The sequence below is a fragment of the Lissotriton vulgaris genome, chromosome 4_1 (assembly GCF_964263255.1).
Source record: "Lissotriton vulgaris chromosome 4_1, aLisVul1.2, whole genome shotgun sequence".
Lineage (NCBI taxonomy): Eukaryota > Metazoa > Chordata > Amphibia > Caudata > Salamandridae > Lissotriton > Lissotriton vulgaris.
The window spans coordinates 863,554,042-863,698,220 of record NC_141691.1 but is presented as its reverse complement, the minus strand read 5'-3'; positions in this window follow the sequence as shown (position 1 = coordinate 863,698,220).

Sequence of the window (144,179 nt, the reverse complement as noted above, 5' to 3'; positions counted from 1 at the left end):
AGTGGCTTGCTACATTGACCTAAAAGCAGCATTCAACAGAGTGTCCCGGGACCATTTGTGGAAGAAACTTAAAGCATGGGGATTGCCACAGCCACTGATTAATGCAATACAATCACTATACAGTGAAACATGGGCCACTGTTAAACTTGGGGACGGACAAAGAGTCTCTTCAAAAATAAATATAACAAACGGACTAAAACAGGGCTGCGTCCTTTCACCATGCTTATTTAATTTATACTTAGCAGACTTGAACAGTCATTTAGAACAAATAAATGGACACCCTCCGATTTTGGCAAAGGAGCCGGTTCAATACTTACAGTATGCAGATGATATTGTACTGGTAAGTCAAACTCCGATAGGGCTGCAAAGGACAATAAACAAACTTAAAAACTACCTGGACGCCCAAGGTTTAGAATTGAATAAATCTAAAACCAAGGTGGTAAGATTAGCGGGCCCAAGACGGGGAAACTATAAATGGTATGCAAAGAACTGTCAAATAGAGGAAACAAGAGTTTATAAATACTTGGGCATTAAAATGTCAAAAAATCTGTCAACGGTGGAGCAGAAAAAGGAGATCACATCAAAAGCCCAATCCTTAATATTTGCCTACAAACAATTATCCAAGAAACTGGAAAGCCCTTCACACGGGCATCTCTTAAAAATCATGGCAGCCCAATTGCTACCAACCTTGTCCTACGGTCTGGAAACCTGGCATGGCCAAGAATGTAACATCTTAAACAAATTACAAACCAAGGTTTATAAAACGGTATTCAACCTCTTCAAAGGCTCATCGCCAGCACAAATTCGTTTGGAATTCGGATTACAGAACCAGGAATTCCAAAGGAAGGCAACCATGGTAAATCTATGCTGGAAACTCAGAGCAGCAGAGTTGGGAACTTTAAACAACTGGTTTGAAATAAAACAACAAATGGAGCAAAGAACCCCAAATACGTGGGGGGACCAACTGCGGACAGCACTGGATGAATTAGAGATCAATGGGCTTTGGAACAGCAAGATGGAAAAGTCCACTTTTAAAAAAGCTTGCAATAACAAAGCAAAAGCATTATCCTTCGTAGAGGATAAAAGGGGGTTACTAAGACGCCGCCACACATGGGTCATAATAAATTCTTACACACGGCTAAGACCACAACCCTATCTAGCAGCTCATTTTCGATTGTCTTTAAAAAGGAGATTCATGGCATGCAGATTTGGAGATCTTTGTTCATTAGACTTGGCGCCCTCCTGGAAAAACAAGCATCAAACAAAGACATGTTGTTTATGTGGCTATCACACTGAAACTCTGAGCCACTTGCTGTGTGTCTCTGAAACCGTGAAATCAGAAAGAAGGAAGCTGCTGAGAACTGTTTTTAATGATTTAAATATCTGCACCTGCAGACAGGCGGCGACAAGCTGGCTGGGTGCCGCATTACTACTACTAAATTGAGAAAAATCCTAATTTTAAGACTTTCGGTATTCACAGAAGGCATTTAGGCATCCTAAAGTTAGTAGTCCTAACTTTACTACTACTAAATTGAGAAAAATCCTAATTTTAAGACTTTCGGTATTCACAGAAGGCATTTAGGAGTCCTAAAGTTAGAAGTCCTAACTTCTGTGAATACCGAAATTAGTAAGTTCATTCTGTGAATACCAAAAGTAGTAAGTGCATTCTGTGAATGCCAAAAGTAGTAAGTTCATTCTGTGAATCGGGCCCTATGTGTTTAGGTTTGAGAGTTGTGAGTAGCAGTTGTAGTGTCTTCAGTGTTTGCTGTTCAGCTGGGTATGTCAGAAAAAGTGACTTTATCGCCCTTTGCAATCTGAAGTATGTGAATTTAAAAAGCATTGTTTGATTATGCACATAGGACATATCGTCTAGTGTCTTAAATTCCCCATCCTGATACAGGTCCCCCATCGAATCTATTCCCACTTGTTTAAGTAGCTCCATCGCCACCTTTTCTTGTGTTACTGATATGTCCGAGTGGTAATGAAGCGGTAATCCAGGGACATATATTGGAAGCTTATTCGCCTTTTGAGCCATCAGCCTCCACGCTTCATTGGTCGCGTCTATAGTGTTTATGTCTTGTTTATGAAGTGGGGGTCGCTTGTGCGTTATTATTGCATCTAATGGTATTAGCAAAGCATCGCCTTCTTCAATTGCCACATGTGTGAGAAAAGGGACTTTGTGGTACCAGAAGTGTGCATATTGGGCCTGGGCGCACAAATAATACAGGAAGAAATCAGGAACTTTGAACCCACCGCGCGAGAATGGTAATGGCAACGTATGTAGTTCAATTCGAGCCGATTTTCCTGCCCAAATCAGTTTCAGCGTCATAGAAGTTAATCTATGGAACACCGTCATAGGGGGTTTAATTGGTATGTTGTTGAATAAATATAATAGTTTCGGCAGGATTACCATTTTCACTATCGCCAGCCGATCAGCTAGCAAGAGAGGCAGTTGGATCCACCTTTCTATTTTCTCTTCTAGGGCTGTGACTACTGTTCCATAATTTGTGCGGACAACCACTTCGGGGTCTCTATGGAACCACACTCCTAAGTATCTCACAGGTTCAGATTGCCATTCTAGCGGATAGTCTGTTTTAAATTGTTGTGTAGTATCAGTTAGTGGTAGAATTAATGATTTAGCCCAATTGATTCTGAGACCTGATTGTCGCCCGAATTTAACATATTCCCGCAGCAACGGGTTCAGATTGACCGTTGGGTCTCGCACGTATAACAACATATCATCAGCGTACAAAGATATGTGCAGCGGTCTCTGCGGGAAATGTAACACTGAGTAGTGGTGTCCCTGTCTTAACTTACAAGCCAACGACTCTAGCGCTATTGCAAATAGTAGGGGGGACAGAGGGCATCTCTGCCTAGTGCCTCTTGCTATGGGTATTGCCTCCGAAATATATTTATTAATTCGTATGCAAGCAGTGGGTGCAGTGTACAGTAATTTCTCCCATTGGAGGAATAGTGGCGGAAAACCCATTCTTTGTAATATCGTGTGCAGATAAGTCCATACTATGGTGTCAAACGCCTTAGCAGCATCTGGTGTTGTGGGTTGTGGAGCGCGTTGGAATAAACCTGATTGATCCGGCAGCACTAACTTAGTCATCAGGTGTTGAAGCCTATTAGCCAATAATTTAAATAATATTTTAGTTTCTACATTCATTAGTGATAGGGGCCTATATGATTCACAATATTCCGGGTCCTTGTCCGGCTTAAGAAGCGCTAAAATCATAGCTTCCCTTAATGATTGTGGCAATATCATTTTCTTATGAGCATTCCCTAACATTGCTACTATGTGCGGGGCTAATTGGTCTACGTAGGCCTTATAGAACTCCCCAGTGTACACGTCAGGCCCAGGCGTTTTTTCATTGGGCATTGTCTGAATAACCTCAGTGACCTCATCCACCGTTATGGGCAAGGAAAGATACGTCCTCTGTGCTCATCGTCGCAATACTGCACAATTTCCTAAACTGTTGCTGTGGTTTCTACTGTATATAGCTTCCCATATGTGTGAATACATTTCTTCAATATTCCCTGTGTGCCGTGCCTCAAAGTTCCCCAAGCGTCCCTAACTGTTTGTATCAATGGAGGTGGCACATATTTTGGCTGCCAACATTGCTCCCGGCCTGCCCCCTTCTCCGTAGCTTCTCGCTATATGACGTTTAGTGACGTATCGAAGTTCCTCATCTGCACTTACTTGATATTCAGATATTGCTGTTCTGATTTTCCCTAATAGGGTGGGATTCTGTGTTTGATTATACTCAAGCTCCAGATCTCGTATTTTGGTTTCACGTTGAGCTAGTTGTTGTCGCAAGTCATTTATTATTCCCGCATTCGTGCTTATGCAAATCCCCCTGATGGTAGCTTTGAAAGCTTCCCATAGTAGCCCAGGGTCGTCTGTGGTGGGTGCACTCAGTTCAAAATATTCTATAATTGCTTTCCTGATCGTCTCTGTGTAGAGGGGATCCAGCAGTGCCTTCCTATTGAATCTCCAACTAAATGTAGGGGGTACATAATTCGGTAATTTGAGTGTTAGTACCACCGGGTTATGGTCAGATAGAGTTCGGGGTAAATGAGATATAGATTCTACCCACAGTGACACCTCTGAGGATCCTAACCAGTAATCTATTCTAGACCAACTGCAATGCGCCGCTGTTGTATGTGTTGCCTCTAATTGCGTCGGGTGTCTCTTCCTCCAAAGATCTATTAGGTGTTTATCCAGCATAATATCTTGCAGTTTGTGTAAAGCGTGTTTGTGCGTTTCTGCCGATGTTGGTGATCGATCTACAACGTAATTTAGTGCAATATTGAAATCACCTCCCCACACTAATGGGACATCTGGGAGGTCGTTTATTTTCTGCAAGAGTGCATGATAGAAGTCCGAATGGTCCGTGTTTGGTGCGTAAATGTTAAGTAAGGTAAGTCTCTGCCCTCTAAGTGGACCTGATATTGCTACATAGCGCCCCTCTTTGTCTGATTGGACTTGTTCTGCCTTGAAGTTTAAACCTTTTCGGATTAGTATAAGGACCCCTCTCTAGTACGATGAATATGCAGCCCCATGTACAGATTCCGCCCACCTCTGACCTATACGTTTCGAGGTGTGTGGGTCAATATGCGTCTCTTGTAGAAATACAATGTCAATATGAAGTCTCGTGAAGTAGGCCAGTATTTGACGTATTTTCTTTGGATTTGTGATACCCCTTACATTCCAGGTTACAAATCGTAATCTTTCTGACATTAGTTTCTCAGCCATTTTCCAACCATCTCATATACCTGTTCACCTTTACGTGCAGTGTACAACTTTTATGCCTTATGCACAAGAACATTATAGTAGCAATAACATGTTTGTACACCCTCTGGATTATGGCAGTGCTTCTCAAATGCAGCAGATCAGAACAAGCTCCTCTATAACCCCCCCCTTCCACCCACCACCCACTTTAGCATCCCAATCATGCCACAGACACTCCCCTCTGAGAACAGAAATCTTGTCATAACTGTGGTAGGGGAACACCCTGTTGGGGGGTCAACCCAGGTCACACAACTTCATCCAACATGGTGGATGTGGCCAGGTTCACAATAATAACGCAAGTACCAATTATTTTCCCCCTATATCGATAAGATGTTAAGGACAGTGCACCATTCCATCTATTTCCGTGTCCGGGACTTCATATTTTCAAAATGCCACTGTCCTCTTCCTACTGTTTCAGTGGATTGCAGGCTAACAGACAGCTCTCATAAAGCAATATGTGGAAGCGATCTGGTGTCTAGTGAAACTTCTACAGGGCTCTGGAGCAAGTTAGCGGTCAGATATACATATGTGCTACGCAGGCCTGTCTGCATTTCCCGTGTGTTTGTACCCACAATATCATCGGGCCACAGTCATTCCTCAATATCCCCAGTACTCACGTAGTGTGTAATTGTCCGGGAACAAGGTGGTCTATCAGTGTCCCCCTCCTGTACGTCGGGTGGGCCATGTACGTAACGTGCAGCAGTCCAGAATGCACACTATGACCAAGTGTAGACCACCTTGTGTATTTCCCCCGTGTTTTGCCGGGGATGATCCTTAAGACATCACAGGATCATGTTGTTGCAGCGGATAGAGTGACTGATTCACTCCTCCTTACCTATGAGTGCTCAATCCGATTCCTGCTGTTGTTCAGCCCTTCGTAGGTCCCGTCGCCGTTGTCCAAGTTTTTTTAATGTATTCCTGCGCTTCTTTCGGCATCTGACATATGACGTTTTCACCATCCTTTGAGATCCTCATCCGGGCAGGGTACAGCATTGCATACTCAATTCCCAATTCTCTGAGTTTTTGTTTTGCAGGTGCAAATTCCTCACGGGCCATTTGGACATTCATCGTGAAGTCTGGATAGAACTCCAGTTTATTGCCCTGATATTCAATGGTTTTCTTCTCTCTCGCCAGTTCCAGTATGATATCTCTGTCCTTGTAGTTTAGGAGGCAGGCGACTATAGGTCGTGGTGTCGCCCCTAGCTTCGGTCTTGGCGCGAGGGATCTATGAGCACGTTCGACGATAAATACTGTGGATAAGTGTTCTGTTCCAAAAATATTCTGTATTAAGTCTTCCACATAGCTCTCCATCTTACCAGTTTTTGTTGTCTCTGGAAGTCCCGCGATTCGAACGTTATTGCGCCAGGACCTCACTTCTAAATCTTCTGATTTAATCTTAATGATCTCCAGTAGCCTATCCATTTCTGAGCATTTTTGAGTGGTATTGTGCGATTCATTCTCCACTACAGACAGGCGGGTTTCAGCTTCCACGAGGCGTTCGCCATGTTTGTCTAACTTCGCAGCCATGTTGTCTACCCTTTGTGTTATGGTATCTAATTTTCCATGCACATCTTGTAGGCTTTTTTGGATAGCCTTGAAGGCTTGCTCCATACCAATGGCCGGCACTGTCTCGTCGTCTAGTTCGGTATCTGATTGTGGAGTTGCACCCTTCGCGGTCTTTTTGGCATAAACGTCAGTTTTGATTGTAATTTCTCTGGTTTACCCATAGTAGCTGCGGTTCAATGTCTCTATGTGTGAGGGCTTGTGAATGTTGCAGTCGCTTTTTACGCTCACCGACACACCCACAGTATTTCACAAGCTTTCAGTATGTGTATCTGTGCTGTCACCAGGCGGCAGCTGTTGTTTGCTGCCGGAGAGTGCGGCGATTGATCCTGTTGTGCAGCGCCACCTGTACTGCTGGTCCGTTAGCCAGTGGGCGAGAATTCGCAACCTTCGCTGTCACCTTTAGCCCTAAGGATCCTGTACCGTCGATGTCTGATGCCTTACTTGGTGCGGGAGGAGGTTTTCATATACGCTATCTGCTCTGCTCTATGTGCACTCACGCGGCTCGGCCTCACTGCCAGCTTATGAACCTGCCTGCCATTCTTGGTGCCTGCGGGTGCGATGCGTGTAGCACTAGCCGATAATGGTTCAAACTGTATTCAGCCCGGGAAACACTCTTGCGCCGTTATGCAGCAGCAACGCCGCTAACATTGCCTAATTTTTCTGAGGTCCACGCGTGTCGTTCCGGTGCTCCGCCAAGGGTCCACACACTCTTCAATGTTCGTCCGTCAGCTTCACACACCTCACACAGAGCCGTATAATCGAGACCTCTTGGGGCCAGCCGCACACCACTCCGCAGTAATCACGCATTTCATTCCATGGTCGCTGCCATCTTGCACCTTGTTTTCACGCCGTTTCCGTTTTGCAGTCCAGTTCAAACTTCCGCGCACATTCTGGCCGTTTTAGAAGAGCAGTCTCTGACCGGCGTCGGTTAAGATCGTGGAGCTTCTCGCGCTATGTACCGGCTTAGTCTTTAGCGCCCTCCGGTACTACTGATCATTCGGCCGTTTGTCACATGGGGCGCCGCCATCTTGATGATCATGAATTTCCAGCCCCGCAACTCTTCTGTCACGATTTTGGGGGCAGAGTAACTTCTGCAGCTAGCAGGGTCCGTTCATTATGTCCGCGGCATATTCTGACATCTATTGCTCTCGCCTGATGCCGGTTAGGTTACTCACTAGCTGCTATTTTTGCGGTTTCTATAACCTGGCCTGCGGAGCTGTCTCAGGAGGCAGCCATTCCGCTGTGCGCCCTCTAGCACCCGCCATAATACTCAGATATTTTAATGGAAATGTACTTTAAATAGAACACAAGTATTAAAATGAATGCCCAAGTATTAATACACTCCCCCACCAAAAACCCATATTTCCCTTGCATCGGGTCCCAGGAGTAGGTTAGATTAAAAAAAGAAATAAGGGGGCATATTATCAAGCCTGTGCGCTAAAATTATCGCCGCTTTATCGGCCGAAAACGGCCGATAAAGCGGCGATAATGGGCTTGATAATATGCTCTATCGAATTCCAATCGAAGCACATGTTAGATGTGAAGACATCTAACATGGGCTTCGATTGGAATTCCACAGAGCATATTATCAAGCCCATTATCGCCGCTTTATCGGCCGTTTTCGGCCGATAAAGCGGCGATAATTTTAGCGCACAGACTTGATAATATGCCCCAATATTTTTTAAAACAGTATGCGTTGTAATGGTATGCATAGAAATTGTATGCATTGTGATGGAATGCGTTGTAATGGTAGTTTTGATGTATCTCAATCTACATGCCTTGTAGTGGTATGCGTTGTAAAAACATGCGATGTAATGGTATTCGCGTTGTAAAAATTGCGATGTAAAAGCATGTGTTGTAATGGTATGCGTTGTAACGTCATATATTCATGGTGGTTGCCCATTGTAAATACTTCGCTATGCAGGGAAGCAAGCCGTGTATGTACTGAACGTCCACCACTCCCACAATGACTAATGTGGTTTTATCCAACCCTGGGTGACCCCTAGGTCAATTTACACCCATATTCCGACACACTTTATCGCTAGGGACTGTCCATTAGTGGATGACTTCTTCGAGAGTCTTCCTTCATGTGCCCTGGCAACTTTATTGCATTCTACATAGTGTTATCTGGGCTGTCTACTTGAAAAATGCAAACTCATGCATACTTCTTGAGTGCAATGTAATTCTAGCGAGCAATCTGCTATTGCACAAATTGGTTGCATACCCTCTAGTGCTTCTCTCATGCAAGTGCACCAATCTACTTTCCCTCGTTTCTCCGGATTTCCTATTGACTTTCTAGTTATAACCTGTACAGCTATATTCAAGTCATCCCCTATTTTTATTGCAGAAATGAATGCAGATAATTCTAAGAGCGTTTCCTCCAATGGTTTGTAGGTAACCACTACTGAACTGCAAAAAGATCTCACTGTTATATGATTCGAGCCTTCCTTAGTTGCAGTGCTTGACATATGCCCTGTTTTTCAGTTTTTTCTAGAGCAATAGTCCATCAGTTTTTTCGCATATAATACAGGATGTGCCTCTTACTACTGCCTACAGATTGCCACACTCCTGTCACACTCCACTTACACGATTTTTTTAGCCAGCAAATCTCTCCCATCCGATCTCAGAGCCTCTTCTGCAATAATATTAGCTCCCTTTACACATCTGCATTAACATATTATGCGTGCTCTACGCATTAAACCCATACACATTACCGGAAAATATTTTTTTTTTCAAAATCCGCATATCCCTTTTATAGATGAAGCATTGTTAATCATACAACCGCTTGGTTTATCTGCAGTCGCATATGTTGCTTCTTGGGGAGAGTTTCCTCTCTTTTATTTTAAGAGCCAAAATCAATGACGACCTATCCAATTGTACTTCTCACTATGTGCGGGATGTATGAGAAACATGAGAAAACCCAGGTGGGCAAAATCCACATATCCAGTCTTACTTCTACTGCGCATGACTGAGTACCATTGTAAAATGTTTGCCGTAAAATAAAATACATTAGTCGGCGTGAGCAATTACAGCGGCATAGTATAGGTGTATGTTGAAACTGCTGTGTTGTTGCTCTGGAAACAAAGACCTATGACCCAGCAGGACTCGTAATTACTCACAGAAAATAAATCCCTGCATCCAGATTGACGCATAAGATATTATGTCACGAGGACGACTTATCTACCAATATTGGGCAAACCCAATATATCTCAGCTCTGAAAGGTCACACTACTGTTTTTTCAGCACTTTTCATTGCCATTTAAGATGTCTTGATGCACACACATGCATCAAGTTAAAAGTAAAACAAATTAACAATGCCGCGCAACAACACAAAAAAGGAAGAGAGGCCCAACAGCACATTGTTCTTAAAAAATATTAATTGAAAATTTTAAAAAAATGGATAGAGAGTTCGGAAAATAGCGACAATAAAAAGAAAAAGCACAGGAAATGCGCAGTAGGGCAAGGAGGCACACGCACACCCATAAAGTGGTTAAACATATAGAAAAAAGAGACCCCCTAATGCATCAGTAGAGGGACACAACTGATCCAATGAGAGCATTTGGAGAGGTGAATGCTCCTTTGTTGGACAAACACAAGAATAGAGAGGAAAGCCATCCAATCAAGAGCAAGCGACTGGCCCACTACCTAATGTATATTATACTAGCAGCCCGTACCGATCTTGTCCGGAAGCATTCAGGCTTCTCCTACCCTCGCCTGCCCTGACATTGCCCAGCAGCCCGTGCCCACGCCCGCTCCGTTCCCCGCCTGCCCCGACCCCCGCCTGACCCGACATTACCTTTCCTCTTGCTTTCTTTTTTCCTGCCAGGCCCGACCCCCGCCTGGAATGTTCCCGCCTGCCCCGACATTGGCTTTCCTTACCTCAGCCGGCGCTCTGCTCCTCACCACCTGTCCGCGAGCCTTACCTGAGCCGCCGCTCTGCTCCTCACCGCCTGTCCACCGCGGCTCCTCCCCTGCGCCATGTCCGCCTCTCCGCTGCTCCCACCGCCGCTGGCCTCACGTCACCGCTCCTTCCCAGCGCCATGTCCGCCGCTCCTTGGACGCCTCTCCTCCCCATGCTGATGTGAGCACGCACATCGCGGCCGGCACTACTTTGGGGGGAACTACTTTTAAAAAATATATAAATGTTGTAAATACCGGTTAATTTTTACATTTATCTAGCCTATAACCATCTACACACCCTGCCGATTTCAACGGTGTATCCGGTGTGTAGATTTGCGCAGTGGTTCCCGAGTTTACCCGCCTCAAAGCCTGAAAGTTTCTCCTTTATTATAGTAGCATAGATGTATTGCAAACAATAAGTATGTCAGCAAACAACTACATCTGTCTATATAAGAGACCAAATATCCCAGATTGAGACAGTTCTTAAGCGCAAAGGAAACACCTTTTTTCAAGGGGGTTTACAAAAGTGTTATCAATTAAATATGGCTACAATTCAAATGAGTGCCAATATCTATGCACTGTAGTCAGGGCACAAGTCCTAAAAAAAGAAGTGGGGGGGACTAACCAAGTGAGGTAGCATGCAAGTGGCATTCATGGTGCATGAATTCACAGCGCAACTTCATGGCGCGGCTTCACAGGAAGTGACATCCCAACCCATGACCTCACAGGAAGTGACATCGGATCTTAACACATCACACATATGTTTCGCAGTTCTCTCATGAGTAAATTTCAGCTCATTTCGAGATTTAACAAATGAGATTTTGCGTCTATAGTAGTCTGAAACCAAACGTACGATGGCTCCCTAAGACAAAATCGATAATTGCCTGCAACAGGGTACCATATTTTAGGACATAACAGTTTATCTACCAATATCATGTATCGTTATCAGAGGACAAGGTGAGGCCATAGCCAGAGTTGCAATACAGTGGAATAAATACAACTGTAGGCTATGCAGGCAATATTAAATCGCGTTTCGTGTTCTCAGTAAGATAGAGTAAAAATTAAGAAATAAAAAAGACAGCAGTACATGTAGCTAATGTGAACAAAATTCAGAGACTGGTAATATATACGCTAAACGGTATGAACTTATGAGGTTAACAACAAATTATAAGGAAATATTAACACTGTGAAAAAATGGAGAATGAATGTCTCCTAGATATGATTCACCGGTACAAAAGAACTGTATCTTAATCAAAGCACTGCTTAACTATTCAGGAAGTCGGCTCAAATGAGATTTTACAGGAACGTGTGCACATAAGCCGGCCGGATACGTGAATGCAATTAAGCTACCGCAACACAGTGTCATGTTTCAAATTAAACAATCATTTTAGAATAATGGAGGCACAGAATAACAGGGAATCAATGCAAATGCATTAGTTGTTCGTGCTGTACAAGCTACATGAAGGATTTGGGGCCGAATGAGGACAAAGGCCTGATGCAAATATAAGTGGATAGATGATTTCTGCTCCTTTCAGACAGGCTGATTTTCTTACCAATAGAAGTAGACTGCATGGAAGCCCTAACAAGCTATTTTGTCACTTAACAGTGTTATGGTGAAGTCAGGAAAGACTGTTGGAAAAATGCCTGCAGTCAGTAGTTACATAGGGAGTACTCAACAGCTGCGGTTCTGTTAGAAAAAATGATTCCTTAGAATTCGAATTTGTAGAGTTACTTTTATTTGTATATGTCTTTTATAATAATTGCAAAAAACACAGTTGATGGACAGAATGCAGAACAATGTCTTACATTCACCCCAGTACAAAGATCTGGGCCTAAATCCATCGTTTTTTTGCACTCCACACCACCCTAGGTCAGACAATGACTATATGGAAATCAGCCTTAACCCTGTGCCTCATGGGAACAGTCCAACCCGAACTACCAAGCCATGTCTTTCCTAGACCGGAATCAAGCATCCAAGGAGTGGTGTCTGGCTATCAGCCTTCTTCAGCCTGGATAGCTTGACTCCAGTGATGTGGAGAGCCTGGGACTCACATCTGAGCATACCCAGCCCACTCGGGGTGAAAATTGCAAAAAACACAGTTGATGGACAGAATGCAGAACAATGACTTACATTCACCCCAGTACAAAGATCTGGGCCTAAACCCATCGTTTTTTTGCACTCCACACCACCCTAGGTCAGACAATGGCTATATGCAAATAAGCCTTGACCCTGTGCCTCATGGGAACAGTCCAGCCCGAACTACCAAGCCATGTCTTTCCTAGACCGGAATCAAGCATCCAAGGACTGGTTTCTGGCTATCAGCCTTCTTCAGCCTGGATAGCTTGACTCCAGTGATGTGGAGAGCCTGGGACTCATGTCTGAGCATACCCAGCCAACTCGGGGTGAAAATTGCAAAAAACACAGTTGATGGACAGAATGCAGAACAATGTCTTACATTCACCCCAGTAAAAAGATCTGGGCCTAAATTCATCGGTTGTTTTGCACTCCACACCATCCTAGGTCAGATAATGGCTATATGCAAATCAGCCTTGACACTGTGCCTCATGGGAACAGTCCAGCCCGAACTACCAAGCCATGTCTTTCCTAGACCTGAATCAGGCATCCAAGGACCGGTTTCTGGAATGCCAGAAACCGGTCCTCGGAAGCTAGTTTTGAGCTGGACTGTTCACATGAGGCACAGGGTCAGACTGATTTGCACATAGCCATGTCTGAACTGGGGTGGCAGAGTGGGCTAAAGAACGGTGATGGATTAAACCCAGATCTTTTGGCTGGGTGTGAGTGTTTGATTGATTCAGATGCTCCGTCCATCACCACCCCCTTTTGTACCACTTTTGGCCACCATAAGTGTGGCAGGGTATGCTCAGACGTGAGTCCCTTGCTCACTTTGCCACTGGATTCAAGCAAACCGGGCTGAACGGGCTGAAGACGGCTGGAATGCCAGAAACCGGTCCTCGGTAGCTTGTTTCCGGTCCAGGTAAGACATGGCTTTGCAGTTTGGGCTGGACTGTTCCCATGAGGCACAGGGTCAGACTGATTTGCATATAGCCATGTCTGAACTGAGGTGGCAGAGTGGGCTAAAGAACGGTGATGGTTTAAACCCAGATCTTTTGACTGGGTGTGAGTGTTTGATTGATTCAGATGCTCCGTCCATCACCACCCCCTTTTGTACCGCTTTTGGCCGCCATAAGTGTGGCAGGGTATGCTCAGACATGAGTCCCTTGCTCACTTTGCCACTGGATTCAAGCAAGCCAGGCTGAAGACGGCTGGAATGCCAGAAACCGGTCCTCAGAAGCTTGTTTCCGGTCCAGGGAAGACATGGCTTGGCAGTTCGGGCTGAACTGTTCCCATGAGGCACAGGGTCAGACTGATTTTCATATAGCCATGTCTGAACTGGGGTGGCAGAGTGGGCTAAAGAACGGTGATGGATTAAACCCAGATCTTTTGATTGGGTGTGAGTGTTTGATTGATTCAGATGCTCCGTCCATCACCACCCCCTTTTCTACCGCTTTTATAATAATTGATCACATCAAGGTGAGGCAGGCAAGTCACTTATGTAAAGAATGCAAAGATAAATTATGGGATTCATTTAGAGTTCTGTGAGTCTGGACCTATGCCATAAAGTGGCAGAGCTACACTACTGACAATGTCAAGGTTCGCCCACCACATGTACAGGTGTGGGAACAGCTGTGTTTGCTATAGTGGAGTCTAAATAGGATCCACTGTTGGAAGACATTGTCCCACTGGGCTGTCTACCAAAGGACCACCAGGTCACTGAGGCAGTCATCCCACTCCTCTTAGTGGGGGCAATTATCATTCATTTTCCCTGCCTTGATTTGCTACGTCAAGCAGGGAACATAAAGCATGGCCATGTTCTGAGGAGAGAACCCCCCTTGCACATCAGGAGGTTGTTATTTTGGTTTCCAGAATGTAACCTCTTCTTTTGGGGGTGTGTCTGAAAAGCAAAATGGAATGGAAATTAGATTGGATAAGAGTGTTGGTGTGCAACAATCAGTTGTGATGAAAGTTCATCTGCTTTTCCAATGGATACACTCTAAATCACAAAGATCACTCCCAAACAGGTATATTCTCTAAATGTGGTGGTGAGTTTCTTCCATGGGTTAGGTGGGCAGGGACTCCACCACATGTCAGGGTGTAAGCCAACCACAAAGCTATAAATGAGCTCCGATGTGGCTGAAAATGAAGGATAGAGGATCGAATGTTGATGTTTTTCTTCTATGGTACCTTGGAGAGGTCTTAAATCCACATTACCTACTGTGAAGCCAAGCAGGATGACTTATTTCCGTCATTCATCCGTTCAGAAAATGATATCACTGGATTTCCCATCATCTGTCTGCACAGGAAGTGACATCATTGGATTTCCTATCATTGATCTGCTTAGGAAGTGACATCACTTTCCCCGCCACCTAGTACCTACTTAATGGTGGCTGCAGCGTGGTCAAACTGCTGGTGCTTTGAAGGCACACCAAAGGCAAGCCTGTTTGCACTCATCCAGACATGGATCGTACCCAGCGTCAGGACTGCTGGTCCTCCTCCCTTCCACCACTACCTCATTGTAACCTTCAACATCCTCAAAGTAAGCCTCTGTTCTCTATGCTGCTGCCTTGCCACACCACACAACCAACATAGAGCGAGATTTCTTTTATGATTTCTGCAGGTTTTCATGCACTTACACACACACCTAACACTCAAGAAACCTGCAATAGCACTCAACACCTCTCTATCTCAGATTCACATTCCTGCTACCCCCCACAAAACCCACTCACATGCATGCTTCACAGCACCATCACTCATCAAACACACCAAATAGATCTGGAACCTGCTACATGACAATGTACTGGACATACTTTTCCTCACAAAACATGAGTGAACCCCACATTGGCCCCTGACATTGCCACAGCTATCACCCCTGCTGCAAGATCGTCATGCAGGACAGACATCTAAGGCACAGAAGGGACTTGTCTTCTGCATCAATCAAGATGGCGGATCTGTGAATCTCTATTCTTCACAGAGCTTGCCTACCTTAAATGAAGTCATTTAATTTGCTTCTGGAGGCTTAATTTGTTTTTGATCTGCTCTGCAGCATGACTGGACTCTCAGGGATCCTGTTTTTTTACCTCTGAATCCCTTCAATTGCCAAACTGATAAAGTGCTTTCCAGCTGCAGTGCGAGCAAGTGCCTTTTAGTGAGGCACACCGCTCAAGTCAAGTCAAGTCAAGTCAGAGAATTTATATAGCGCACTACCTACCCAGAGGGTCTCAAGGCGCTTAGAAAGGGGAGGAGGGTTACTTGTCAAATATCCATGTTTTAAGTTGCTTTCTGAATGCTAGGTGGTTCTGGGTGAGGCGAAGGTACGCGGGGAGTGAGTTCCATGTTTTAGCAGCCAGGTAAGAGAAGGATCTGCCACCCATGGTGGACTTGTTGATGCGAGGTACAGTGGCGAGGGCTTGGCTGGAAGAACGTAGTTGGCGGGAGGGGGTGTAGAAGGACAGTCGTGAGTTGAGGCATTCTGGTCCGATGTCGTAGAGTGATTTGTGTGCGTGGGTTAGCAGTCGGAAAGTGATTCTCTTATTGACGGGTAGCCAGTGGAGGTCTTTCAGGTGACCAGAGATGTGTTCGTTGCGCGGGATGTCTAATATGATCCTGGCTGAGGCGTTTTGGATTCGTTGGAGTTTCTTCTGGAGTTTAGCGGTAGTACCTGCGTAGAGGGTGTTTCCGTAGTCCAGTCGGCTCGTGACTAGAGCATGGGTGACTGTTTTCCTTGTTTCGGTGGGGATCCAGCGAAATGTTTTCCTGAGCATGCGAAGAATGTTGAAGCAGGATGAGGATACGGCGCTGACTTGTCTGTTCATTGAAAGTGAAGAATCCAGGATCACGCCTAGGTTCCGTGCATGGTCTGTCGGGATGGGTGCTTTTCCAAGGGCTTCCGGCCACCAAGAGTCGTCCCATGCAGAGGGGGATGTACCTAATATGAGGACTTCTGTTTTGTCTGAGTTCAGTTTCAGACGGCTTTGTTTCATCCATTCGGCAACTTCTTTCATTCCTTCGTGTAGGTTAGTTTTGGCGGTGCTGGGGTCATTGGTGAGAGAAAGGATTAGTTGAGTGTCATCCGCGTAAGAGATGATGTTGAGGTTGTGTTGGCGGGCGATGGTCGCGAGGGGGCTCATGTATACGTTGAAGAGGGTGGGGCTGAGTGAGGATCCTTGTGGTACGCCACAGATGACTTCAGTGGCCTCGGACTTGAATGGTTGGAGGCGGACTCTCTGGGTTCTTCCGGTGAGGAACGAGGTGATCCATTCAAGTGCTTTTCCTTGTATTCCGATGTTATTGAGGCGTTGTAACAGGGTGCTGTGGCAGACTGTGTCGAATGCTGCAGAGAGGTCGAGGAGGATGAGGGCGACTGTATCTCCATTGTCCAGTAGAGTTCGAATGTCGTCTGTTGCTGCGATGAGGGCGGTCTCAGTGCTGTGTTTTGCTCGGAAGCCAGATTGTGAGGAGTCGAGGGATTTGTTGGCTTCGAGGAAAGCGGCGAGCTGGTTGTTGACGGCTTTCTCGATGACTTTGGCCGGGAATGGAAGGAGCGAAATGGGGCGGTAATTTTTGAGTTCGGTGGGGTCCGCTGTGGGTTTTTTCAGAAGGGCGGTGAGTTCAGCGTGTTTCCAGTCTTCCGGGAAGGTGGCGGAGTTGAAGGAGCAGTTGATGACGTCTCGGAGGTGCGGTGCTATAACGGAGTCTGCTTTGTTGAAGATGTAATTTTTCCCAGCGGCCATACACACTGGAAATCCCTGCTGCTTATGTCTTCTGCTGACCCATTTTAATTCTGTGACATGCCTGTGTTTTTCTTGGATGTCCCTCTAAGGCACTGAATCTAAATTGGTAAAAATTGAGAGCTTTTTCCCCGGTGCTAGGTGATTAGCTGGCATTTTATGCTATTCATAATTTGGGCTCCCTACATGAGGGGATTCATTTTCTCCCCGGCCTCTGCTTTTGATGTTGGTTATCTTAGTTCTTGAGTATCTTTGGCTAAGGGTCCCTTTTTGCTTTGGATTTATGTGTTTTCAATATGATGTAATGCCATTGTATATATATGGTTTCTCGCTTAGCTGCCTTCGCAGATCTCCTCTTGCATTCTTTGCTATTTGCACCACCCTTGCTGAACTCCTTGGCTATTCTACAGAGGTCTTCTGCAGGGTTATTATTCTGTGACCCTGTTTTGACTATATAGGCAGGCTAGAATCCTTATAACAGTCACGTCACAAAAAACTGTACATCAAGATGGTTACTGAGTCCGTCGTCAGAGGTAAAGCTTTTTCGTCTGGCACAATGTCCAGGATGGCTAAAAAAATAATCTTCCTTCCCCTATCTTGACTTCTAGTAATCCAGTATTGGATACTATTCTTAATGAGGTATGGGGTCTACGACCTTTTATAAGTGCTACTTATGAGAAAGCTGCAATAGATTGAGGATAGATGGATTGCAATGGAATGCAAAATGGTGAACCAGAAACGTGTGTGCTTCTTGCAGGACATTTCTACCAAAATCCAATAACTTGAACAGGAGATTCAGAAACTCAAAATCCACAAAGAGTATTTGGAGAATAAGAATCGTCATAATAACCTTCATCTGATGGGTTTGCCAGAGGCTCTTGAGGAGTCCAATCTGCTATAATTATTGAAGAAATTCCTTTCAGTCTTGCTTGGTGTTCTTATTTCTCCTCCTCTGAACTTGAAGCGAGCACATCATCTGGGTCGAATTCTTCCTCATTCCTTCAAACCTCGTGGCATTATCATGCTTTTTTTTTAGAATTTATAGACTTGCTTCTTTTCTTGAAAGATTACATTAATGATCTGCCAAGAAGAGTGGGGCATATTAAAGGGGATCCCCCTAAATTAGGAAATTTAAAGTTGAGCTGTCTGTTTTATGCAGATGATGCAATAATAATGGATTTAACTCCAATTGGGTTGCAAAGTCGGCTTGCTGAGTTAATTAGGTGCACAGAAGAGTACTATTTAAAAATTTGAATTGGTTTCTGGGAAAAGAAAAATTGGTAGTAGTAAAATGTTATGAATTTTACGAAGAAGGAATGCACACCAATAATGTTCAATATTCATAATTTATCCATGTTTCAAATAGAATGCGTGCTATTAATCCACAATTAAACTTTAAAGTTCATCTTGTTCTCGACTTCTCTCGTCTCCACACGCGGAGTGTTACATGTCAATTTCCATAGTTTCTAATGTTAATGCTGGGCCATCCGAACCTCTAGCAAGAAACACGAATTATGCAAATTCGTCTGGAGGCCATGTTCTTTATTTAAAATTAACCCAATGCATTTTGGGCAACTAGGTGCCCTTCAATGCATTTTGGGCAACTAGGTGCCCTTCTTCAGGGGACACTACAATGACAAGTAAAAAAACAATGTTACCCTTTGAACCTCAGTATTGCATCAATGTTCGTGCATTAATATACAATTATTCAACAAGATTAAACATACTCGCAAATGCTTCTTACTATGACAATATACATCTGAACACTAAAGGTCAACAACTGACGGGAATCAGAACCTCGCTCCTATCATGCATTATGCTTCTGAATCTGTTAAACAAAAAATACATTGGATTGGTAAGATCTTTTTGTCTCCAGAAGTTGATTGCGAAGGTGGTATCACTATTCTAGTTTATAAGTTGTTGAAACTACATGTTATCTCCACCAAATGTGATACTGCTGGGTGATGATGTTTGGTTAATGCTATTATTGATAACCCACATATTACTTTGTCTAATATTTATGGCCTAGTTAAGTCTGAACCTGAATTCTGGTACTCCATTACAGTAAAATGTTCCAGTGTCTCTAATCCTAATGTTATTTTGCCTAACGATGTTAACATCTTGCTGGATTCACACATAGAAAATCTAAATACAGGTTTAAATCAGACAAGTCCCAAAAAGCATTTCAATCAGATATTGCCTTTAGACCATTATTTGGAGCTCCTTTAACTCTGATGAATTGGAAGTCTCTTTATTTCGAATGATCACAATACACTGTCTAGAATTGGTTATATTTTAGTTCCTAAATCATTGATCCCTACTTTACAACCAGCTGAAACTGGTCATATTTGTTATCTGATAATGGTTCAGTAATCACCTCTTTAGATATTTTTAACATTAATTCCAAAACTGGTAAATGAAGATTCAGTAGCTCTTTATCACCAAACACTCAATGTATTAATAAAGTCAGTGCTTTTATTCAAGACTTTTTCAATTAAATAACTCTAATGACACTTCTATTAATTACAATTGAAATGACTTCAAAGCTTCACTTTGGGTCTTCAGCATAGCATATGCTGTCAGAAAACTAAAGACTTTCACTATGCTCTTCTATTGAGACAAATTAAGAAACTTTAACATGCTTATTTCACTTCCAAAACTACATGTAGGTTGCATGATTTGATTAAAGCTAAATCAGGCGTTAACAAGCTGTTGTTGACTATTTTGCTAAAGATGAAATCTGAACTTCATGGAGGTCAGAATGAAACTGGTAAAATGCTTGATAATTATTAAAATATTACATCTGAGTGCCAAGCTATTAAATCTATTGGTAATGATTTGGATTTTCTATATCAATCACTAATACTGATTTAGAACATTAATTTAAATTGTTGTATGAAATATTACACCACAAAGATATTGACCCTTCCAAATCTAATATTAAAACATTTTTTGGTGGCCTCCCTATGCCACCCTCCCATGCTGACACCTTAAAGGGTTAAAAGCAGACATTATTCTCAAGGAGATTTTGAATGCAAACAAACCTCTAAAAAGAGCAAAAGCTCCTGGCCTGAATGGGTTCTCTAATGAACCTATTTCAGCTGTATCCTAATTTTTCACTCCTTAGTTATTAGAACTTTTTAATTCCTTGTTTTCTGATTCCAAAGCTAGCAGCACTTTTATGTAAGCCTTGATAACCATAATCCCTAAACCAGATAAAGATCCAATTCTTTGTAAACAATATAGGCCTACTAGACTCTTACATTATGATTTTACGATTTTTGTCAAAGCCCTAGCCTCGTGTAGAATCTGTTGTTTCTCTTCTTGCTGAATCTAATCAATCTGGTTTTGAATAGAGAAGACTCCCAGATGATAATGCTAGGATGTGCTCCAATATTAGCACTCTAGGTGGATATTCTAACTCCCCACTTGTAGCACTCTCATTGGATGCTGAAAAAGCATTTGGTTGTATTAATAGGCAACTTATGTTTACCACTATTCATTGGTTTGTGCTTGTCCCAAAATGTATTTCTTTTATGAAGTTACATTACCCTAATGCCCAGCATTTGTAAATTGTTGTTTTTCTCCCTACTTTAATTTACGTAGATGTACCCAGCAAGTTTGCCTCTTTACCATTTAATATTTGTCCTGTGTTTGGAACCTTTCCTGGAATAAATCAGCTGTATTACATTTATATTGGGTTCCAAATATGGTTCTCTAAGTTATCTTCATATGCGGATGATATCCTAGAATATATGTCAAACCCTGTGACTTCTCTGGATTCATTTTTACAAGAAATCTCCTGGTAATCTAGTATATTGAGACATAAACTTAATTTAAATAAAACTCAGGTTTTAACCCTCGATTCTCACTGTTAACAACACTTTTTTACTACTACTAAATGTACATAGTGTCCCTCAAAGATTAAATATCTTGGTGCTTGTTTTTCTCCCACTCTTCGAGAATCACTGTGTCATACATTTGGTACATTAAAGTCTAAAGTACAAGCTTTATTTTCAACTTGGTCTAAGTTATATTTCTCATAGTGGGGAAGAATCAAAACTATTAAAGGATGATCGAACCACACATATTATAAACTATTTTCATGTTTAAAATTCCTAAATATTATTTTAGACAAATTGACACTGCATGTACAATATTTCTATGGAATTGTAAATACCCATGTATTGCTCTCTCTAAGCTCAAATGCCCTAAATATGAATATTGTGTTAAACTACACCATTCTTTTTAAATGAGACAGTTTTCTGGTTTGATTCATGGTTTTCCAGATCGACCCTTACTAATGTGGATTATTTCTGAACCTTCATTACTAAACGATTTTTCTTTTACAGCTATTATTCATATGTCACACAATTTGCAGTGAACGGAATGTTGCCTTGAAGAATTTCACCAAGAATCCCATTTTGAAATACTTTTTATTAAATAGAATATTCTTTGATAATTTAATGTTCCAGCAATGTTTCCTGTATTGTTCCATTTGGTATAATATGATTCTTAAAATATGTAACATCTTTCTATATTAAACATTGGAAGGACCAATGTACTTTTTATGTACACCAATCTATGAAGGGCAATACTACAGCACTCTTTCACTAATTACACACTCAATATCAATTGCCTGACTCTTTTTTGAAGAGTTTCAATTAATTTCCAAATCTATTCAATGTTATTTCAACAAACACCATATAACTCCTTTTGTTACTAATACGGGTATTACCTCTTGATAATGTTATATGCGGTTCTATTTCTAAAACTGCTCTTATTAATAAGACCATACTATCTACCTATTCTATTGCACTAAAAGTTCTTAAGAATTGTTACAGGATGATGACTTACATAATTCATTTTCTTCGCAATTTTGGGATAAATTGAAGCTTAAAATATTTGCTACTTCTAAAGCGACATGCATTACAGAGTCTCTCTTTTTTTATTTATAATAGAGCTGTTGGTACACCTGAAAATGTTGCTAAATTTGACCCCTCTGTTTCTCCACTATGCTGGTAATGTTCTAAATATAACATTTCTCTCAGTCAACTGTTTTATGATTGTTGCCATGTTAAACCTTCCTTGGCTCTAGTTGGGTCTACATGTTTGTAAATTCTTCAAAGTAACATTCTGTTCACACTGAACATTTTTTGCTAGGCTCTTCATCACCTAATATTACTCATTTAACTATAAAGCCTCTACCGTTAGATTTCCTAATTGCACTTGCTTTAAAAGTAATACTTCCTATTGGAAGGACTTTAGTCAACTATCTGCACTCACATGGTGGAACTGTGCTTGTGCTGAACATAGAATACATACAGCATCTTCTTTTACTTTACTTTGAAAGGTTAAATCTTATCTATATTGGTCACCCTTTATTTCTTTTCTTTCCTTGCATTGCATTTTCATTCTCCCACTATTTACTTCTTTCACTCTTTCTCCATCTCTTTTTGTATAAAAATATGTAGATTATTTTCCTCAAGCATTTGAAATTTGGTAATAAGCATTTCCTTGCATAGTTGTCTCTTTTGTATCACAACTACTGTGTAACTTGAAGGAAGCAGGATCAAGACTGATTTGCATATGGCTGAGCCCAAACAGGGGTGGCATGGTGAACAAAAGAATTATGGATTTAACCCAGATCTCTTGACTGGGGAGATTGGTTGCTTTGTTCAGCATTCCATCCATCATTTCTTGGTATAGCATTTTTCGCCCTAAGTGGGATGGATATGCCTAGATGTGGGCCCCTTGCTTGCTGTGCCTATGGATTCAAGCTAGCCTGGCTGATGATGTGTAATACCCTGAATTCAGCCCAGGATGCTCATTTCTGTTCCAGGGAGGACCTGGCTTGGCAGTTTGGGCTGGACTGGCCCCATAAGGAGCAGGGCCAGGACTGATTTGCATATGGCTGGTTCCAAACTGGGGTGGCATGGTGAGCAAAAGAACAATGTATTTCACCTAGATCTCTTAACTGGAGGTGAATAATTGATTTTTTCAGCATTCCATCCAGCATTTGTTTGCACAGTACATTTATAAAATGTGCATTTCTCTGCTCTTACTGCTCTGTGTGCCTGCAGCCTGTCTGCAATATATGTCTGGGGTGGGTAACAGTAACACTTGGTACATTCCCTTAACACAGCAATAAACACTGGAAGGGTTTCTCTCAACCTTGTTTTTGTTTACTGTAACTTACTAAGCTATTGTGACTGATATAACATGTAACGCAATGATCCTCTGGTAAAGAACTCTGAAACCGCCGAGTCTAGCCAGCGCTATATAAAACTTTTTAGATATACCTTGTAACGCAACGATCCTCTGGAAGGAGCTCTTATACCTCCGGGTCTAGCCAGCACTATATAAACTGCTCAAATCAAATCAACTCAAAACTGTTTTTCCTGAACGTTGAGACCTGATGCCCGGTGGAGCTGCAAGACAGCTATTGAGGAGATTGGCCCTGGTTTGTCCCTTGACCGTCACCTACCCAGCCGGATATTGGGCACAGTTCCTCCTCTTCTCCCTGCTACGTCTCCTTCCTCCCTGCCCACCTGTGAATTCTCGCGTAGAATTCTCGCAACATTGTTTTTGTGTATTGTACCATACTATGCTCTTGTAACTGATGTGACTTTTAACGCAACGATACTAAATGTTAAGCGCTTTGATACACTCTTGGGTCAAGTTTGCTCTATATAAAACTTTATAAATAAATAAATAAGGGTGGTGTGACAGAGAACTCATCTGCTTTTATCTGCATTCCACTATTGTAATTACTTCATTTGCGTAACACTGTCATATAAATATGGAATAATTTATAAAAGTAAATGCATTAAGATGGTACATTACAAAATCTGAGAAAATCATTTAAGTCATTAAAACATTACAATGTAAAACTGTGCTCCATTCTTGACCATCAGCAGGGTATAATAAAAATCATTGCAAAAAACTTTGATTTGTGACTGATATAACATGTAACGCAATGATCCTCTGGTAAAGCACTCTGATACCACCGAGTCTAGCCAGCGCTATATAAAACTTTTTAGATATACCTTGTAACACAACGATCCTCTGGTAAGGAGCTCTTATACCTCTGGGTCTAGCCAGCACTATATAAACTGCACAAATCAAATCAACTCAAAACTTTTTTTCCTGAACGTTGAGACCTGATGCCCGGTGGAGCTGCAAGACAGCTATTGAGGAGATTGGCCCTGGTTTGTCCCTTTACCGTCACCTACCCAGCCGGATATTGGGCACAGTTCCTCCTCATCTCCTTGCTATGTCTCCTTCCTCCCCGCCCGCCTATGAATTCTCGCTACGAATTCTCGCAACATTGTTTTTGTGTATTGTACCATACTATGCTTTTGTAACTGATGTGACTTTTAACGCAACAATACTAAATGTAAAGCGCTTTGATACACTCTTGGGTCAAGTTTGCTCTATATAAAACTTTATAAATAAATAAATAAGGGTGGTGTGACAGAGAACTCATCTGCTTTTAACTGCATTCCACGTTTGTAATAACTTCATTTCCGCAACACTGTCATATAAATATGGAAAGATTTATAAAAGTAAATGCATTAAGATGGTACATTACGAAATCTGAGAAAATAATTTAAGTCATTAAAACATTACAATGTAAAACTGTGCTCCATTCTTGAACATCAGCAGGGTATCATAAAAATCAGTGCAAAAAGCTTTGATTTGAGGTATATACAATTCAGTAAATCATTGTCCCTGGTTAAATATGGCCTTTCTTCTCATATTCCAAATTCACAATAAGAATTTAGCATCAGTACCTACATACAATGGGCGGGCCTCACTTCTTAATATTCTAAGAGCAACACGATAATTGTGCATGTCCATTTGTTTACACAATGGCTTGATACATGCCTGACGAGGTTCTGCATATGCCTTTCAAATGAAGAGAACATGCATAATGGTTTCATCAGCGTTTCTCCGGCTGGGCACAGAGTAGAGTCATTAGGTACCCATTTGCAGGTAAAAATCACAAAGGGAGAGTACCCATCCACAGTCCATCTGATAATTTATGCCATCCTAAAAGAATTCACAAACACCAGTGCATTTAAAGTCAAGAAACTCCCCGATCAACTTACATCTAACAGCTGTGTGGGATTTGATCTGCAACATCCAGGTTCAGTATTGCTTTTGTAACTGCTCATTTGATGGCATGGCAATGGAAGGTGGAAACAATCAAAGTTTCCTCAAACTCATCGAAAACAACAGCCTCCTTATATGTGTCAGCCAACTAATTTAATTAAACTTGTCTACCTGCATAATGCCCTGTGGGCAATAGCATAATAATGACATTCCGGAATGGTCCATATCCTCCTCCAGAATAAAATATGGCACAATCTTGCCTTATTGGGTATAGCTCTCTTCCCCATATCAAGCAACAAAGGATACAATGGAGTGCTGGCAGAAGGTGGGCAAGATTTTGTAAGAACTTATTCTCTGAGAGTGTCAGACCAGTGCAGTTGGTAAACCCTCAAAGGTTGGAGCCATATTGGCCAGATCACACATTTTTCACCTTTATATTTTCAGAGCTGGGGTTATTGGTTTATTGTAAGATGGGCAATGCTCTGCAAGGAACGTCAATAATCTGAGTATGTTTAATGTCCTGTTATCCACAGGTTTTTTGCAGGACATAGTTTCAGATAGAAACATTCACAAGTAGTTGAAAGAGTCTGTCCTCTCTAACACTATTCACCCTAAAAGCTAAGTTTCATTTAAAGGATTTATGCTCATTGAATGACATGAACTTTGTTTTCTCCTTGTTAATTGCCAGCCCTTGAGCAAAGCAAAACTTCTGAAAGTGAAGTAGCAAATGTGGAAGACCAATAGGGGTTTTTGAAATTAAAAAGGTGTCATCCACAAAAAGCATTATGTTTGTTTTTGTTGTAGCCAGTATGGGGGATCAGTATGGCCTTATACATTCTGATAGATGTTCATCGGTAGAAAGAGGGGAGGATGACACTTACACCTGATTAGGCAGTATCCTGTGTCCCAAACAAAGGGTTGATTACCCTCTACTGATAGTCTTGAGCCAGGGCTGGGAGGAAAATGCCTGTGTGCACTTCAAAAAGACATTTCATTGAAGTCACTCCCACTTCAAAAGCACAACTGGGTATAAGTACTGGGTCTCTGACCCTAGCAAGACTACATTACTGGACCTGTCAGGATCTCTTTCAGGAGTAAAGACTGCTGTGCTACAAGGATAGCCGCACTGCTTGACAGCTCCTGTAGCAGAACTGCTTTTCTGCTTTCCTGTGCTGTCCTGTTGATTGCTGATCTCTGCCTCGCAGAGGACAAGGACTGGACCCATCGCACTTGAACCAATAGTGACTTCAAGGGCTTGCTGGCTTGCCCCTATTCTGAAATCTCAAGGCCATCCAATACTTCCTTTAGCCCTGAAAAAGCACCTGGGCTCTGTTATCTGTGAGTCCAACCCTGCCAAGTGGTATCAATCCAGTCCTGGGCCCTTGAAGGCGAGCTCAACATTTACAAAACTGAAGTCCTGATCTTCGACAGACACATCTCCCTCTGGAAGGACTCATGGTGGTCTTTGGAACTCAGAACCTCCCCTTCTCCGAAAGACCATTCAAGTAACCTCTGCATTATCCTAGACAGCTATCTCTTGATGAAATGTCAGGTCAATGCTGTCTCCTCAGGCTGTTTCCACACTCTCTGTCTGCTTCACAAAGTGTTCAATTGGCTCCCTATCAGCACCAGTAAAACTGTGGCACGGGTCCTCATCATCATCCGGCTGGACTACAACAATACACTATAAAGGCACCAGTACTGGACTCATGAAAAGACTCCAGACGATACAGAACACAGCAACCAGACTGATCCTCAACCTGCAAAAAGGATCTAAACCATCCAGTACCTAAATGACCTCCACTGGCTCCCCAGCCATAAAAAAAGCCATTTGAAGCTCCTGACCCACGCCTACTAAGCCCTCCACAACCAAGGACCCACCAACATGAACCCCTTCCTGAATTTCCGCTCACTTCCCAGAAACATCCACTCCACTCACACATATACCACGCATCTGCAGCTGCAACAACGGAGGACACCACTTCTCCCACCTCACCACCAAGTCCTGTAGCATCCTCTTCTACCTCAGTACTTCACCCTCATTGACTCACTTCAGAAAGGGACTCAAGACCTGGATCTTCAACTGATACTCGCAGCTCAGTGCCTGGATACTCTCTCTGGTGATAACTTCACTATGTAAGTACCACTTCATTGATTGAAAGGTGATTTCTACTGTGCTTATCCACCAAAACGGATGCATCAATGATTATATGCTGATCTGAACCAACGCATCACCCTTCAATGCCAACGCTGCTTTCTCTCGATAACATTGGTTTGATGGACTGTGGCGCTCAACTACATCACTTCAACAGACTGTGTAATTCAATGTCGACAGGCAGTTTGGCTCGATGATGATGCATCGCCTGCTTCATAAAGGCTACTGAACTCCAGGGATCAGAACCGACGCATCACCTGCATCCACAGGATCAATAACAAAGCCTTGCCTCTTTTGAAACACACATTGAGTATTCCATGTCTACGCTTCCTCCATTTAGGGTACTTTTTCAGCTGGACCAGCTTGAGTCCTGCCCTTCATTGCGGTTGGCCTAAACTTTGGGTTTACCCCAATCAAAAGTGACCAGATTTTCCTGTTTGCGCTTAATGACTCTAAGCACTTTAATTTGATTTAATATTCAAAAATTCATACCTGCGGTTCTACATTTTGGAATTTTCTCATTTTGATCGTTTTTTTACTGTTAAAAATATTATCTATTTTTTTTAACCCTGTGTGGAGTATTGTTGTTGTGTTTTCATTATGTTACTGTACGTGTGTTTTGAACAAATACTTTACACATTGCCTCTTTAGATAAGCCTGACTGCTCTGTGCCAAGTTACCATAATATTAGTTAATCTTTTAGTATGTATCCAGCTTACCCTGACTAGAGCTGTGGTTTCTGCTTGTACCTGGTGCATACTCTGACTCCCAGAAACCCCATTTCTAACACTCCCCATACACAAACGAGCACAATTAAAAACCCGCACCCACACTTTCAAAACACTACAAAACACTGGCCCAGTATACCTCAACAATCACATCTGCTTTCACAAGCCTTCCAGACACCCCTGCTCATCTATAATACAAAATGTGCATGTCCCTCATATACAGAAAACCAGGTATGATGATTGAGCCTTCTCCTACATCCCTCCTAAAACATGGAACGACGTGCTGCGACACGTAAAACCTCCCCTTCACTTCTTGAATTCTGCAATGTAGTGTAGTTCCTATATTCCTAATAGGCTCTGTGCATTGGAATAATATATCCTATAGATTAGACGTAGGACTGAGGTTGACTAGGTCTCTATCGAATATACTAGACTTAATTGTGTGTGCCAGCTAGCTCAGAAGTCACTAGAAACTTTCTCGAATTCACAAGAAGGGATTAGTCTCTGACAACCGCATAAACATGACAACTTTGTTTCCCCAAGATAAAACATATCTTCAGAGTCGTGGAAACAATAGATAGATATTTCACTCAGTCAATCGTGCATGCTTCATTTCACTAGAGGTGCAGAGAAAATAGAAAGACGGGCGTTTTCAATAAAAGGTTTTATTGAACAGTCTTCTTTCTAAAGCATAAGAAATGAACTGCTACAATAGTAAAACTGTTTGTAAAATATAATGCATACAGTATAAATAGTAGAATAAAATAATACTGTAAGAGCATTGTATGGTTCCTAAACCATAGATAAATACATACATAAATAACAGAGGCTAAAAAGTACTCAACAGGTGCTTCTAAAATACGCCTACCTCGGTGTACCTAACCTAAGCTTAGTACGAGGGAGGAAGTAAGTGAGGTGTAGCATAAATGTAATATTCGTTTGCCAAGACTCTGCTCAAGATTTCTCTGAGCGTCTAATCAGCTCCATACCTTAGTTTAGAATGGATAAGGCTGGTCTTGGGACTCGATTTCCCAACAACCCGCAAGGGTAGCTTGGAAACACTGGAGCTGGATTTCTCGGCAGGAGAAAAGACAGCGTCTCTCTCAGTGTGTCTGCTGGAGGGTCGGCTTCCTTCGGCACTTGCTGTAGCAGGGAGGGTCGGGCAAATAGTTAGTCAAACTGCTCCAAACCACTGTGTGTTTGCTTGGGTGAGTGTGGGCATATTTATACTTTGAAGGTGCTGACTTTGACGTACCGTTGGACATAATAACGTCATCAAAGACTCTCAGTTCTTTGAAAACTCCATGAGTTCTTGAATAAATCAATACTCAAGCAAGGGGAAGTCCCTGACTGCTGAAGGTGGATTTTTTCAAGAAATCGTTGTGGATTTTTCGGAACTAGTGGAAGTATCCCTGCCGTATTTGGACTGCATGAGCTATGCCTAATATGGTTAGGATTTCTATGCGTATATAAGGACATGGTGATTTATACCTATATAAGGGCATGAATTTGGAAACCTAAAATAGGGTTCTAAAATTATACATAACAACCACTCCACGCTATTATGTTCATCTAAGTTCAAGCACTAAAACTTTCAATCTAGAACATGTGTTTACAACCCCCAAAAATTCATTTAAAATGCATTTTGAAATGGTTGCACACAAAAACTTAGCATTTTGTATAGTACACATTTAAAGGAAATGACTTCATTGTAAGCAAATGATATGCTATAAGAAATGCTAACTAAATGAATCATGAAAATTACATTTATGAAATGGCTCTTAGTTACAGAAGAAAAAGTCGAGACCATCCGATAGCAGAATATACAAACTGTTTTTGTTTGTGGATTAGTCTAATATTGTTTCTTAGGAAGTGTTCAAGGAATTCTTGTTCTCTAAGAATAGTTCTACTTCAAGCAGATTGCTTTGTGCCAAAGTTCAGTCTGTTTTGGAAAAAATCAAATCAAATTGTAGTGAAGTAGTGTTCCAAACATGGAAGCTTTTAGCTTGAAAAAGTGAAGGTCGAATATCAGAGTTCGAAAGAACGCTGTGTGCTAATTTCAAAAGTTATTCTCAGTGTCAGGAGAAAACATTAAGTCATCAAGGCTGGCAAAGAAATCGTCAACCACAGTAGATGAAAGTTTGACTACTTCATTAAGAAGGTCAATTGTGCACAGATGCAAAGCATCGCCGTCAGCGTCAGCTGCATTAGCAATGTTCATATCAGTTGGTACCTTTGTGCCTGTTGATCTGCGTATCTCACCTCCATTTGGATTTGCTGGAGAGATCTCAATGAATGCCGTCATCAAGATTGGTAGCCGCTGGGGGCAACACAACACATGAGCCGTTACCAGACCCAGTAATGCGTCAGCATCCGTTGCCATAACTGATGGTAGTGTTAGACAGACATCTAACACGCAATCCTCTCCACAAAACAGGCATCGTAGAACAGGTATGATGCAATCTTGCCAGATTGGTCTGAATGACAGGAACCATGTGGTATTCAGATCTCTCCATCGAGCCAAGCCAAGGATCTGTGTTATTCTGTCATGGTACCTCATAGCCTGCAGCGCATTCTCCATGCTGACTTGGGTATCGCTGGTGGCTGGATTTACCATAACGGAGCAGGAGGAATAAAAATAAGATCCCTGCTACGAGTCCCAAAATGAGAGGTAGTCCACCGAACATAGAGTGGATGAAGTTAGAAAAAATGCCCAGGACTGCTTCAAAGGGTGCTAACAGTCCCGAAAAAATTGTCTTAAATACATATGCAATACCACCGGTATCAGAAGTGTTAAAGATACGACCTAACATTTCTGCAAAATGTACTGGGCAGTTTGTTGATAATAATGCATGTATCTCTGCAGAAGTCCTTGCAACTTGCAGATCATACGTCTCTCTGGACGAGGTCAGCTGCACATTTGTTTGCAAAAGAATGGCTTTCATTCTGCTTAAAGTATCAGTTCGTATAGAAGAGATGTTCAGTGAAGGCCATAGAGGTGATTCCCCGTCTGTCTTGGTTTTAGGAAACAATACTTGCATACAGTAAGTGACCCTGGCTGACACAGTAACAAGATAGCTTATTCCTGGCAACATTCCACAACAGCTGTGATCATTTAACATAACGTAGCTACCATTGGAAAGATACCTGAAAATTGGATCTATCACCGCTGTGGGAGAACCCTGCAGGTGGCAGGAAAGGTTATTGGAAGAACCTTCGCAGGCTCCGTGTAAATTAATACCTTGACACAATAGTGTACCGCTCAGTGAGTTTTCACAATTTTTACCACTAAGAAATACTTCCTTTCCCCACTCCAACATTTGTGTGTGTATGGTAAATCCCAGGTCGACCTAATGTATTCTTTACCCAACCTTTCATGCAGGCCTGCTGGTATGTGATTTAAGCAATATTGAAACTGCAAAGTCGTCACTGGTATCGTGATGGTGCCATGTATTATCCATTCAACTGATGGTTTCTCAGAAACGATCAATGGTAATCTCTCAAGTTTTTCAATGCTCAGCACCCTATAGTCTGCACCCATCTGTGCCAACGAGATTTGTTTATCTGTAAGGTTAAATACAGTAAACAATGACGTACTGTTGATTAAACGCCAGGGCACGTAGACTGAACAAAGGTTTTGCAACGTCCAGCCTAATAGCATTATAGAACATAAATGAGACTGGCCATGTTGTAGCATTAGCAAGTCCTGTTCTATTATGTCTATGGCAGATGATACAATGCTGTCCAAAGAATATATTCTGGACGACAGAGTTGTTAACCCATTGTCAACTACAGAGAGTGGTTTCTCTAAATTAATACCATCAATTTCTCGTATTCTTTCAGCTGTTTCCATTTGTGTGACTTTCCAAGCTTCATTGTAAGAAGCGTATATACCGGCGTATATGAAACATTTATGACGTGGACTAGGAGGACCAAGTAAGAATTCTCTTAAATCAACACCATCTTTAAGCAAAGATAAGTGTTGCTTTATGTCTGGAAGTGTGGGTCTCTGTAGCCACTCAAGGCATAGTTTTCCTACACTATAAGTTGTTATTAACCCTGGATGTTGTCTTTGGATATTTATTGTATCTAGTCGAGTTACTATGATCCCTTGTGTCTTGTTCAGGAATCTATCTTGACAGTTATTTGTGACTGTGGGACAGATTAACCATTTTTTCCATTCAGGATTTGTTCTGTTCTGTTGTAAAATATAATTTACGGCTGCCTCCTCATCTGAAGTTAAATTACTTTCAGGTGTGGGCTTAGGTATGGACGGTTTGTTTAAATCTATTATCTTAGCAATGCCAAGACAAGATGTCTGTTGAACAGTGTCATTTAGGAACACGATTTGTTCTGGGATGATGCAGGCTCTGAACAATGTTTCTAAACCTTGTACCTGCCAGTCTTTTGTGCCCCAAACTGTTTTTGTCTCAATGTTGTCTTTCCAAAAGTCAAAGCCTAAGGTGGACAATTGAGCATAAAAGACAGCAGAATAAATTTGTTTAGTATTTGTCAACATACTTTTCATGCCTGTCTTATTCACATTTTTTAAGTAAAAACGTTCTGGGTTTGTAACATTAAAACCTGTGAAATATGGAAATTTTCTAAGAAACGTTTTAGAACTACCTTTTGGAGGAGTTGGACAATGTTCCCATTGATTATAAGTTAAAATATTTCTAGGGGTTGCAGATTTATGCAAGTAATGATGGCCAAACTGATTATAACAATACATTTCTTCATAATTTGATGAGTATTCATGTTTTGTAAATTTTGCTGACATTTCTAAGTCTGCCATCATGTTATTAACAGTCTCAAAGTCCCAATCATCAGAAAATGTGTTTGGTGAGACGAAATCACTCAAGGAAACCTTAAATTGATTAGGAATCTTTCAGTTGTATCCCATGCTATTCCACCAGGTATTGGGACCGCTGTGATGTTCACTGATGACTGGTCTCGTTGTTCATGATGAGATTATTTGTGTGGCTTCAGGAGCAAGTTGATGTTCTTATTTGCTGTGTCCATTTTAATGTGCTTTACATCTAACATCTTTCCCAAACTTAAAACAAGAATGAGCCATAACAGCAGATAAAGTACACCTAACAAAATCCAAAGTTCAACCCAAGGTGAAACCAGATATGTATTTGTAAGCTCTTGACCAAGTTCCTTTACTTTTTCCTTGAAAGATTTCTTTGCTGGCGTAGTTTCAGGTTCACTGGGATCCTCAGAAAAGTTTATTGAAGTTGCTAAAATAGCCAGAGGCAGTTCTGTCAATTGTTGGTATCGCATCCGAATTCTTTGAAATCGCTCCCGTTGCTTGTTCCCTTGACATGTTTGTATAGTCAGAAGCTACATCATTGTAGACGGGAGTTTCTTGACAAACTGTTATTTGCGTTTTAAGAGGCACAAGTTCCATGGCTTTATTGCATAGTCCTTCTTTTCTCACTGCAGGTTTATCAAAGGTGATAAGACTTTCAGTTTGAACCTCTTGGATTGTATCAAGATTTGGTCATCTGCTACATCTTGGGAGTCCACTGGGCCTACTACTTATTATTGGCCACATGGTGTGGTTTGACCCGGTCGATGGACACAACATGGTTCTCCTTTTTTCCAGCAAGGGGCGGCAGTAACACTGATCTTGTTCCGTACATTGCTAAGACAGGTACTGGTTTTCTGTAATCAGCCCCAAATTCCTTCTTATCCGCTATTTTCTCCCTGACCAGATCCCCAATCTTTGGAATCCAGACAGGTCTTGCTGGGACAGGTGGTTTTTCTTCAGTGGTCGTTGGCTTTTCGCTGGTATTGCTTAGACTTCTTCTTGTTTCATTTAAGTCCTGTAAAACAGCCAAATGATCTTTGATATCAAAGGGTATTTGTTCCACCACTGAAGTGCGATGATCGAGGTCTTCAACCAACATTCTAGTACCAAAAAGGATTTCATATGGAGTGATTCCACCCAGAGAATGTCTTGACAGGTTATTAAGACTATGTTAGACATTTGACCCACCCATCACCCAAACCTAATACCCTAGCTGTTATAGATTTCTTCATGTCACGTTTTTTTCTCTCCACGATGGAATTTCCCTCAGGATGGAATGGACTCAAAAATTGCAATGCAATGCCCAAGCTGTCCATGGCCTCCTTGTCAGCCCTAGAGCTAAACGCAGAACCCTGGTCAGAATGTAGCTTACCGATTGCGTATGTGCTGATAAAGACTTGCAAACCTTTTATAACAGTTTGAGCGTCAGCTGAGCACTGAGGCCACATCCAAATGAATCTCGTCTTAATATTTGTGGGACCGCATTTGTCCTTGCTGACGTCTGCGTGTAGAAAGCCTAATGCTGTCTAACAGTGGTGTCTGTACTGGGCTGGCTACGTTGTAGTCAGGAATCTGGTGGTGTTCAAAGCTGTGGTCTCTGTAGCAGACATCACAATTAATTCCAAATTTGTATATGTGGAGACTCATCCCTGCCACCTGTACATCTTTTTAGTTCTGCTAGCAATTTTGAGATCCCTTGATGTATCAGACCCTCTCCCATATGTGCTCCGAAAACAAGAGCACGTCTCAGGTTCCTGTTTGGAATTACCCTATCCCCCACTCCAGGGATTTGAGCAAAAGGAACAGAGTTTGCATCAATTGTGTATGTATGCTGGAGTGGATAATTTAGAGGTAACGTCCCTCCACTGCCTTTGCTCGTGGCATTGACAGCGAGCATGGTTTCACCATCTATCGTTGTTTTTGAACAATTGATTATTGCTACGGAAGCAGTTTGCACAGCTGCCTTCTCGGCTTCATCAGCAAATGAATTCCCTTCAACGTAAACGCCTTCCGCTGATGACTCAGTGTATGAATCACGTGAGTCTTTTATAGTTCCTTCTGCAAAAGAACTACTTGTTCCCAAAGCTATTAATGCTTCATTGTGCCATCTTTCGCGTCTTTAAAACCATTTTGAATCCAGGTCTGCAGATATTCATTGTAAGACTGGACGCAGTAATACAAAGCGCACACTATGAGTGTGGGGAATTCCCGATCTGTATTTTCCAGTGCCAACTTGAACGCCTGAAGTTCAGCTCGGTGAGCTGTACAGTCTCCGAGAGATTGAGTTTTTGTGACCATAGGTCTGAATTTAATAATCGCGGCAGCAGCCTTTAACAATCGCGCACGCAGAACTGTAAGCTTCTTTACCTCCAATCCCGGACTGTGCTAATCCGTCTGTATATATTATACAGCCATAATGTTCTAGAGGTAGAATTTCAGTAGGCAGAGGACTTTCTTGTTCGTATTGGAGAAATTCATGTGTCTTCAAGTAAGGGTCAAACACGTATTCAACGTCTGTTTCAGCAAGAGAATTAACCCATTGTATCCATCTCGGATGTAGAGCTTTTGCATTTGAAATGCTTGCCTTTGTCACTGCCTCTAAGACAGGTACAGGTGTAATGACTTTAATGCTTTTACCCTGTGCGAGGGCTCTCTCCTTTGCTACAGCAGTCTGATCCACTGTCAGAATTTTTTCTGTTGAAGTGAATTTCATTCTAGCTTGTGTGTACAAGTGTGATTTGTAAGCTATTGGTACCTTTTCACCTTTATTAAAGGTTAGGTATGTGAATCCGCATCTCCCTAGGATGATTCGGATAACAAGGTTGCGTACATTATCGCGTGTTTGTAAGTGTGTTGTTGCCAACATATCTGTTTGCACTGAAAGCAAAATTTCAGTGTGTTTTTGAGTCCAATTAGTTGGTTTGAAATCATGTTTGATTAATTCGTAGAGAGTTTCAACCCTTACTGCGTAATTCAGAATGTAAGTTCTTCCGCAGTTTAGGAATTCTAGAATTGACTGTAGGTTTTTCAGCGTTTTTGGAGTTTGGAGCACCGCACATTTTTCGAAAAAGTTTGCAGCAAGGCTTTTGCCTTCACTTGAAAGTTTGTATCCGAAGAATAGGACGTTGAGGTGGGTGATTCTGGATTTTTAAAGTTGAATTTATACCCTTCTGAGGTGAACCCAAGTATTATGGTGTTCACCCTGTTCAAGTGCCTGTACAAATCATCATCTGTAAGATAGATGTCATCGACATAAGATAATGCCTCATCATCAAACATTTGTAGTAACTCTGTTACTCTGGCTGAAAATAATCCTGGACTATTCTTGAATCCCTGGGGGAGACGGCAAAATTGTCCCTGTGTCCCCATGATTGAGAAAGCTTTCAAGTACCCGCTTTCTGGTGCAATGTTTTGACAGAAGAAACAGTTTGAAATGTCTAAAGCAGTTTTATATTTCTTCCAAACTATATTATTCATCAGTTTTGCACTGTGTGAATTTTGTACTGCAAAAGTTTTGCAACAAGAGTTGAAATGGCTGAAGTCCAAAACTAGACGATATTTATTGTCTGGTTTGGAGACTGGAAACAAAGGATTGTTCATTGATGAGGTGCATGTTTAAATCACCCCTTGGTATTCAAGTTGATCTAAGATCTCCCTGACTTGTTTTTTAGCTTCCTGCTGTACTGGAAACTGCCTTTGAGCAGTAGGTTGATTTTTCAACTGGATTTTATGGAGAGGAGAATCCTCATCCCGTCCCACATGATTTTTTTATTATGCTGGAGCCTGGGCTACAGCCCATTTTCTGGCATAGGTGTATTTTTCATGAATAGGAATATGATTAGAGAAGGCTAGCATAATGATTTCTTCACCATGTGGGCACTCCCTGACAAATTCAGGTGGCCAGTCCTTTTCAGCCAGAAGGATGTCATAGCCCTTACATAGTTTTTCCCAAAATAGTGCTTTTATTTTTTTAGTTATGTCCCCTTCTATTCGGAGTGTTACTTCATACAACTTATGGGGTACACTAACCCTGGTATCTGCAGTTTCAATCTGAATGCATGCATTCAGATCCACTGTCTCCAGATGATCTTTCAGGCTCCTGCGAGCTATGGTGACCTCTGCTGCGCTGTCCAGCATTGACTGAGCCCACTCCCCATTCTTGAGTTGTGTCCTCAAGATCCTCGCATGTCTGATTTTAATACTTGCTACCTTATTTTTGAAGAATTGAGTTTACCTATTTTTTGGAACGTGTTGTTCGTCTTTGGACTTCATGCGTTCTTTTTGTTCTGATCATCCTCTTCTTTCGGATTTCTGCGAGGAAGTCTAAAAGGTACTAGAGGATCATGTATCAGTATCTTGATATCTATCCGGTTTTCTTAAATTAACCCTCTTTCTAAGGTTATATCTCTTTTCAGAGTGCTCCTCTTGAGGAGATCTACCTCTGGAATGAGAGCGCTTTTCTTTTGGAAGTGATTGTCTACTATTTTCCATTTCTTTTTAGGAGTAGTTAGATTGTTTTTGATAAAAAACTTTTTCAGGATCTGTTAGCTCAGGGTTTACAAGTTTTCCTCCCAAACTATCTCTTCCTAGTTCTTCATAGGATTTTTCAATAATTCTGGCAAGTTCATACGGTTGCTCAGTAATATCAAGTTCTTTTAATTTTTGGCAGATTGCCACTGATGCTGCTTCACCTTTAATGTTACCTAATAAGATAGCTGAGACCTGTTTGAAATCTTTCAGTAATTTCATACCAAGATTCAAGGACCCCTTCCGGACTTTATTCATTTTGAAATTGTCTCAGAACGTCTGGTATTACCACCATAGACGGGACACCATGTGTTTTTGTGTAGATTTAAGTAAAGACTGTACCCCAAGTGTCACAGTCCTCTACGTGTGGTGCAATCCCCATTGGTAAACAAATTGTTAGAATCCTGTGTTTCTCATGAGGTGTACTATCAGGAAATACTGCCTCTATTTGAGTAATTTTCTGGGTTAACCAGAATGGAATTTGTTCCCTTTTTACGGGCAACTTACCGACTACTGACTGTATAGTCTGTGGTGTAATTTTGTTTGTGTGTTCCCCTGATGAGGGGTATGCTGTGGACTTCTAATAGCAGCTTGGACTGTTAAGGTCTGCATGACATATTGTACAATTGTCTACGTATTTTAATTAATTGTTTTAGCTGAGCTAACAGTTCTACATTTGACATTCTTTCAATGTTAGGATGTAGTGTATAGCTGGCTAGTAGCGGCCATGTAGCTCCTGGTTTACCTAGTGGATCAAGCATGGTAATGTGATTTTGATGTTGTAGGGTGCCATTAAACCAGAGCTGATTATCTTGGTAAGTTAGTGGAATTTCAACATCCTCGAAAGGAATGTATTCCGCTGGATGCTCCTCTATCTTATAGAAGTGGAACTCATGTGTTACTGGATTTGCTTGCAGAAAGACAATCCGTGAATAGAATACCTCTGTAAGCCGATATTCATGTGCCTCTATTACAAATATTACCTTACCACCTCTCGATGATACTCCATTATTTATGAGTTTGTACGTTATAATTATTCTTGCATTTGCCGGGATGTGTATAGCATCCGGGTCATTTTCATTAAAACCTGTAGTATCTAGGTTTTGTGCGGCTCTAGCCAACTCTTCGTCACTCTCGGTCATTTTTTATGAAGGTTTGCAGAGCAAGTTTCAAGGAAAATAAAGATAAGGTGCACAATATTTTAGAACACTGTATCCTTCAACATTGAACAAAATCAAAAACTAATACATAGATTTTCCGTCCTACTCGGTTTAAGGCGGATATTTCATCCTATAACCCACTCCAGACGTCTATTGGAGTTTTTACGTGATAAAAGGGGTCTCTGTGAAAAGCCCGACTGAGTTACTCTGGTATCTAGCATTAAATTAGTGCCTTGCCCCACGTTGGGCGCCATATAGTGTAGTTCCTATATTCCCAATAGGCTCTGCGCATTGGAATAATGTATCCTATAAGATTCAATAGCTCTTTATTACCAAACACTCAATTTAATAATAAAGTCAGTGCTTTTATTCAAGACTTTTTCAATTTAATAACTCTAATGACACTTCTATTAATACAATTGAAATGCCTTCAAAGCTTCACTTCGGGTCTTCAACATAGCATATGCTGTCAGAAAACGAAAGACTTTCACTATGCTCTTCTATTGAGACAAGTTAAGAAACTTAAACATGCTTATTTCACTTCCAAAACTACATGTAGGTTGCATGATTTGATTAAAGCTAAATCAGGCGTTAACAAAGTGTTGTTGACTATTTTGCTAAAGATAACATCTGAACTTCATGGAGGTCAGAATGAAACCGGTAGAATGCTTGATAATTATTAAAATATTAAATCTGAGTGCCAAGCTATTAAATCTATTGGTAATGATTTGGATTTTCTATATCAATCACTAATACTGATTTAGAACATTAATTTAAATTATTTTATGAAATATTACACCACAAAGATATTGACCCTTCCAAATCTAATATTCAAACATTTTTTGGTGGCCTCCCTATGCCACCATCCCTTGCAGACAACTTTCATGAGTTAAAAGCTGACATTATTCTCAAGGAGATTTTGAATGCAAATAAACCTCAAAAAACAGCAAAAGCTCCTGGCCTGAATGGGTTCTCTAATGATCTTATTTCAGCTGTATCATCATTTTTCACTCCTTAGTTATTAGAACTTTTTAAATCCTTGTTTTCTGATTCCAAAGCTAGCAGCACTTTTATGTAAGCCTTGATAACCATAATTCCTAAACCAGATAAAGATCCAATACTTTGTAAACAATATAGGCCTACTACACTCTTACATTATGATTTTAAGATTTTTGTCAAAGTCCTAGCCTCGTGTAGAATCTGTTGTTTCTCTTCTTGCTGAATCTAATCAATCTGGTTTTGTATAGAGAAGACTTCCAGATGATAATGCTAGGATGTGCTCCAATATTAGCACTCTAGGTCGACATTCTAACTCCCCACTTGTAGCACTCACATTGGATGCTGAAAAAGCATTTGGTTGTATTAATTGGCAATTTAAGTTTACCATTATTCATTGGTTTGTGCTTGTCCCAAAATGTATTTTTTTTATGAAGCTACATTACCCTAATTCCCAGCAAAGTGTTTTTGCAAATTGTTTTTTTTTCCCTACTTTAATTTACATAGATGTACCCAGCAAGTATGCCTCTTTACCATTTAATATGTGTCCTGTGTTTGGAACCTTTCCTGGAATTAATCAGCTGTATTACATTTATATTGGGTTCCAAACATGGTTCTCTAAGTTATCTTCATATGCGGATGATATCCTAGTATATATGTCAAACCCTGTGACTTCTCTGGATTCATTTTTACAAGAAATCTCCTGGTAATTTAGTATCTTGAGACATAAACTTAATTTAAATAAAACTCAGGTTTTAACCCTCGATTCTCACTGTTACCAACACTTTTTTACTTCTACTAAATGTACATAGTGTCCCTCAAAGGTTAAATATCTTGGTGCTTGTTTTTCTCCCACTCTTCGAGAATCACTGTGTCATACATTTGGTACATTAAAGTCTAAAGTACAAGCTTTATTTTCAGCTTGGTCTAAGTTATATTTCTCATAGTGGGGAAGAATCAAAACTATTAAAGGATGATTGAACCCCACATATTATAAACTATTTTCAGTTTAAAATTCCTAAATATTATTTTAGACAAATTGACACTGCTTGTACAATATTTCTATGGAATTGTAAATACCCATGTTTAGCTCTCTCTAAGCTCAATTGCCCTAAATATGAAGATTGTGTTAAACTACACCATTCTTTTTAAATTAGACAGTTTTCTGGTTTGATTCATGGTTTTCCAGATCCACCCTTACTAATGTGGATTATTTCTGAACCTTCATTACTAAACGATTTTTCTTTTACAGCTATTATTCATATGTCACACAATTTGCAGTGAACGGAATGTTGCCTTGAAGAATTTCACCAAGAAACCATTTTGAAATACTTTTTATTAAATAGAATATTCTTTAATAATTTAATGTTCCAGCAATGTTTCCTGCATTGTTCCATTTGGTATAATATGATTCTTAAAATAAGTAACATCTTTCTATATTAAACATTGGAAGGACCAATGTACTATTTATGTACACCAATCTATGAAGGGCAATACTACAGCACCCTTTCACTAATTACACACGCAATATCAATTGCCTGACTCTTTTTTGAAGAGTTTCAATTAATTTCCAAATCTATTCAATGTTATTTCAACAAACACCATATAACTCCTTTTGTTACTAATACGGGTATTACCTCTTGATAATGTTATATGCGGTTCTATTTCTAAAACTGCTCTTATTAATAAGACCATACTATCTACCTATTCTATTGCACTAAAAGTCCGTAAGTTACAGGATGATGACTTATCTAATTCATTTTCTTCGGATAAATTGAAGCTGAAAATATTTTCTACTTCTAAAGCCACGTGCATTACAGAGTCTGTCTTTTTTATTTATAATAGAGCTGTTGTTACACCTGAAAATGCTGCTAAATTTGACCCGTCTGTTTCTCCACTATGCTGGTAATATTCTAAATATAACATTTCTCTCAGTCAAATGTTTTATGATTGTTGCCATGTTAAACCTTCTTAGGCTCCAGTTGGGTCTACATGTTTGTAAATTCTTCAAAGTAACATTCTGTTCACACTGAACATTTTTTGCTAGGTTCTTCAACACCTAATATTATTTGAACTATAAAGCCTCCACCGTTAGATTTCCTAATTGCACTTGCTTTAAAAGTAATACTACCTATTGGAAGGGCTTTAGTCAACATTCTGCACTCACATGGTGAAATTGTGCTTGTGCTGAACATAGAATACATACAGCATCTTCTTTTACTTTACTTTGAAAGGTTAAATCTTATCTATATTGGTCACCCTTTACTACTTTTCTTTCCTTGCATAGCCCTGTTCTTAATTTGTTTTTATTCTTTCTTCTTCCCCCCTCTCCTCTGGTATCCTCATTCTTCCACTATTTACTTCTTTCACTCTTTCTCCATCTCTTTTTGTATAAAAATATGTAGATTATTTTCATCAAGCATTTTTCATTTGTTAATAATTCTTTATTATGCATTTCCTTGCATAGTTGTCTCTTTTGTATCACAACTATAGTATAACTTGAAGAGAGCAGGATAAAGACTGATTTGCATATGGCTGAGCCCAAACAGAGGTGGCATGGTGAACAAAAGAATTATGGATTTAACCCAGATCTCTTGACTGGGGTGATTGTTTGATTTGTTCAGCATTCCATCCATCAGTTCTTGGTATAGCATTTTTTGCCCTAAGTGGGATGGATATGCCTAAATGTGGGCCCCTTGCTTGCTGTGCCTATGGATTCAAGCTAGCTGGCTGATGATGTGTAATACCCTGAATTCAGCCCAGGATGCTCATTTCGGTTCCAGGGAGGACCTGGCTTGGCAGTTTGGGCTGGACTGGTCCCCATAAGGAGCAGGGCCAGGACTGATTTGCATATGGCTGGTTCCAAACTGGGGTGGCATGGTGAGCAAAAGAACAATGTATTTCACCCAGATCTCTTGACTGGAGGTGAATAATTGATTTGTTCAGCATTCCATCCAGCATTTGTTTGCACAATACATTTATAAAATGTGCATTTCTCCGCTCTTACTGCTCTGTGTGCCTGCAGCCTGTCTCCAATATATGTCTGGGGTGGGTCACAGTAACACTTGGTGCATTCCTTTAACACAGCAATAAACACAGGAAGGGTTTCTCTCAACCTTCTTTTTGTTTACTTTAACTTACTACGCTATTGTGACTGATATGACATGTAACACAATGATCCTCTGGTAAAGCACTCTGATACCACAGAGTCTAGCCAGCACTATATAAAACTTTTTAGATATACCTTGTAACACAACGATCTTCTGGTAAGGAGCTCTTATACCTCCGTGTCTAGCCAGCACTATATAAAATTCTCAAATCATATCAACTCAAAACTGTTTTTCCCGAACATTGAGACCTGATGCCCGGTGGAGCTGCAAGACAGCTATTGAGGAGATTGGCCCTGGTTTGTCCCTTTACCGTCACCTACCCAGCCGGATATTGGGCACAGTTCCTCCTCATCTCCCTGCTACGTCTCCTTCCTCCCCGCCCGCCTATAAATTCTCGCTACGAATTCTCGCAACATTGTTTTTGTGTATTGTACCATACTATGCTCTTGTAACTGATGTGACTTTTAACGCAACAATACTAAATGTAAAGCGCTTTGATACACTCTTGGGTCCAGTTTGCTCTATATAAAACTTTATAAATAAATAAATAAGGGTGGTGTGACAGAGAACTCATCTGCTTTTATCTGCATTCCACGTTTGTAATAACTTCATTTCCGCAACACTCACATATAAATATGGAATGATTTATAAAAGTAAATGCATTAAGATGGTACATTACAAAATCTGAGAAAATCATTTAAGTCATTAAAACATTACAATGTAAAACTGTGCTCCATTCTTGAACATCAGCAAGGTATCAAAAATCAGTGCAAAAAGCTTTGATTTGAGGTATATACAATACAGTAAATCCTTGTCCCTGGTTAAATATGGCCTTTGTTCTCATATTCCAAATTCACAATAGGAATTTAGCATCAGTACATACATACAATGGGCGGGCGTCACTTCTTAATATTCCAAGAGCAACACGATAATTGTGCATGTCCATTTGTTTACACAAAGGCTTGATCCATGCCTGACGAGGTCCTGCATATACCTGGCAAATGAAGAGAACATGCATAATTAGTTTCATCAACGTTTCTCCTGATGGGCACAGAGTAGACTCATTAGGTACCCATTTGCAGGTAAAAATCACAAAGGGAGAGTACCCATCCACAGTCCATCTGAGAATTTACGCCATCCTAAAAGAATTCACAAACACCAGTGCATTTAAAGTCAAGGAACTCCCTGATCAACTTAGATCTAACAGCTGTGTGGGATTTGATCTGCAACATCCAGGTTCAGTATTGCTTTTGTAACTGCTCATTTGATGGCATGGCAATGGAAGGTGGAAACAATCAAAGTTTCCTCAAACTCATCAAAACAACAGCCTCCTTATATGTGTCAGCCAACTAATTTAATTAAATGTGTCTACTCTGCATAATGCCCTGTGGGCAATAGCATGATGATGACATTCCGGAATGGTCCATATCCTCCTCCAGAATAAGATATGGCACAATCATGCCTTATTGGGTATAGCTCTCTTCCCCATATCAAGCAACAAAGGATACAAAGGAATGCTGGGCAGAAGGTGGGAAAGATTTTGAAAGAAGTTATTCTCTGAGAGTGTCAGACCAGTGCAGTTGGTAAACCCTCAAAGGTTGGAGCCATATAGGCCAGATCACACATTTTTCACCTTTATATTTTCAGAGCTGGGGTTATTGGTTATTGTAAGATGGGCAATGCTCTGCAAGGAACGTCCATAATCTGAGTATGTTTAATGTCCTGTTATCCACAGGTTTTTTGCAGGACATAGTTGCAGATAGAATAATTCCCAAGTAGTTGAAAGAGTCCGCCCTCTCTAATACTATTCCTCCTAAAAGCTAAGTTTCATTTAAAGGAATTATGCTCATTGAATGACATAAACTTTGTTTTCTCCTTGTTAATTGCCAGCCCTTGAGCAAAGCAAAACTTCTGAAAGCGAAGTAGCAAATGTGGAAGACCAATAGGGGTTTTAGACACTAAAAAGATGTCATCCACAAAAAGCATTATGTTAGTTTATGTTGTAGCCAGTATGGGGGCGTCAGTGTGTCCTTATACATTCTGATAGATCTTCCTCTGTAGAAAAAGGGGAGGATGACACTTACACCTGATTAGGCAGTATACTGTATCCCAAACAAAGGGTTGATTACCCTCTACTGCTAGTCTTGAGCCAGGGCTGGAAGGACAGTGCCTGTGTGCACTTCAAAAAGACCTTTCATTGAAGTCACTCCCACTTCAAATGCACAACTGGGTATAAGACTACACTACTGGACCTGTCAGGAACTCTGTCAGGAGTAAAGACTGCTGTGCTACAAGGATAGCCGCACTGCTTCACATCTCCCATAGCAGAACTGCTTTTCTGCTTTCCTGTGCTGTCCTGTTGCATGCTGATCTCTGCCTCGCTTAGGACAAGGACTGGACCCATCACACTTGAACTGATAGTGACTACAAGGGTTTGCTGGCTTGCCCCTATTCTGAAATCTCAGAGCCATCAAATACTTCCTTTAGCCCTGAAAAAGCACTTGGGCTCTGTTATCTGTCAGTCCAACCCTGCCAAGTGGTACCAATCCAGTCTTGGGCCCTAGAAGGCGATCTCTACGAATAACAACTACCACTAATGTATGAAGAATGCCTTTGCCTATATCAAGGATAACTGCCTGAAGCTCAACATTTACAAAACTGAAGTCCTGATCTTCGACAGACACATCTCCCTCTGGAAGAACTCATGGTGGTCTTTGGAACTCGGAACCTCCCCTTCTCCAATAGACCATTCAAGTAACCTCTGCATTATCCTAGACAGCTATCACTTGATGACATGTCAGGTCAATGTGGTCTCCTAAGTCTGTTTCCACACTTTCTGCATGCTTCACAAAGTGTTCAAGTGGCTCCCTATCAACACCAGTAAAAGAGTGGCACAGGCCCTCATCACCATCCGGCTGGACTACAGCAATACACTTTAAAGGCACCAGTACTGAACTCATGAAAAGACTCCAGACGATACAGAACACAGCAGCCAGACTGATCCTCAACCTGCAAAAAGGATCTACACCATCCAATACCTAAATGACCTCCACTGGCTCTCCAGCCGTAAAAAAAGCCATTTGAAGGTTCTGACCCACGCCTACTAAGCCCTTCACAACCAAGGACCCACCAACATGAACCCCTGCCTGAATTTCTGCTCTCTTCCCAGAAACCTCCACTCCACTCACACATATACCACACATCTGCAGCTGCAACAACGGAGGACACCACTTCTCCCACCTCACCACCAAGTCCTGTAGCATTCTCTTCTACCTCAGTACTTCACCCTCATTGACTCACTTCAGAAAGGGACTCAAGACCTGGATCTTTAACTGATACTCGCAGATCAGTGCCTGGATACTCTCTCTGGTGATAAACTGCACTATATAAGTACCACTTCATTGATTGAAAGGTGATTTCTACAGTGCTGATCCACCAAAATGGATGCATCAATGATTATATGCTGATCTGAACCAACGAATGACCCTACCATGCCAGCACTGCTTTCTCTCGATAACATGGGTTTGATGGACTGTGGCACTCAACTACATTACTTCAACAGACTGTGCAATTCAATGTCGACAGGCAGCTTGGCTCGATGATGATGCATCTCTTGCATCATAAAGGCTACTGAACTCAGGGGATCAGAACCGACGCATCACCTGCATCCACAGGATCAATAACAAAGCCTTGCCTCCTTTGAAACACACATTGAGTATTCCATGTCTACGCTTCCTCCATTTAAGGTACTTTTTCAGCTGGACCAGCTTGGGTCCTGCCCTTCATTGCGGTTGGCCTAAACTTTGGGTTTACCACAATCAAAAGTGACCAGATTTTCCTGTTCACGCTTAAGGACTCTAAGCACTTTAATTTGATTTAATCTTTAAAAATTCATACCTCCGGTTCTACATTTTGGATTTTTGTCATTTTGATCTTTTTTTTACTGATCAAAGTATTTTCTATTTTTCTAACCCTGTGTGGAGTATTGTTGTGGTGTTTTGATTATGTTGCTGTATGTGTGTTTTGAACAAATACTTTACACATTGCCTCTTTAGATAAGCCTGACTGCTCTATGTCAATTTACCATAATAATAGTTAATCTTTTAGTATGTGTCCAGCTTACCCTGACTAGAGCTGTGGTTTCTGCTTGTACCTGGTGCAAACTCTGACACCCAGAAACCCCATTTCTAACACTCCCCATACACAAATGAGCGCAATTAAAAACCCTCACCCACACTTTCAAAACGCTACAAAACACTGGCCCAGTATACCTCAACAATCACATCTGCTTTCACAAGCCTTCCAGACACCCCTGCTCATCCAGAGAACAAATTGTGCATGTTCCTCATATACAGAAAACCAGGTATGATGATTGAGCCTTCTCCTACATCACTCCTAAAACATGGAACGACGTGCTGCGACACGTAAAACCTTCCCTTCAGTTCTTGAATTCCGCAATGTAGTGTAGGTTCTATATTCCCAATAGGCTCTGCGCATTGGAATTATATATCCTATAGATTAGATGTAGGACTGAGATCGACTAGGTCTCTATCGAATATACTAGACTTAATTGTGTGTGCCAGCTAGCTCAGAAGTCACTAGAAACTTTCTTGAATTCACAAGAAGGGATTAGTCTCTGACAACCGCATAAACATGACAACTTTGTTTCCCCAAGATAAAACATATCTACAGAGTCGTGGAAACAATAGATGGATATTTCACTCAGTCAATCGTGCATGCTTCGTTTCACTAGAGGTGCAGAGAAAGTAGAAAGACGGGCGTTTTCAATTAAAGGTTTTATTGAACAGTCATCTTTCTAAAGCATAAGAAATGAACTGCTACCATAGTAAAACTGTTTGTAAAATATAATGCGTACAGTATAAATAGTAGAATAAAATAATACTGTAAGAGCATTGTATGGTTCCTAAACCATAGATAAATACATACATAAATAACAGAGGCTAAAAAGTACTCAACTGGTGCTTCTAAAATACGCCTCCCTCGGTGTACCTAACCGAAGCTTAGTATGAGGGAGGAAGTAAGTGAGGTGTAGCATAAATGAAGTATTCTTTTGCCAAGACTCCGCTCAAGATTTCTCTAAGGGTCTAATCAGCTCCGTACCTTAGTTTAGAATGGATAAGGTTGGTCTCGGGACTCGATTTCCCAACAACCCGCAAGGGTAGCTTGGAAACACTGGAGCTGGATTTCTCGGCAGGAGAAAAGACAGCGTCTCTCTCAGTGTGTCTGCTGGAGGGTCTTCTTCCTTCGGCACTTGCTGTAGCAGGGCGCGTCGGGCAAATAGATAGTCGAACTGCTCTAAACCACTGTGTGTTTGCTTGGGCGAGTGTGGGCATATTTATAACTTGAAGGTGCCGATTTTGACGTACAGTTGGACATAATAACGTCATCAAAGAGTCTCAGTTCTTTGAAATCTCCATGAGTTCTTGGATAAATCAATACTCAAGCAAAGGGAAGTCCCTGACTGCTGAAGGTGGATTTTTTCAAGAAATCCTTGTGGATTTTCAGAACTAGTGGAAGTATCCCTGCCGTATTTGGACTGCATGAGCTATGCCTAATATTGTTAGGATTTCGATGCCTATATAAGAATATGGTGATTTATACCTATATAAGGGCATGAATTGGGAAACTTACAATAGGGTTCTAAAATGATACATAACACACACTCCACGCTATTATGTTAATCAAAGTTCAAGCACTAAAACTTGAGCACTAAAGCATGTGTTTACAACCCCCAAAAATTCATGTAAAATGCATTTTGAAATGGTTGCACACGAAAAATTTGCATTTTGTATAGTGCACATTTAAAGGAAATGACTTCATTGTAAGCAAATGATATGATATAAGAAATGCTAACTAAATGAATCATGAAAATTACATTTATAAAATGGCTCTTAGTTACAGAAGAAAAAGTCAAGCCCATCCCATAGCAGAATATACAAACTGTTTTTGTTTGTGGATTAGGCTAATATTGTTTCTTAGGAAGTGTTCAAGGAATTCTTGTTCTCTAAGAATAGTTCTACTTCAAGCAGATTGCTTTGTGCCAAAGTTCAGTCTGTTTTGGAAAAAATCAAATCAAATTGTAGTGAAGTAGAGTTCCAAACATGGAAGCTTTTAGCTTGAAAAAGTGAAGGTCGAATTTCAGAGTTCGAAAGAACGCTGTGTGCTAATTTCAAAAGTTGTTCTCAGTGTCAGGAGAAAACATTAAGTCATCAAGGCTGGCAAAGAAATTGTCTACTACAGTAGATGAAAATTCGACTACTTCATTAAGAAGGTCAATTGTGCACAGATGCGAAGCATCGCCGTCAGCGTCAGCCGCATTAGCAATGTTCATATCAGATGGTACCTGTGTGCCTGTTGATCTGCGCATCTCACCTCCAGTTGGATTTGCTGGTGAGATCTTAATGAATGCCGTCATCAAGATTGGTAGCCGCTGGGGGCAACACAACACATGAGCCGTTACCAGACCCAGTAATGCGTCAGCATCCGTTGGTATAACCGATGGTAGTGTTAGACAGACATCTAACACGCATTCCTCTCCACAAAGCAGGCATCGTAGAACAGGTATGATGCAATCTTGCCAGATTGGTCTGAATGACAGGAACCATGTGGTATTCAGATCTCTCAAACGAGCCAAGCCAAGCCAAGGATCTGTGTTATTCTGTCATGGTAACTCATAGCCTGCAGCGCATTTTCCATGCTGACTTGGGTATCGCTGGTGGCCGGATTTGCCATAACGGAGCAGGAGGAATAAAAATAAGATCCCTGCTACGAGTCCCAAAATGAGAGGCAGTCCACCGAACACAGAGTGGACGAATTTAGAAAAAATGCCCAGGACTGCTTCAAAGGGTGCAAGCAGTCCCAAAAAAATTGTCTTAAATACATATGCAATACCGCCGGTATCAGACATGTTAAAGATATGACCTAACATTTCTGCAAAATATACTGGGCAGTTTGTTGATAATAATGCATGTATCTCTGCAGAAGTCCTTGCAACCTGCAGATCATACGTCTCGCTGGACGAGGTCAGTGGCACAGTTTTTTGCAAAAGAATGGCTTTCATTCTGCTTAAAGTATCAATTCGTATAGAAGAGATGTTCAGTGAAGGCCATAGAGGTGACTCCCTGTCTGTCTTGGTTTTAGGAAACATTACTTGCATACAGCAAGTGACCCTGGCTGACACAGTAACGATATAGCTTATTCCTGGCAACATTCCACAACAGCTGTGATCATTTAACATAACGTAGCTACCATTGGAAAGCTGCCTGAAAGTTGGATCTATCACCGCTGTGGGAGAACCCTACAGGTGGCAGAAAAGGTTATTGGAAGAACCTTTGCAGGCTCCGTGTAAATTAATACCTTGACACAATAGTGTACCGCTCAGTGAGTTTTCACAATTTTTACCACTAAGAAACACTTCCTTTCCCCCACTCCTACATTTGTGTGTGTATGGTAAATCCCAGGTCGACTTAATGTATTCTTTACCCAACCTTTCATGCAGGCCTGCTGGTATGCGATTTAAGCAATACTGAAACTGGAAAGTCGTCACTGGTATCGTGATGGTGCCATGTATTATCCATTCAACTGATGGTTTCTCAGAAACGGTCAATAGTAATCTTTCCAGTTTTTCAATGCTCAGCACCGTACAGTCTGCACCCCTCTGTGCCAACGAGATGTGTTTATCTGTAAGGTTAAATACAGTAAATAATGACGTAGTTTTGATTAAACGCCAGGGCACGTAGCCTGAACAAAGGTTTTACAACGTCCAGCCTAATAGCATTATAGAACATAATTGCGACTGGCCATGTTGTAGCATTAGCAAGTCCTGTTCTATTATGTCTTTGGCAGATGATACAATGCTGTCCAAAGAATATATTCTGGACGACAGAGTTGTTAACCCATTGTCAACTACAGAGAGTGGTTTCTCTAAATTAATACGATCAATTTTTCGTATTCTTTCAGCTGTTTTCATTTGCGTGACTTTCCAAGCTGCATTGTAAGCAGCGTATATACCGGCGTATATGAAACGTTTATGAAGTGGACTACGAGGACCAAGTAAGAATTCTCGTAAATCATCGCCATCTTTAAGCAAAGATAAATATTGTTTTATGTCTGGAAGTGTGGGTCTCTGTAGCCACTCAAGGCATAGTTTTCCTATACTATAAGTTGTTATTATCCCTAGATGTTGTCTTTAGATATATATTGTATCTGGTCGAGTTACTGTGATCCCTTGCGTCTTGTTCAGGAATCTATCTTGACAGTTATTTGTGTCCGTGAGATAGATTAACCATTTTTTCCATTCAGGATTTGTTCGGTTCTGTTGTAAAATATAATTTACGTCTGCCTCCTCATCTGAAGTTAAATTACTATCAGGTGTGGGCTTAGGTATGGACGGTTTGTTTAAATCCATTATCCTAGCAATACCAAGACAAGATGTCTGTTGAACAGTGTCATTTAGGAACACCATTTGTTCTGGGATGATGCAGGCTCTGAACAATGTTTCTAAACTTTGTACCTGCCAGTCTTTTGTGCCCCAAACTGTTTTTGTCTCAATGTTGTCTTTCAAAAAGTCAAAGCCTAAGGTGGACAATTGAGCATAAAAGGCAGCAGAATAAATTTGTTTAGTATTTGTCAACATACTTTTCATGCCTGTCTTATTCACATTTTTTAAGTAAAAACTTTCTGGGTTTGTAGCATTAAAACTTGTGAAATATGGAAATTTTCTAAGAAACGCTTTCGAACTACCTTTTGGAGGAGTTGGACAATGTTCCTATTGATTATAAGTTAAAATATTTCTAGGGTTTGCAGATATATACAAGTAATGATGGCCAAACTGATTAAAACAATACATTTTTTCATAATTTTATGAGTATTCATGTTTTGTAAATTTTGCTGACATTTCTAAGTCTGTCATCATGTTATTAACAGTCTCAACGTCCCAATCATCAGAAAATGTGTTTGGTGAGACGAAATCACTCAAGGAAACCTTAAATTGATGAGGAATCTTTAGCAGCTCAACAGGGCCATAAATGTCGTAATAAGTTGTATCCCATGCTATTCCATCAGGTAGTGGGACCGCTGTGATGTTCACTGTTGACTGGTCTCATTGTTCACGATGAGATTATTTGTGTGGCTTCAGGAGCAAGTTAATGTTCTTACTTGCTGTGTCCATTTTAATGTGCTTTACATGTAACATCTTTCCCAAACTTAACACAAGAATGAGCCATAGCAGGAGGTAAAGTACACCTAACAAAATCCAAAGTTCAACCCAAGGTGAAACCAGATATGTATTTGTAAGCTCTTGACCAAGTTCCTTTACTTTTTCCTTGAAAGATTTATTTGCTGGCATAGTTTCAGGTTCACTGGGATCCTCTGAAAAGTTATCGAAGTTGCTAAAATAGCCAGAGGCAGTTCTGTCAATTGTTGGTATCGCATACAGATTCTTTGAAATCGCTCCAGTTGCTTGTTCCCTTGACATGTTTGTATAGTCAGAAGCTACATCATTGTAGACGGGAGTTTCTTGACAAACTGTTATTTGCGTTTTAAGAAGCACAAGTTCCATGGCTTTATTACATAGTCCTTCTTTTCTCACTGCAGGTTTATCAAAGGTGAGACGACTTTCAGTTTGAACCTCTTGGATTGTATCAAGATTTGGTCATCTGATACATCTTGGGAGTCCACTGGGCCTACTACTTATTATCGGCCACATGGTGTGGTTCGACCCGGTCAATGGACACAACACGGTTCTCCTTTTTTCTAGCAAGGGGCGGCAGTAACACTGATCTTGTTCCGTAGATTGCTAAGACAGGTACTGGTTTTCTGTGAGAAGGCCCAAATACCTTCTTATCTGCTATTTTCTCCCTGACCAGATCCCCAATCTTTGGTATCCAGACAGGTCTTGCTGGGACAGGTGGTTTTTCTTCAGTGGTCATTGGCTTTTCGCTGGTTTTGCTTAGACTTCTTCTTGTTTCATGTAAGTCCTGCAAAACAGCCAAATGATCTTTGATATCAAAGGGTATTTGTTCCACCACTGAAGTGTGATGATCCAGGTCTTCAACCAACATTCTAGTACCAAAAAGGATTTCATATGGAGTGATTCCACCCAGAGAATTTCTTGACAGGTTATTAAGCTACGTTGGACATTTGACCCACCCATCACCCAAACCTAATATCCTAGCTGTTATAGATTGCTTCATGTCACGTTTTTTTCTCTCCACGATCGAATTTCCCTCAGGATGGAATGGACTCGAAAATCGCAATGCAATGCCCAAGCTGGCCATGGCCTCCTTGTAAGCCCTAGAGCTAAACGCAGGACCCTGGTCTGAATGTAGCATACCGATTGCGTATGTGCCGATAAAGACTTGCAAATCTTTTATAACAGTTCGAGCCTCAGCAGAGTGCTGAGGCCACATCCAAATGAATCTCGTCTTAATATTTGTAGGACCGCATTTGTCCTTGCTGACGTCTGCGTGTAGAAAGCCTAATACTGTCTAACAGTGGTGTCTGTACTGGGCTGGCTACGTTGTAGTCAGGAATCTGGTGGTGTTCAAAGCTGCGGTCTCTGTAGCAGACATCACAATGAATTCCAAATTCGTATATGTGGAGACTCATCAGTGGCCACCAGTACATCTTTTCTAGTTCTACTAGCGATTTTGAGATCCCTTGATGTATCAGACCCTCTCCCATATGTGCTTCGAAAACGAGAGCACGTCTCCGGTTCCTGTATGAATTTACCCTATCCCCCACTCCAGGGATTCGAGCAAAAGGAACAGATTTTGCATCAATTATGTATGTATACTCGAGCGGATAATTTGGAGGTAATGTCCCTCCACTGCCTTTGCTTGTGGCATTGACAGCGAGCATGGTTTCACCGTCTATCATTGTTTTCGAACAATTGATTCTAGCTACGGAAGCAGTTTGCACAGCTGCATTCGCGGCTTCATCAGCCAATGAATTCCCTTCAACGTGAACGCCATCCGCTGATGACTCAGTGTATGAATCACGTGAGTCTTTTATACTTCCTTCTGCAAAATAACTACTTGTTCCTAAAGCTTTTTATGCTTGATTATGCCACCTTTTGCATTTTGCATCTTTAAAACCATTATGAATCCAGGTCTGCAAATATTCATTGTAAGACTGGACTCAGTAATACAAATCCGCCACTATGAGTGTAGGGAATTCACGATCTGTATTTTCCAGTGCCATCTTGAATGCCTGTAGTTCAGCTCGGTGAGCTGTACAGTCTCCGAGAGATTGAGTTTTTGTGACCATAGGTCTGAATTTACCATCGTGCCAGCGACCTTTAACAATCGTGCAACCAGAACTGTAAGCTTCTTTACCCCCAATCGCGGGCTGTGCTGATCCGTCTATATGTATTATACAGCCATAATGTTCTAGAGGTAGAATTTCAGTAGGCAGAGGACATTCTTGTTCGTATTGGAGAAATTCTTGTGTCTTCAAGTAAGGGTCAAAAACGTATTTAACGTCTGTTTCAGCAAGAGAATTAACCCCTTGTATCCATCTCAGATGTAGAGCTTTTGCATTTGGAATGCTTGCCTTTGTCACTGCCTCAAAGACAGGTACAGGTGTAATGACTTTAATGCATTTACCCTGTGCGAGGGCTCTCTCCTTTGCTACAGCAGTCTGAACCGCTGTCAGAATTGTTTCTGTTGAAGTGAATTTCATTCTAGCTTGTGTGTACAAGTGTGATTTTTAAGCTATTGGAACCTTTTCACCTTTATTAAAGTTCAGGTATGTGAATCCGCGTCTCCCTGGGATGATTCGGATAACAAGGTTGTGTACATTATCGCATGTTTGTAAGTGTGTTGTTGCCAACATGTCTGTTTGCACTGAACAAATATTTTCTGTGTGTTTTTGAACCCAATTAGTTGGTTTGAAATCATGTTTGATTAATTCGTAGATTGGTTCAACACTTTCTGCGAAATTCAGAATTAAAGTTCTTCTGCAGTTTAGGAATCCTAGAATTGACTGTAGGTTTTTCCGCGTTTTTGGAGTTTGGAGCAGCGCACATTTTTCTAAAAAGTTTGCAGCCAGGCTTTTGCCTTCACTTGAAAGTTTGTATCCGAAGAATAGGACGTTGAGGTGGGCGATTCTGGATTTTTAAAGTTGAATTTGTACCCTTCTGAGGCGAACCCAAGTATTATGGTGTTCACCCTGTTCAAGTGCCTGTCCAAATCATCATCTGTAAGATAGATGTCATCGACATAAGATAATGCCTCATCATCAAACATTTTTAGTAACTCTGTTACTCTGTTTGAAAATAATCCTGGACTATTCTTGAATCCCTGGGGGAGACGGCAAAATTGTCCCTGTTTCCCCATGATTGAGAAAGCTTTCAAGTACCCGCTTTCTGGTGCAATGTTTTGACAGAAGAAACTGTTTGAATTGTCTAAAGTAGTTTTATATTTCTTCCAAACTATATTATTCATCAGTGCTGCGCTGTGTGAATTTTGTTCTGCAAAAGTTTTGCAACCAGAGTTTAAATGGCTGAAGTCCAAAACTAGACGACATTTATTGTCTGGTTTGGAGACAGAAAACAAAGGATTGTTAATTGCTTAGGTGCATGTTTCAATCACCCCTTGGTATTCAAGTTAATCTAAGATCACCCTGACTTGTTTTTTAGCTTTCTGCTTTACTGGAAACTGCCTTTGAGCAGTAGGTTGATTTTTCAACTGGATTTTATGGTGAGGAGAATCCTCATCCTGTCCCACATTATTTTTGTATAATGCTGGAGCCTGGGCTACAGCCCATTTTCTGGCATAGGTGTATTTTATATGAATATGAATATGATTAGAGAAGGCTGGCATAATGATGTGGGCACTCCCTGACAAATTCAGGTGGCCAGTCTTTTTCAGCCAGAAGGATGTCATAGCCCTTACATAGTTTTTCCCAAAAGAGTGCTTTTATTTTTCAAGTTATGTCCCCTTCTATTCGGAGAGTTACTACATATAACTTATGGGGTACACTAACCCTGGTGTCCCAGTTTCAACCTGAATGCATGCATTCAGATCCACTGTCTCCAGATGAGCTATGGTGACCTCTGCTGCGCTGTCCAGCATTGACTGAGCCCACTCCCCGTTCTTGAGTTGTGTCCTCAAGATCCTCGGCATGTCTGATTTTAGTACTTGCTACCTTCTTTTTGAAGAATTGAGTTTACTTATTTTTTGGAACGTGTTGTTCGTCTTTGGGGGTCATGTGTTCTTTTTGTTCTGATCGTCCTCTTCTTTCAGATTTCTGCGAGGAAGTCTGAAAGGTACGAGAGGATCATGTATCAGTATCTTGATATATATCAGGTTTTCTTAAATTATCCCTATTTCTAAGGTTATATCTCTTTTCAGAGTGCTCCTCTTGAGAAGATCTACCTCGGGACTGAGAGCACTTTTCTTTTGGAAGTGATTGTCTACTATTTTTCCATTTCTTTTTAGGAGTAGTTAGATTGTTTTTGATAAAAACTTTTTCAGGATCTTCTGTTAGTTCAGGCTTTACAGGTTTCCCTCCCAAACGATCTCTTCCTAGTTCTTCAAAGGATTTTTCAATAATTCTGGCAAGTTCATACGGTTGCTCAGTAATATCAAGTTCTTTTAATTTTTGGCAGATTGCCACTGATGCTGCTTCACCTTTAATGTTACCTAATAAGATAGCTGAGACCTGTTTGAAATCTTTCAGTAATTTCATACCAAGATTCAAGGCTGGTTCCGGACCTTATTCATTTTGAATTTGTCTCAGAATTTCTGGTATTACCACCATAGACGGGACACCGTGGGTTTTTGTATAGATTGAAGCAAAGACTGTACCCCAAGTGTCACAGTCCTCTACATGTGGTGCAATCCCCATTGGTAAACAAATTGTTAGAATCCTGTGTTTCTCATGAGGTGTACTATCATTAAATACTGCCTCTATTTGAGTAATTTTCTGGGTTACCAGAATGGAATTTATTCCTTTTTTATGGGCAACTTACCGATTACTGACTGTATAGTCTGTGGTGTAATTTTGTTTGTGTTCCCCTGATGAGGGGTATGCTGTGGAATTCTAATAGCAGGTTGGACTGTTAAGGTCCGCATGACATATTGTACCAATTGTCTATGTTTTTTAATTAATTGTTTTAGCTGAGCTAACAGTTCTACATTTGACATTCTTTTAATGCTAGAATGTAGTGTATAGCTGGCTAGTACCGGCTATGTAGCTCCTGGTCTACCTAGTGGACCGCGCCTGGTAATGTGATTTTGATGTTGTAGGGTGCCATTAAACCAGAGCTGATTCTCTTGGTAAGTTAGTGGAATTTCAACATCCTCAAAAGGAACTTATTCCGCTGGATGTTCCTCTATCTTATAGAAGTGGAACTCATGTGTTACTGGATTTGCTTGCGGAAAGACAATCCATGAATAGAATACCTCTGTAAGCCGATATTCATGTGCCTCTATTACAAATATTACCTTACCACCTCTCGATGATACTCCATTATTTATGAGTTTGTAAGTTATAATTATTCTTACATTTGCCGGGATGTGTATAACATCCGGGTCATTTTCATTAAAAACCTGTAGTATCTAGGTTTTGTGCGGCTCTAGCCAAATCTTCGTCCCTCTCTGTCATTTTTTATGAAGGTTTGCAGAGCAAGTTTCAAGACAAATAAAGATAAGGTGCACAATATTTTGGAACACTGTATCCTTCAAGGTTGAACAAAATCAAAAACGAATACATAGGATTTTCCGTCCTACTCAGTTTAAGGCGGATATTTCATCCTTTAACCCACTCCAGACTAGCGTTAAATTAGTGCCTTGACCTACGTTGGGGGCCATGTAGTGTAGTTCCTATATTTCCAATAGGCTCTGCGCATTGGAATAATGTATCCTATAGATTAGACGCAGGACTGAGGTTGACTATGTCTCTATCGAATATACCAGGCTTAATTGTGTGTGCCATCTAGCTGAGAGGTCACTAGAAACTTTCTCGAATTCACAAGAAGGGATTAGTGTCTGACAACTGCAGAAACATGACATTTCTGTTTCCCCAACATAAAATGTATCTTCAGAGTCATGGAAACAATAGATAGATATTTCACTCAGTCAATCATGCATGCTTCGTTTCACTAGAGGTGCAGAGAAAGTAGAAAGACAGGCGTTTTCAATAAAAGGTTTTTTGAACAGTCTTCTTTCTCAAGCACAAGAAATGAACTGCTACAATAGTAAAACTGTTTGTAAAACATAATGCGTACAGTATAAATAGTACAATAAAATAATACTGTAAGAGCATTGTATGGTTCCTAAACCATAGATAAATACATACATAAATAACAGAGGCTAACAAGTATTCAACTGGTGCTTCTAAAATATGCCTATCTCGGTGTACCTAAGCTAAGCTTAGTACGAGGAAGGAAGTAAGTGAGGTGTATGATAAATGTCGTTTTCTTTTGCCAAGAATCTGCTAAGGGTCTAATCAGCTCTGTACCTTAGTTTTGAAAGGAGAAGGCTGGTCTCGGGACTCGATTTAACCAACAACCCGCAAGGGTAGCTTGGAAACACTGGAGCTGGATTTCTCGGCAGGAGAAAAGACAGCGTCTCTCTCAGTGCATCTACTGGAGGGTCGGCTTCCTTCGGCACTTGCTATAGCAGGGCGTGTCGGGCAAGTAGATAGTCAAACAGCTCCAAACCACTGTCTGTTTGCTTGGGCGAGTGTGGGCATATTTATACCTTGAAGGTGCTGACTTTGATGTACAGTTGGACATAATAACATCATCAAAGAGTCTCAGTTCTTTAAAAACCCCATGAGTTCTTGGATAAATCAATACTCAAGCAAGGGGAAGTCCCTGACTGCTGAAGGCGGGTTTTTCCAAGAAATCGTTGTGGATTTTCGGAACTAGTGCAAGTAGCCCTGCCGTATTTGGAGTGCATGAGCTATGCCTAATATGGTTAGGATTTCTATGCATATATAAGGATATGGTGATGTATACCTATATAAGGGCATGAATCGGGAAACTTACAATAGAGTGCTAAAATGATAAATAACAGCAAGAAGCTGAAGACCTGTTTTTTCGAGTAGGCCCACAAGGCCATAAGTTTGAGGAGACACACATCAACTCAGCACCAGGATGCCCACCCAGGTGACAGTGAGTTCTACAAATTTTCATAACAACGTAACAGATGAAAGTATTATGTTGGTGGAGTGGAAGACCATGAGGTGAGGGAATTCGGTAGAGGTTGGATGCATGATGATGTCATCCCAATAATACACCTGGAAATATCTAAGGCATTGTCAACTTCTTCCCACTTCTGAAAGTTGTCATAAAGAAAGTATGCCTTCTATTGTGTCATTTGGAGAGCCATGAAATCACATGGAACACTGAAACCCAAGTTAGTGGAACACTGTCAGACAACTTAGAGCCTACCATTGTTCAGTTAATCTAATTGCAACTAAGCTGTAGCAAAGGATAGAATATTCAACATCCCATAGTAGCTCTTAGATAGTGTTGTTGGGTTTGCTGTTGATCCCCAAAATATGTAATGCCTACAGGCAAGGGCTAAGTCTCCACAAAGGCAGACTGTGCCTTCTCCTGTGTAGTCACCCAACCCTTATTTCCTGTATCTTTTTAGATATATGAATACAAGTCTGCTCACTGCTATACATAGATTTGTTGCTACTTTCCCTTAAGTCACAAGTATTCTCTTTGGTGACATTATGGCTGCCAAATAAAATTAAAATTAAATGCTTCTCTTTTCCTTGGTTTCTTCACAAAATATTCCCTTGCTCCATATTGTCTGTCCCGGTACCAACCAGTAACATTTTTCCATTTTTTTTTATTTTACAAGTTTATGGGTGCTATCTTTTCATCTGTACAACTTTATCCTGGAGTTCAACCTCCTAAGCCCATTTCAGCCTGTAATGCATACTGATTGCAACAGAGGCACACCAACTATGTAGATGTTTGAAGACATTCATCACACGTAGAAGAAATGAATAATTTACCCTTAGCAATTGGAAATGTTTCTGATTACCTGAGTTTTCCAAGAGGGAGGAGTATGCCAAATCATAACTCCCAAACTTCCTGGGTCATTGCTCTAAAAATGTATTTCAGTAATGCAGACTGAAAATCCTGAAACATGTTGAGGTTTTTTGTTGCAGTTCTATTCCAAGGGGTTGTGAGAGAGCATATAGTTAGATGTTGAAATGTGATGGAAACTAAAGTTTAAAAACAAAAAACTCTGACATTTACCAATTATAGTTTAATGAGCTAACTATAACTTGCACCCCACCATGCGGTTCCTATAACCCAACATATTATGTCACCCATGACATGTTATATGGCATCATTGATGACAGCTTAAAAGACATCCTTGAAGACATCACTGATGACACCATAGTCATATACAGCTCAGAGTTGCTAAGTCTAATATTGTGGGTCCATAGCATGGAAATAGCATACGGCCTGGAGGCAAGCTTAATTTGAGGAATGTTAGAGCGCAAGTATTACTCAATTTTATAATATTAATGTTGAGCACACCTGATGTTGGTTGCAAAGATGCTTTTCAAAGTAGGTTGTAGCTTAAATTGAGTAATTCTGCTCAGCAGTTCTTTCTGTATAAGAAAGCAAAGTTCCTAATTGGAATTAACAAGGACAATCAATATTTTAGGATCCTCCTTTTTCCTGGTGCCACTTCACAGATCGGCGCAAAACTTTCCACAAAGGAGCAGAGGTAGATCAACAGTTTTATGGAAAACTTTATTGGAGAATTGTCAAACGCACCAAAGTGTGTGTATATATATATATATTTTCACGTAAAAAGCAAAGGTTAAAGGAATGTTATAATTAGGTGAGTTTTTTCTCTGACAACATGAACGTTTTGAACTAAAAAAAAAATACCCACAATGCACTGCTTAGGAACTCACATATGACATTGCTCAAGACTTGTTCTATGGCATAATTTATGTCATCACTGATGAAAAGTTATAGCAGCTTATATGTAAGGAAATAAGGTGAGCACTGAAGAACGGTATTGTGAAATAGTAAAAAGAAAAGGATTGCGTCACAATTTAAAATTACGTGTGACCTGCATAAAAAATGAAAAATTAGTATTTGCTTGACATGAAGAATTGAAAAACACTTGGATAGATGCCAACAGTGAAACAAAGATAGATGAAAGAAGTCTTGATTTTATTTAAATCACAAAAAGGAAAGCGCAGTGGGCACGCAGTCAGGAATGAAAGTTACTAAAATGGATTATCTGTTGGAAAACTGTATTAACAAAATGGTAAAGAAGAGCAGGTCATTATATTTGTAATATTCTACCAGTGACTGGCAAATGAAAACAGAATGGAATTTACCATCTGAAATGGTTATGTGAATTGGAGTAACATTTCTATGTTTATGTGAATGGCCTCACTTGTGGAGAGTTTTTAAAAAGTGAAAAACGGGTTTTGCACTTCAAGGCAGACAAAGACCGCAAGTTCAGCCAAAAGGCATGCCAATTTAGTGAACAAGTGCTGTATGTAAATGAATGCAAATATCCCAAAGAATTGAGTGCCGGCCTTCTCTTCAAACAGGGGAGAGTTGGTTTTGAATGTTCACATGGTCAGTGACGGCTACCGCCCCCTCCCTGTGTACCCACATCAACCCAGAACACATTGACACGGAACGTGATTGTCTTTGGAAGGCAGGGGATCGCAAGACCCCCCGGCCATATTTATTAAGATACAAAATAATAAAATTATTAAACAAATGATACAATTTTATGCAAAAATATTCAGGAACATTATATACAATCATATTGACAAGTATGATAGGCTAACCTTAACAAGATTCTAATACAGCTTGTTTCCTAACTGAATCTAACATCCTCCTCTGAAAATTTTTGCATACTAACATTTCTGGCCATATGGCGAGGTCGCTAACCGGTGTCAGGTCTTACAAGCTGCGCCCTTACCAAAGGTGCGCATGCGCAGACGAGCCCGTTAATTACCTGGTCCACCCGTGCAGCCGAGCCTGTTAATTACTCGGTCCACTCCATGAACTCAATTTAACCACTGAAGGAGGGCCCTTACTCGCGTCATACGCTGATGTCATGAGTACGCGCGGGGTGGCTGCCAGCCTAAGGACAGTGTGACTCCCCTACCCGCGCCCCTTTGCAGCACCAGTTATACCTGCCCCTGAAGTTCTAGGAGGGGCCAGTGACCCCTCCCCCCCTGGGCGGACACCTCCAAAGGATGATGCCGCCCCCTCAGACCTTAAAATAGCTGCTCACCGCTCATGACCTTACCTCATGTCCATACCCTAATAAATACGACGACCTGTGGAAAAAAGGACTAAAGGACAACTACACTATCTAAATCAACATGTCATGACATACCATCGTCAGGCTACTAGGGGAAAAAAAAGGGCTAAACAAAATTGCAACCAACATTTTTTGCTTCAACACCACTTCCAAATGGGAAATAAATATTTAATACACGACAATACATACAGTAAACAGGTAAACAGTATGCACTACACAACATTGCAACTGACATTTATGTTTTAATGCCCCTTCCTAAATGGGAAATAAATAATTAATACACGTCAATCCACACTACAAGTCAGGTATACAATATACAAAACACTGCAATGTTCCAGGGATGGTGGGTGGGGAAAATTAGGAAGCCCCGAGCGCGGGGCACGACCAGTGTGTGGGAGCGTCCAGGCGACAAGAGGGCCACCTGAGCGCTCCCCCCTCCTTTATTCCCGGGATCGCGGGGAGGGGGTGGCATGCCGCTGCCCCCCACCCCCCAGCCGCCTGCCCCTCCGACCCGGAAGACTGCACAACGCCTTCCGGGTCAGGGATCGGGTGCCAGCCAGCAGGTGGTGCGGCGCACACCCCCGCGGCATCATTGGACGCCGGGAGGTAACGCCCCCACCACCGGGAGGCAAGAGGAGAGGGGGTCGCCGCACCGCTATGCGTGTGGGGGGGCCAAGGGCCCCCCCTTTTCACATGGTCAGTGACGGCTACCGCCCCCTCCCTGTGTACCCACATCACCCAGAACACATTGACATGGTACGTGATTGTCTTTGGAAGGCGGGGGATCGCAAGACCTCCCAGCCGTATTTATTAAGATACAAAATAATAAAATTATTAAACAAATGATACAATTTTATGCAAAAATATTCAGGAACATTAGATACAATCATATTGACAAGTATGCTAGGCTAACCTTAACAAGATTCTAATACAACTTGTTTCCTAACCGAATCTAACATCCTCCTCTGAAAATTTTTGCATACTAACATTTCTGTCCATATGGCGAGGTCGCTAACCGGTGTCAGGTCTTACAAGCTGCGCCCTTACCGCAGGTGCGCATGCGCAGCTGAACCCGTTAATTACTCGGTCCACCCGTGCAGCCGAGTCTGTTAATTACTCGGTCCACTCCGTGAACTCCATTTAACCACTGAAGGAGGGCCCTTACTCGCGTCATACGCTGACGTCATGAGTACGCACGGGGTGGCTACCAGCCTAAGGACAGTGTGACTCCCCTACCCGCGCCCCTTTGCAGCACCAGTTATACCTGCCTCTGAAGTTCTAGGAGGGGCCTGTGACCCCTCCCCCCCTGGGCGGACACCTCAAAAGGATGATGCCGCCCCCTCAGACCTTAAAATAGCTGCTCACCGGTCATGACCTGACCGCCACAGGCCAGCATTGTTACCCAATGATCTGGCCTCCCCCTACCTACTCCTAAGAAAGGTCATACTCACCTCGCAAATCCCTCTAGCCATGTCAATATGTTATTAGCCCACAGGACATTCCCTGCCTCAGTCAAGTGTACCGCGTCCTGCAGGTAGAAATGTTCCCCCCAAATACACCCATGAGGTATTGTCTGCAACCGGGGGGCTCGAAATGATTTGTCCAATTGTGTTTTGATCCTCTTTACCGAGTGATTCAACGCCTTGACCGAGTCCCCCCCTCACCTCTGCCATCGAGGTATAAGTTGCGACCAAACTACTGTGCAACCCGGGCATGTCCTGGCCACCCTCCCTGCAGTGGAGATGATTTCCTCTATAAGGAGTCGCCTCCCCAGTTTGGTAAAATCGTTCTCCCCCAGGTGAAGTATCACCACTGACCGGGGGGCGGGTTGCTGAGATAAGAGTTCCTGAAAGTAATCTCTGAACTGGCTAATGCATAGGCCCCCCCTCCCAAAGAAGGAAACACAAACCCCTTATTCTCCGCCCTTCTCCTCCTTTCACCTGAAAGAAAACATGTTTAGCGCACCGCACATAAGAGTGGCCCACAATCCAAGTCACCAATGTCCGTTGATCTTCATGTCGCTTGCGTTGAGCTGCCGTTGTTCCTTGACGTCCCTTGTCGAGTTCCTCCCCCGCGTGACAGGTTTGAGAAACTGCAAAGACCAGAAAATACCAGGTGTGAGTCACATTGCTATGTTATAGCATGTCAATCCATACATATCGTTTGTAACATTCAGATGACCATCTTCCAATTCTCTTAACCTTCTCTACTGAGAGTCCCCTTACAACTGCCTCAGTTGCTGCCCCAATTCTAAAAGAGTGGGTACCAAATTCCATAGGATCCAAGCCTGCTTTTGCGACTGTCAACTCCAAGACTCTTCTAAACTGATACCTGGTCAGTGGTGTACCGTCGGCATGACACAATAGTTTCCCCCCCGCAGCACCCTCCCGCTGCCTTCTAAAGACCTCTACATGCGAGACCGGGCAGCAAGGATTGGTCCGAGCCCGATGGAGCACTATGGTATCCCCCGTCCCTCCTGGTCAGTTTTTGACCTTTGAATTGTCACCCGCATTGTATCCTCCCTGATCACAACGCAGGCCACTTGGAGGCCGCCCTGTTTATCACTCTTTGACGTTGCTACCAACTCGCCTATCCTTAGCGCTCCATAGAACGCTAGTGCGAACGCAGCTTTGAACAGCAGCACCTCCCATGTTGAGCTACAAATGTCATGAAGTGCCGATTATAAGGCTGTGAGCCTTACCAGACCTATTGGTTTCCTCGTATCCGTCGAGTGTCCCTGTATGCGGAGCCAACCCCACACAGCCTTGCGCACCACAAAAGTGTTCGTAGGATCCCTCATGCCCTTGGCCGGTGCGAAGAAGGAGACAGCCGCCCTATGCCTATTTGCAGCTGCCACTGAGCGCCCTTCCTTGTGCATCAATTCCAGATAAGCTACAAAACTGTCCTCTTGCACCCAGCTAACCTCCCACCCATGCCCCAAGAAAGTACGGTAAGACAAGAACGCCCCTTCGTATGCTGTCTTGGTCCTTGGAGCTAAGCTAGCTGCTCGAGGTGCAGTAGTCTGGGGCACCAATCTGCCAGAGAGCAGCCGGGAAATGTGCTGGCGTGGTGTCTGCTACAGGAAGCTGTTCCCTGAATACCTGCATTTTGAAGCAAGAAAGGGCGTCAGCCCCATTATTGAGGACGCCTGGCACATGTTTGGCTCTGAAAACTACATTACATTTCAAGCATTGCAGCACAATTTCTTTTACCAAGCCCAGTATGAATGGACACCGTGCCGCTTGCTGGTTAATGCATTCCACCACGCTCAAGTTATCAGACAAGAACATCACCGACTGATTGCATAGGTGTTCTGGCCAGACCATCAATGCTACCCATATCGGGAACAGTTCCAGAAAGCCGATGTTGGTGGTCAAACCCCACGACCTCCACTCCTCGGGCCACCTCTGGGCGACCCATTTGGTCCCCAGGATGACGCCAAAACCCACACTACCAGCAGCGTCTGTCCATAAACCCAACTCTGCTGATGCCGTGTGGGGGCCGGGCCACACTATCCTGCCATTAAAGTCCTCCAGGAATGCCATCCATATCCGCATATCCTGGCGAACCTCAGATGAAAACCTAGTGTGGTGATGTTTCTCCCGCAATCCCTTCATGGCTTGGGCAATAGAGCGTGAGAAGTGGCGTGCCATTGGGATGACCCGCAATGCAAAGTACAGTTGCCCCACCGTCTCCTGCAGTTGTTGTACGGCAACCGCGTCTTTGAGTAGGCACTGACGCAGTGCAGGCCTAAACCTTGACACTTTGTTCCTGGGCAACCTGAAGCACCCTTCCACCGAGTCTATTTCAATGCCAAGGAATTCCAAACAGGTGGACGAATATATCGATATTTGGGAAATTCTGCCATATGATTGGCTAAGGCGTTAAAAGCAGAAGCTTGCTGCTTATTGGCTACGAGCGCTGCGAGCATTTGCAACTAGGAAGTGTTGGCTGCCATTTTGTGATTTCGTTGAAGCGAGTAAGGTGAAAAAAGGGTGAAAAAAGTAGGATAGAGGAGGAGAGGAGCACTGTAACCTCTGTGGGGTGTTTAGGGTGTGGTATAGAGGGGCTGCGAAGCAAAGTATTCACCCGTACCCGTGTGAAAGTGCTGGGCTACGGAAATTTGGTGAGGTATTTTGTAGAGTCTGATGCTGGTATGGTGAGCTGATGCAGGACTTGGGGATTAACGCCTGAGCCCAAATTGTGTGTCTTATGCTGTGAAGTCATGTGCCATGGATGCTGTACTACAGCTGTGGAAGTAGTGTCAACATGTGCTTATGCCCACTAGGACAAACTACTGGTCCCTACTGGTCTAAAAGTCCTGGGGTACGGAAAATATGTGAGGTACTGTCTAGAGTCTCATGCTGCTAAGCTCAGCTGCTGCTGGACTCAGGGATGAAAGCGTGAGTCCACACTGTGTGTCTTATGCTGTGAAGTCATGTGCTCTGGCCGCTGTGCCTCAACTGTCCAAGTAGTGTCAGCATGTTGTTATGTCTACTCAGAGGAACTTTTGTTTCGAAGATTGTAAGTTGTGTATGGTGCTTAGGGTGTGTTATATAGGGAGTATGAAAGTAGATTTGCGCGTATCAAATGAATTCGGTATTTGTAAAGTGGAAAGCACTGACTCCTACAGGTCTGATGGCGCTGGGGGCGTAAGCTGAGGTGCTGCTGGAGTTGGGGATAAAGCTGATGAACTACTGACCCCTATTGTGAACTTTTAACCTGCACGTGCTTTTAAAGGTTCAATAAAATTTTGCTAAACTATATTGTTAGGTTAAAAAAAATGTCTGAACTTTTAACCTGCAGGTGTCGTAGAATGTTGCAGAAAGTGTAGTTATAAAATAGGTTGAACTTCTGACCTGAATGTGGCACTGAATATTAAGTACGTTTTCGTATGGAAAATTGAAATTTAACCAATGGAGGTAAGTTTTGGAATGTCGTTGAAGGATTGAAGTATTCTGATGTGTTCTTTACATGGTATCCTTCGCTCAATCTGCTATTTGCTGTTGCTGGAACTTACCTGCCCTGCCACAAACAGTCCATGGGGACTGCATCGTTATCACTGCTGCCACGCTCCTCCCACACGCAAGTTGGCCCAGACGCAGGTACAAGTGAACTTCATTTCCAAGAGTCCCCCTGTGGTGCCGACCACCAGCGTCACAGCCAAGCGCCAGGAGGCGCTTTAAAATCGCTCTAGGGCTCCCGCAGCGCTGGTCCCTTGCTCAATCTGCTCGTTGCTGTTGCTGGAACTTACCTGCCCTGCCACAAACAGTCCGTGAGGACTGCATCATTGCCACTGCCGCCATGCTCCTCCCACACGCAAGTTAGCCTAGACGCGGGTGCAGGGGACTTCATTTCCCAGGGTCCTACCAGCGTCACGATCAAGCGCTAGGAGGTGCTTTAAAATCACTCTAGGGTACCCGCAGCGTGGTCCCCTCGCTCAATCTGCTGGTTGCTGTTGTTGGAACTTACCTGCCCTGCCACAAACAGTCTGTGGGTACTGCATCATTGCCACTGCCGCCACGCTCCTCCAACACGCAAGTTGGCCTAGACACGGGTGCCGGGGACTTCATTTCCCAGAATATTGAAAAGTCTTTGGGCTCACATAGGAGCGGTATGAGTTGGGATTGCGGCTTAGAACCAGTAGTCAACCACTCAAATGAAGGGGCTAATTATCCCTTGGTGAGGTGTGGTTTATGCCTGCAGTTAGGCTATAGTGATAATTACAGTGACACCATAGGACCCAAATTAGCATCATGGAACATCGCAGGGCTTCCACAAAAAATAGCCTCTGTAGATTGGTCTATATTCATTGAGGAGCAAGATATCCTGTTCTTCAAAAAATAACCTCAAAATTGGTAAACAAAAGGTATTTGATGGGGAACAGATGATTCTTTCGATTTTATTTGCAAAATAAGATGGTACTTAATACGGAATGGCAGGAGAAAAGATGGTAAAAATACTCTCTTGGAATGTCAATGGACTTAGAACTCCCAAAAGAAGAAGAAGAATTCTGGAATATTTGAAAGAAGCTGAAAGCGAGATTATTATTCTCCAAGAAACCCATTTGTTGAAATCGGAATGGTCCCAAATGGTAAAAAACTTACGATGGATAGGCTCAAGTATCCATACAACACAAGACTGTAACATAAAAGGGGTTGCTATCATCATAAAAAAATCCCTGAATGCAAAACTGGAGTCTGAAGCAGTGGATAGTAAGGGTAGATGGGCAGTGGCCAAAATCAGGATCGAGGGATCCATATTTACGATCGCAGGATATTATGGTCCAAATATTGATGATTCTGTTCCTCTTAAGAAACTATATTCAGAACTGCTGACATCCCCAGCCCCGATAATCGTAGGAGGAGATTATAATGTCATTCTAGATCCAAAAGTAGATAGATTGCCTCCCTCTAAACAAATGAATTCACCAAAGATGAGGGAGTGGCTGGGAATATACAAAAAAGACTTGAATCTGGATGACATGTGGAAGCAAAAGGGAGAGAAAATCTACCCCTTTACTTTCCACAATAAGAAACTTGGGCATAAATCCAGAATAGACTTCTTCCTAATAAATAACTTACTTCGGGATAAGGTTAAAAGCATTGAGCACCAGCCGGCACACTTGTCGGATCATTCAGCAGTACTACTAAAGCTCCTAATACCACAAATTCCAACTCCGACTAGATGGACATTGGACCGCTCGATATTAATGGTGGAAGATATGGTGAATCAACTTTTAACAACCACCGTTAATTACTTTGCAGATAATGATATGGGAACCCCTAAAAGAGTAATATGGGATGCATACAAAGCGGTAATTAGAGGCAATCTACTCAGTTTGGGAGCCCACAAAAATAAGCAAAGAAAGTTAGATATTAAAAAATTAGAAGTAGAAATCAAAGAACCAGAAGTACAGTTAAGTGATGGGATATCTTCGGAGTTAAGAGAAAGACTAAGAGAGAAGAATCGTAAGTTAAAAGAAGGCCTGACAGACTATCTAGAGAATATTGTTCAAGAGAAATGGGAGAACAGTAAATTGGCTAATTATGAGTATGGGGAAGGCTGCGGAAAGATGTTAGCATGGAAACTGAAAACGGACCAGACAAGAAATACCATTTTAAGTGTATATACTAAAGATCAATCAGCATTATGTGTGGAGGATGTCTCTATAAGACAAGAGTTTCTAGACTTTTTCTCAACGATATATAAAGAAGACAAAAACCCCATGGAAGAAAACATTAAGAACTATCTAGAGGGTATACCTTTGCCAAAACTGACTGAAGAGGAAGTGGATTTTTTGAATAGCGAAATAACATCAGAGGAAGTGAGAACTGCTATAAATAGTTTAAAAAAGGGGAAAGCTGCTGGTCCCGACGCATTTCCTAATGAATTTTACATAGCTTTAAAAGAACCGTTAATTGCCTACTTGACAGAGATCATGAACAATATCTATATGGATTGTGAAAAGATTCCTGACTCATGGAATGACGCAACTATAAGCCTAATATTAAAACCAGGGAAAAATCCAAAGTTGTGCGAGTCCTATAGACCAATATCATTACTTAACTGTGATTATAAATTGTTCATGAACGTATTAGCAAAAAGACTATCAAAAGTAATGCCTACACTAATTGATCGGGATCAGAAGGGTTTCATAAAAGGCAGACAAATCCAAGAAATTACACACGAACTATTAGCTGCGATTGATGTAGCTATTTTAGAACAATTACCTCTTACAGTTATTACGTACAATGCGGCGAAAGCCTTTGATCATGTGAATTAGGCTTTTCTAAATAACATCATAAAAAAAAACAATTTAGGAAGTAAGTTTAGTCACATGGTGAAGGAAATATATACGAGCCTGAGAGCAAAAATAATAGTGAATGGAAATCTAACAGGTAATATTACTATTCAGAGGGGCACGAGACAAGGTTGCCCCTTGTCTCCACTGCTTTTCAATTTATAAATTTAACCACTGGCTTGTGCTATCAGAAATCATAGACAAATAACACCATTCAAATACCGGAACTGGTCAAAGAAAGTGGCACTATATGCAGACGACCTCATGGTGTTCACGGATAACTACAACCTTTCAGAAAAGGCAATTAATGAAACAATAACCAATTTCGGTAAGGTCTCAGGATACTTGATAAATACTAGCAAAACAGAAGCAATGAGTTGGAATAGCAATCTAATGCCAGCTTTCTCAAAGAATAAAATAAAATATCTGGGAATCACACTAACCAAAGACCTGGAGAAAATACCACAACTAAATTTAAATATAGTAGTTAGAGAAATGAGAAGACTTTTTAAAATCTGGTCCGGCTTACCATTAAACTTTTTGGGTAAATCAAACGCAGTCAAAATGACAATCATCCCTAAATTTACGTATCTTTTCAATGCCATTCCGTTGGAGTTTAAAAAAGTAGCTTTAAAAAAAATACAAGGAGAACTATCCAGCTTTATTTGGTCGGAGAAGAGCACAAGGATAGCCTGGAATAAACTCAGGAGAAGAAAAGAACAAGGCGGCATAGCAAGCCCAGACGTGTTTGAATATTTTAGAGCTTTTCAGTTTAAAAACTACAGAACCTTGCTAAGAAAACACTGTGTATACCCAAATTTCCTACAACATCTTACAAATGGAGAAGATCATTTTCTTTTCAAATTCGGCCATCCGAAATTTTTTAAGAAAGTAAAACTGAAGATTCTAAATAACACTGTCAAACTGTGGACTCAAATTAGAAACGTAGTGAAGATCCCATATTATAGTAATATGGCCCCAATATGGGACTCACCTGGAACACCGGAGTGTTTAAATGATGCATTATCTAGACCACTCAGACAATTAGGATTTGAAAAATGGGGACAACTTCTATTTGAAAACTCTTTAATATCTTGGGAACATCTACACACAATAACGGAAGGGAAGGTCTCGAAGTTTAAATGTTACCAATTGAATAGCTGGGCTAATACCATACCAAAAGAAGCAACAGATAAGGGTAACCTTGAAGAAGAAATACTAAAAGAAGCCATAATAAAAAAAGAGGTATTGAAATGGTATTGGGCGTTAATCGAGGCTGGAGATGAAGACTTAACAATATCAGACAAAATATGGAGAAAAGAGTTTCCCAACGAAGAGATTGATTTGGAAGAGATTTGGATAAAATCTTCGGAAAAATGTTGGGCGTGTGTAAAATCGGCAGCTTTAAAAAGAAATCATCTGCTTTCAATTCATAGAGCGTATTGGACACCAAAAAGATTATTGAAGTTCAAAGGTGCAACAGTAAAAGCATGCAGTAAATGTGGTGAAGATAAGGCGGATGACATTCATATGTTTCATCGATGCCCAGCCCTTATGGGTTATTGGCAAGAGATTGGTAAGACCTTATCGGCGGTAGTGGAAACACCAATAACTGTAAGTACGCCTTTAATTATTTTTGGGATTCAAATAGATGTCTTAAGGCTAAGTAAACTTCAAGAAAGCCTAATATATGTTCTGATATTGTTAGCAAGAAGAGAGATTTGCATAAATTGGGTGAAACCAGTAGCACAGACACATGAGGATTGGCTGAATTCTGCTATTAAAATGTGTAGACTAGACAGAAAAGGGAAACGTACCAAAAGGTCGTTGTTCTGGGCGATATGGGAAAACTTTACCACCCCTAGTTAATAACATAGATTCCTTTGTCTCTCTCCTCTTTTCTCTTTAGTTCTTTTCTTCTCCCGCTTAAGTGTTTTGTCTCTTTTTCCTTTTTCCGTTTCCTTTTCCTTTCCTTTTTTTTGTTCTTTTTTTTTTGTTCTTTTACTTTTTGTTTACCATGATTAAAGCGGAGACAATAATTTCCAGGCAAGATTGGAACTTTGCCGAGTAGCTATACAGCTAGCTCATCTCAGGAACGTTGGAATTATTGTGCAGGATAAAGGTAAATCGGAGTATATTGACTGGTTTCAAGTTACAGCTGGAAGGCGATGGGACAGTGAAGGCAACATTTTGGAAAAACCGTCAATTCTCTCAAATACCCTTTTATCTACTCTTTCGCGATATGAGGTAAAAAAAAAATAAAAAAATAAAAGATATCCTGTTCTTTCAAGAGACTTGGGCCATGGACCAAGAATTCTGCCATGGCTATGTAAACTTCTCCAAAGGAGCGGAACAGGGGCAGCTTGGTAGACCGAAAGGGGGATTGACCACTTTGGTAAGACAATGTGATCAGATGGAGGAGATCTATATTGATTCCAAAGACATCCTTATAATCAGTCTACAGTGGGCCAATACCCAAGACCTGCCACTAATTAATGTATATTCAAGGGGTTTGCAAGGTGGGAAAGGCCCCCTACGGTGGCACTTTTAGATACTTTCTTATTAGAATACAGAGGTGACAAACATGTTATAATAGCAAGCAATTTTAATTGCACATTTGAACCCCTGGATTTTCATGATCTAAATGTTAGTGAAGAGGAGGACGCTCAGTGTTCCATTCCTCTGCTGGATCATCCTGTAATAAAAATGTGGTTGAGTGCAGCACTCCAGTTAAAAGTTTTTTGTCTGGAAAAAGGGGTTAGGGCTGTTAACGGGAGATCAGTTTCTGACAAACATGGTATGCCTACCTTTAGTACTGGGCAGCGTACCGGTCGGAAATATTTTTTCCTACTCAACAAGGAGTTTTGGTCAAATTTAAAAGATATGGTGGTCTGTGAACTGCCGAAAGCTACCATAACCCATTATTACTCTCCTTATGTTCACCGCACACACTCCTTGGAGCAAGGTTGTCACCACGTATAGATTATGTTGAGGCCCAACTGACAAATGACTCTATACGAGTCAAATGGGCGAATGTGATCACAAAGGAAGAGCATATGGAATAAATGAGTAGGTTGGTAGTTAGCGCCCAAGGCACTCTACAGACGTGTGCTACCCAGGAAGAGTTCAATTTTACTGATGTCCAGGTCCATGAGGATCTTTTAACACAGCTTAAAAGCATTTTCATCACCAAAACTAAAAAACTCATGATCCACTCGGGCTTTAAAGCTGCCCCCTGGTATAAAACTTCTTGTTGCACAGCATATAGGAGTCTAGTTGTGGGAATTAGGTCAAAAGACAGTGAGGATATACGTAAGGCTAGGACTGTATACAATGCAGCCCAATATTGTGCCAAAAGGGACTAGGACAAACAACATTGGGCAGAACTGCTTAAGGCATGTTCGGGGAGAAACATGACTGCTTTCTGGCACATGGTCAAGTGGGGTAGAGGGTTCCCCAGTAAGGTGCCCATGAACCACGTAGCGGTACAAAAGGGGGCGCTGATGGACGAGCATCTGAACCAATCAAACACTCACACCCAGTAAACAGATCTGGGTTTAATCCATCACCGTTCTTTAGCCCACTCTGCCACCCCAGTTCAGACAAAGAACCACGTAGAGCCAGACCAGTGGGTCTCCCATTTTAAAGCTCGGTTCGCAAGTGCCGGAGATGCACAAGATTTGTTTGAAATGCCATCCCCCCATTTCCACTTTATATTTTAGTAAGAAAGAAGTGGAAAACGCCCTACTCCTAGTCCCAAGAGGCAGGGCGCCGGGGGCTGATTGCATTCCTGCTGACCTGTTCCCTCATGATATAGATACATGGGCATCATACATTCAGCTTCTTATGAATGCTATCACTAATGGAGCACCTAAGCCTGGTACCTGGGCAGGAGTAGTTATACTTCCCATCTACAAAAAAAGGGATCCTTCCCCACCTGGGAACTATAGACCCATAAGCCCTATTGATTGTATTCTAAAGGTATCAGCAAGGCTGGTACTAAGTAGAATCCATGCTTGGTTGGAGGAACGTGATATCCTATCCCATCTCCAGGTGGGGTTTCGGTCCTGCACTAGCACTGTAGACCAGGTGTTTAGGTTTATCCTTATATACTGGCGTACCCTAGTACTAGGGAGAGGCACTATCTATGCAGCATTTGTCGACCTTAAGTCGGCATTTGACCTCGTTCCCCGTACCAAGATGTGGTGTAGTTTCCTGAAGATGAGTATGCCGTTGGACATTTTGGCCTTTTTGATTAAGTTGCACGCCGATAACTACGCGCAGGTGCAATGGGATGTGCGGGGTAGCACCACTGAAAAGTTTTCTGTTGAGAAGGGGGTGAGACAGGGGTGCGTTCTAGCACCCACCCTCTTCTCAATATACATCAATGGGGTAATGCAATACTTTAAGAATTTTCCTACGGATGCCCCATCTCTAGTTGGGTCTAAGATCCCCTTACTCATGTTGGCCATAGATCAAGGCTAGACTTTTTTTTGATAAGTGAGACCCTTAGAACTTGGATGACAGAAGTGAAACATTTTCGTAGGGCATTTATCTGACCATACTGCTGTAACCTTAACCTTGAGACTTCCTAGCAAATTAAAAAGTAAAAGATGGACTTTAGATCGAGCAATTTTGGGCAAGGAGGAAATAGCAGAAAGATTGGTGGGAGAGACAAATGCCTTTTTCTTACAAAATATTGATAGTGCCCCTATAGAAATTGTATGGGACGCCTACAAGGCTTTTTTAAGAGGCTGTATTACTTCTATCCAGCATGCTAGGCAAAGTAAATATAAAGCCGAGATAGGAGAATAGAGAGCAAAATTCAAGAGCTAGAACAAAATTGCATGGCGCAAGGAGAAAGTACAGAGAGGGACACTATAGACGGATTACTATCCTATAGATTGAATTTGGCAGGGGTACTGGATGATAGATTGAAGACGAAGTGGGAGGCCAGTAAAATGGCGCATTTCAAATACGGGGAAGGCTCTGGTAAACTTCTTGCATGGAAAACTAAGCAAGAATTAGCTAGAAGTAATATAAGATAAGTAACATGTAACGTTACGGGAAAAGTGTGCCAGGATTCGGCAGATATTGAAGAAGCTTTTCGGAGGCATTTTGAGAAACTTTATAGAGAGGAACTTATGCCTCAGGACAGCACAATAGAAGCTTGGCTTCAGAGTTATCCTCCAGAAACAGTAACTGATGAGGCCTCCAGTAATGTAAGTAAATCAATATCCCAGGCTGAGATTAGGAAGGCAATAGTGTCACGTAAGAAAGGTAAGGCACCAGGGCCAGACGGCCTTCCGGCCGAGCTTTATAAATCTCTGGCTGAAGCTCTGATTCCAACAATGGAAAAGTTGTTCACTTAAATTTTTGATAAAGGTGGGAATATGCCTCCCTCATGGAATGAGGCCACGCTGGTTGTTATTTTAAAGCCAACTAAGCTAGCGAACCAGTGTGACTCGTATAGACCAGAGAGACTGAAGGGTATCATGAGTGGTTTGTTACAGCAGGACCAAAGGGGCTTTGTGCGAGGAAGAGGCATTCAAGATCTAACCTGTAATTTGATTGACGCTATAGATCTTGCAACAGTTTAGAAGATACCCTTGGCCGTGATTAAGCTGGATGCCACCAAGGCGTTTGATCAGGTCAATTGGATCTACTTTATTAAAGTATCAGAGAAATCTAATTTGGGGGGAAATTTTGTAGGGTTATTTCAGCCATTTATCAGGCCCCAGCAGTTAGAATTTTGATTAATGGTAATATTTCTGCTTTAATACAAGTTCAAAGAGGCACAAGACAGGGGTGTCCCCTTTGACCAATATTGTTTAATTCATACATAGAGTCCTTTGCAGAAAGTATAAGAAGTCACAACCATATTTCGCCGTTTAGATTTGGTAATTGGGTAAAAAAGGTAGCGCTATATGCCGATGATATTATGGTATATACATCAGATCGTGAGAAAACCATTCCTATTATATATAGCTTAGCCGAGAAGTTTGGGAATATCCCAGGATATGAGATAAACCAATCAAAATCGGAGTGCATGGCTTGGAATTACACAGTCTGCACGCTTCAACCAAAGAAAGCAATGAAGAACTTAGGTATAACAATCACCCAGGACATTAACGATGTACCCACTCTAAATTTAAGAAAAGTGGAGAAAGAAACTGCTGACTCTCTAAAAAATTGGACATATTTACCCTTAACGCTAATGGGTAGAGTTAATTTAGTAAAAATGATGGTCTTGCCCAAATTGATTTTTATCTTTCAAAATATACTGTTAACCTTCAAAGAAGAAAGCTTGAGGTAAATTCAGTCAAGAATCAACTCATTCATATGGGCCTCTAAAGGGACTAGAATTTCCTGGAAGAAACTTCGGAGAAGGAAAAGTAAGGGTGGCTTAAACACACCAGATATAAGTATTTATGCATTGGTCTTCTTAATGAAGGCTGGTAAGATGCTGATGGATGAGCCCAATTTTTCAGATATAGGAATAATTTAAAGGGAAATGCTGCAGGACCCAAAAGGAGCGGAATATGCATATCTTTATAAATTTGGAGACCCTCGCTACTTCAAGAAAGTCCGATTAAAAACATTAAGGGGCTTAGCGACTACTTGGAGCAAAATCAGAAAGCTTTTACAAATCAGTTATTATAGCGCTAAGGCGCCTATATGGGACACTTTTAAATCGGGCACTATCCCTATTGGTCTAAAGGTACGAAATGAGCCTGGCCTGTTCTATGAGAATGGGAAGTTTTTGGAAACATGGGCTATGATCTCTAATAGATGCAGCCGAGATTGGATGCTCTTGATTATTGAGACAGCCCATGAACTCATCATAATAGAGAAAGAGGCCATAGAGAAACTAGAAATAGAATTGAAGAACTGTCCGGCTCTAGAAGAGGCCAAGAAAATATTAGAGGACATCAACAGAGCTGTTGAAGGGTATAGTGAATATCTATCAAATAAAAAATGAATAAACTGAAAAAGGATATTGAGAGGTTCTCTGAGAAGAGGATGTATCCCTTCCTCAAAGAAAACTACTACCAACAAAGTAATGATCTAAACTGGGAGAGACACAAAACAAACAGATCTAAACCAGAGGTGGAAGGAAGCAGATTACCTTCTCGGAGACCTCAGGGTCTAGTAGTAAGGATGAGGGTTTGCAGAGAGAAGAAAATGTAGGAAGAAATCACACCAGAGACTTGGTACCCAGGCTCTGGAATTCACTTCCTCCTGAATTGGCAAGACAACCCTCCCTTGCGCTTTTCGGTAAAGCTTTAAAAACAGTTTTTTTTGTAGAGGCTTACCCGTAATCACGCACTAGGAGAATTTTAGACTGTTTGACCTTATTGGCGCCTTGATGCCCTTGGGCTAAGTTGCGCGGTATAAGTTTCCCTTCATTCATTCATTCATTTTTTAGATTCATAGAGTAGAGGCCAATGGTACAACGGGAACATGGGGAGGGCCCAGTTCAACCGGGGAAATCCGCAACAGCAGGAATATATGAGGACAAGGAGCAAACGATACTGGCGACAGACCGAATACCAGTAATAAATCTGTCAGATTTATCAATGTAACAGAAATGAGCATTCTAAGTAGGGGTTTGAGTTTTGTGCCCTCTGCTCGTGTAGATCCATTCCAGTTAGAGAAGGATATGTGTTCCTTCTTTAGGAAGGTTAGATTAAGGAGATTTTTTGAGGATTGGGAAACGAGATAACACATTAATATAGCAGGATTTAAACTTAAGTCTTCCTTTACACCTACATTAGCGATGGTAGGCAAGAATATAGAAGCTTTCGAAATGGCCGTTGAAAGTGGCATCCATAAGATTCTAGGCAAAAATAATAGTCCCAATACATTTAATATTAGCAAAGTCGGGAGACCAGCTCTGAATTCCTTAAAAGATGACAGGTCTCTTACTATCAAACCGGCTGATAAAGGGGTGGGGTTGTTGTTTTTAACACCATAGACTATGAAAGTAGAATGTATAAACTATTGAATGTAAAAGAACATTATGTATGGACTCAGGCAAGCAGCATTACCAAGATATCCAAGGAGTCTATAGCTCTCCTTGAAGAAGCAAAAGAACAGAGTTGGATTTGCGAGGAGGAATTTAAAATTTTAAATAATGTAGAACCCAGAGCTCCGGCAATTTATGGCTTTCCAAAGGTGCACAAGCATTATGCGGACCCACCCATGAGACCCATTGTCAGTAGTATTGACTCCCTCCTTGAGCCTATTAGTAAGTACGTGGACCATTTTTTAGACCGATTGTGTGTGGCATGAGAACCTATGAGAGGGACTCTGCACACATGATCTCACTGATTGAGGGTAGGGAGTTCTGTAGAGAGACTCAGTATCTGGTTACCCTAGACATTGAGTCTCTCTACACGAATATTCCTCAAGAGGACACCGTTGGTGTCATTAAGGACATCTTGGAGACTCAGGATCTTGGTGGGGCAATCAAGGATTTTATTGTTAAATGTGTAAGACTCATCTTGATGAATACGTTTTTTTTTTAAGGATTAGTATTTCAAGCAGCTCAAGGAGACCAGCATGGGTGCCACCTGTGCCCCCAGTCTGGCCTGCCGTTACGTAGGACAGTTTGAGGTGAGACATGTCTATAATGAATTAGCCCCCTTTTTCGAAAATGTAGCGGGCTGGTACCCTCTCAGACATCTCTCACACGTGGTCACAAATTGTCGTATCTGCGTTTTCATATCTGGCGACTAAAAAATCCTCTCTACCAATTCCATGGTTTTATGGATTTCCTTGTGTCCTGCAAGCAGATTGTCATGACAAGATTCCAATGCCTTCTCTTGGAGGTCTTTTGTAGGAAGAAATGAACGATTGTCCAGATAAGGAAGACCATTCTTGATTTCCCTGTCCTCAGCTCCTTGGGACCATTCCTTCATATCCTGGAAGGTCCTAGCCTTTTGGACCTCATCCACAATTTCTGAAGTGTGAGTGGCTAAAATAATTTTTTCTTCTGGAATGATGTTTTGCAATTCTCTATCCGACTCCAAAGAAGCAGAATCTATTTAAGACAGAGCATCTGCTTTAGCGTTACTTCTCCCAGGTCGGAAGGTTATCACGAAGTCAAAATCAGCAAAAAATAAGGATCATCTTAACTGTCTGGCTGTTAAGGTGCAAGCTGATTTGAGAAACTGCAAATTTTGATGGTCAGTAAACACTGTCACCTTGTGTCTTGCACCCATCAGATAATGTCGCCATTCCACAAATGCAATTTTTACGGCCAGCAATTCTTTGTCCGCAATTGAATAATTGCACTCTGGAGGATAAAAGTTTCTTGAGTTATGCCACTGGATGCAACTGGCTGGTCGTGGGATGTCGCTGAGATAAAATTCCTCCTATGGCCACGTCTGAGGCATCAGCTTCCACATAAAAGGGATCATCAGTTCTTGGATGTAGCAAAATGGGAGCTTGGGTGAAAGATTCTTTTAAAAATTGGAAGGCCTCTTCAGCATCAACTCTCCAAACAAATGTAACTTCTTTCTTTAACAGTCGAGTTATTGGAGCCACTTTCTGGGAAAAATCGGAAATAAATCTCCGGTAGAAGTTTTAAAACCCCAAAAAGCTTTGAACCTCCTTCACAGATTTCGGAGAAGGCCATTCTTGCACTGCCTTGACCTTGGCCGAATCCATACTCACTCCGTCTGGGGATAACACAAACCCTAAAAACTCTACACGAGTAACGTGAAAAGCACATTTCTCCAATTTCACTTAAAGATGGTTCTCCAGCAACTTGGTTAAAATTGCTCTTACATATGGGATGTGCTCCTCCACACTGTTTGAAAAAATCAAAATGTCATTGATGTAAATGACCGCAACTCGATCCACAAATTCTCCGAACACATCGTTTACAAAATGCTGGAAGGCAGCGGGAGCATTGCACAAGCCATATGGCATCCCCATATACTTGAGCAATCCATACCGTGTTCTGAACACTGTTTTCCACTCATCTCCAGGAGGTACCCTAACTACATGATATGCTCCTCGTAGATCTAGCTTGGTATAGACCTTGGCATCTTTTACTTGGTCCTGTAATACTGACATCAACTGGAGTGGGAATCGGTTCTTGACTGTTAACTGATTCAAGGCCTTATAGTCAATACAGGGGCGGAGATCTCCATCTCGCTTTGGAATGAAAAAAAGAGGGGATGACACTGGGGATTGAGAGGGGCGTATAAATCCATAGACTAGATGTTTATCCAAATACTCCTTCAAGAACCGCTTTTAGGTTTCGGTGAGTGCATAAATTTGACTACATGGTAATATGGCTCCAGGCTCAATCTCAATCTTGCAGTCATAGGGGAGATGTGGTGGTCATTTTTCTGCTTCCTTCTTATGAAAAACTGCTGAAAGATCTTAGTATTCCACTGGAATTTCCTTTCTTTCCAATGTGCAGATCTGAGCGGAGTGATGAGAGACTAGATTTCGGACCGGCGTATCCACCTCCTCTCTGCCTTGTTCACAAAAACAATTTTCCTTGCAAGAGGAGGAATCCATTTCAATTGTTCTTTTACTCCAATCTATTCGCGGATTGTGTTCCGTCAACCATGGAAGGCAAAGAATCAATTGAAATAGTGGCGCATCGATTAAATTAAAAGTTATTAGTTCCGAATGCCCCTTTAATCCAGTTAGCTGAGCAACCTCTGTTTCGTGAGTAATCAGACCTGACGATAAATTGGTACCATTAATGGCCCGGACCGCCTCCAAAAATTGCTTTTCCACAAATCGAATTCCATTCTGATGAGCATATTTGAAATCGCAGAAATTTCCAGTGGCCCTGGAATCAATCATAACGGAGACTTCTTTGATTTATTTGCCTTGAAATTTTACTGCAAAAATGGCAATTAAATGAGGAGCTGCAGACTGTGAGGTATTCATAATGTGTTGTTGTCCTGGAGCTGCCTTCGCTGTCGCTTCCATCTGTGCAACTCCTTCTACGGGCGAAGCTGATCTTTTACCTGCAGACAAGTTTTGGGTCTCTTTGGACATTCCTTAACGAAATGTCCAGATAATCCACAATATAAACATAGTTGAGAATTACTTTGTCTCTCCTTTTCTTCCTTTGTTAAGGGCCCTCTGACCGATCCAATTTGCATTGGTTCTTCAGTAAAGATCACTGGACGACATAGAAAGTGTAAGGAACACTGTGTCAAAAAAATCTGCACCTTAAGAGGATCTCCACCATATCTCTCGGGAGAGGCTAATGGAATGATAGGAGAGATAGCATGAATCACCTGTGTGGAGATGTCTGACGAGGAGGGGTGCTGGGATGATGAGGATATTCCTCTGAAAACTAAACCTGCCGCCACCAGATCATCTAATCTCTGCCACGTTTGAATGGACTCTTGACTCGATCTTCTGACCTCATCTCTCAAAGCTTTATTTTCTTCTAAGGTATTATTTAATTGTTCCTGCATATTACTCCTTCAAGAACCGGTTTTAGGTTTCGGTGAGTGCATAAATTCGACTACATGGTAATATGGCTCCAGGCTCAATCTCAATCTTGCAGTCATAGGGGAGATGTGGTGGTCATTTTTCTGCTTCCTTCTTATGAAAAACTGCTGAAAGATCTTAGTATTCCACTGGAATTTCCTTTCTTTCCAATGTGCAGATCTGAGCGGAGGGATGAGAGACTAGATTTCGGACCGGCGTATCCACCTCCTCTCGGCCTTGTTCACAAAAACAATTTTCCTTGCAAGAGGAGGAATCCATTTCAATTGTTCTTTTACTCCAATCTATTCGCGGATTGTGTTCCGTCAACCATGGAAGGCAAAGAATCAATTGAAATAGTGGCGCATCGATTAAATTAAAAGTTATTAGTTCCGAATGCCCCTTTAATCCAGTTAGCTGAGCAACCTCTGTTTCGTGAGTAATCAGACCTGACGATAAATTGGTACCATTAATGGCCCGGACCGCCTCCAAAAATTGCTTTTCCACAAATCGAATTCCATTCTGATGAGCATATTTGAAATCGCAGAAATTTCCAGTGGCCCTGGAATCAATCATAACGGAGACTTCTTTGATTTATTTGCCTTGAAATTTTACTGCAAAAATGGCAATTAAATGAGGAGCTGCAGACTGTGAGGTATTCATAATGTGTTGTTGTCCTGGAGCTGCCTTCGCTGTCGCTTCCATCTGTGCAACTCCTTCTACGGGCGAAGCTGATCTTTTACCTGCAGACAAGTTTTGGGTCTCTTTGGACATTCCTTAACGAAATGTCCAGATAATCCACAATATAAACATAGTTGAGAATTACTTTGTCTCTCCTTTTCTTCCTTTGTTAAGGGCCCTCTGACCGATCCAATTTGCATTGGTTCTTCAGTAAAGATCACTGGACGACATAGAAAGTGTAAGGAACACTGTGTCAAAAAAATCTGCACCTTAAGAGGATCTCCACCATATCTCTCGGGAGAGGCTAATGGAATGATAGGAGAGATAGCATGAATCACCTGTGTGGAGATGTCTGACGAGGAGGGGTGCTGGGATGATGAGGATATTCCTCTGAAAACTAAACCTGCCGCCACCAGATCATCTAATCTCTGCCACGTTTGAATGGACTCTTGACTCGATCTTCTGACCTCATCTCTCAAAGCTTTATTTTCTTCTAAGGTATTATTTAATTGTTCCTGCATATTACTCCTTCAAGAACCGGTTTTAGGTTTCGGTGAGTGCATAAATTCGACTACATGGTAATATGGCTCCAGGCTCAATCTCAATCTTGCAGTCATAGGGGAGATGTGGTGGTCATTTTTCTGCTTCCTTCTTATGAAAAACTGCTGAAAGATCTTAGTATTCCACTGGAATTTCCTTTCTTTCCAATGTGCAGATCTGAGCGGAGGGATGAGAGACTAGATTTCGGACCGGCGTATCCACCTCCTCTCGGCCTTGTTCACAAAAACAATTTTCCTTGCAAGAGGAGGAATCCATTTCAATTGTTCTTTTACTCCAATCTATTCGCGGATTGTGTTCCGTCAACCATGGAAGGCAAAGAATCAATTGAAATAGTGGCGCATCGATTAAATTAAAAGTTATTAGTTCCGAATGCCCCTTTAATCCAGTTAGCTGAGCAACCTCTATTTCGTGAGTAATCAGACCTGACGATAAATTGGTACCATTAATGGCCCGGACCGCCTCCAAAAATTGCTTTTCCACAAATCGAATTCCATTCTGATGAGCATATTTGAAATCGCAGAAATTTCCAGTGGCCCTGGAATCAATCATAACGGAGACTTCTTTGATTTATTTGCCTTGAAATTTTACTGCAAAAATGGCAATTAAATGAGGAGCTGCAGACTGTGAGGTATTCATAATGTGTTGTTGTCCTGGAGCTGCCTTCGCTGTCGCTTCCATCTGTGCAACTCCTTCTACGGGCGAAGCTGATCTTTTACCTGCAGACAAGTTTTGGGTCTCTTTGGACATTCCTTAACGAAATGTCCAGATAATCCACAATATAAACATAGTTGAGAATTACTTTGTCTCTCCTTTTCTTCCTTTGTTAAGGGCCCTCTGACCGATCCAATTTGCATTGGTTCTTCAGTAAAGATCACTGGACGACATAGAAAGTGTAAGGAACACTGTGTCAAAAAAATCTGCACCTTAAGAGGATCTCCACCATATCTCTCGGGAGAGGCTAATGGAATGATAGGAGAGATAGCATGAATCACCTGTGTGGAGATGTCTGACGAGGAGGGGTGCTGGGATGATGAGGATATTCCTCTGAAAACTAAACCTGCCGCCACCAGATCATCTAATCTCTGCCACGTTTGAATGGACTCTTGACTCGATCTTCTGACCTCATCTCTCAAAGCTTTATTTTCTTCTAAGGTATTATTTAATTGTTCCTGCATATTATTTAGGACATTAGTCAGGGCCTTTAAATCTAAACCTTCCGCCATTCTGCTCAGGAGGGGACCTGAATTCTCAATTAATAGGTAGGCACTTTAATCTGTCAGAAACGGATACACTGGAGCGGCCCCCTCAGGAACAGAAGATCTTACCCCAGATCCCACAGACCAAAACTGGTGACAATCGAGAAACTGCTGTCTCTGGAGTTAGCCCTGGTGGAAAGGGGAAGTGGAAGACAAAACAGGAGAGACAGGCTTCTGGACATTGGCTCAGCCTCTGGAATTGGACTGGAAGCTCTCTGTAAAACAAACACAACAATTATCCTACCTAGAAACTGCGAGACTACTTCAACATTTCTACTTCTAATCTCCTGTTTTAAACACTTCTCCTACCAGTGTCTAAAATGAAGCTAGCTACTCTCCAAATTGTTTTGCCTGTAGTGTTGAATGTAAAATCTGATTAACTGGAAAGATGTGCTGGTAATTTCTGGTTGTCGATTCTCAGTATCTTTTCTCTGCCAGTGAATTATTCTCCTCAAGGATTTTACAGTCTTAAACAATTAATGACTTCTGTCTTTCATATTACTTCATAGTTCTTCAAACGGTCAGTCCTTGAATTCTCCTGTAGCCTTTCTTCTATTTAAGTATTATATCAAGAATCTAGGCTCTTTCTCAATATACTAAAAGTGCACAGTCTTAGTACAAGTCTTTATCTCCAGTGCCTTAAAAGATTCTCAGTTTCCGAAAAGAAAATCACTGGAGGATTCTGGGCAACGTTAGGTCACAAGAGCTTGTCAACGCTCGAGAACCCTGCGGCCTCCAAGTCACTGTCAGTGAATCACAAAAGAACAACTAGATACGCTTACTTGGAAATTATGAGTTCTTCTCTTGACTGAAAATACTCCAGGAATACCTGCTCCTTGGGTTCTCAAACCGGCAAGTGCTTGAACTGCTACTAGAACTTCTTTAGTGAAAAGCTGAGGAAAAAAGATTATATTTAGAACTCTTTCTCCAAACCTTTTATTAAAAAGGCATTCTCATTTACTTCCCATAAGAAAAGGTCGAAGACAGCAAACTCTATGAATTCTCTGTGGTAACAGCTACGATTGACGATTTGACAGCGAGCAGAACGCGAAGGCTCCTGTCAGCGGGTTATCTCAGTTGAAGTGCGCAGCGCGCTGGTCGCGCATGCTCATTACCACCACGCTTTGGATCGGGAGAGAACAACTAGACCGCGACCCACTACAAGAAGTGGGAATGATCCGATAGTCCTCCAACATGGTGGAGTGCTGCAATTCCAACAACACCCGCCAAAGAGAGGATCTCCAACATGGATTTCTTCTTTTCCAAAATGAACCTTTACCAGCAGGTAAGGAAATGGAGGCTAAGGCATCTTCTTTAAGGATTCTTCCGGAGCAGGGATAGAGGTTCCTGACAATCCTGGAGAAAATAAAAATTGGTAAAAGAGGAGGAAATATGCAATTGAAATGAAAAATGCGTGAGCAATGGTATATTTCCTTCCTCAACACTGTTAGGAACGGCCTTAACTCAAAATAGGAATGGGAACATTTGACAAGACCCATGTGAGGTCTTCTAGAATGTTTCCCAATACCTACATGAGGTCTTCTAGAATGTTTCCTATCACAAGGTGGGACACGATACAAAAGAAGACTATGTACCCGCTGGGTGGTAGCAGGATGAAATTAACTGCAATGTGCAAGGCTTGTTGTTAAAGACGCTGTCAATAACGAGCAGCACTGGGACAATGGTAGCACTATATGTCCCTAATAAAACTAGGAAGAGGAACCACTCTAGTATGACTATTATATCATGTAAACATTTGCATAAAGACATTGCAGTATGTTTGGCGACAGATTAATAAGGCTAGTTGCCAATATTGAATAGAAAATAGATGATCTCAGCACTTTTGTTTTTCTATTACATAAGGAAATGCCTTCACCTCTGAATGCATTTGTCCTTAGTGCAAGTACTGATCGAATAAATGGTCATCAGGGCCATCATTATGTAAGATAAATGCTCGTAGGAGCGCTAATGTAAAGTGGGGGATAGAGTAGTTAGTATTGTCATAAACAGTAATATATTATACCTCGTTTTTAAATGAAAAGTAAGATCGGCAAAAGAATAATATTATGTTATTTCTTGTGACGCCGGCTCTTTTATCGGAATATTATTATGATACAACATGCTCGGTTCTACGAAGTTGTGTATACAAAGACGGATTAGACGATAGTCTTTCTTCTATGTCCCCTTTAGTCAAGCAACGCTCTAGCTTTTCGCAATCGGATTGACTAGTGAAAACCGAAAGTCAGTGTTTGACGCTCGATGCAATTTTGCGTCGGGTATGGTATTTAAATCCGATTGAACATGGCGGTTCTTTTTACAGACTGTTTGAGGCGAACGCCCTGACTGCCCGTACTCTTGGATTTAAGCAGGTATGAGTGCTGAGACTTTGGCCTTATCTTCCATATAGGAGAGCCCTGATGTAAATGAGAGAAGGTTCTAATTTGGTATACATATCTCTCTCTTCCTTATATTTAGACCGCTGGCGGTTTTGCTCCAGAGGCGGTCGGGATTATAACTTAACCCGCCACGCCATCAAGTATTTGGAATATATGGCCTGTTTAGCCTGGGATATACAGCCTTTATTGACTGACTGTTTTATTAAGGTAACACCAGCAATATATCTGTGTGCAAATACGGAAATGAATAAGCGACTTCGAATGTCACCAATGTTGTCGTGACATATAGATCGGTCACCTAGGTGTTTGTGATGTGTGAATCTATTGTGACAATAGAATGTGTCATACTTAAGAGAGTATTATCAGTTATCATTTGATACCCTTTATTTGTACGTGATAGAGTGTTGCGAGCTCTGTATAATATCATGTGTGACTCACTATTGTGTATTATGTACAACAAGCACGGTAGATAGGATGTAGATCTGCATGTGATTTTTATAATCCCTGTTTTCCTTGCAATAATCCTATGTTAGGCATCTTTGTGCTACACGCCACTCGGTATAATATTAATACAGAGAGGGGCGTTGCTTATATAATGTGCAATAGACATCGTAGATAAAACGATGCAACCCCTATCGCTGTCACCGTAATATGATAAGACTATTGCAACGTTGATCAATTTGGTTGTAGAAACATGGTCTGTTCTATTTTTCAGTTTAAATGTCGGCGGTTCAGATGGTTTAAAAGACAAATCATTATCTTCAAAGTAACCTTGGGAATAAATAGATGAACATACTATTTTTACAAAGGTTTGTGCTATAACGATGTTTAGATCATATATATGCAATATAGATCGGTCTATACTAGAACAATGTTCTGATATTACCTTTCCAATACCTAGATACTCATAAAGTGGTATCGCAGAGAAAGCTCGGAGAGTGTGAGGCCCTGTGTGACCCCTAACAAGGTAATTACATGTATACTACCACTTAGAAATAGTAGCTAATAGGTATTTGTATCTAGATTCATCTTATAGAATGTGATCATTATACCGTTTTGTTCATTGGCAATAATGACTATGTCTAAAACCGAATATGGCAGGATCATGGGAGAAATTCTTCCTGACCATATTAGCACAAGCATACGAAAAATGCCTAAGATGTGTATGCACTTGTATGGGTTAAGGACCTCATTGTAAAGCTTTTACGTAATGTATGGCAGCTACTGTAAGGTTGTTTAACCAGATGGCTCTATATATTTAAATAAAATAATGTATTATGTAGTAATCAGATTAATTTGGAAGATATGAGTTCTGTATGTGATTGGGTATTACAAAGTATGGAGCATTGAGGATTTGTAAAAGTATAAATTCTGTTTATGATAATGTTTTAATTGATAATAAATGTTTTAGTTCTGTATCTTATGTTGTTTATTGTTCTTGTATTTCAGACTACATGTTTTTGTGGGATTCAACTATTATATCCTGAAGAAGGTGTCCACCGAAACGTGTTGATGCATTTTGTGAGTTGAAATACACTAAGGGCTCCATTATGATGCCGGGCGGATCGCCACCGCCATGGTGGCGGTGGCGACCCGCCCGACAGAAATGCCCGCCTGCCACCCATTTCCCCCCGCCACATTACAATGGCGGGGGGGACCGCAGCGGGGTGAAACAACGCCCGCCACTTTTCCGCCCCGGTCGCCTTGCGGCCAGGGCGGAAAATGAGTAACATGCAGGCGGTGTCTGTCAGACACCGCCCGCAATATTACTATGGGCATAATTCAATGCCTTTCCGTGGCGGCAGAACGGCATGCAGTGTTCACTCTGGGGAGCCCATGTGGGCCCCCAGAGTGACGGCCATAGGGGGTGGCGGTGGCGACCCGCCCGACAGAAATGCCCGCCTGCCACCCATTTCCCCCCGCCACATTACAATGGCGGGGGGGACCGCAGCGGGGTGAAACACCGCCCGCCACTTTTCCGCCCCGGTCGCCTTGCGGCCGGGGCGGAAAATGAGTAACATGCAGGCGGTGTCTCTCAGACACCGCCCGCAATATTACTATGGGCATAATTCAATGCCTTTCCGTGGCGGCAGAACGGCATGCAGTGTTCACTCTGGGGAGCCCATGTGGGCCCCCAGAGTGACGGCCATAGGGGGTGGCACACGGGGGGGACCTGTGGTACCCCCCTTCATTTGCATATACAAAGCGGCAGGCACCGCACAGTGCCTGCCGCTTTGTATATGCAAATGCTAAAATGCATTTTTAGCATTGTGGCGGGTGGTGCAGAGTGCACTGCCCGCCAAAATGCTAAAAATTAAGGATGTGCCCGCCACTGTGGCGGGCGCATCCTAATGCCAATATCGGGACCCCCGCCCTTTAGGCGGGCGGTCCCGATCTCCGTTAGGGTGGCGGGCAGACTTATTCCGCCCGCCATCCTAACGGACCCCTTAGTCTATGGAGCTACAACTCTGACTACAAAAGTGACATATGTGTCAGAGTGTGATTGTGTTTTGACTATTGTATTTATTTCATGACAATAGGAACCAATTATTCCTTATTTTTGTTTCCCACTTTTGTGTTTTCATATTTTTTGTGATTTTATTCTGTATAACTATATTTTTATCAATTAATAATGTACTAATGTTTGGATATTTTGTGTTTTTAACATTTATTTGAATAAATGGTGTACTTTTTATGAAGTAAATTTTATATTTCCTCTCTGTTCCTCTTTGAATTCAATGTTGTGTTTGCAAGTATAGATGGTATAGAAATTCACCCAAAGGGGAATTCCTGTTTTGACATTTGCCTATATGGGACACACCTGGCTCACTTGAGTGGACTAAAGACTCATTAGCTACCCCGTTAAAATTGCCTGGTGTAAACCGCTGGGAACAACTTATTCCAGAGGGAACTTTGCTTTCCTGGGAAGACCTAAAGTCCATAATGGGTAACCGACTAGCGAAATTCAAATATTTACAGATAAAAAGTTGGTCCCAAATGGTCGGTATAGCTGTTGGTACTACAAATGAGTTTGAGAAGTCTTTAAGATCTACGCAGCGGAACAAGAAAGAAGTCGCAACTCTTTACTGGCTCTTGATAGAATTGTTAGGCGGGGACTTCATACTTCCGGTACAACTGTGGGGCGAGTGCTTGCCTGGCGCAAGTATAGAAGATATATGGCAAGTATCTTTTGACTTACTATATTCTACAGTCCAAGCTGCCAATTTAAGGAGGAACCATCTTTTCTCTCTTCACAAAGTATACTGGTCTCCTCTTAAATTATCAAAGTTTGCAAAGGGCACAAGTCCATGCAGTCCAAAAGTGTTTTTATCTCATCCTATTGGTGCAGAAGAGAAATTTGTAAATGTTGGATTAAATCTACCCCTCCGACCTATCTAGACTAGGTTAATGCTCTAAAATATGTAATGAAACTGGATATAGCCACACGTAAAGAAAGCAATAGGAAGAGGGCCTTTTGGACTCTATGCATAGAATGGATGGAGGGATGATTGTTTATTTTATCAGGGGTACGTTTGTCCAATGATTATGCCTCTACATGGAATTACTTCACCCCTCGGGTCAGCTCTGGGGCCTACAGATAGAAGTAAAGAACAGACAAATCACGAGAGGTTCTGTGTAAAGTGCAAACCATTAAATGAGAGCTCTCACGCTGGTTCCAGCAGACAGCAGACCAACTTAAGCTGGCTCTGTTAAGATTTAATGGCATATGAGGACAAATAAAAAAAAATAAAAAAAAGATTTGTTTGAAATGCCATCCCCCCATTTCCACTTTACATTTTAGTAAGAAAGAAGTGGAAAACAACCTATTCCTAGTCCCAAGAGGCAGAGCGCCCGGGCCTGATTGCATTCCTGCTGATCTGTTCCTTCATGATATAGATACATCGGCATCATACATTCAGCTTCTTGCGAATGCTATCGCTAATGGAGCACCTATGCCCGGTACCTGGGCAGGAGCAGTAATACTTCCCATCTACAAAAAAGGGGATCATTCCCTACCAGGGAACTATAGGCCCATAAGCCTTATTGATTGTATTCAAAAGGTATCAGCAAGGCTGGTACTAAGTAGAATCCAGGCTTGGTTGGAGGAAAGTGATATCCTATCCCATCTCCAGGCGGGGTTTCTGTCCTGCACTAGCACTGTAGACCAGGTGTTTAGTAAAGGTAATGTAGTGCCACTGGGCCCATTTACAAAGCGTGCTATAGGATGGTTTATGTTTTACCCGTCAATTTGCATGTTTGAATACGTTTTGCTGAGAAGTGTTCCAACAGACACCTGTTAAAATTTACCCTGTGTATGGGTATAGTGGGGCTACTAGAAATGGTAGGAAATTCTGTTTGATTTTATACAATTAACCAAGGGCGGGGTTGGTGTGGGGGAGATGGGTATGTTGGTGATTAAAACACAGAATTTAGTAACGTGCAGATGTCGAGCTACTAAAGGTGATGTAGTACCACTGCGAGTATTTATAAAGCACCCTATGAAATGGTAGGTGTTTTACCCGTAAATTTGAATTTTTTAATACTCTTTGCTGATGAACGTTCCAGCAGACAGTTGTTGAAATTAAGTTCCTGTATTGCTATAGTGGCTCCAAGAGGTTTGCTGGGGCTCTTTCTTTGATTTTGTAAGGTTAACGAAGCATGGGAAGAGGGTAGTGAAGTGGGGCAATGGGCCCATTTATGAACCGCTTTATGGTATGGTATATGATTGTCTGGCAAATTCCCATGTTTTAATACCTTTTGGTTATGAGTGTTCCAGGAGACAGCTACACACATCACACAACATTGCTGTGGATAACAAATCTTTGTGCTGATAGACACTTTTGCACTGTGGTAGAAGGCTGCCAGCTTTGATGGCAAATTATGAAACTTGGTGCCATTGTAGATTTGAATGGAAGCTTGGACTATTTCTTTGTTAATATGGTGTAGTCAGGGTTTGAAGTGGGAAAAAATAAACTGGGGGTGCTCTAAAAGGGGGGATAACCTTTTAAAGGGGTGTGGGCTATGCAAATAGGGGTGTGGTCTAAATCAAGATAAGTAGCATTGTGTGCTTTAGAAAATCCCCTCCAATCATCCTACGTTCAGAAAAAAAAATTCTTTAAAGGATTGTCCTTCCTTGTACAATGTGGCTCCCCTAGCATGATGTCTCCATTTCTCAGTAGTGAGCAAAATGAGCATGTGTACATCGATGTGCATGCTGTCACTGCAGTGCAATACATTTTTTTTTAAATTGACTATGTTTGCGAGGCCCGAAAAAAGAGTCATGTAGAGACCCATTTGGAGGCTCCATGAAAATAAGTGCCGGTCCTCAGACCCGGCCCAATTAAAGCCCAGCATTAAAGCCCTGCGTCTTCCAACCATCTTTTAATTGATGCATACATTCCTGCTTATATACATAGACACATCTGTTCCTGCACTCGTCTTAAGGATCTATGAGCACAGTCATCTATGGTTAGCACTGTGCCAACCATGCAGCCATACGCCTATATATCCATAAATACATCTGTCCCAGAACCAATCCTAAGCATCTATCAGCCCACGCATCTATCATAAGTACTGGTTCATGCATTAATTTATCCTTCCATTCATACATTGACACATCCATCCATCTACCTATCCATTCATCTATCTGGCCATGCATCCACTCGCCCTTTATTCAACTATCCGTCCTTATTTCCGTGCACCCTCCGCCCCGATCCTAAATACGGCTTATTATACTCATCTACCCAGCCTCTTAAGGGGTCGAAAAGGCTGGCGATAAGCATTGACAGGCAGATGTTTCTTATAAAGAGCAACAAAGCTTTGAGTTGCTCTTTGCGGAGCATAGTTCACCACCCTTCTCTGGTGGTGTTTTAAACAAAGGTTCATCTAGCAAAAGGTAAAGGAGTTTTTCAGTGTAAGAGGTTAATTTAGAAACATAATGTTTTGTCCAGTTGTATATAGGAACACTGCTTTAAAGTGGCCGTGATCCACAGATAGTGAATACCTGTACTTTTTACATTTGATAGAGTATACCAGAGAGCTAATTTGGAGTGGTGAGAACCTGCAGTTCTATATTTCAATGTGAAGCACAGTATGGGAATATAAAGGAATTGCAAGGATTTTATCTTCATATTAAAGAGGGGGTGTGAGAACTAAGTGAGCCAGGCAAAGCATGTGTTTTCTTAGCAGTAAAACAAGACACTGTGTAAAGTCAGAGTAGAGTCATGCTGGAGTTGCCTGCTTGTGGTCGTCTGCAGAGGCGCAACCAGAGCGAAATTTTGGGGGTGCCTAATTCTTTCAGCAATAGGCAAAGTGTCCATGTAAGAGCGTTAAAAAGGGGTGAAAAATAACAGAGTCTAATTTACAAAAACGTTGTCTTTTGAAGACCTGTGAAGTTCTCGAGTGCGGCTCTGTGTGTGCACCCGGAGCTGTGTGTGCACTCTCAGAGAGTCCATGGCCATGGGTGTTGTACGCCTGGTGGTGTGTCTGATAATCGCCCTAAGATGGTGTTGCTCCTGCATTGCAAAAAGGGAAGGAAAATCCTGAGAGAAAATGGCTCTAATTAAAGGATTTCCCTTCTTCTACAATGCGACTCACCTGGCATGATGTCTTCACTTTTTAGTAGGAAGCAACCTGCAAGCTCTCACAGTCTCCCTGCAGTGCAATAAAAAAAATGTACTACCTTTGCGAGGTCCAAAAATAGAGCCCCATAAAGACCCATTTTGAGACCCCCAAAAATAAAGTGCTGGTGCTCAGGCCCCTACAGACACCCCTTCCCCCAATTAAAGCCCTGGGTGCAGTGTTATCTTTGCAAAGTGATAGATAAAATTGTAAGGCTAATAATATACATTTTTGTGTGTGCCATTTGGTTGAAAATATCATCTTTAGTAGATGGAATATAATTTTTAAAAATACTATCTATAAAGTTGTCTGCGGTGGGTTGCAGAAAGCATGCTGTGGGGTGGTGGGGTGTGGCAGAGAGGTGAAAATATGATGTAGTGCAGTTACATATAAATTGTAAAGGTGTATGTAAGTATTTAAATAAATACTTGATGTATGTTCTAAGGCACTATTTGTCAACCTTTTGCTCCCCTGTCGTGCTCCATCATGTTGCAGCATTGTGTCTGGAAGTCGTTAGCAGAAGTTTTGTAGTTGAATGTTATTATTTTAACATAGTGAACAGATGTAAAAAATAATTGAATCTATTTTTTGATTTTCAGACAATTATTTTGTTTGGATAAAAATTTGCAAATGCTTAGAAGAAGTGAAAAAAAGGAAAAGAGAAGAAAAACGTATATTTAACTAAAAGGAAAGATCTTCAATTAGAAAAAATGTGAATAGTACAGAACATGTTTGTTCTAGTAAAAGAACTACACAATTTGTGAAAATGATATTATGAACATTTAATGAAAAAAACATCACACAAAGCAAAAAGAAGAATTTTTCAAGTAAGGTGAAGCAGACTTCACTTTCAAATACCAGGAAAAGGAAACATGATAAAGAAACAGTATCTGTTACTCAGAGACAAAAGCCATTTCAAGAAATTCGTCAGAGACTTTATCGATCTAGAGTTATTCAGAATTTAATGAAAAGATGCTGCAAATATAAAAGGAAAGTGTTGCAATTCAAAGAGAAGCAGCGTATTGAAAGTGTAGTGGATACCTATTTCAATTTAAAACAGAAGTTATTAATTCTGATTTTGAAGAGTATGAAACTGTCGGAAAAATAGTAAAAGTGTTGAAAGTCAAAAGTAGAAAAAAGAGACTTATGAACAGAATCAACTTTTGCAAAACCTTTAGTGGACAGTGGAAACATACTTCTACTAGTGAGACTTTTTTAATGAGGAAAGTTACTTCCCGGAAAAAAGTTTACCATTTGCGGTTGATACTGGAGGTCATTGTTATTAAGTTCAGGATGGTTGTCCTCTACCATAGAAGGAAATGGCTGGTAAAAGTGCAGAAGGGTTAATAGCTGAAGAAGTGCAAGGGAAAGGTGCACAAGCTCCTGTGTATAAGTGGGGTGGTAGTAGTATTTGTAGTATTCAACAGGAATCTATTGATATAATGTGAAGTTTGGTACGATAATATACACAAAAAAGTATTGAACAGAAGATTACGTTGTTACATGGACTAGATCCATGTAATGTAAGAAAATATGCTAAGAAGTATGGGCATTCTGTGGCTTGTCTTTCAAGAAAAGTTTGTAAAAGCGTTTTTAATCATTTGAGGATGTTAACTGTACACCATTCAGAAATGTGGAAGTTTGTAAGGAAAAAGTCCTGCATAATGTTTAAGTGAACTGAAAACATGTCTTTTATATGGTTATTTATCAGATGTTGAAAAAAGTGTGATGATATTGAAATGCAATATTTTGGCTCAGAAGAGCAGTCCAGAGAAAGTGAAAGTTTGACAATTACAGATGTTGGAGGAGATAGGAAAGTGATTAGTACTGATCAGTTTGAAGAAGAAATTGGAAAGTTTAATGTAGTGTGCTCTGAAATACCAAACTATGTTTGTGTTTGTTGTCGACGTACTCATTATAAAAGTCAAAGTAGAAATGTTGTTATGTATTTGAAAAGTGAAAAGGAAAACAATGGTAAGTGGGTAGAATTTGCAACTTACTGGACCTTTGGTGGAAGGTGAGTTAGATAGTGAACAACGTATATGTAAATATTGTTACAACAAATTAGAAGAGAACAAAATGCCTGCTAGAGCAGTACATCATAACTTAGAATTAGAAGCTATTCCAGAGGAACTGGCAGCATTGAATATATATGAGTCTGTTCTAATTCTTTTTTTTAATTATATTTTTATTTGACATTTATGTCAGCAAGCCGACAGAACACAAGCAATAATATATAGGCAATCAAAATACATCATTATTCTTTTCAATATCAACAGATAAGCATCCAAAATAAATAATTTCCTCGTACCAATACATCATAAATTCATATCCAATTAGCGATAGGAGACCACAGTTTCAACCCCTGAATTTTCCTTCTCACGCCCTTTGCTTTATACACCGCGGTCTCAAGATGATATATAGACTATAATCTAGATTGCCAATTGATAAAGGTTGGTGGTTCAGCATCCAGCCATTGAGACGTAATACATAAACGAAAAATAGACATACAAATAAAAATGAGCCCTTCTTCAGCCTCCGACCGAGAACTAGCCGAGCTTTCTTGAAAACCAAAGATCACCAACTCTACCGACAATTGCTGTCGAATACCCAAACTATGTATCAAAAAATACTCTAATCCTTAATAAACTGGGAAAGTTTGGGGCAAAAAAAGAACATATGAGATGCATCCACGGCATATAACCCACAACGATTACACTTATTCCCCCTTGTAGAGTTCCACTAAGCAAGTTTTCCCGGCATGTAATATAACTGAAAAATAAACATAGAGTGTTGGCTCTTTAAGGGACCATTAAATAAGACATTAGTAACCAGCTCGATACTTCTCTCAAGATTTATTTTGCCATTTTACCTCCCAGACCTCAAGATCATCCTCCGCCTTTTCCATAAACATCTGATATAAGGGCCCCATTTTAGATCTTAATTTGATTGCTTCCATAATTTCTACTCTTTTTAGTGGGATCAGGTTTTGAGTTATTTTCTGCTCAAAAAAACTACGTAGCTGAAGATATTAAAACAAATCGATTTGAGCTAACTTATATTTCTTCTGCAAAAAATCGAAAGAAACAGCTTCCCCTGAAACAAATCTCCAATTTTACAAATTCCAGCACTTTGCCACCTAACCATAACCTTATCTCTAAATATTTCTGGAAATAAAGAACAATTCTTGAATGGGGTATAGAAATTCAGATTAGAACCTATGCCCAATTTCTTTTTAGTTTTTCTCCATATTTCAAAGGCGGCAGTGACAACTTTAAATTTTATTTTCTTATAATAACTGGGTTCAATTATTCGAATTAAGCATTGCCTCGCCTCTACACCCAGTAACATTTCATAAATAGAAGGAGCAGGAAAATCTTCCGTTGGATCATCCTGCAAGATTAACACCCCCAAATGTTGCAATTTGGCTATCCAGTAATATAATCGGAAATTGGGGACCCCCCAGCCTCCTCTTACTCTAGGTAGCATACACCATTTAAGGGCTCTCCTAGAGCTAGCTGCTCAAAAACCTCGAGCACATTCTCTCAAAACGGGAAAAAAAGGAGGCTGAGATAAGTAAAGGGATAGCCCAGAATATATACAACAATTTGGGAAAAATAAGCATTTTTAAAAAATTACTGCGCCCATAAAGAGATAAGTGTAAGTTATTAATCCTTTCTAAAGTCTTCTTAGAAGAAACAATAATTGGATCCAAGTTCAAGGGGATAGTGTCCTCAACTTTAGGTGATATTTTGATACCTAGATAAGTTGCCTCTGTTTCAAAATTAATATCAGCTGGACGACCAGCCTCCGAATGGATCAGTTGTATCTTAGAGACATTTAATTTATAACCCGAGAACCACCCAAATACCTTGGCTGCTTCGATAATCCTAGGTAAAGCATTACTAACATCAGACGTAACCACAGCAATATCATCTGCATACGCAAATACTTCAGTCAGTCAAAAATATCTTTATTCGATTTAGTTAAAAATCATACAAAGAGATAAAAACATTTCATATGATGTTAAAATTATTTACAATATTATACAAATCAGAGAATACATGGGATTTATAAAAAGGCCAATTAAATTCATTTTGTGTTAAGCAAAATTTAAATACATTGAATAACACAGTGTTAAAAAGACCCGTTGTTCTGATGCATTTTTTTAGTTCTAACTGCTGCCACCAAAAAATTGGCCATACAAAATGTAATGCGTATGCTGTTTAAAGATTGTAAGCATAACAAGGCTGGCCTCACTTGTGTGAAACCAGCCTCCTTCAGAACAGGTAACAGATATTTTTTCCTGGGCTCTAAATAAAGCCCACAAAACATTACAAAGTGCATGGTATCTTGAACGGAAAAGTGATCACAACAACAGGCGGGGGCTAAATCAGGTTTTTCCCACGTTTTAAAAGTGCCCAAATAAAAATGTAACAAATTAAACCGAAACTTAGTTAGGAGGAATCTATGGAATGGGATCGTAACCAGGCCAAAGTAAGGTGCTAATGCAAATGAATTTACAAGCAGATAATGCCTCCTCACTGCCGGTTTCACAAGTTCCTTTTCCTCACGGGATGCTCTTGCCCTACCCATAAATTGCTTCTTGATCAGATCTATATCTTGTTTTTTGATGTCCCGGGGAGATGAAAAAAGTTCTGGTCGTCCCAGGTCTGAGAACTCCTTCATCAGATAGGCCAGCCATGGCACCCTTTTAGAGTGGTCCAAAGACATGACGTCAGCCATGATCTTATGGTTAAGAGGCAGCTCCTCGTTGAGCCAGGTCTTCAACCAAAAGATCAGGGGTGCCATGTTCAGCCCATCAGTGACAAAGTCCAGGCCCACCTCCATATGCATTGAAAAAGTTGGTGTGGACTGTGGGACAGACAAGAGGGACCGAATAAATCTGTTTTCGGCCTTCTGAATTGGTTCCAAGTTAACATAACCCCAAAGGGGTGAACCATATGAAGCCAAAGCGACTGATTTGCTTTTATAGATCTTCAGAAGGGCTTCCATCGGCCTAGCACCCAACCTACTCGCAAATCCCAATATAGCTGCTGAAGATCTAGTCACCGCCAGCCTTTTCGCCCTGACCTGGGGTCCCCAGGATCCCCTTTGATCAAAAAGAACCCCCAGATATGGGAACGTGGGGACTCTGGCGACGATCTCTCCCTTACATTTAAAGATTTTACATTTCCCTTTGCTGCCTTGGCGCCCCACGACCATAGTATGGGACTTATTTATGTTTATTTTTAAGTCCATAAGGTCCATAAATGTGCCAAATGCGTCCAGGAGACGTTGCAGGCAGAGACCAGTGCGGGCTATCAGCACTGCGACGTCCGCGTACAGGAGCGCAGGGATCTTAACTGCTCCTGCACATGGAACATCACCAGCAACATCCTCCAGATAGGCACCCAGGCCATTAATGTAGATGGTAAAGAGCAACTGGGCCAGTATGCAACCCTGCCTGACCCCTCTCAAGGACTTAAAACGGGACGTGCACCTTCCCTCATTAGTGACACGCACTGCAGCAAAAAGCTCTTGGTGGAGAGAGGCCATGAACTTGACCAGTGCCTCATCTATCCCCATCTTCAGGAGTGTGGTCTATAACTTAAACCTGTTCACCAGGTCGAAGGCCGAGGAGAGGTCCATAAACGCTAGGAATAGGGACCCCTCCTTGGCCACCGTGTATTTCGATATCAACAGGTGTAGGTTGGAGCATTGCTCAACTGTTCCTTTCTTCTCTCTGAAGCCGTACTGAATGTCGGCCAGCCCCCCGCAGCACTCTAAACTATCCCTCAATTTATCCAGGAGGACTCTACCTAGGATCTTAACTGTAGAGTCCAAGAGGGATATGGGCCTATAACACCCAGGGTCGTCCCGCTGGCCCTTCTTAAAAATGGGGACGATGGTAGAAATGGCCCAGGTGGATGGTATGGGGTTGCAATTAACGGCGGTAAAGACATTAGCCAAAACCCCGCCCATAACTTGGGTGCATGTGTGAAAAAATCAGCCGGCACCCCATCAGGTCCAGGGGCCTTGTTCTTGGTAGTGGCCAAAATAGCTTTCTCCACCTCAGATGTATTAAAATAAATAGGAGCGGCATCCGGGGCCACCAGGGGGCATGCTTGACCACCCATCCCATTATCCCTATATACCTTTTTAAAGTGGTCCAGCCATTTGTCATCAGGGATAACACAATCCATGACTTCATTAGTTGAACAAGAGAAAAAAGGCTGTTTAATTGTTTCCCAAAATTGCCCGCTATCTTTCAAGATGGCCACGGAGAGGAGGTTCTCTCATGCTTCACGTTTCATGTTATCTTGTCTGGTCTTGACGGCTAGCTTGTAATTCTTCCTCAGCATTACTATATCATCCCTGATCCTAGGAGTTCTCTTCAAGGCTGTCATTAGGGACTTATCTGCCTTTGAGCAGGAGGCATCAAACCAGCGCTGCTTACTACGCGCTCCTTTCCTGGGTTTTGCCAAAAGATCCTGTGAGATCTGCCCACACATGGTCTCAAAAGCCCCTATGATCTCACATTCCCTGGCGTTTGGGTTTTGGCACACCGCCAACTGGGCCTCGATTTTCGGGAAAACTTCCGCATAACAGTTCTCTGGAACCACCTGGGCCCATTTAAGCCTTCTACCCTGGTCAGATGTACGTAGAGTGTGCTGTGATCTGACTGGTCCCGGGATTGGACCCATGTACACTCCCCAGGCTACATCAAGTATGACTGGATTATGATCACTATGATGGGAAGGGACTGTACGATAGGTAATGACCCTGTTTAGGATGCCTTGTGTTACAAAAATGTAATCAATAATTGTTCCGGGGTCAGTACCCGTAAAGGTAGCTATTCTTGTGCCCCCCTCCGGTTCATAGAGATTATGGTTGGCCAGTAAATCTTCTAGCTCCTCACCTGATGTAGTGTGCACAAAGTACGGTCCTTCTGGACCATCTCCCCCTTCCTTGTTACTTAGGCCACATATTTGTTTACAAGGATGAATATTAAAATCTCCCAATAGTATGTACTCTGAATCGAAATGTGTATTCTGACTGACAGACGTTAAAACTGCGTCTAGCCTAGCAATGTTGTTATCACAATTGTCCCTGTTCCAGGAGTTATAGAAATGTATATATAATGTCCTCCTGGAGGGGCTAATCTCCCTTTCAACAATGAGGATGTTGGGGGAAGCATCATTGATCTGTTTTAAAGATCCGTTGAGTTCTAGTGAAAATAAAAGAAGGAGGCCTCCCTTAGCTCTGCCGGCGCAGCTAGGGGTAGCAGCTTTAGCTAGCTGATAAACCCATCCAACCAAAAATTAGCGGTGCTGTCCCATGTTTCTTGTAAGGCAATCACCTTATGTCCTGAGACAAAGCTAATCCACTCATTATCTTTGCGCTTGGAGTTAATGCCTGCCACATTCCAGCTTAGTATCTTACAAGCCCCAGCTTCATCATTTGCAAATACTTTATACACCCCGTTGTTTATCTCAACAGGTTTTATTGCCGTATTATTCTCCAGGGTGATTATAAAAGGTTTGATATAGAGAGCGAATAACAAGGGGGAACAAGGACAACCTTGTTTTGTCCCCCTTGCTATCACAATATTCCCTGACAGCCTACCCGAGATACGTATAGCAGCCGATGGATGAAGGTATAGTGTCTGTATGGCTGAGATAATTTCTACCGGAAACCCCTTCCATGCTAGGACTGACTACAAGAACCTCCATGAGACCCTGTCGAATGCTTTTTCAGCATCCAACAGGGCCACACCAACAGGGGAATTAGTACCCTGTGACCAGTCCAGCAAGGAAATGGTCCTTTTAACGTGATCTGTAGTATCTCTTTGTTGAATAAAACCGTGTTGTCTTTGTGAGACCAAGCTTGGCATAAGATCGTTCAGCCTATTAGCGATTAGCTTGGAATATATCTTGCTATCTAAATTAAGTAACAAAATGGGCCTATAGGACCCCATTTCAGTATCTTTTTTCCCTTTTTTAAAAAAAAACACAATCGTTGCTTTTGACCAGGAATCGGGAGCATTGCCAAAGAAGGCTTGTTGACAAACTTCTAATAATTAATTCTTCCGTATGTTCCTAAAGGTTCAATAAAATTCTAGTGGAATATTGTCAGGGCCCATAGCCTTTCCCTGGGCCAAATCTAATAAGGCCACCTCGACTTCACCCCATACCAAGGGAGCAGATAATATTGTTTTTTGCGTGTCCAACAGCACATCAGATGCCAAATGTTTCAAATATTCTCCCTCATTGGCTACATATAATTCTGTCCCCGATATGCTATACAGAGATTGATAAAATCCTTGAAAAGCTTCAAGAACACACTCCTCAGTTTCTTGCACAACTCAGTTTAAATCAGTAATTTTAGCAATATCATTGTAGACTGCTTTCTCCCTTAATCTTTTAGGCAAAATTCGACCTGTTTTTTCACTAAATTCAGAAGCATCTTCCTTGTGCTGTACATATTTTTCCACTGTTTGGTCAGAAATATTGGCATACACACTTGCCCTCTTAATAATAAGATCTCTTTGAGCTATCCCAGAATCTAAGCCCAAACTAATCATTTCTGCTAGTTTCCGCTCCGCCGTTATAACCAAGTCAAAATCCTTTTTATGTTCGGCCCATATCTTTTTACGTTTAAAGTTAAAAAAGCTAAGAGTTTCTCCTCTAACGACTGATTTAAAAGTATACCATACTGCTTTCTGCTCAGCTATTCCTTTATTAAATGTGAAAAATTCCTGAATTATATTAGTCATAAATTGACGATACTCCTCATCCAATAATAACTTTCTCTCGAAAGACCAGAGTCGACTACCTTCTTTTACCTCAGGGCCTAAAAGCGAGCTCTAATATTACAGGATTATGATCCGAAACCAGTTTGGGTTGTATCTCAATGTTGGCCTTTCCTAGCAGTGCAGATGCTACGAAAAAATAATCTAACCGTACAAATTTAGAGTGAGGGGCAGAAAAAAAAGTGAACCCCGGATCATCGGAATGCAATAAGTTCCAAACATCATGGAATCCGTGCTCTAAAATCAGACCCCTTAATGATGTAAATACCTGCTTCTTTCTACCTGTATATACATTGTTCACTCTAATATTCACCTGGGCATCAATATGTACATTGAATTCACCACACATTACCACTGGTTGCATCCACTGAGCTAGTTCTGTGTTCGGGTAATTCAAAAGTATAACATCATCCAAATTAGGACCATACACATTACAAAGTGTACATCTACATTGATTAATCCTAAATTCACTAATTGATCAGTGGCCCAATTTATCTGCTGCAGTTTTTGTACAAACGCCCAACCCACGTTTTATAAGTATCACCACCCTCTCTTAACCCCAGTTTGTTTAAAACACTACTAATTCCAGCACTAGGTTTTTCAAGTATCCCCTGTTAGCCCACACAACATGCGTTTCCTGTAAACGTAATAAATCAGTATGTAGCAACTGCACAATTCTAGCCTATACCTGCCTCTTCTTGGGATTATTAAGGCCACATACATTCAAAGTGCAAATCTTTAGTTTCCTATCCATTTTCGAAAGCAAAAAATACATGCCGGAACATGAATACATTGTAAGAAACATAATCTCTTGCACATTTATTATACATCCTATTGCAGTTTGATATCTTCTGAACACAAAGAACCACTTTAAAATAAGTCTGATCTGCTGCTGATTTTTCCCCTGCACCACCCACACCCCAAACCCACCACCTTAACCCCACACCCCACCCCCTTAACCCTCCCACAAAAACCCACCCACCCAACCCACCCTTACCACCATATGAGGCCCAGGACAATCAGTCCCTGCAAATTATGGAATGCCGTACCCCCCCGGTTCAGAAAAGAGAATGTATATAAAGGAAAAAAAAGAAAAAGAAAAATCCCACCCTATACCATTAGTAGCAATCGAGCTTCCGGTCCTAGTTTGACCTCGTTTACCCTACCCCTTCCTACAAAGACCCCAGAAACTCTTTAGACTTGATTTCAGAGAGGAAGAATCTTGTTTGCCCTTTTATAATGACTTTGAGCTTTGCCGAATTCTGCAAATATACTGTAGCCCCTTTTTTTTGGCTGGCGCCAACGTTTAGACACAGTAGCCTGACAAGAATCTGGCCTAATGAAAAAACTACAGTCCTTAGCCAACGCTTTCTTGTCTTACCTAGCTAACGAGTATATAGCTTCCCTTGCTAGAAAATTATTAAAACACACTAAGATTGCTCTTGGATGTACTATCTCTCCTTTCCGACATTTCATAATCATAAACGGAAACCGGTGGGCTCTTTGAATTTCTTTTGACCAGTCCCAGAGTGTCAATTCTGGAATAGCTTCAGCCAGTAGTTCAGCTACAAATTTCCGCATGTCAGACCCCTCCTTCTTCTCAGGAATACCTAAAAAACGCAGGTTGTTCCTGTGTGCTTGATTCTCCAGTCCAGACAATTTATAACAAAGATCGTCACAATGAGCTTTAATAGACTCCAGCTCTAGTTTTTGAGCAGCTGCATCATCCTCTAATACAGGGATTCTAGCCTCCGCTTCAGTAACTCTGTCGGCTGTATCAGAACAGATTTTTATCACCCGACGAACAGCATTCTTGACTTTGTACATGTTGCCTGAGTTTGTGTGTTTTCAGCTTTACTTTCCGCTCTATGGCTCATCACTGTACTATAAATTGTGGCCAGAGTGATCTCCTGAGGAGCATTTGTTTCCTTCCCATTCTTCTCAGCTTCAGGCCTTACATTATCAGGCAAATCTGATTCTGCTCTTAGCACTCCCTTCATTCTCTCTCAAGTCAGCTCTTCCATTTTAGATTTAGTACGATGCGACCCTCTTTTCTTCAATCTCTTGACAGTAGAAACAATAGCATTTGGCGAAACCGGATTTAGCCTTAACTCCTCCTCCGAACTGCTTCCCTCACTGTAATCAACCCAGTCTTTGCTTAAATTAGTGCTCTCATCTGATGATGGATCTGACAGCGAATAGAAATTATCACCGGCTTTTTGCGACCCCATCAGATCTTGAGAGGAAGCCCCCTCCATTAAAGCCAACAAATCTGTCTCTGATACGAGATTATCCAAACTGCCAGTCAGAAACTCTTTTGGAGCACTGTCAGGGACTCCATCTCCCACAATTCCGCTCTCTGCACTCAGAGCATTCGGAACTATTTTATATATATATTTATTTTATAGTTCAGTTCATTAAAACCTTAACAAAAATGTCCATTATCGGTCTTAAGCATAATTAAAATATGATCATTGAGTAAGGTCAGATACAATACTTTTCCGTTATCATCTCGACTTAAATTAAAATTTTGATCATTGAGTTTTGTCATCTATTTAAAACCTAATAATTATAATTAAACAAGTAACTGAGATTAGTAAAAACTTCATTTTTACATTGCGTTCACAAGTTTTTCGAAAGTCCACAAGAAGTTTACAATCTTGCAATTTGTTTTCTGGTGACGTTGCGTCTAGACAACCAATTACAGCAGTCCTACAAGTACGTAGTTTCCTTGCCAGGAATATGTTCCTTAAAATGCGCCTTCGCTCTGTTGTCAACGGTTTGCAGATACATATCATATGAATAAGATCTTCTTTTACATGCCCTCAGAGGCGGCAAGAGACAGATTCTGTATGTTTCCAGGCTGGCTCGTCGGCCAATGTTGGGAATTTACCGAACCTTAACGCCATCAGCTTTCTTTTGATAAAGGCAGAGTATGTTGCGTCCAGATAAGCCGCTGGGGTTAAAGATCTGTAGCTATTGATCAGGATCCAAGAATGTGAGCAGTGTGAGAAAATGCCTTTGTCGATAATAAGAGAGTGAAATTTTGCGGCCTTATTTAGTGCCAGTTTGAATGGTGAAAATGGCAAGTTTTTGCCCCATAGATTAGCGGTGCATGTTATCTCGAATGCACTAGTCAGATATTTGTTTGCTTCTGATTTTTTTTGAGTTTCTAATTCCTGCCATAGATATTTGTTCAAATTATTGGCTGCGGCTCTCTTTTTGATCCGATACCACTCCTTTAGGCATGAGTAAAGCCGTCCCAAGCTTTCATTCTTTAGTCCAAACTCTAGGCGAATTTGCGCTGGTGAAGCAGAGTTCGTCAATTGAGGTACCTGTTTGTAAATTCTGGTAATTAAAATGTTTAGGAGAACGGAATCCTTGCCATTCATTGCTACACTAGCGTAGGGTAGGGTTGGAAGAGCTTTATTGGCAATCAACGTAATTAAAGGTTTTGGAGAGGGACCTTCCAGCTTTTTCGATAAAGTGCTAAGTGCAAATATTAGTGCTCTTGATTTATAAGTTAAATACGTTTTCTGGACCTTTAAGGTGAGCTTGTCATCGATGTAATATCCCAAGTATTTGTAACTTGTCACTTGTCACCCTTTCCAGCTGTTGACCTTCTAGCCAGACATTGTGTGATGTTATATGCCGATTGGAAATTAGCATTGTTTTGGATTTTGGATTTTGAGAAATTAATATATAACGATATTTTGCTGCTTTTCAGTTGCATCCAGGTTTAAAATTATATCATTAATGGTAACAGTAGGTGGTGCCAGCTCCTACAATACGGTTAGAGCGCTGGGGGGCAGACTGCGAGGCACGCTGGAAGTAATTACCTAGATTACTGTGTACTCTTCTGCTCTATCTACTCTCACTTGATTGCTATTTGCTCGCTCTTAATGCATCATTTGCGCTTTTAAAAGTGACTGTTTGACCTTTTTTAATCGCTGCTTCTTCAATAATTTTTTATCCCCTCACTTACCTGTTGCGAGGTGTGCTCCCCCTACCCCGGTCCATCGCCGCTGCATTGCCGATTGTGTGGAGGGCAGGGCGCCATCTTACATCAGTCCCGGAGCCCGGCAGGACCGTAGGCTGCAGTCTAGCTGGAGGAGGGGCTAGGCTACATATTGACTGAGAGGGTGAGGAGTGCTGCGGTAACAGTAGGTGGTGGCAGCTCCTACAATACCGTTAGAGCTCTGGGGGGCAGACTGCGAGGCACGCTGGAAGTAATGACCTAGATTACTGTGTACTCTTCTGCTCTATCTACTCTCACCTGATCGCTATTTGCTCGCTCTTAATGCATCATTTGCACTTTTAAAAGCAACTGTTTGACCTTTTTAAATTGCTGCTTCTTCAATAATTTTGTATCCCCTCACTTACCTGTTGCGAGGTGTGCTCCCCCTGCCCCGGTCCATCGCGGCTGCATTGCTGATTGTGTGGAGGGCAGGGCGCCATCTTAGGTCAGTCCCGGAGCCTGACAGGACCGTAGGCTTCGATCTAGCTGGAGGCGGGGCTAGGCTACATATTGGCTGAGAGGGTGAGGAGCACTGCGGTTACAGTAGGAGGTGGCAGCTCCTACAATACCGTTAGAGCGCTGGGGGGCAGACTGCGAGGCACGCTGGAAGTCATGACCTAGATTACTGTGTACTCTTCTGCTCTATCTACTCTCACCTGATCGCTATTTGCTCGCTCTTAATGCATCATTTGAGCTTTTAAAAGCGACTGTTTGACCTTTTTAAATCGCTGCTTCTTCAATAATTTTTTATCCCCTCACTTACCTGTTGCGATGTGTGCTCCCCTTGCCCCGGTCCATCGCGGCTGCATTGTCGATTGTGTGGAGGGCAGGGTGCCATCTTAGGTCAGTCCCGGAGCCCGGCAGGACCGTAGGCTGCGGTCTATCTGGAGGCGGGGCTAAGCTACATATTGCTCATGCCTCTCTGGATGCACAGCGGACGTGCGCAGCGGGCGCTCCGCCTGCGCGCCAAAGGCACGCCAAAGGCAAGCTCATCTGCGCCCGTCTGTGGCCGACCGGGGCTAGGGGCACGGAACTCTGCCCATTGCATCTCCTATGCGGCCTCTGCACTAATTCACCTCCATGACCATTGGCCTCCTAGCCCCAGCACGCAAGCTCTCCTCGGCTCATTGGGAGTCTTCAGCCCTAGGACCGTATTCCCTGAACTTACAGTCTCCTCTGTAGCAGCTCACCCCTCTTATCTTTCCTGACCCACGAGATCTTTTATCCCCTCCAGCCAGAGGAGAAACCAACTCCACCTTGACACTCAGTTACCTAAACACTCGCTCTCTGGTCAAGCACAAGTTAGAGATCTATCAGCTACTGGTTTCAGAGAAACCCGACATACTCTTTGTGACGGAAACATGGCTTACTGCGGAGTCGACCCCAGACATTCTTGCAGCAGTGCCTCCGGGCTACTACATTCTCCAAGCCAACAGACCCTCTGGGAAGCCGGTAGGCGGGGTCGCAGCCATTATTCAACATTCACTTAGGTTCTCTGCCTTAAACGTTGCTAGCATACCCTCAGTTGACTGCCTCATTTTAAAACTTGAATCTTCCCTGTCCCCTCTTATCTGCGTTCTTGTCTATTGTCCCCCAAAACATATGCCTGGTTTCCCCTCTCTGTTTGGCGACATGTTATCCCAACTAGTAATTAACAATTTAAAAATACTGATCATAGGTGATTTTAATTACTGCCCCGCAGATGTAAGGGAGATTGCTAGCTCCTCTACCTTTACTGACCTTCTATCTAGCATGAACTGTATCAAACATATACAGTCCGCAACGCATGTCAAAGGACACGTTCTAGATCAAGTTTAGACATCCAATCTGGATATTACTCAACGCCTTGTCTGTCCGTGCCCGTGGTCTGACCACTACATCATCATGTTCTCCCTGGCCTGTGCTTCCCATACAAAACAGGCTCCCACTGGGAATCACTTGGCTAGAAATTGGAACAGGGCCATTCTTAATGAGTTACATACCCTACTCAGTGCCTCTTCTCCTGTCGAACAAGTATCCTTAGACAGTCAGGCCATTAGCATTAAAGTCTGGCTTGAATCAGCCAGTGAGTTTTGTTGCACCATTTAGACGAATAAAACTAAAACGCCCCCATGATGCCCAGAGATGGTTCTCGGATGAATTAAAAAATAAGAAACTCACACTCAGGCAGGTCGAACGCAGCTGGAGGCGAACTGTTCTGACTTCCTTCAGCCGGCCCTCCTGCGGCATTCTCAACCGCTTCCTCCATCACAGGCTGCTCCTTTGCTTTCCCACTGCGTGTGGTAACCTTCGGCGGCATTTTCTTTCGAGCCGTGGCTCCTCCGCGTCCGTGTACAACTCTGCAGTGGAATCCAAACAGCAGGGCAGGGAGCCGCCAGAATGGGGCTCTGTGACAAAAAAGGAGGAAGCCGACCAGCATCCGCGCAATGTACGCCAAGCCACTGAGGGTCAACGCAAAGACACACAGCATACCGCAGCTCCGTCACATCTCTGCCGGTAAGAAACTGCTTATGGGTTAACCCAGATGCTCCCAGCTTATCGTATCTCCGTCGCGTTTTCAGCCAGCAAAAAAGTACATCACAAAGTACAGGCCACTGCTTCCACACTCCAAAAGCGTCGTATTCGGAAAGGCGGCTCAGGGTCGGCACTAATAGCAGTTCTCTTCCCTAAAACCCGGAGTGAAGGACTGAGTTGCTAACACAGCCCACGCCACAGCCGCCATCTTGCCTCCGGAGGGTCTGTTCTAATTCAATCTGTTCATCCTTTTCAAACTATAATTCGGATGGATCCTAAAACAGGTAAACTGCTACCAACAGACTTGCAAAGAGGGTTGAAAGGAAAAGTGGTGTACTTACCTTTGGATTTTAAGCAAAATATTGAAAGTATTGCTGGAGAGAAAGTGCAAAATGAGGCAGTAGTCATTCTAGTAAATGGTGTACTAAAAAAAGAGTCAGAAAATATGGCAAGAATTTGTGGATGTTAATAAAGTTGAAAAGGCTATGTTATATCTTATAGAGAACAGTATTTATTACAAAACTGTCCCTATATTTAAGAAAGGGGATAGATCTGAAGCCAAAAATTACCGACCAATCTCTCTCTTAGATTCGTCAATCAAAATTATGAGCAAGGTCCTACTTGTTAGGTTAGAGGAGTGGGTCCAGGAAAATGGGATCTTAGCGCAGTCACAATATGGATTCAGGAAAGGGCAGGAAATCCTGGAACAATGTATTAACCTGGATCTAATAATTGGTAAATATACCCGTGCAAAGCAAGGGTCCCTTTTTCTTTGTTTCGCTGACCTAAGCAGTGCATTTGATTTAGTGGACCATGCTCTGTTATGGCCAATTTTACTGGATCATGGCGCTCTGGAGTCTATATTCTTTTTGGCAAGGTTCTATGAAAAATTATTCACATCCGTGCGGTATGGCCAAAGGGGAGAGTGTACCCCTACTTTTGAGGTCAAATTAGGCATCCAGCAAGGCTGCGTACTTGCCCCACTTCTTTTTACCCTTTTTATAAATGAAGTAGACGCAGTACTTTAAACTGTAAAGTCGGATGCGCCCCAGGTGGAGGGTCAAGATGTGCCGGTTCTGCTTTACGCAGATGACGCTGTACTTTTATCAAGGACACTTATGGCCCTACAGAGGTTAATAGATAAGTTTACTGATTTTATTAAGGGCAGAAAGTTGCAGATCAATAAAACAAAAACATATACCATGATCTGTGGTTCGAGCACTGGGAGAACAAAATCTTTTTTTATAGATCGACAAAAAATTTTAACAGTCGACAAGTTCTGTTACCTAGGGATCATTTTTACTGGTATTGGTATATGGTCACAGGAAATGATGAATGTTAGGTCAAAATTGGCTAAAAGTTCATACGGGGCTCTCAAGTTTGCTGTTAAGATAGGGGATCGCCAAATTCGCGACATGTTTCACATTTACCAATCTAGATGTACCTCAGTAGCACTTTAGGGGGCGGGGGTATGGGGCCATTACCACCATGAAGATTTACAAATAGAGGAAAACAGGTTCCCTAAAAAGTTACTCTGTCTAACTACGTCTGCTTCCTCTGATCTAATACATAGCGAAGTGTGGCTCAACTATCTGACGGATTTAATCGGGTTGAGACCACTGCTTGTATGGAGATCTATATGGCTGAAGGAAGAAACTGTATTTAATAGAATCATTATTAATGACTGCCTTCAACTAGACAACTGTCTAAAGATCCCTTGGCTTAAAAATATAGTAACAACATTTAAAGATCTATTTAATATAAACATAATGGAAAACCCCAATGGAGTAATTGATATTACGAAACCGTAAATTAAAAAAACATTTTTGAGGAAGAAAAACTTTGAACGCCAAAATATTTATGGGCATTTAACAACCAGTAAGTTCTATAACTCATATCTGGAAACTGAGGGATTTCAACATTATTTAGGCTTGGTAACTAGAACATCACACCGATTTGTTCTCACTAGAATGAGATTAGGTATTGTCCATCATCTGATTGCATTTCCCAGTGTAAAAAAGTACCCTGTTTCCCCATGCCCATGTGATGGACTTACTAAACAGAGCACTTTGCATTTTCTCCTTATATGTGACTTGTATTTGTACCTCCGTATTGCTTTCCTTAAACCCTAGTTTAAAAAATACTGCACTTTAACTACGAATGTTGCTATGAGTCTGCTGTTTACATTGCAAGAGCCAGATATCTATTTTTTTTACAGCGACTTATATTCTGCGATCAATTGATGTTAGGAAAAGTATGCTGTTTTAAATTGATTTTATAGTCATGACTGATTACTATTAAGCTAATGAAATGTATAGGCTTTTTAACACCGTTTTGTATGTGCTTTTATGGTTGTTTTACTATAATCGAATAAAGCTTATTGAATTGAATTATAGAACTGTAAATGTGGATGATATGGTAATAGATTTAGAAGATGAATCTGAAATTTCAAGTGGTCAAATAGAGAAAGTGGACAAGTCAAGGACTGAAGAGATTTATAAACATTACACAATATGTCCTTTGTATTCAAAAGAAGTAATAGGAAGCAGCATTGACTTATTGAAATGAAAAAAAAAGGGAATGCCAAGGAGTGTATGGGAGAAAAGTTTGGAAGGTTGTTGTTTTCCGCAACTGTTTGCTACTGGAGAAGATGGACTGTATGATGCTCAAGCTTTATGGATTGGAGCTTCAGAATATTGGTCAACAAGATTATATTCTGAAGATCCTAGATTTTGATAGTGCATTCCATATATATTTCACCTTTTGTTTGAAAGTGATATGTCTTCTCTGTCGTATGTAATTAATCACACACTTAAAGATGGAGTTAATCAATTTCTTCTTTCTGCAAAAGAATTTGTGGAGAAAGTTCAAGAAAGAGATGAAAATGTACAAGCACAGTTGATGGCATGTTAACATGGAGCAAATGAGTATTGGTATTGTCGTCATGGAGAACTCAAGTGTATGTTACAGAACTTAGGTACACCAATATGGTTTGTCACACTTATCTGTGCAGAGTATGCATGTGAAGATTTGCTTGAGTTTCTAAGAGAAGCAAATTCCAATATAAAAAATGTTGAAATAAAGACCTGTGTTTTGTTGGATCCTGTAAATGTGTGCAGATATTTTAATCATAGGTTTCAAGCTATGATGTATTTTCAATGAAATAAAAAGAATCCACCTCTTGGAGAAGTTACCTATTTCTTTTGGACAAAGGAGTATCAAGCAAGAGGTGCACCTCATATACATATGCTACTATGGATCAAGGATGCACTTAACTTTGGAAATTATTCTAATGAAACAGTATTGTCTTTCATTGAACAGTATGTGACATGTGAGATTCCAAGAGAAGAAATGGGTAGATGTTTGAGACAGCAAGTTTCCGTTGTGGAAAGGATTTCAGAAGAAACTACAAGCCTAAAGGAAAATTTGACACCAAATGTTGGTTTTCCCCGTCCAGTCATTTGTAAAGGAAGAGTAAAGTTGTTTTTTTCTTCTGTAAGGTACACAATAACTCAATAATATCCAAAGAATACCTACAACTTGAAACGAACAGAAGTTTCAAAGTATGTCAATAATTACAATTCAGTCATTTTAAAAATAGTGGAATATGAACATGGATATTTAGTATGTTGCAGACAACTTAATTGCTGTTGCACGTTATGTTACATCGTACATAACAAAATCAGAAAAAACTGAGATGCATCAAATGTGGGAAGAAATTGCACAAGAGAAAAGCCTTAGAAAAAAACTTGTACAGCTTTACTTTGAAAATGCTTTCCCACTGAGAAATTGGATTGTATGAATGTTCAGACAGCTCGTGCTCTTCAAGTTTATATTCAAAGTCATGAGGAATCATTTGGGTAAGTTTAGGTCTTGCCTGCAAACAAAATAGAGAGTTGAAATCATTTGAAGAATTTGAAGAATTAGTAGAAAATGAACCAGACAGTACAGACATAGTTAAAACTAATATGTTGGACACAGACTATCCGAAAAGAGTCAAGTTCTGGAACAGCTATGTCTGTATGAAGAGAGAATTTAAAAGAAGGAAAATATGCAGTAGTTGGATGTCATGGTTGTTTAGTAAAACATGCAAAGGGTAATGTCATAAACCAAAAGAAACTTAGTTGTGAAACTTCAGATAAGCAAGTATTTTACTATTTAGCACTTCTGCAACTGTTTAAACCGTGGCATAGCAAAAGTGAATTACTTGAAGACTTTGACTGCTACGACGACTCTTTTAAGGCATGTAAAGATAGCATTGCATGTACAATTGTTCCTATATATTTAAAAATGTTGAATGATGAAGTTGAACAGGAAAAAACTATTAGAGCTAAAATATCTCAAGATAGTCAAAAAAGTGGTCCATGTATTGAAGATACTCTTGGACAACCAATACTGGAAAATGAAGCAGCGATTGCTATGCATGAATTTGAAATTGCAATGCAGTACAGCAGGTCCAAACAGTGAAACGGGGTCTTAATTCTATGATTGTGGATGTCAGAAGTTAAAGTCTGTGATAATTTCTGTGTAACCCCTATGACAAGGTGCAACCAACTCTAAGTTCCAACAGTGGAACAGCGTCTTGATCCCACAATGGACGATGTTCGAACTGAATCTGAGAGTGGAGATGAAGGTACTCCCTTTGACTGGATGCATCCAACTTTAAGTTCCAATAGTGGAATGGTGTCTTGATCCCACAATTGTCAGGTCCCTGCCAGATTCTGTTAGGAATGTCACCTTTGGTCAGTTAACTAGATTTTGCAAGGCTCTAACCGCTCCTATCTCTATTTGGAGCTGGAGACAGAGATTGGCACAATCTTGGTGTAGGTAGATTTGCCCTTGGTTCCTTCCTGATTGTTCCGTCCTTTGTAGATAGTTAGCGCTCTAGTCTTCGATCTTCGGCCGCCATTTCGTGCGCTCGCGTTTTACACCCAGCGCACTTCAACTGTAGAATTTTCGGCGATAGGACGTGTTCTGTATTGCTCTTCAGTAATTTCCCGCAAGACTTGTTCCTGTGCCTCAGTCCTCGGGGCGTTCTGCTAAAACTCAAGCTGAGTTCGGTTGCAGTCCTTTTGAAGCCCTCCTTAAGCACGTAATTAATTTCTTTTCTCTGAGGTTCCGAAATTGTTCACTGACCTTCGTTGTTTAATCCGGGGCTTCAGTGGATAATGAGAAGGTGAGCCTGATTTCCTCTCCAGTCAGGTTGGTGTTATGACTGGTACTCGCTAGCCATGACTTTGGACTGTGGGTAAGGAATTTATCCTTTTGAAATTTCAAATCCTTTTGGCACGGCTCAGTTTGTTACAAGTCAATTCTGGCATAGACTTTGAACAGTTCCTTAGCAGTCATATAAGGAAGCTTGATGCCCCCCTTTGAACCTGACAAGCTGTATAGAACTGTATTGTCTACGCAGTGCAGGAGGTTAGCGTGAAGATTAAGAGCTACAAGTATATTGGGGTATTTACATATATGCATATATTGAATACTGTTTTATACCACCATTGTGAATCTGCTAAGGCCAGCGTTGTACCTTCTTCTGTGCAGTATCCAGCTCGTGGCAAAACCAAGTTTCATACACAGAACTGTTGAGTCCTACAGAGAGAGGCAAAATTCCACACATTTAGAGGTATGAATTAGGAGGTCGAGAGATAGGAGGGAACAAAAGTTCAGTCAGAAAGTTTGTGGGAACTGTATTAATCATTTGCTTAATGTTTTAGGTGCAACTCATCAACATTGAAGAGTAGAAGACACCTGTGTGGCAGTCTCTCTTGTCTATCCACTTCCCCTTTCCCCTGCGTTCCTGGGCTTAGAGTTCTCTGGGTCCAGGGGTGCTGGGGAGTTGGGAAATAATCATCTGAAGTCCAAGCCCTTCCTTCAGTCGTCCGCTCCCACGAAATTTCAAGGAATTACAGGTACTGCTTCTGACAACAATGAACGATGTCCGAAATTACCTGCTGCTTGCTTTTCATAGAACTCCCCCTGTTGAGGTTCATCACAGTCTGTGGTTAAGTAGCTAACTGCTGTACAGGATTATTGGGCTTGGTTGACTGTAGTCAGTGGACTAACCTGCGATACAGCAGGTCAGAACACTGAAACAGGGTCTTGATTCTATGATTGACGATGTCAGAAGTTAAAGTCTGTGATCATTTTTATGTACCCCCTCTTACCAAGTGCAACCACCTATAGGCCCCAACAATGGAACGGTGTCTTGATCCCATAATGGACGATGTTAGAACTGCATCTGAAAGTGGAGCTGAAAGTACTCCCTTTGACCAGGTGCAACCTACTCTAGGTCCCAACAGTGGAACGATGTCTTGATCCCACAATGGACAATGTTCGATATTACCTGCTGCTTCCTTTTCACAGAACTCTCCCTGTTGAGGTGCATCACAGTCTGTGCTTACATAGCTAACTCCTGTACAAGATAATTGGGCTTGATTGACTGTAGTCGGTGGACTAAACCGCGGTACAGCAGGTCTGAACACTGAAACGTGGTCTTGATTCTATGATTGAAGATGTCAGAAGTTAAAGTCTGTGATTTTTCTGTGTACCACCTATGATCAGATGCAAGCAACTCTAGTTCCCAACAGTCGAACGGTGTTTTGATCCCACAATGGAAGATGTCCGATATTACATGTTGCTTGGTTTTCATAGAACTCCCTCTGTTGAGGTGCATCACACTCTGTGTTTCCGTTGCTAACTGCTGTACAGGATTATTGCGCTTGGTTGACTGTAGTCGCTGGACTACACCATGGTACAGCAGGTCTGAACACTGAAACAGGGAATTGATTCTATGATTGAGGATGTCAGAAGTTAAAATCTGTGAGTATTTCTGTGTACCTCTTTCGACCAGGTGCAACCAACTCTAGGTCCCAACAGTAGAACGGTGTCTTGATCCCACAATGGAACATGTCCAATATTACCTCTTGCTTGGTTTTCATAGAACTCTCTCTGTTCAGGTGCATCAGACTCTGTGTTGCCGTAGCTAACTGTTGCAAATTAAAATTGTGCTTGGTTGACACCAGTCAGTGGAGTACACCATTGAACAGTAGGTCCGAACAGTAAAACGGGGTCTTGATTCTATGATTGAGGATGTCAGAAGTTAAAGTCTGTCATTATTTCTGTGTACCACCTCCAATCAGGTGCAATCAACTCTAGGTCCCAACAGTGGAACGGTGTCTTGATTGCACAATGGTAGATGTCTGATACTACCCGCTGCTTAGTTTTCATAGAACTCCCTCCATTGAGGTGCATCAGACTCTGTGCTTCCGTAGCTAACTGTTGAACTTGATTATTGTGCTTGGTTGACACCAGTCGGTGGAGTACACTGCGGTACAGCAGGTGCAAACAGTGAAACGAGGTCTTGATTCTATGATTGAGGATGTCAGAAGTTCAAGTCTTTGAATATTTCTGTGTACCCTCTCTGATCCGGTGCAACCAACTCCATGCTTTTGAATTAAACAGCACCTGGCTGTGAGGCGTTAATGAATAGTGCCTCTGTCCTACCCTGTCATCAGCAGGGCTGTTAAAGATTGGAGGGATTTGTTAGCATGAGCTGAAAGCCATTTTGTATTTCTGGCAGCCATCTTGTTTGCCATGTGCTGCCATGTGCTCGACATGTGCTCTGTCCTCCCTCAGTGTTGACGGCTCTTGTAATCTGCCTAGTAACAAACTATATTCAGCATAGTCCACCTTTGCATGTGCTCAGTTGAGCTTCCAGCTGTCCTGCAGCTGTTCCTAGTCTGTAAATGTCAGGATGTGTTCACCAGAATTAGCAACTGTTAGCCCCTCCCACTTTGTTGAGCAAGCAGATCTTGCATGCCCATATTAGTCATTTTGCATGCTTACATGAGCTAGGACTGCGCCTTGGTCTTATGCTGACTCTGTAACCCTAAGCATGCATAAGGCCTCTGTTTTCTGTACTACTAAGACGGCCTCATTCATTTGCTAAGACTTCTGTGTGACGTAGTCTCCCACATCTGAGGTGAATGCATGCATTCTTTTTATATTTCAGCTTCTGTGCCAATTTCTTCTTTCTTGGTTTGAAAGGACCAAGTATCAGTGAGACCCCTGAGACGGTTTCTATGTTCTTCAAATGGTGCTCCAATGTGGACCTCATCAGAGAAGTGGCTATCTAAGGCACTGATCTTGTCAGGAGACAGAAATCTACTGAGGAGGATAGTACAGGACTCTTCTAAGGAGGTACTCTGTGCACGGAGATTCAGGGGATTCTCTGTCTCTGCAGCCCAGTATATTTCTGATCTTCCTGATTTTGATCCTCCACATGATGTCACTCCTGACTGAGAACCTTTTTGCCATGAGTATTCTAAAAAAATGACTGTTAGGTCATTCAGAACTTGGCAGTTAGAATTTGGATACCAAGTGATTGGTAAGGGCTGTTTTGATGCAACACTTGCTGTTGGTTTTTGATGCCTTGGATTGGTAAGGTAGTTTAGTAACACTTACTGTGGCTTTTGATTTGTATGATTGGCCAATATTTGTATTTGTATGTATGTAATATATAAATTGCAATTTATGTAGGCAGGTAATGAAGATATTTTTCTCTGTTTTGAATTGATTTGAACGGCGCAACGTACGAAAAGTACCTTAAGTGCTACTTTGGGTATAATATTTGCATATTCTGCAATATTTTTGGCATGCCTGTTTCAAGCACTCATCGAAGAATGTGTTGCTTTTTGGAGGTACCATAGTGAGATGGGAAGTGAATTTGCCGGCTTCCCTAGAGGGAATACATACACAGGTTTAGGTATAAAAACATATTTCTTCCTTGGTGATTCTGTATCCTCATGGAATTAAAATATGACAATAATACAAACAAGGATCATTTTCTGCGCACTTTTATAAATGGAGATATGCAGAGTAATTTTTTGGTGTTCTGCTAGGCAAAGCTAGTGAATTGAGTGTCTGTTGGGCTGTTTTTTTTTGCAGTCTTTTGGAATACTATTGAGAAGCTCTTCTTGTAAATATGACTTACAACTAGTATTTACAAATGGTTTGGGTTAAGTACAGTCTGTGAGCTGTCCTTTGTTTCTGTCCTAAGTGTTGATCTGTGGGTTAATCATGTGTTTAAATGTCTATGTGGTTTTCCCATTGGTGTGACTTCTGTGAGTAAAAAGCAATTGTGCTCTTTTGTGTAAGGATTGCTAGACTTAAGCGTGCTGTATCATGTGTTCTGAGAGTATGACCCCTTCTGTATATGTCTGGAATGAGCTCAATGTGTTAGTTTGTGTTTTTTCTGCTGTCATCAGTCTGTTATGCAAAATGTCATTTAATTAATATTAAATAGAAATTAAATAAAAATCCAGAAATTAACCATATGATATTCGAAAAACCTGCATGTTACTATTACATTGATAAGAGAAAGCAAGTATGCACATGTACAAACTGCTAATTCTTAAAAGATAAAATTAGAATTCACTAGACGCAGACTAGCCGATGAACATGGCAGATGGGCTATAGCTCAACTAAAATCAGGTCTTACTATCTGCACAATATATGGATCAAATCTGGATGATCCTCTAATGTTTAGTGATTTAGAAATAGAATTGGCTTCTTGGCCTGGCCCCCTTATCGTTTTTGGGGATTTTAATATTGCTTTAGGAACCTTTATAGATAACCAATTACCTCTGAAATATAAAGGACGTAAGCCTAAGGTTTATAGGGCCCTACGCCAATTAATGGATAGCCACAATCTACTTGATGTATGGGATATGAGAAAAAAAAAACGATTCCGAATTTACATATTTCTCATACCCGTACAACAAGTATGTCAGAATTGACTATATTATGACATCTTTAGTGGACTTGGATTTGTTGGATATAATTAAGTCTCCAAAAACGATTTCTGATCACAACGTACTTACCCTTATTTTTGATTTGTCCAGTTTTGTAAGACCTAACCACCAATGGTCCTCTGATAGAAAGCTCCTTGTTAACTCGGAATATGTAACTCATATAACCTCTTTGGCTCAGGCGTTTTTTGACTGCAATCAATTTAGTGCACACAGATTGATTGTTTGGGACTGCTTCAAAGTAGCATTAAGGGGCGAAACTATATCGTTTGTGTCCAAGTGTAAAAAGATAGAGGATAACATCAATCTGAAGCTTTAACTGGAATTATCTAATCTCGAGGCTTATCATGCTACCCAGATCCATCAAGGAGATTCATCCTCTGACACTCTTCAAAAATATTAGTATTAAAGACTGAAATTAATAGCTCCTTAATCCGGAAAGCTGCTGAAACATATCAAGCAAATAAAAGCAGCATATATGAATCCGGAGAAAATGTAGGCAGGCAATTAGCCCTCCGAACACGCCAAAAACAATCTCATAATAAGATAAAGCTGATTATGAGGGCCAGCAATTCACCTCCTCACAGAATATTGGTGGGGCTTTCCGGAAGTATTACCAGAAGCTATACCAAAGTGAAGATGTATATTCCGGCAGAGATATAAAAACTTTCCTTAACACTTGGATCCCATCTCTAGACCCCAACCTCCTGATTGAGGAATCAGTTAAAGAAGATCTTGATACAGAAATCTCAATCACGGAGCTGGAGCTTGCACTTTCTGATCTCGCAAACGGTAAAGCTGCAGGTCCTGATAAAATCTCTTTGGGCCTTCATAAGGTTCTGGGTAAACAAATACTTCCATATTTACTGAATCTGTTTCTGGGGGTTCAGTATCATGCAAGACCGCCTGAGTCCTGGAAACACACCAACATAGCGATCTTTCCCAAAAGAGGCAAGCCGCCAAGCTTCCATCCTCATACCGGCCCATATCTCTTATAAACTCTGACTCAAAACTATACGCCAAGGTCCTAGCTAATCGGCTGAGTAGGGTGGTCGAACGTCTTGTCTCCCCGTGGCAGCATGGCTTTATTACCGGGAAGGGTACCACGGATCATACCCGGAGAGTCATTACCCTATTTGATATCATTGGTGCCGCGGGGGGTGAGATGTCGTTGATCCTTCTCGATGCCGAGAAGGCATTTGACCGTGTTTCTTGGCAATTCTTGTGGAACATCTTGGAACTTAATAACTTTGGGCACTAGTTCATCAAAGCCATAAAGGCCTTATATGTCGATCCAAAGGCTAAACTCTCCATCTGTGGTTCTGAGTCGGAGTTTATCGAGATAGAAAGAGGCACGAGGCAGGGTTGCCCCTGCTCCCCGATATTATGTTCCCTTTATATCAATCCCCTAATTTTAAAGTTGTTTCTTCACCCATTATTCAACCTGTTAAGGTAGGTCTGTTTGCAACAAATGTTTTGGCGTACGCTGATGATGTGGCTGTTTTAACTACTAACCCTGTTGATGCGGTCCAGGAAATTGAATTAGCCACCCAGACCTTCGGTTCCTTCTCAGGTTATTCCCTTAACAGGGACAAAACAATGGTCCTATGCACAAAAAAACACTATATTTGAGAGTCCCTATAAAGTGAAACAGGCTACTTATTTAGGGGTTTGCATGACCTCTGATGTGAATGAAATCAACCATCTTAATTATACTCCCCTGATTAATAAAATAAAAGATGATCTTAGGAGAGTGGATAATTGTCAGATCTCGACCTGGTCCTAACAAAATTAACCCTGTTCATGTAAAAAGACCTTTGATTTCTGGTGCAACTCCTATCCTATCCATTTGGAGTTGGCGGCAGAGGGTGGCTCAACAGTGGGCGGTTTGACTCCTGGGTGGTTCCTGGTTGTGCCGCTCTGTTCTTTTGGTCAGCGTTCTAGTGTTCAGCTGACTGTCGGCCATTTCACGTGCACGTGTGCCTTGCACCGCGCACTTCAACTGTTGTTTTTCCGACAGAAGGTTGCGCTTTCTTGAAGCGCTTCCTAACTTTTGTATTTCTGTATTTCGGCACTCTATTCAGTGCGAGGCTCCATAGTACTCTAAGAGCCTTATCTGTATTTGAGACGTATTCGTCTTAGGGCATGTTTTGAGTCCGAATTCCGAGTCAAGGCTCCGCAGCTTTCGGAGACGTTTTCGTCTCGAACCTTCTTAGGAGCATCTCTTCACAGCAGTAACGCAAGAATATTTCAGCGCTCACATTCCAGTACGAGTTTCCAGTGGGTGCAGAACTCAGCGTTTTGTCCAGAAGTTCGCCTGCAATACAGTAGGAGATTTCCTTGTATATTTCCCAGTTGAACACAGAATTTGGATATTTTCCCTGCATTCATGACAATAGGATTATTTGCCCTTGGTAGTCTCTTGGTGGGGTTAGCCTTGTATCCTCCGCTTGTGCATTTCATAGACAAAGACAGAGCAAAGACTGTAAAGACTTATATGAAGAAGATATACCTTCAGGGCAGTTTAGTAAATGTCCTTTCAAGAAAAGTTCAGCACTAATCCTGAGAGCAACAGTAAAGTAGGAGTGAATTAACTTCAGGAACTGTTAGTCCAAAGTTCTTCATCGCTTCAGTCAGCATCAAGTAACATTCCAGGTTGAATATTGTAAATGGGGGTATTCATTGTATGCATATGATTAATACTGCTGTCTACCACCATAACTTCATCTTAATCAACAGAGTAAGAAGAGTCAGAAGGCACCTATGTGGCAGTCTCTCTTGTCTATCCACTTCCCCTTTCCCTGTCGTTCCTGGCCTTGGAGAAATCCGAGTCCAGGGAGGTGAGGGAATTGGAAAATAACCTGCTGGGAACCTCCCTTCAAGTCATCTGCTTCCACGGAGAACCAAGGAATTCAGGTACACTTCTGACAGATTGAAGTGCCCTAAAATTCCTCCGTCTGAGCAAGATGGCTGAAGGTTTTGATGTTAAGGCTCTGGCGTCCATCCTGGAAGGGTTGCAGAAACAACTTAGTGAAACTAGGGAAGAGGTTAGGAAATCTAATCAAGAGGCAAGTTTTCTTTGACAAAGAATAGATCAGATGTCTGTAAGTCCTAGTCCAAATTTTGGGGGTCTAAAGGCTCCAGTTCTAGATCCCTCCCCTACAGCTTCACTGTCCCTTACCACTCAAGTAGTGCATGCAATGTCCACCACCATTCCTTTGGCGGCTCCAGAAAGGTTTCAGGGGGACCCCAATAAAGCTCAGATTTTTATGACACAGTACTCTCTCCATTTCTTATGTAAGCCCATTCTGTTTAAGGAGGATCAATCCAAGGTGGCTTTCGTGCTTTCTTACCTGAGTGGAGATGCTGCAGCTTGGTCCATGCCATTAGTTTCCTCTAATGATCCAGTTTTTTATAAGTTTGAAGAGTTCAAAGCGGAATTCTTACGGATTTTTGACCGAAGAACAATCTCACAGGCCACGGATAATGAATTACTGGATTTGAAACAGGGCAATCGTGAATTGGTGGCATATCTTGCGCAGTTCAATAAATTGATTGTGGAAACCAATTGGCCTTCTGAAAAAAGAGCAGCAATTTTTTATAGGGGACTCAAGGATGAGTTAAAGGATGGTTTATCGCAAATTCCCAAGAGACCTACTGATGTGTCTGAGCTCATTGATCTTGTGTTTCAAATAGACCAACGTCAGTCAGTAAGAAACCAAAATCTAAGCAATGGGTAAAAGACAGGCTCCACCAGTAGACGGAGTTGCTCTGGTGGGAGCTCCTTTGGAGTCAACTCCAAGCCTCAATTGTTAGCAAACACTCTTCAGTCTGCGGCTCCGCACCTGATTTTGTCCTGTAAAATCGACTTTGGGGAAAGACGTGAGGAAGATGTCGTGATCATGTTGGATTCAGGTGCCACGGGAAATTTCTGTGCTATCCAGTTCGCAAAATCCATGGGAATTCAATTCGAGAAGAAACCCAGGCCGGAGCCAGTTAGAGCTGTGGATGGCACCAACTTATCGTCAGGTCCAATTATCTTTGACACCGAGGCTATTTTGGTATTAGGTCCTGGAGATCATCGAAGCTACATTAGTTTTAATTTAATTGATGCGCCTCAATTTCAGATGATTCTGGGATTGCCCTGGCTTACGGAACACAATCCACAAATCGATTGGTCAAGACGCACAGTGGAAGTGAATTCAACCTTCTGTCATGAGCATTGCTTTCGAGAGCAAGTCGAAGAGGTGCAGACCACTTTGTCGTCCAGTTTGGCAGATCAAGTACAGATGATTTGTGCTGTCGAGATTCCAGAGATTCCGCAGGAATACCAAGATCTTGCAGAGGTATTTAATGAACAAGAAGCTAGAAAACTACCGCCTCATCGGGATTATGACTGTCGAATTGAGTTGGAGCCTGGAGCGACCTTACCCTGTAGTCATATTTAAGCCTTGTCGGAGCCTGAGAACTTGAATTTGAAAGAATACATAGAGCAAAGCCTAGCTTGTGGATTCATCCGACCCTCCCAGTCTCCAGTGTCATCTCCCCTCGTCTTCATTCCTAAGAAGGATGGTTCGTTGAGAACTTGTATAGATTACAGGGCCTTAAATCTGGTGACTAAGAAGAATCGCTATCCGTTACCTCTCATCTCGGAACTCCTAGATCAGGTTAAAGACGCTTGCATCTATACAAAGTTGGATCTGAGAGGAGCTTATCATCTTGTGCGAATGGCTGAGGGTGAGGAGTGGAAGACAGCATTTTCGAACGCGGTTGGGGTTGTTTGAATATCAAGTCATGCCCTTTGGGTTATGCAACGCCCCAGCTGCCTTTCAGCATTTTGTAAATGATGTGCTTTGAGAATTTTTGGACCGATTCGCCGTGGTTTACATCGATAATATTCTACTTTTTTCGAACAGTTTAGAGGAGCATGTTGGTCATGTTCGAGTAATTTTGGAACGTTTTTTGGAGCATCATCTGTTCCTGAAGCTGGAAAAATGTGTCTTCCATTCTTCTAAGGTGGAATTCGTGGGATTTATCTTGTCTCCGAAAGGTGTTTATATGGATGACTCCAAGCTACAAGCAATTAGATCATGGCCAGCTCCAAGATCCGTGAAAGAAGTACAACGTTTTTTGGGATTTGCACATTTTTACCAAAGGTTCATCCAGAATTTTTCGGAAAAAGTGAGGCCCATTACCCGACTATTGAAGAAAAATGCTCGATTTGTTTGGGGTCAAGACTCTAAAGACTCCTTTCAATCTCTAAAAGAGGCTTTTGTATCAGCCCCAGTGTTACAACACCCAGATTTGAAAGAACCTTTTTACATTGAAGCAGATGCCTCAAATCTGGCAATTGGAGGAATCCTTTCCCAACGCCATAAGCAGACTGGCCAGCTACATCCTGTGGCGTACCATTCTCGGAAATTGTCTTCGGCGGAAATCAATTATTCCATTGCTGACAAGGAATTATTGGCAGTAAAAGATGCCTTTCAGGTTTGGAGACACTATTTACTTGGTGCAAGACATGTGATAACTGTATTTACTGATCACCGCAATCTGCAATTTCTAAAACCAGCTGGGACACTCACACCTCGTCAGTTGCGGTGGTCTCTTTTCTTTGCAGATTATAACTTTGTTTTAACCTACAAACCTGGTTCAGCAAATGGAAAGGCAGACACCTTGTCCCGTCTCAGTTTTGAAGGAGAGGTTGAAAAAGTTTCCGAAGGATATGTCATCCCTCGAGAAAGGGTAATAGCAACTGTGGCAGAAGACGAACTAGGAAATCTAATCAGAGAAGAATTTCGAAGAAAAAGATTTCGTAATTGGTTAGCAGAAGGTTTGGATCGAGAAGTCAGAGATGGGAAACCTTATATTCAAGGAAAGATGTTCGTGCCTAGTGAGGAATTGCAGAAGGAAGTCATTCAGCTTCTTCATGATCATCCACTAGCAGGACTCAAGGGAGAGGTCAAAACTTTGGAATTGGTGAAGAGGACCTTTTGTTGGCCTGGAATGGAAACTCAGGTGAGACAGCACGTAGCCACTTGTGAGCAGTGTGTAAAAGGGAAAAGTTCTCGGCAGTCTCCGCAGGGTTTACTCATGCCTTTGCCCTCAGCCCCGTCCCCATGGCACACTATCTTAATGGATTTTATTGTGGATTTGCCTTCTAGCCAGGGATTTTCTGTGATTTGGGTGGTGGTTGACCAATTTTCTAAAATGAGTCACTTTATTCCTCTAAAGACTTTACCAACAGCTCCACAATTAGCCTCCTTGTTCTTTCAGCACATTGTCCGGTTACATGGGATTCCGAAGGTAGTCATTTCTGACCGGGGATCACAGTTTGTTTCTAGATTTTGGAGGTCTTTCTTGAAAGGTTTGGGGGTGGATTCTCGTCTGTCCACCAGTTTTCATCCAGAAACGGATGGACAGACGGAAAGAGTAAACCAAGATTTGGAGCAATATCTTTGTCTGTATTTCATGGATCAGGAAGGAGAATGGCCTTCCTTATTAAGTAGAGCGGAGTTTGCTTATAATAACTCAGTCCATTCAGCAACGGGTTTTTCTCCATTCTTTCTAAATTCTGGTCGACATCCCAACAAGCTAGTAGGTCGGGAGGAGGTGGAGGTCCCAGCAGCTGAGGAAGTGATTCAGAATTTGCAGAAGACTTTCCAGTCTGCATCTCTCAATCTATCCAAAGCGAACTCTGGATACAAGAAACAAGCAGATAAGAAACAAAGGGAGAGTCCAGTTTTTAAGGTTGGGGATTTGGGTTGGATATCTACTCGACACATGAGATTAGTGGGGAATCGTAAGTTTCAACCTCGATATGTAGGTCCATTCCCAGTTGAGCGCATGATAAACCCAGTTAGTGTAAGGATAGCTCTTCCAAAGTCAATGAAAATCCATCCTACCTTCCACGTCTCTTTGGTTAAGCCAAGTCCACCAAATTTGAGATGTGAGCAATCTCCTACTGCAGTTCAAGTTGAATCAGCTGAAGAGTTCAAGGTGAAAAGAATTCTGGACTCCAAATTGAGAAAGAACAGACTGTTCTACTTAGTTGATTGGAAAGGTTTTGGCCCCGAGGATCGTTCTTGGGAGCCAAGTTCTAATGTCCACATTCCAAGATTGGTGGCTGAATTCCACAAGACTTATCCGCAGAAGCCCAGAGAGGGGGCTTTAGTGGGGGGTACTGTCAGATCTTGACCTGGTCCTAACAAAATTAACCCTGTTCATGTAAAAAGACCTTTAATTTCTGGTGCAACTCCTATCCTATCCATTTGGAGTTGGCGGCAGAGGGTGGCTCAACAGTGGGCGGTTTGACTCCTGGGTGGTTCCTGGTTGTGCCGCTCTGTTCTTTTGGTCAGCGTTCTAGTGTTCAGCTGACTGTCGGCCATTTCACGTGCGCGTGTGCCTTGCACCGCTCACTTCAACTGTCGTTTTTCCGACGGAAGGTTGCGCTTTCTTGAAGCGCTTCCTAACTTTTGTATTTCTGTATTTCGGCACTGTATTCAGTGCGAGGCACCATAGTATTCTAAGAGCCTTCTCTGTATTTGAGACGTATTCGTCTTTGGGCATGTTTTGAGTCCGAATTCTGAGTCAAGGCTCCTCAGCTTTCGGAGACGTTTTCGTCTCGAACCTTCTTAGGAGCATCTCTTCACAGCAGTAACGGCAAGAATATTTCAGCGCTCACATTCCAGTACGAGTTTCCAGTGGGTGCAGAACTCAGCGGTTTGTCCAGAAGTTAGCCTGCAATACAGTAGGAGATTTCCTTGTATATTTCTCAGTTGAACACAGACTTTGGATATTTTCCCTGCATTCGTGACAATAGGATTATTTGCCCTTGGTAGTCTCCTGCTGGGGTTAGCCTTGTATCCTCCACTTGTGCATTTCATAGTCAAAGACAGAGCAAAGACTGTAAAGACTTAAATGAAGAAGATATACCTTCAGGGCAGTTTAGTAAGTGTCCTTTCAAGAAAAGTTCAGCACTAATCCTGAGAGCAACAGTACAGTAGGAGTGAATTAACTTCAGGAACTGTTAGTCCAAAGTTCTTCATCGCTTCAGTCAGCATCAAGTAACATTCCAGGTTGAATATTGTAAATGGGGGTATTCATTATATGCATATGATTAATACTGCTGTCTACCACCATAACTTCATCTTAATCAACTTCAACTTCAAGTTACTGAACTATTGATGCTCTGAATACTATCTGGAAGCGAATTGTAATGTACTGAATTCATAAGAGAGCTGCAAATTCCACACTCGACAAAGGTATGATTAGAGTCAGTGCGGGAGATTACTTCTAGTAGGTCAATTCTTGTGGGAACTGTATTAATGATGTTCTTAATGTTTTAGGTGCGACTTAGCCAGAGTAAGAAGAGTCAGAAGGCACCTGTGTGGCAGTCTCTCTTGTCTATCCACTTCCCCTTTCCCTGTCGTTCCTGGCCTTGAAGAAATCCGGGTCCAGGGAGGTGAGGGAATTGGGAAATAATCTGCTGGGAACCTCCCTTCAAGTCATCTGCTTCCACGGAGAACCAAGGAATTCAGGTACACTTCTGACAATAATCTACATCTTTCTAAAATCGGAAGGGCCAATTACCTAAAAATGACTGTCTTCCCAAATATACTTTACTTGTTCCGAGCAATTCCGCTATTGGCTGGAGGTAGTTTTATTAAGATCCTTGACTCCTCCATGTCTAAATTCATCTGGAGCTTTGGAAAGATTAGAAGAGTCCTACCACTCTTTACTTTACCCCAAGATAGGGGGGGTTAGCTATCCCTAGCCTAACTCTATATCTATGGGCAACACTTTTTCAACATATCGGTCCTCTGTTGAATTGTAAAGCACCCACCACAAATATTATTACATCCTATATTCCTTCCATTTATGAGCTGAGTCTCGGGGCCAAATGCCAAGGGCTATTTCTAAGGCAGATTGAACCATCATACTATTAAAAAAATTAAGTTAAAGGTAGTTAAAGATGCATAGAATGTTTGGAAATTTGTATCTAAACAACTAGCTATTCCAAAATTTACAAAATATACCCCGTTGTGGCGTAGTTCGATTCTCTCAGCCTGCCTTAATGATAGTACTTCTTGGAAGTGTGAAATTCTGGGCATCAACACAGTTGCGGATTTTTATGGCCAAGAAACCTCTACCTCATTTGAGTGGCTGCAACAGAAGTATACTATTCCAGGTGCTTACATGTATTCGCAACTGTATCCTCAGAATCAAACTAGATAGTATTTATTTTTTTTCAATCATTGGGAAACGTTCAACTAGCATTGGTAACATATATCAGTTGCTGATTGAAAAAACTCTGGATGATTTAGAGAGGGTTGAGCAAGCTTGGGTTGCAAGGTTAGGTAATCCAAATATCAATATCGACCTTTCCCTGGCCCTTTCATCAAAACTGTTAATTGCCTCTAATCTTAAAGCCCAATACTACAGAGTTATATACAACCTGTATTATACACCTGCAAAATTGTTCTCTTGGGGTTTACGGGCTGACGACAACTGGCCAAGATGTAGACAACCTCAAGCAAATTTAATTCATATGTTCGCCGAATGCCCCAAGTTGGACTTATTAAAGGCAATGATTATGGGATTTTGGACTCAGATATTTGGGCGGAATGTTCGAGACTCAGAAACCCTCTATTTGATGGGTCATGATGAAACCCTCGGTCATAGTATTGAGGAACAAAGAACCATCTTTTTAGGCACCGCAATTTTCCGTATTATTCTTGCTGCCCGATGGAAGGACCCTGAGCCACCTACATTTCAGATGTGGCTTAGTCAATTTCTGGCCACTTATAAACAGGAGATCTCAATTTATGGTACTAGAGGCAAAAGGGCTAGGCTTTTTGGAGCACAGATCTGGGCTCCAATCTCTAGCTGGTATACTAATGTGAGGCCTCCTGTTTTCCATCCCCCGACTTGATTGGTTTATTTTTGTTTAACTTAACCAACATACAATATATTTAGTTATGTTCTTTTCTTCTTTTTTGTATCTTATGTTACTTTCTTCTAGACTAGAATCTAGGAATATGTTTGCCACTTTGTCCTTTCTGTTTTTTTAATGTCCTACTGTGACTGTATTATTTTTTGTACATTTAATGAATTTGTATTATTGAATCTTTTTGTTTGAATTTTGCTCAATAAAAAAAAATAGAATTCACATTGAATAGGATTAAAATAGGCCTCAAAAACAAAATTGTGTTTTGCAATAAATAAACAATTATAACATGTTACAACATTTTCCTTAGATACATTCTGTTATGTATAAACAGGCAAACACATCATCCGAGTAAGTTGGATGTTGCTGAACTAAAAACACATATTATAGAACATGCATTGAAATGCCTCAGTTTAAATAGACTGCCACCATGCTTACATTCCAACACTAAAAACAGCTGTGTTTTAACTTCCCCTGAGGAACAGCTGTTGTTTTGATTGTAGGCCACGGAGAGACAGGAATGTTGACACAGCTAGGATTTTGTCAGTTAAACACGGGGTAAAATCCTGCATTTCAGACTGCTGTTTTGAAAAGTTACAAAAATTAGGTTCATTATTTTGGATAACAGGAAAACATTTAAAGTAGGGATTTTCTTTCTTAAGGCCTTTTTAACAAAGAGGCCTAAAACTTTTCATGTTTCAAGTTAGGCTTCTGTGTTTAGGCTTATGAATGAATGTGTTTAAATATGATAGGCAAGGAATGAAGCTTGCTTTTTCTATGTGGAATTATCAAAATGATTGATTTTATTAATATATATATATATATTAATTATGAAAATATTATTAAAAAATAAGTGCTTTTAAATTCATTTTTTAATATTTATAAAGCGTAATACTCATACTGTGACCTCCTAGCATCAAAATTAAATTTAAGTTGTGTTGTACCGCATAATGTGGACATTTGCATATGAAATATCACTCTGCGCAGTCTTAAAAAACTAATTTTTATAAGGGTATATATAATGTATTTCTGATTTCTCACTTCTGGGCTATCTAGAGAACATTCTGAGGATGACTATTATGCTAAAAAAAAATAGGATATTCATTTTTAAGTGCCCCAAATATCAAAGTCGAAATTGGGCAAAATTCACTAATTTAAAAACAAATTCTGCAATTCAGAGCAGCTTTTAAAGTACCTTAGGCTTCACTAAATGCATACATTTAGGTATAAAACTAATAGCTGACCTCTTTATTGTTAGACAAGTATACTGCACACAATTGAAAATATTTATAAAACCAGCAGAAGTTATTTTTTTAACTCTACACTGACAAACAGGGGGATGAGTGCTTTCCAGCTCTGTCTCTAGGGTGACTTTGAATTGGGACAGCCACATGGAAACCCTTGAATACAGAATAGGACAGCTGGCATGAGTTAAATGTCAGTTCTATATTTAGAAGCCTGGCAGGGCTCCCAGAGCAAGGTCTGCTTTGACTTTTTGACCTCTCAAACTTTTTGAAAGATGACAGGGGTGAGAAGGAGAAGTTTAACTTTTTTGACAACAGCAAGCACTTTATGTACTCATATGATAGAAAAGTATATAATGGTATATGTGAACTTTGATTAACAGATACGCTTTGCCATATTTATATACAGCACTAATTCTTTTAGTCTGAGGATTCAAAAGCTGAGCTAATGAAATTTAGTTTGAATTAATTTGCCCTTATGTTACATTTGTACATTTGCTAAAGGGATTGGGGTTTGGGTATTCATGTTTTGTTTAGCCCTGTCAAAAGTGCTATGTACCTCCTATAACTTTGTTTATGCCCAGTTGCTACAAATAGGGGTTGATAGTATTGACAGAAGTGAAACCTGTTTCAGGTTTCCTACTGTCAAAATGGGGGAAGGAGGCTAGCTCCTCTACAAATTAAGGCTAGGTAAAATGTATGTTGCTCTCTCTTTTTCTCAATTTTTTTAGCCTGTCTAAGTTGTCTGTGAAATAGCAATGAGATATTTAATTGTATATTCAGTAACACTGTTTTAAACATTGTTAGCATTAATAAAATGAATAAAAACATATGTTATGTTACTGCCCATACTGTTTGATGAAATTATGACAGGATCAGTAATCTAGATTGTTGTTCCCTTATTTTGTCCTTTAAGGGGAACTAAATGTGGGTAGTTTTTTGTAAGCCTGGGCGTAGTTCGCGTAGCCGCACTCCGCGGAGCTACGCGAAGATGCACTTGCACTCCGCGAACTACGCATAGCTCCGCGAGCATGCGTAGTAGCTTGCTTGACCCGTTCACGAGCCATTTTTTGTCTTCGGGAGCGCCGTGGAACTCTGGAACCTGCTCGACACCACATCTCCAGACGTCGCCTTCCTCACGGAAACATGGATGAACGCCTCCTCAGCGCCCAACATCGCCGTCGCCATCCCGGACGGACACAAGATCACCCAGAGAGACCGCGTCAATGAGACAGGAGGAGGCATCGCCATTGTCCACAAGAACACCATCCGCATCACGACCAACTCAGACGACACCCTCACAGCCGCTTAACATCTTCACTTCCAGATACACACCGACCCCAAGACCACACTCAGAGGCACCCTCATCTACAGACCCCCAGGACCTCGCACACAATTCAGCGAAGACATCGCAGACTTCATCAGCCCGCAAGCCCTCGCCTCCGCTGACTACATCCTCCTAGGGGACCTCAACTTCCACCTGGAGAACAACAACGACAACACCACCACCACCCTGCTGGACAACCTCGCCAACCTCGGACTCATGCAACTGGTGAACACCCCCACCCACTACGCCGGACACACGCTTGACCCAGTCTTCTCCTCCAGCAAGTACATCTCCTTCAGCCACTCCACCGGACTCCACTGGACAGACCACAGCTGCGTCCACTTCAGCTTCAGAAAGACCACGACTCACCACCACCCGCAACAGGTTCCCCGCAGGAACTGGAACAAGATCACCACCAACCAGCTCACCACTTCACTGAGCCAGAACCCTCCCGCCAGCTCAACGGACCCCAAACAAGCAGCCAACAACCTCACACAGTGGATCCCCAATTGCGCTCGCCCAACCAGCCTCGACCACTCGCAGTCCGGCTTCCACGCCAACCACAGCACCGAGACCGCCCTCATCGCAGCCACTGACGACATCCGAGCCCTGCTCGACAACTGGGAATCAGCGGCCCTCATCCTCCTGGACCTCTCCGCAGCATTCAATACGGTCTGCCACCGCACCCTAGTGCAGTGCCTCAGCAACATCGGAATCCAAGAGAAGGCACTGGAGTGCATCATCTCGTTCCTCATCGGAAGAACCCAGAGAGTCCGCCTCCCCCCGTACAGATCCAAGGCCACCGAAGTCATATGCGGCATACCACAAGGATCATCACTCAGCCCCACCCTCTTCAACGTCTACATGAGCCCCCTCGCAGCCATCGTACGCCAACACAACTTCAACATCATCTCCTACGCCGACGACACCCAGCTGATCCTCTCCCTCACCAACGACCCAGGAACCGCCAGAACCAACCTACACGAAGGGATGAAAGACATAGTCGAGTGGATGAGGAACAGCCGCCTGAAACTGAACTCAGACAAGACGGAAGTCCTCATCCTTGGATCATCACCCTCCGCCTGGGACGACTCCTGGTGGCCCCCTGCCCTGGGCAGCGCACCCAAACCAACGGACCACGCACGCAACCTGGGCTTCATCCTGGACTCCTCCCTCTCGATGACCAGACAAGTCAACGCCGTCTCATCATCATGCTTCAACATCCTACGCATGCTCCGAAAGATCTTCCGATGGCTCGCCACCGAAACCAGGAAGACGGTCACACAGGCACTCGTCACCAGCCGACTGGACTACGGAAACACCCTCTATACCGGAACCACAGCCAAACTCCAGAAAACACTCTAACACATCCAGAACGCCTCCGCACGGCTCATCTTGGACATCCCCCGGCACAGTCACATCTCCGGACACCTGAGAGACCTTCACTGGCTCCCCGTCAGCAAGAGAATCACATTCCAACTCCTCACCTATGCACACAAGGCCCTCCACGACCTGGGCCCCAGGTACCTCAACAACCGCCTGACCTTCTACACTCCCACCCGCCAGCTACGATCGACCAGCCACGCCCTCGCCGCCGTGCCACACATCCGAAGATCCACCATGGGAGGAAGATCCTTCTCCTACCTGGCAGCCAAGACTTGGAACTCCCTCCCCATCCACCTCCGCCTGACCCAAGACCACCTCTGCTTCAGGAAGCAACTCAAGACATGGCTGTTCGAGCAGTAGCGGACCCCCCTCCCCCAAGCGCCTTGAGACCCTCTGGGTGAGTAGCGCGCTATACAAATATCCTGATTGATTGATTGATTGATTGCCTGCATGCTCGGGATGTGTAGCGCGTGAAGTTACCCATGAGGTTTGTCCCACCCGCTCGCGTCCCCTTATTTCCGGTCACTACTAACGTGTTCGCAAGTTATTCTGTGCCAGATTGCATTTTTTGCGTGTTCGGCAACTCGATCTTACCGACAAGCATCCTCGCGTACGCGAAAATGCTATTGAGCGCGCGAGAACTACGCTACACAGCAGTTTGCGGAGTATTCGACAACTTCGCGTTCTCCGCGGAGCGCGGAGTTGCCGAAACTCCGCAAACTCCGCGAACGGAGCGTAGTTCTTCGCCCAGGGTTCGTTTTTTGTTTTAAAAGTCTTAGCTGATAACACCATTATTGTATGATATTCTCATGTTACAAAGTTTTGCAAGGGCATTGCTAGTTTTTTTATTAGCTAGTGTGTGTAAATAAACTGACAGTCCTTATTAGGGCTTATGTTGCATAGTTTGGATTATGAAAAGTAGAATGCAGGAAAGATGCCCATGTGATCCTTAGCAAAAATGTTTTGAAGGAAATGTTGTTTTAAAGATAAGAACCCCTGTTAAATTAGCAGTTTTAGATTTTACTGTTGCTCCTATAACATGAGAGCATGGTCCTAAGGGTACAATGTAGGTGCTTTTATTATGAAGAATCATTTTAGAAGTGTCTGCAGTCCTGTACAAGTAGTTTAATGTAGGAGTAGAATGATCACCTCCTACATGTGCAGCATAACAAATTAAGGAATATCATACAAAAACATTGGCACTTGATACACAATGATTCCATTTTGGGCAAAATAATCCATTGAAGACCACAAATGACTTTCAGAAAGGCACGCTTTCTTAAACAGGCTTTAGTAAGTAACATGCTACCCTCAGCAAGTAGTAAAAAACCTGTATCTACATGGCTGAATTGTAAGGAAGGATTCCGGAAGTGCGCAAAATGCAAGGCATGCATCCATGGGAAGAATACATCAACCTAAAGGCTGGGCCTGTCAAGAGGTGTGAAAAAAATCAGAGGACATTTTACGTGCAAAGCAGACTTTGCTGTCTACATACTTCAGTGTCCTTGTGACCTGAGGTATGTAGGCAGCACAACCCTCCCAGTACACAAGTGAGTGCTGCAACATTTGAGGGCTATTAAAAATGGGGGAACATCATACCCCGTAGCCCGTCATTTCAAGCACCACCACGGGAAAGATGTAAGATGCCTGTTGTACTTCTTAATTGATGCAGTTGAGGCAGTGTAAGATATGGGGATCGAGTAAAAAGATTGAGGAGATTGGAATCTAATTATATTATCAAACTCAAATCCAAAACCTGAGAAGGCCTCAATATGGAAGAGGACTTACACATGCACCTAATAATGATAAATTGTTGCCATGTCCCGTTCTGGTTTTAGCTGTTGTTAATCCACTACCATATGAGCACTATGCATGGCATACTGGGTATATCTAAAAGAGTAGCTAGTACGTAATCCATATGTATAATGAGATTTTCCCACTTGGCTCAATTGCTATGTAGGAACTGGTAATAATTAAATTGTATAATATTAGACGCAGTGACAGTGGTGGTAGAGATATTGGACAAAATACCTGTAATGATGGAAAACTGAGCACTAGGTACTCACGATAAAATATTGCTGTGTGATTTGCAATATAAGCAGACCACATCAAATTTTGGGTATTTGCCAACTAGGGCAGTATTTGTATTGAATTTCACCGTAATTTAACGTATTTCACCATATTTGGGCGATACAGGTATGATTTATGAAATAGATTTGCCTTGTTCTGCTGGTCTCTGAATGCGCAATTGAGCGTTCTGGAATTGGTTAATTTTGGCATTTTTTTCGATAAACAAAAACTTTTTAATTGTAACAATGTTGATGTACTGCACTGCTGGTTTTTAAAATGCATGATTTGCATATTACAGTTCCGTAAAACAATTTGTGAAATGGACTACAAACTGCGATAATGTGATCATGTTGAAAACTACGAGTCTGTCATTGTGCTCTATTAATCACATGACACGGGTGTTTTACAAGTGTAAAATGGCTGATGTAATTTCGCCTGCTGGGCGGGCGAAACGCGTCTAACATTATTGGCTGACATTAAACTGATTTGTATGCAAGGACTTGGCGCTGACTCCCTTGTTTTAAGGAGAGTGGCAGATTATTCGGACCTTGCCTGGAGATCCGTGATTTGTAGACGCGCCCTCTGGTCAGGTGATGTGGATTCTCCTGGGCAAACGTGGAGTATATATATATAAATATATATATGAAAAAAACTCCAAATACCACCTCCGATCCCAAACTCGGAACGGCGAAGCAAACAGGAGATGGACCACCAGGTTTTTCTTTATTGCATTTTCAGCTGGGTTGAAGGGCAAGACGCGTTTTAGGCTGGAACAGCCCTTGTTCACATGCAATAGACCTGATGGAACTTTTTACTTTTTATAATGCCAGTGATTCTCCTATAGCCCGCCTCTAAAATGGTCATGTGACCCTAGAGATAGAAAACATACTGCCTGATGTGCAAAAAACGCTGGTGCAAACATTGCATGAAAACATCCCTAGTGTTGACAATGTAATAGAAAGCATAATTGGTTAAGTCATAACAATTGGAAATAACAGGATTGAAATAGGCTTTAGGACATGCAGTGCTTTATACTCCTAGCCCTTGCATGATACCATACACTGCCCAAAGACAACTGAATTGATCTAAACTCAGAAATATCAATCCCACCATGACCACCTACACTGCCTGAACACCACTGCACTGTCCTAAACCCTGAAACACCATCCCTAGCAAAACCTGCTAAACTCTTTCAACACTACTGCAACTCTCTCAACCCTGAAACACCATTTTCAGCGAATGCCCCTATAAGGTTGAAACACCACTGCACTGACCTAAACCCTGAAACAGCACTCCCTGCATGATCTCCTACACTGCCCAAACACTGCTTCTGTGCCTTAAACTCTGAAAAAACACCCCCTGCTATACCCCCTACACTGGGTGAATACTACTGTAGTTTTCTAAACCCTGAAACAGCACTCCCAGCAAGACCCTCTTTCACTGTAGTAATCATTTTACTGAATTGCAAGGGATACTGTCATTTGTCTAAAATCACAGTGTGAGTCAGCATTCATTTCAGAAAATTGTGGCAGAATAATGCTCCTCCCAGGAAAGTGAAACAGATTGTGAGGGAAGTGGGTGGAATTTTTGAAGATTTGGAAAAGAAACTACTATGAATCAATCAGAAGTGTTGTTTTCAAGTCACCTGACTTTACGTGCGCTCAGGGCGACAGGGGCGTGCGTGAGTCGCAAATGAATGACGTTTTACCCGATTTTCGTTAATGCTTTTAAAGCTAATATACGGTGTGTTATAAAATCACTATTAAAAAATATACAGTTATCCATACAGTGACTCATACAATCACTAAGTCTAAGTCTAAGTCTTAGGCTCATTTAATTAGATATAACTGTCACATACCATTGAGAGAAATATTTCATCACCACCACACCCATAAACATATACACTAACTGAAACAACTGAAACAACTGTTATAACATGTAGCCCTAACTTCATATACCTACTGAATTAACTATTCACACATTTTTGGGCAATCACCCCACCCCCCCCCCCCCAACCATATAGACATTCGTTTACCCATAACAATACTCAGTTAAGAAACCATTAACAAATATAGTCTTTTACATAGCAATAAAGACAAAACCATAAAGACATTCACATAGTTTAGTAACTACACATTATATATAGTGAGACTCTACAAATTAGTCAAGGAAACAATCAATGACACTCTTACTATATCCACCATCTAGACATTTATAATTATAAATCCACTCATTCTTCAATGCACAGTAGTGTGTTTATAATACATATTTAAAAATCAAACAAAACCATATTCACTGGATAATGTCATCAGTTATGTCATCAGTGATGTCATTTGAGATGTCATCAGTGATGTCACTGACCATTTCATGAATGATGTAATATGTGACATCATCAGCAGTGGATTGCGGGTGCGCGAGTTATAGTGAGTACAACTAACTGTAACAGGGGAATTTCAATATAACTGGTGTGAAACTTATGGCTTTATCAGTGAATTTCAAAGTTGGAACCTGAAAGTTTCATTTATTTTTTTCCATTGGTTCAAACTCATCGAATGGACATGTTTATTTTATTATGAATTTTCATTTTATTACATGACTGCACAAAGCCAAGTGTTAATTATTATTAGAAATGTGTTTTATGAACTTGCAGCTATGACGCTAAATAGCATGTGTAATGAAAACAGTGGAACCAAATAGCCTATTTTCCAGCTCCATTGTAATTCTGTCCTCTCGAACCTTGGTCCTACCACACTTTCTACCATTGTGCACTTTAAATTGGTGTTTTCAAATGCATGCCTTTGGCTAACGAGAAAGACCGCCTGGTCGAAACGCGTCGCCAATAAACCCCTTGTTTATACACGGATCACTAGAGTGCAAGTCTGTTTGTTCCTCGTGCAACCCTTTCGAGAACCCTATCGCCGATTTACTTCCGGCTTCCAACACCCGGGACTCGCACCAACCCCAACTGGACAGGAGCGGACACGTCGGCAACTTTCTAACAAACCGGCCTTTGCCAGGTCCTGCTCCGTCCGCAGAGAAGAGAACATTGCTGTGAGACACCCGCGGCTGGGAAAAGTGCTGGTAAGTGTAGGGCTGGGATGCGCGCTCCGGAGGGTGCACGCTACTAAGCCTGATCGCAAATCGGCATGTAACTAGCTCGCCCGGCTCTTCACTCTGCAGTTAAATTCCACATTATTGGCAGAGGTACCGCGCTCTATTGAGGATACAGCGTGGCAGTGACTGTCTCTTTCCGTGTGATTTCACTCAAAGACGCATATTGGAAGGAACCACTCTCTTGTAAGCATGACAAGAAGTAAACAGGGGGGGCAACGGCAGCGGCAGCGGCAGCCGCGACCGCAGCGACTGGTGAACAAACTACCAGAAACCGCCGAGCTGGGAGGGCAAATGAGGCCAGATCCCTATTCTGTGAAACAGAGAACACAGCAGTAAATCTAAGGGAGGCTGAAACGCATCATCACCAGCTGACAATAGCCTCAAACAAATGTTATTCCAATACGAGAAACTCCTGAAAAAAGGAGATCAACCGCTGGTGGGAGGTGACATCCCTAGACAACTATATCGAGGTGGGCAGAGTACCAAGAGGGCTACGCATTCTAATTACACGACCCACATGGAAAATAAGGCTTGACAAATACGAGGATGAAGTCAAGCAAAAGAAAAAAAGCAAATTCCTACGTTATAAACAGTTCTATACCAGCGGGCAGATCCTGACCTTTGGCAAAAAATATGACGTAGCTATAAAACATTTTAAACAATCAGGCACAAGTGCACAGCAACGCAACACGACAATATCTGAGTCTGGATCAGAGAATTACTCGAAGTCGGATGAAACAGTGGACACCAGCAGCAGGAATATCTTAACCTTCAGACCCCTGGAAGAGTATCTTTTTTTACAGTCAGGAATGACACTACGGACAAGACCACCGGAGCAGAAATACGGGAGGGGAAGAGGCGCAAACGTAAGAGGAGGCCAACGAGGAGGGGAGGAAGGAAACACAAGAGGAGCAATGTCGCATGGGAGATCAACACGACGGACCAAGCAACAATGATGGGTGAGCCCAATTTGACAATTTTGAACCTTTCTTCTCATACTTTGACTTTGGCTGAGAGATCGGTATTGGAATTGGGCTTTACATTTTGCCCCATGTCCAATTTTGATTACAGCCGGACCAGAATTGATGTTTACCTTTTTGTACGTAAACTAAAACTCATGAAAATGTTTATGCAAAAGAAAAAGCGTACCTTAGACCAAAGGACAAATGAAGCAGGTTGGAGCACACATGCATCAAAGGTGCTAGCGATACAGAATGTGGAGAGTCTGGCATGTGCAATGGAATTATGTGGTGAGGATATTGAGGGTCTGAATGATTCTGAAATGCTTGAACGCATGGGGTTGACACTTGCAGGGAGTGACACCACAAACTTCAAACCAAAGTCAGCATTTAACCCCATTACACCACATGACAGTGTGGACACCTTCCACAAAGTTGTAATCAGGGACCTGATGTATGTGTGGAAGGCAGTACTAACAAGCATGTTCATAACCTGACACTTGAACAAAGGGAGGCCCTGGGCACGCTGAATGCAGATCCTAGCTTCATCATAAAGCCATCCGACAAGGGGGGTAATGTGGTTCTGTGGGACATTAACATGTAAAAGGATGAGGCAAACAAACAGTTGGGACTTTCTGGGAACTACAGGAAGTCCAACAAGGAGGAATATTTCTCGAGCATAACCAGCTATTGTGAGAAGTTAAGGGTGTGGAAGGAGGGTGGTCTACTGGCCCTGGCAGAATACAGATTTGTATACAACAAGTACCCAGTCGCCCTTTGTTTTTACATGTTGCACAAGGTGCACAAGGATGGCAACAATCCTCCCGGTAGACCTATTGTGTCTACCAATGGCAGTCTCCTAGAAAACACCTACACTTTTTTGGACACTTTCCCTTTCCCTTATGTTCTCAATCTTCCCTCTTACTGCAGAGACAGTACAGACTTCATCAACAAAATAGAGGGAATCATATGGGAAGAAAATTTCTGGCTTGTCACGATAGACGTAGTTTCCCTTTACACATGCATCAGGCACCATGATGGTATAAATGCCTGCAAACACTTCTTTAGGGACAGATCCATTTTCCTTCTTAAACAAACTGAGATGTTACTTGAAATGTTGGAATTTTGTCTGCTCAACAACTATTTTCTATTTGATGACAGGTGGTTCAAACAGGATGTGGGCACTGCGATGGGAAGCAGCTTTGCGCCTAGTTACGCGTGTACGCTAATGGGGTGGTGGGAGGAGCAAATGCTTTGGACAGATGAGAATGAAAATCTCACACGCCACATTGCCATCTATACCCGTTACATAGATGACATCTTCATGATCTGGGGGGGCCGAAAAAAGACCTAGATGGGTTCCTCTACTCATTGAATAGGAACAACATAAATCTCAGATTTACCAACAAGCAAGATCAGGGGGAAATGGATTTTTTGGATATAACAGTCAAGGTTAGGGACGGGAAGTTACACACCAGCCTATACAAGAAGCCCACATCTGGGAACAGCATTTTACATGCCAGCAGCCATCATCCAGTCAGTCTCAAGAACAGCACCCCGTACGGGGAGCTGCTTAGAGCTAAGTGTAACTGTAGTTCCCAGACAGCCTTTGAGAGAGAACATACATCCATGACCAAACGATTCAGGGCCAGAGGTTACCATGACAAGGTACTGAAAGCAGCCACAGAAAAAGCTAAGTATAGAGACAGAATAGAACTCCTTGTTAAGAAAACGAAAGAGCCCAGATCTACTAACAATGTCGGGATGATAACCACATACAATGTGGAAGCACAAAAAGTCTGTGAGACCCTAAAGAAACACTTGCACATTGTGATAAATGATCTTATAGGGAGGTCAGTCAGCACACAACCACAAGTTACCTACTGAAAGGCACGCTCTCTCAAAGATATGTTAGTCAGAAGCTATTTAGGGGCCCCCAAGAAACTAACTTGGCTGAAGGAACAGAAGGGCTTTTTCAAGTGTGGAAAGTGCAAGGCGTGTGGGACAACCAAAAATGTAAAGTCATACCATGTGCCGACGGGGAAAACTGAACTCATTGGTAAATTCATGAATTGCAATTCTGATTTTTGTGTCTATGTCATTGTATGCCCATGCGGGAAGTTTTACGTAGGGAGCACGATCTTCCCCATCAAAAAGCGCATCCTTGAACATATGAGGGAAATCAAGAATGGTGATATGAGCTATGCCACTGCGAGCCATTGGTTGCGGTATCACCACAATGATGTTAATTGTTTCTCATTTTTTTGGAATTGACAGAGTACTACCAAATCCCAGAGGCGGTGACAGAGTTAAACAATTGAGAATCCTTGAATCACGTTACATCATTCACCTCGATTCCAAGAACCCCTTTGGCCTGAATGAGGATGAGGAGTTACATGTCCATCTTGGATAAGTACTCTGCACATGACCCTGCTGTTTCTGAATTGCCTGTCGAAAACCTTGGAATTTCTGCTGTTGTGATCGCCAATTTCTATGACCATACTGTAACTTGGAAGAGGGCTCTCTTCCTTGTCTCAACAGATAGGACATTGAAATTTCACAGAATAGCCTAGTATACTCAATACTGATTACCATCTCTGGACTACGGACCATGATCCGTTCCCAGTAACATACCTATACCTTAATCATGCTTCTAAATCAACCAGATTATAGTTATCTGAAACCTTAGGAATTCTATGAATCCTATTGAACTCTGGGTTATTTTCTTCTTTTTTGCGTTCTTTTAATTTTCACATTTTTTGCACATTTCACCTTCACCCACCACATTGCCCTGTCACCCAATTTTTGAACCTTAACTTTGTATATATTTAGTATAGGGGTCACTTCATTGCACAATTGCGACATTGGTTCCAGGCTTGGACCAGTATCGATTTTTTAAGGACCATCTAACTGCATTACTTGTTTTTATTCCTAGATTGCATATCTATATTGACATTTTTGTATAAATGTTCTTGTTCATTTCATGCTTTGTAAAATTGGACAGCTATTGAACCTGAATGAAGTGTGTTTGCATATTGAACGTTTTACGTAATTAGGCCACTTGGCCCAGATTGCAATCAATTTACATGTAATGTTTACCTGGACAGAATACACAAGGCCACTTGGCCTGTAAGTTTCATTTATTTTTTTCCATTGGTTTAAACTCATCGAATGGACATGTTTATTTCATTATGAATTTTCATTTTATTACATGACTGCACAAAGCCAAGTGTTAAATATTATTAGGAATGTTTTTTATGAACTTGCAGCTATGACGCTAAATAGCATGTGTGATGAAAACAGTGGAACCATATAGTCTGTTTTCCAGCTCCATTGTAATTCTGTCCTCTCGAACCTTGGTCCTACCACACTTTCTACCATTGTGCACTTTAAATTGGTGTTTTCTAATGAGAAAGACCGCCTGGTCGAAACGCGTTGCCAATAAACACCTTGTTTATACACGGATCGCTGGAGTGCGAGTCTGTTTGTTCCTCGTGCAACCCTATCGAGAAACCTTTCGCCGATATATATATCTCTGTGTAGGCCGAAACGTCATGCTGTGGTGTGCCGCTTCCTCGAGGGAATAATAAAGGAATATTGCTCACTGCACCTGAGGTCTCCTCTCTTCTTCCTGCGCAGCGGTTTCCAGTACTGGGCTCCAGGCGAGAGGCAGCAGGGATTGTTTCATATATATATATATATATATATATATATATATATATATATATAAAGAAAAGTCCTTCCTGCCGAAAACACCAAACGACACTGCGGGGGTACCAGGTAACCATTTATTTACCGCAGGCTATGCATAATGCATTTCGCGTTTGGTTGTGCCTTCCTCAGATGCCTTTCTTGCCTTGGGATACACTCCATCCTTCTTTGAAATATCATGCAGTGTTCCAAGTGATTGGTGTATCCCAGGCTCTGCCTTAATTGCCTGCATCTGTAGTCCGATGTTGTCAGGACTCGACCTACCAGCATACATTTCAGCTGAAGTCCAGAATGCAGAGAAGCGCTTCAAGGCACACTGTTGAGCCTTAACAAAAGAGGGAGAAGGCAAATTTGAGCAACGAGAGCCCCAATATATGTATGTATGTATATATATATATATATATATATATATATATATATATATATATATATATATATATATATATATATATTCACTGAAAAAACCATAGGTTATAGACCATATATAGTTAGGGATTAGCATTTACAAAACCTTATTTTACTCACACAAAACCATTGAAATTCGCATATATAGTTAGTTGCACTAACTATATATCCCATACCCGCAATCCACTGCTGATGATGTCACATATTACATCATTCATGACATGGTCAGTGACATCACTGATGACATCACTGATGACAACTCAAATGACATCACTGTCAACATCACTGATGACATCATTCATGTGATAATACGATGAACCTCTTCAGACTCTAAGACCTCCGTGAAAACCCACCAACTCCTGTGGCCACCACCTCGACACAGGAAAGTCTTTCGGGACCAGAGGCGAGGGAGACGGTCCCCAGTATCCAGAGCAATTTTGCACACATCAAGCTAGTGTGTATTTATTGTGGGGGACTACTTTGTTATGGAGAGATGAGTGTGAATTTAATGAACAGAGCATATGTTAATGTTAATGTTAATGTTAGGCTGCATTTGTAAAGCGCACTGACACCGGAGGTTTCCTGGCGCTGAGATTGAAATTGGGGCAGGAAACCACAATATGAAAACCACAAGTGCTCAAAACGCCCCAAAAAGTGATTTTTTTTTTGCTCCCGTTGAGCCGTGTCTAATGCCTGTTTTTCGTTGTTCCCCCTCAAAAAAAGCAAAATTTTTTTTTAAATTGTTCAAAAAATACAAAAAAAAAAATGTTCGGAAAAATAATACAAAATATATAAAACAACAAAAACAATAAAAAAAGTTCTTTTCAGAACTACCTCTCATTTATAAAAAATTGCTAAAATGTTTAGCACTCTGGCAATCTCTTATTTTTTGATTCGCTTCCTGGTTCGCGCGCCGGTACGCGAACCGGAAGCGAACCAAAAAAAAAATGAAAAAAAAAATAAAGAGTGAATATAAGGGAAGGAGACAGAGAGAAAAAAGTTAAAAGAAAGATAGCTAGAGGGAGTAACACAGAGATACTGTATAATAGATAATTATACAAAGAAAAGTTGTTAGAGGGAAAAATTGAGAAAAAGAAAATAGAAAAGGAAGTGAAAGAAAAAAAGAGTGTAGAAGAATAATAAACAAGAGTTACTTGGAGAATGTGAATGAATCTTCAAATTAAAAAGAAAGAGAGTAAAGGATGTGGAGTAAGAGGTAGGGATAGAAGCGGTCTAAAACAACAACCCTGAGGGAAGGTGTTAAAAAAACAGTGAGTGAAAGTAAATAGGATTAAAACAAGGTGTATGATAGGGAATAAGATTAAAACATGTGGAATGACAGAGAGAAAAAACAGAAAGAAAAAAAGAAGAAGTGATAGAAAAAGAATAATTGAAGCAGCAAAAAAATGTAAATAAGATAGTGTGCTTGAACTACAGAGAGAAAGCATAAAGAACAACTAGTAAAAGAGTGAAGAGACAGTGACAGTTTGTATTAGAGAGACGAACTGACTGAAAAGGAGTGAGGAACTGTGAGAACAGAGGGACTGACAAAAGGAGTGGAAGGAGTGGAGTAAGTAAGTAATTGAAAAGGAATGAGGGAAAAAGCAAAGGAAGGAAACTGAGGGTTAAGGAAATAAAGCAGTGGAAGTAATAGAAGTTGAATGTGATAGAGATGTAAGGGAAAAAATACTAAATACTTACTTTATAGTTGTTGTTAACTCCATTACTTATAATTTTTTTTACTTTCAATCTGTGAAAGAAAGAACAAAAATTTGAAAAATATTAAAACATGTATTTAAAAAATAGAAAAGACAAGGCATAAGGTTGAAAATCATTCTATTTTACAAAGAAATAAAGTTAGAGATAAACATTCAGAAAGGAAAATAAAGTAACGTTGAAAGACAGACAGAGTCAAAAAGAAATAGGAATAGAGTAAATTACTAAGTGAATAAAAAAGAGGATAGATTCAGTGACAGAAAAGAAGGATAGAAGAGAAAAATAAACTGTGTAAGATACGAAAAGAATGTGAGTAAGGTAAACTAAATAAGGAAAGGGTGAATAAGGAAAAGAGAGTGAAGG